Source organism: Melospiza melodia, chromosome 23 (assembly GCF_035770615.1).
Source record: "Melospiza melodia melodia isolate bMelMel2 chromosome 23, bMelMel2.pri, whole genome shotgun sequence".
Lineage (NCBI taxonomy): Eukaryota > Metazoa > Chordata > Aves > Passeriformes > Passerellidae > Melospiza > Melospiza melodia.
In genome coordinates this window covers 10,482,856-10,604,530 of record NC_086216.1, presented here as the reverse complement: position 1 = coordinate 10,604,530, position 121,675 = coordinate 10,482,856, and the positions used below count along the sequence as shown (strand labels likewise).

Sequence of the window (121,675 nt, the reverse complement as noted above, 5' to 3'; positions counted from 1 at the left end):
TCAAGCTTCTTATTCATAACAATAATGTTATGAATTATTGAGATTTGAGATTTCAGGAACTGGCAGGTTCGTGCTCTGGGAAGGGCCGAGATGACTTTGGGCGCGTGAAAAGGAAAGAGTGAGAACAAACAGAGCCAGGGTGGCATTTGTACAAATGGTGCTTTAAAGCCTGGCCAGGGCAGGTGGCGTTTGAGGGACACGGGACACGGGGACAGCGGGCCGAGACAAAAAGGGGCTGGGATGGGAAATGCAAGGACAAAGCCAGCTTGTGCCTGGACCTCCCTGGAGCATCCCAGCTGTGCCTCAGCCACCCACGGCTGCCTCCATCCCTCCCACTGTGCTCAACGGGGCTCAGCCCCTGCCAAAAGCAGCTCCTGGGCCTGCGAGAGCAAGTGCGGGGTGAGGAGCAGAGCCCGGGGAGCAGGGATGTGCCCTGGGATGCTGAGCTTGTTATGAATGAGAAGCTTGACTAGGCCAATATTCAAGCAGCAATCAGTTTATTATTTAATATGGTAAAGTATGAGCAATACAGCGCTGGGTACAGTGAGGGAAGTTTTCCCTCCAACTGCACACCAATAATTGATGGTTACAGGTATTTATAGGGGCACTCATCAGTTTTTTTTCAGCAGTTTCTATTTCCAATCTTTTACTCATCAGCAATTTTTATTCCTAATCATTACATCACAATTCTATACACTACTGTGATTTTAATTTCTCAGGATGTATCTCGAATAAGTATCCCCAGATGGTGACGGTCCAGTTTCCAAAAGAAGAAAGAGGAATCCCATCTGGTGGGGTCCAGCTTCCCAGATGTGTGTCCACCTTTTAATTGCAGAGACTCTAAATCTCATAACAGTGATGTCCAGCTTCCCTTTGGTTGAAACCATAAACCCTTGAGGTGATGTTCATCTTCCTTTCTCAAGCTGTTTTTCTCTGCTTTAGTAAGGTGTGAGATAAGCATATTTCCTTTATATATATTCCAAAGCTATAGTTTCAAGGATACAAGTAATATTCTAAAATTATCCTTCAAAAGGTTACTATTGCAGAACTCTTTATGGATTAAATGCAAGCAAAAAGCAACATCTTTAACACCTTAATTCCAATGCTCCTAAATCAACCAGGGTTAATTGCAAACAACAGACAGGTTCAAAGGCCTTTTTCCATGCTTTATTTTCCTCAGTTATTATTAGAATTCACAGCTCTCCCATTGTCGGGGTCCACACATTTCGCAATCACACTACCTGACAGGAAACACAGCTTTGCATCTCACAAGCTGCTCCTGGAAGGGCTCTGAATGTGAAAGCATGAGGGAGATGTGCCCAAAAACGTGTGGATGAAGGATGCAGCAGCTGGGGGTGTCAGGGGGAAGCGAGGGAGTGAAGGACCAGAGCAATGGGATGCTGACACCACTTGGTCCCACACCACGGGTGGAGAGGTTCAAGGGACGGGTTTGGGACAAATTGCAGCAGAGCAGATGTGCCCTGTGCAAAGTGGAACCGAACTGATGAGCTTTTTTGAGATCAGTAAGCAAAGATTTAATAAAAGAATCCCTAAAAATAAGGAAAAGTGTTGCTGTCGGGACAACTTCTAACAAAAAAATATCTCTGAGGGACATGACATATATTTATTTCAGTAATTTTTGGTTGCCATACTGTACACTTCCAGGCTTGAATAAATATGAATAAATATGAAGCATTTAATATCTCTTATTATCATGTCATGATTTGAGTAATTTTTGGTTGCCATACCCTACAATTCCATGCTTGAATAAACATGAATAAATATGAAGTATTTAACGTCTCTTCTTACCATTTTGTGGTAACATCACCTCCTCACCTCGGGGTTTTGGTCAGGCTCTGTGTGCCCCCAAAACCATCCCAGAGCAGATGTGCACATCCCTTCATCGCTTCAGGCTTCGGTCAGGCTCTGTGTGCCCCCATAACGATCCCAATGCACCCATGGCCCCAGGGCCCGCACCCAGCACCCAGCAGGGCCCCGGTGACACCTGGCCAGGTGTTTCACAGGCTTTCCTCCCTCCCTCTGGCACAGGCACCTGGTGCTTTGATGCTCCCCCATCTGCATAAGCTGCAGATACCGATGCAAAGCTGCCAAAGCTGCTGCCGGGACACAAAGCATTAACACCTCCAGCACGTGTTACCTCTCCTGCAGGTGGCAGGAATGGCATTTAAGGGCATTACCTGCAATACCTGGCACCCCCAAACACCAGGCAGCCGCTTCTGTACCAGCACCAAAGGCCAACTCCAACAGCCATGGCTGGCCGAGGCTGAAATCAGCTCATTTCTGCTCAAAATGCCTGGGTGTGCAGGGATGGCATCTTGGGGGATCCAAAACTGCCTGGATGTGCATCTTGGGGGATCCAAAACTGCCTGGATGTGCATCTTGGGGGATCCAAAACTGCCTGGATGTGCATCTTGGGGGATCCAAAACTGCCTGGATGTGCATCTTGGGGGATCCCAAAACTGCCTGGATGTGCAGCTTGGGATGCTACCTCAGGGGATCCTAAAATTACCCGGACCTGCAGCTTGTGGGATCCCAAACGTGTCTGGATGTGCAGCCCCCAGCTTGGGATGGCACCTTGGGAGATCCCAAAACTGCCTGGATGTGCAGCTTGAGGTGGAACCTTGAGGGATCCCAAACCTGCCTGGATGTGCATCTGGGGGGATCCAAAAGTGCCTGGATGTGCAGTTTGGGGGACCCCAAAAGTGCCTGGATGTGCAGCTTGGGGGATCCCAAAACTGCCTGAATGTGCATCTTGGGGGATCCAAAACTGCCTGAATGTGCATCTTGGGGGATCCAAAACTGCCTGGATGTGCAGCTTGGGGGATCCAAAACTGCCTGAATGTGCAGCTTGGGGGATCCAAACCTGCCTGGATGTGCAGCTTGGGATGCTACCTCAGGGGATCCTAAAATTACCTGGACCTGCAGCTTGTGGGATCCCAAACGTGTCTGGATGTGCAGCCCTCAGCTTGGGATGGCACCTTGGGAGATCCCAAAACTGCCTGGATGTGCAGCTTGAGGTGGAACCTTGAGGGATCCCAAAAGTGCCTGGATGTGCAGCTTGGGAGATCCCAAACCTGCTCAGATGTGCAGCTTGGGGGATCCCAAAACTGCCTGGATGCACAGCTTGAGGTGGAACCTTGAGGGATCCCAAAATGGCCAGGATGTGCAGTTTGGGGGACCCCAAAATTACCTGGAAGGGCAGCTTGGGATGGCACCTTGAGGGATCCCAAAATGGCCTGGATGTGTAGCCCTCAGTTTGGGGGATCCCAAAAGTGCCTGGATATGCAGGTTGGGATGACACATCAGGGGATCCCAAGTCTGTCTGGATGTGCAGCTTGGGAGATCCCAAACCTGTCTGGATGTGCAGCTTGAGGTGGAACCTTGAGGGATCCCAAAAGTGCCTGGATGTGCAGCTTGGGGGATCCCAAAAGTGCCTGGATGTGCAGCTTGGGATGGCACCTTGGAAGATCCTAAAAGTGCCTGGATGTGCAGCTTGGGGGATCCCAAAAGTGCCTGGATGTGCAGCTTGAGGTGGAACCTTGAGGGATCCCAAAAGTGCCTGAACATGCAGCTTAGGATGGCACCTTGGAAGATTCCAAAAGTGCCTGGATGTGCAGCTTGAGGTGGCACATCAGGGGATCCCAAGTCTGTCTGGATGTGCAGCTTGAGGTGGAACCTTGAGGGATCCCAAACCTGCCTGGATATGCAGCTTGGGATGACACCTCAGGGGATCCCAAAACTGGCATGGATGTGCAGCCCTCAGCACCTCGGGGAATCCCAAACCTTCCTGGACATGCAGCCCTCAGCTTGGGATGGCACCTGGGGGATCCCAGGGTCACCAGAATTGTGTGTCCCCCCCACAAACCCACAGCCCTGGTGACACAGGGACACTGCCCAGACACACAGCTCACCCAGACAAACCCACAGCAGAGTGGGAATTCCTCATTTTGGCTGGGCCAGCAGGAGAATCCTGGCACAAGCACAGGGATTTATCCCTGCAGAGCCATTTCAGTCCTCCCTGCAGTGGGGGAACTTTGGGGAATTTACATTAACACGGAGAATTTTCCTAAAATTAAAGCTGCAGCTGCGCCACAGCCCAGCAGTGCTATTTTAAACCAAAACCACCAATTTAAAATAGAAAAAAAGCCAGTCCCAGCTGCAGCAGCTCCTCTCTAAACCAGATAAAGTCACACCTGAGGGCAATAAAATTTGGATTTGTTCCCATTAAGGTTTCAGAGAAAGCCTTCAATCTTATCTTGGAGAAATGCAGGTTTATCTGCAGCAATTGCTTTGTTCTGTTACTCATTATGGAGGGTTTGCATATCATAATGTCACCACCGAGCATCATTAGCAGATATTTAAATGCTATCTGCCCAAGCTGGTGGGCACAGACACTCCCTGTGGTTTTTGGGAAGTCTGAAGTTCAGGATTCTCCTCCTCTGAGGTGCTTCCACCCCCCAGCAGCAACACAGCAACGTTTTACAGACTCTGTGAGGTTGATAAATGTCCTGACCACATTTATAAAACATTACAGAGGCTAAAAATGAAGATATTTGCTCTGGGGACCCAAACAGCACAATTAATTAAAATGATTTTAAATTTATTATTTTTTATTCATTACTTAAATTCATTAATATTAATATAATAATATAATTACTATTTAATTATTAGAATAAAATTATATAATTAATTATATATTTAATTATATAATTACAGAATTAATAATATATAAAAGTATAATTTTATATATTTAAAAATATAAATTTATTATTAATTCTAAATAATATAATTATTATTTAAATTTATTATTATTAATATAATATAATTATTATTTAATTATATTATTAGGAGTAAATTATATTTAATTATATACATTTATATATAATTATATATTTATTAATATATAAAATATAGATTATTATAATTAATTATAACGAATATAATAATTATTTAAATTTAATATTAATAATAGAATGTAATTATTATTTAATTATATTATTATTTAAGTATATATTTAATTACATACATTTATATATCATTATATATATTTAATAATATATATAATATATTGTTATAATTAATTATAACAAATATAATTATTATTTAAATTTATTATTAATAATAATAAAAACTTAATTATTTCTCTGATGAAAATTCCCCTCTCAAAACCACACTGATTTTGTTTCTAACCCGCTTCCCCAAAGCTCTTCTCCCTGCCCACCACAGGATAAAAAAAGAGAAGCAAGGCTAAAGCAGCAGGGAAATTCCACTTCCACCACGGAGCACAAACCCAGGCTGGCACATGTCAGAAAAATCAGAATTACAGGGGCAAAACTGGAGGGCAGCACAGCCAGGAGCCCTCCAAGAGCCTCCAGGTGAACTGTGCCCAAACATTCCCACCTGCAGCTCAGCCAGGCTGGAACACAAATTGTGGCAGAACCTTCTGGAAGCACTCAGGGTCTCGGGTTTTGGTTGATATTTGCTGCCCCAGGATGTGCAGGGTGTCTCTGCTTCAGCCCATGCTACTGAAGAACGAGTCTGGACTCTTCACTTTTCCATCTTGAGGTTGTTTATTAATTCTCATCTATAAAATTTTCTCTCTGCCCAGCCCAGATTTGCTCAGCAGGGGCAGCCACAGGCACTCTGTGTTGTCCTTTTATACCACAAACTACGTATAACATATTTACACTTAATTCCCAATACCCATCACCTGTGTTAGACAGTGCTCTTCTACTCTAGACCAACCCCAGAGTGCCAACATCACTGCAGAAAATGGAGAACAACAAAAAGAAGAAGAAGAAAGGCTGGACACACCGAGATTCCTCCATCTTGTCCCCAAAATCCCCATATCAAAAATCCTAAAATCTACATTTTCACCCTGTGGTTATTTTATTATTACATCATTCAAACCTGTGTGACTTTCACATCCTCATACAAAGTTGGCAACTTGCTCCAGGGGTTAAAATCAAATCCCCAGGTGCTCTGGGCTGTGTGCCAGGGTCTCTGAGCCTCCTGGCAGGGTCCTTGGCAATTCTGGACACCCAGAGGGATGGGCTGAGTTCTGGCATCAGGGCACAGTTTTTGTCTCTGTTCTGGGGCAGATTTGGCACAATAAAACACCCCCAGGGACCAGGGATGCTTGCAGCCCCTAGGGGACACCATTTAACCCCTCAGGTTGGCAATTCTTTGCTGAAATAAGGCACAAAAATCACATTTATTGCATTCATCTCCACACCAGCACGTGAGTTTTATTCCTCCCTTATATTGCATTTCTATTACAGTATTTTGTGACAGAACCTTCTGGAAGGACTTGGGACAGTTTTTGTCTCTGTTCTGGGGCAGATTTGGCACAATAAAATTCCCCCAAAGACCAGGGATGCTTGCAGCCCCAGGGAGCACCATTTAACCCCTCAGGTTGGCAGTTTCTTGCTGAAATAAGGCACAGAAATCACATTCATTGCATTCATCTCCACACCAGGAGACTCCACGGTGATTTTTATTTCTCCCTTCGATTGCGTTTCCCTTACTGTTACAGTATTAAAATGATTTAACAAAAAGCATAAAACTGGAACCAAAACCAAGGTGGGGCAGAGTTTCCCCTGCAGCACCCCTGGCCTGGCCCCTGGAACAGGACAAACCCTGCTCTCCTGAGGGAATAATCTGCCTTTCCCAGAGCAGGAAGGCACTCAAGGCATGGCTGCTGGTGAGAATCCTCCAGACAAGTCCTGCTGCTTCACTGGATCACTCCAGGGCAGGTGTGTTTAGATGTCCATGTCAAACTGCTCCTCCTCACCTGCTGGGAGGGACAAAAGAAACCACAGGTGAGGCCACAAAAATTCCACATTAAACAGCAAAGATTGAGGTGGCTGGCAGTTGTGGGCAGTCTGGGTTTAAAAGGTGCATTCAGGCAGCAGGGTTGGTGTGAAAATCAGCTTGTGAAGCCGTGCTAAAGGTGTCACTGCTGGGCAGGGGGATCTTTAAATAACGCCCTTTAAATAATCAATTCTTCCCCCTGGATTTCCTTGTAACAACCACACTGAGGGCAGAACCCAGCCAGGCACATTTCACAGCCCTTATCCCACAGCCTGACAGCCAGGAGCTGCTCCTGAGGACAGGGATTCTCTGGCCCAGCATTTCAGGGGTGTCCCTTGAGCCATTTCAGGTCACAGCACGAGGCAATCCCGACCCTGGAATGGTTTTACTTGCAGCAATCACACAACGAGAGCTTTTAGATCTTTATTTTTAGTGAGAGGAGATGAATGCTTGCACTTGGTAGGTTCAGAAATAACCCCAAATAATTTTAAAAACAATTTTTTCAAGGCAGCACTGGCTTGTGTTGCTGCAGCAGGGCCTCAGAGAAGTGTCCCTGTCACTAAATGGGGTCAGAAACAGGCAGGAGGAATTTCCCACTCAGGCTGATATTAAAAACCCAAGTAAATCCTGCTCTGAATTGTAACTTGAACCTCCAGCAGCTGCAGCACAGCCCAGCTCAGGGAGAGGCAGCAGCAGCTGCTCCTCTGCTCTGCACAGGGCTCCTGATCCAACAGCAGCTTCCCAAAGGCTGAATTAATGGGAATCGTATCAAATTACACCCCAAAACTGCAAAACTCACGTTGCTGGGGATCAAACAACTGCAAAACCCTGCGACACTGAGCCCACTGTGACTTTCCAAGAAGTTTCTGGAGAATTTCCTGGCTCCATTCCAGCTCTGGACCTTCTAGGAACCAGCAGAGCTTCCCAAATGCTGAATTAATGGGAATCCTATCAAATTACACCCCAAAACTGCAAAACTCACGTTGCTGGGGATCAAACAACTCCAAAACCCTGTGACACTGAGCCCACTGAGACTTTCCAAGAAGTTTCTGGAGAATTTCCTGGGAATCTCCTGGCTCCATTGCAGCTCTGGAACTTCTAGGAACCAGCAGAGCCTCCTAACGGCTGAATTAATGGGAATCATATTAAATTACACCTAAAACTGCAAAAGCCACAATGCTGAGGATCAAACAACTCCAAAACCCTTGCTACCCTGTGACACTGAGTCCATTGAGACTTTCCAAGAAGTTTCTGGAGAATTTCCTGGCTCCATTCCAGCTCTGGACCTTCTAGGAACCAGCAGAGCTTCCCAAAGGCTGAATTAATGGAAATCATCTCAAATTGCACCCCAAAACTGCAAAACTCACGTTGCTGAGGATCAAACAACTCCAAAACCTTTGCTACCCCGTGACACTGAGCCTTTCCAAGAAGCTTCTGGAGAATTTCCTGGGAATCTCCTGGCTCCATTGCAGCTCTGGAACTTCTAGGAACCAGCAGAGCCTCCTAAAGGCTGAATTAATAGGAATCATATCAAATAACACCTAAAACTGCAAAAGTCACATTGCTGAGGATCAAACAACTGCAAAACCCTGTGACGCTGAGCCTTTCCAAGAAGTTTCTGGAGAATCTCCTGGCTCCAATGCAGCTCTGGCCCTTCTAGGAGCCAGCAGAGCCCCTCAGAGGCTGTCTGGGCCCTGCTGCCTGCACTCACCTGCGCTCACTTTCTCCTCACAGCTCTGCACGTGGTGGTTTTCCACCTTCAGCTCCTCCACGCTGGGGCTGGTGACTCCTGGAATGTCGGGAAGGTCGGAGGGAGGGGTTTTGGCACCGGGGGAATTGCGGCATTCCATCAGAAACTTCCTGTCATAAATAATCCTGGTACCTGGGGGGGGACAGCATTCCATCATTTTTAAATTCCCCAACAGCCCAAAACGCTCAGGGGTTGGGTATTTAAGTGGTAAATGTGATGTGATTCTGGGTCCCTGGGCTCCAAAACCCCCAGAAGCAGCAGATCCAACCCTTCCCACCTTGCCCAAGGTCACAGCAGCCCACAGAGCAAACAGAAAACTGGATTTAATTCCCACTCGTGGCCAGAAATGGGGCTGAGAGCTGCAGGTGGACAGGTGGAATTCCTGCATGGGCACCTCTCTCAGCACAGCAGCACTTTACACACACCTTGCTCAGGGTTTACACACATGGTTAATGCTCCAAAGCTGAACCAGGAACCAGCCAGCTCCAGCCTGCAGGCATGGATTTCTAGGAACAGCACTGAACACCCTGTTCCTTATAAAGGAATTTATGGAAAGTGCTCAAAAACCACAGGCAGAACAGGGATCCCCTCCAAACAGCCCACACAGCCTTAAGCCAGTGTTTGCTTCCCCTTCTGGATCAGGTGTGTCCTGCTCTGCTCCCGTTCCAGCCACAGGGAAAGGGATTTGTCCTTGTGCCCTCCCCAGAAGTGTTAACTAAAGTACACAAGTGTGGGCAAACAGCTCCTGCCACCATCTGTCCTGGCACAAGCAACTCCCTTTGCTCTGAGCACTGTAAATATACAACAAATCCATAAAACAACACGTCCGGCAGCTGTGCTCCTGTGGAGCTCTGCCAGGGAGTTCTCAAAACACCAAAAAACTTCTCACTGGTGATTCTGAACTCCAGCTCTTTCAGGAGGAGGATCCATCCCTACATTTAGCTGGCTGGGAGAGGGGTGTGGAATTCCTGGGAGGAGAGGACAGGGATTGCTGGAAGTGCAGCTCTGTAGCAGAAGCAATGGGAGCTTCCACCTTCCTCCAACAGAGCTCCTGAAAGGCAGGGGGACGTGGCCAGGAGGAGCAGGGCAGGACAGGACACTCAGATGGAGCAGGACAGGACATTCAGATGGAGCAGGACAGGACACCAAGACGGAGCAGGACACCCTGGGCAGGACAGGACACCCAGATGGAGCAGGACAGGACATTCTGATGGAGCAGGACACTCTGGAGCAGGACAGGATACCCTGAGCAGGACAGGACACTCAGATGGAGCAGGACAGGACACCAAGATGGAGCAGGACACCCTGGGCAGGACAGGACAGGACAGGACAGGACACTCAGACGGAGCAGGACAGGACATTCAGATGGAGAACAGGACACTCAGATGGAGCAGGACACTCTGGAGCAGGACAAGACATTCAGATGGAGCAGGACAGGACACCAAGATGGAGCAGGACAGGACACCCAGGTGGAGCAGGACAGGACACCCAGATGTAGCAGGACACTCTGGAGCAGGACAGGATACCCTGAGCAGGACAGGACACTCAGATGGAGAACAGGAAACTCAGATGGAGCAGGAGAGGACACCCAGATGGAACAGGAGAGGACACTTTGGGCAGGACAAGACACCCAGATGGAGCAGCACAAGACACCCAGGTGGGGCAGGACAGGACAGGACACCCAGATGGAGCAGGACAGCACATTCAGATGGAGAACAGGACACTCAGATGGAGCAGGAGAGGACACTCTGGGCAGGACAGGACACCCAGATGGGACGGGACACCCAGCTGGAGTAGGACAGGACACCCTGAGCAGGACAGGACACTCAGATGAAGCAGGACACAACACCCTGATGGAGCAGGACACGACACCCTGATAGAGCAGGACAGGACACTCAGATGGAGAACAGGACACTCAGATGGAGCAGGACACCCTGGGCAGGACGGGACACCCAGATGGAGCAGGACAGGACACCCATCCCAGGCTGTCACCAAGAGGCTCCTGCACCCACCCACACCCCCATTCCCCACAGCTCTGGGTGCTGCCAGGGTGTGTTTAGCAGCAAAACCCACACTCCACGGGATGCTGTGCCCCCCGAGAGCCCCACAGGACAGACACACAGCCCCGCGGCTCTGTCCCCCAGCAGCTCTGAGTGCCTTCTCCCTTCAGCACCACAGCAGGGCTGGGCACCACGGTGTCCCCAACACGGTGTCCCCAACAGGGACAGCCCCGGGCACTGCCAGGTGGGCACACACAAACCCAGCCCAGCTTCTCCTCCTGCTGCAAACACGCAGGAGACAAAGGGCTGCCAGCCCCGGAGGGCTCATTACTGCACGCTGCTAATTGCCCATTTAATTTCTGCCGTGCTGATTGCTCATCTCGTTTCCTTTTTGCTGCGCTAATTGCTCATCTCATTTCTGCTGTGCTAATTGCTCATTTCATTTCATTTCATTTCATTTCATTTCATTTCATTTCATTTCATTTCTGCTGCATTACTCAGGGTTGGGGAAGGCTCCCACAGGTGCTGCTGGAGCCTTCAGCAATTCGCTGCTTCCAGAGGAGGGAAAACACGTCCAAAACAGCCCCAAACCCGACCAGAACAACCCCAAACCCGACCAGAACAACCCCAAACACGACCAGAACAACCCCAAACACGACCAGAACAACCCCAAACCCGACCAGAACAACCCCAAACTCGGCCAAAACCACCCCAAACGCGGCTGTTCTGCACACGTGAATCAGCAGTGTCACTTCCCCTTCTCCCCTTGCCATTTAACCCCTCGAATCCTGCGGGACAACAAGCCCTCCATGCCCTCCCCAAGGTTTGTTTTTCTGCCTTCACCATTCCTGGTGCTACGCCCGCCTGGATAGGGAGGCAAAGGGGAGATTCTACAAGGTGTGGGGGAAAAAAAATCACCCCAAAATCACCCCAAAACCCGGCTTGGGGGGCGGCAGAGACGGCTGGAATCCCCTACACCGACCTTGTGCCACCACCTGGAGCTGGGGCTGCTTCTCTGGGGGCCAAAGTGGCAAAAACGGAGGGATAGGGAACACAAAACCGGCAAGGAAGGATGGGGACACAAAACTGGCAAAAATTGAGGGATAGGGACACAAAACTGCCAAGGAAAGATGGGGACACACAAGTGCCAAGGAGAGATGAAAGATGGGGACACACAAGTGCCAAGGAGAGATGGTGACACTGAACCTCTCTGATAGAGGAACCCTTGGCAAAATCAGTTTATTACTCTTGGGGACACAAAAGCTCTCTGACAGAGGAGCCCTGGGCATAATCAGTTTATTACTTTACTTAAGGACAAGTCCCTACAGGAGGTTCCTCTCCTGGCCAGCAAAGAGGGAAGGAGCCCATGGCGCGTTTGCAGCTCCAGAATTCGGAGCAGTGTGGGGTCAGAAATAAAGAAAAAAAAAAAAAAAAAAAAAAAAGAAATAAAGAAAAAAAAGCCCCCAGGCTTTGCTGGCTGCCAGGGAAAACATCAAATATTGGAGATTACAATTAATCAGTAACCACGCGGAGGCCAAAGCTGCTCCCTGCGAGGTTCCCCCAAACCCGCACCGAGCCCCGGTACCGGGCGGGAGCTCCCGGTTCCTATCCCGGGACAGGACGGGAGCGCTCCCTGCCCCTTTGCTGGAACCGAGCCCTCCCTCCCGCGCTGTCCCGGCGCTCACCGCCCGGCGTGGTCCCGAACACGGTGCCCCCCGGTGTGGTGCTGTAGTCGCCGGGCGGCAGCGGGGCCCCGTCGGGCAGGGCGAGGCATTTCCCGGGGCCCGGGATGTCACGGCTGGGCGTCTGCCCGTGGCAGCAGCGGCCCGACATGACCGAACCGGGACGGGACGGGACCGCGACAGGGACCGGGAGCGGCACCAGCGCTGCCGCCGCCCGCCCGCCGCTTCCGGCCCGGGCCACGCCCCTTCCGCCGCGGGAACGGGAACGGGAACGGCGCCGGGCGGGGCGCGGGGTGGGCGGGGCCTACACGGTGAGTGGGCGTGGTTTAATGGAAAAAGGCGGAGTTATGCTAATGAAGTGTCCCAATACGGGGGCGGGGCTTAGCCTGGGCAGGGGTGGGGCTTAGCGCGAAATGGGCGTGGTCTGGGCGGGACCCCCGTTTTCTCCCAATTTTTCCATTTTTTTCCCTTTTTCTCCCCCTTTTTCCCCCCTACCCCTTTCCCTCCCCTTTTCCCCCATTTTCTCCCCTTTTTCTCCCCTCCTCCTTCCCTTTTCCCTCCTTTCCCCCCTTTTCTCACATTTTCTCCCATTTCTCCCCCTTATCTCCCGTTTTCTCCCACTTTCTCCCTTTTCCTCCATTTTTCCCCTCCTTTTCCTACCTTCTCCTTCATTTCCCCCCCCTTTTTCTCCCACTTTCTCCCCTTTTCTCCCGTTTCCTCCCATTTTCTCCCATTTCTCCCCTTTCCTCCCCCTTTTCCTCCCATTTCCCCCCTTTTTCTCCCCTTTCCCCCCCATTTCTCCCTTTCCCTCCCTTTTTCTCCCATCTCCTCCCCTTCTTCTCCCACTTTCTCACTTTTTCTCCTCTTTCCTCCCCTTTCCTCCCTTTTTCTCCCATTTCTCCCCTTTTCCACCCTTTCCCCCCCATTTCCCCCCGTTTCCCCCTTCTCCTCCCCTTTCTCCCCATTTCTCCCATTTTCCCCCCAATTTTCCCCTTTTTCTCCCCATTTCCCCCCCCACCCTGTGCCCCCCGTTGGCTCCGTTGCCGTGGCCGCTCTGGGCGGTCCGGGGCTGCCCTGGGGACAGACAGATGCCAGCCCGGCTGTCCCCGTCCCAAATGGCTCTGCCTCCCCCCGGGGACCGGCGACAAACGCGGGGGGAGCCGGGGGCGGCCACACACGCCGTGTCCCCGGGGATGCCCCGCTGGGAAATGCGGTTTGCATCAATATTTTATTAAAGAAAAGATTTGAAGAGTGCGGTGGGAGAGGCGCAGGTGTTTTCGGGGTCCCCAGGATGACGGAGGAGTTGAGAATCTGGCTCCATGTTCTTAGAAGGCTGATTTATCGTTTTATGATATTTATATTATATTATATTATATTATATTATATTATATTATATTATATTATATTATATTATATTATATTATATTATATTATATTATATTATATCATATCATATCATATCATATCATATCATATCATATCATGCTATACTAAAACTACGGTAAAGAATAAACTATAGTAAAGAGTACTTATAGTAAAAATAGAAAATACACTGTGGTATTTTTGGCGTCCCCAGGATGAAGGAGGAATTGAGAATCTGATTCCGTGTTCTTAGAAGGCTGATTTATTATTTTATGATATTTGTATTATATTATATTACATTATATTATATTATATTATATTATATTATATTATATTATATTATATTATATTATATTATATTATATTATATTACATTGTATTGTATTATATTATATTACATTACATTATATTATATTATATTATATTACATTATATTACATTATAGTACATTATATTTTATTATACTATACTATACTAACATTACATTACATTATAGTACATTATATTTTATTATACTATACTATATACTATACTATACTATACTATATTATATTAATGGTAGACTAAAGCTATACTAAATAATAGAGAAAGAATACATACAGAAGGCTACAAAAAATGATAATTAAATCTCATGCCTGCTTCCAGAGCCCCGACACAGCCTGAGCGTGATCGCTCATTAAGCCAAAGCAATTCCCATGAAACCAATCAAACCAACCATCTCCAACCGCATTCCAAAGCAGCAAAACACAGGAGAAGCAATCGGAGAATATTGTTTTCCTTTTTCTCCGAGGCTTCTCAGCTTCCCAGGAGAATCAATCCCGGAGAAGGGGTTTTTCAGGAGTGATGCCCGTGACCGCACACAGCATCCCCAGCTCCAACAGATGGAGCTCGGCAGCCGCGCTCAGCTCCGGAGCCAGCCCGGGGCCGAACTCCCCCCGCGGGGAGCTCTGAGCGTTTTTGGGGCAGCATTTGGGCGTGCAGGGCAGCGCTGTGCTGCCAGGGGATGGACAGGGCTGCTCCTGCCCCCCAACTCCCGTGGGACCCCAAGAACGCCCGGGTGCCCGGCAGGCAGCCCTGTGCCAGCTGCTGGATCCATCAGCGGGCACTGGGGCAGGAAAACAACATTTCCTGCATGCAGTGACATCAGCAGTGACCCCCAGCCCAGAGAGGCGGCCGCTGCCATTTCCTCCTCCTCCTCCTCCTCCGGAATGGACCGTGGTGGGGTCAGGGACCGGGGAAGGTCAGGGTGACACCCTGCCACTGTGTCACCCTCCCATGCCGGGATCTTCAGCTGCTCACAGTGACCCCGAGATGTGTTGAAGTCTCTTTTCCCAGCCCAGCAGTTGAAGATGGAATCAGAACTCTTCATTTCTCATTCTCCGGGTTGTTTATTTTGTCTTACCTACAAAATTCTTTCTCCTGCCCTGCCCAGGTCTGTCCAGCAGGACAGTTCCAGGCACTCTGCCTGCCCCCAGGGCAGTGTTATTTTTTATACTAAAAACTACGTGTACAATATTTACAATTACTTCCCAATATTTACAATTTATTACTTTCCAATATTTACAATTACTTTCCAATATTTACAATTTATTACTTTACATTATTTACAATAACTTCCCAATACCTATCACCTGTGTGAGACAGTGAGCTTCTACTCTAAACCAATCTGTCAGTGCCACCATCACAGCAGAAGGTGGAGGCCGAGAAGAAGAAGGAGAAAGGCTGGACATGCTCAGATCTCTCCATCTTGCCTGAATCCCCATTCTAAAAACCCCAAAATCTACTTTTCCACCTTGTGATAAATTCACTATCATTCTCCTTAAATTGTCATGGCCTGCAGATCTTCATCTAAGGTTGGTAACTTGCTCCATGGGTGATAATCAAAACCACACGGGCATTCATTCTGGGCTCTGTGCCAGGGTCTCTGAGCCCCCTGGCAGGAGTCTTGGCAATCCAGGACAGCCAGAGGGGTGACAGGGTGTTCCTCTCCAGGGCATTTTATCTGCCCGTTCCGCTGGAAAGCCCTTTGTCATCCTCATGTGATGCACAGTTATCACATTATTGCCTTCTAAATCGGGAGCAGAAGTGCTCTCCGAGGTGTCGGCTCTCCTCCGGCACTGCCTTTGCTCCTGACCTGGGCTGGATCCCTGTGAGCTGAGCAGGGCTGGGTTTGGGGCAGGGCTCGCTCCTCTGGCAGGTCCTGGGGGAGAAAATGTGCTTTATAAGCCATGAATTGCTTCTATCCCATGGTGTGGGAGCAATCCTGGGGGAGAAAATGTATTTTATAAATAATGAAATGCCCCTGTCTGTGGTGTGAGAGTGGTTCTGGGGGAGGAAATGTGTTTTATAAGACACGAGATGCCCCTGTCCCTGGTGTGAGAGTGGTCCTGGGGGTTTATAAGCCATGAAATGCCCTTGTCAATGGTGTGGGAGCAATCCTGCGGGAGAAAATGTGTTTTATAAGGCATGAAATTCCCCTGTCCCTGGTGTGAGAGGGGTCCTGGGGTTGAAAATGTGTTTTATAAATCATGAAATGCCCCTGCCTTTGGTGTGAGAGCAATCCTGGGGAGAAAATGTGTTTTCTAAGTCATGAAATGCCCCTGCCTATGGTGTGAGAGCAATCCTGGGGGTTTCTAAGCCATGAAATGCCCCTGCCCCTGGTGTGAGAGCAATCCTGGGGGTTTCTAGCCATGAAATGCCCCTGCCTATGGTGTGAGGGCAATCCTGGGGGTTTATAGCCATGAAATGCCCCTGTCCCTGGTGTGGAGCGGGAGGATGGTGGCACTGAGGATGTCCCGGGGCCGCGGCGTTTCCAGCCCATCCCTCGCTGTTTACATTCCCCTCCGATCGCGGCTGCCGATAAGGACGGTCATCCCCGAGGGCTGCTCGTGCAGATAAAGGCTGCCCCATAAACAAACCCATCCTGCCTTTGGGATGGGCATCTCCGCTGGCCCTGAGCAGGAAACCCTGCCTGGGGTGGCTCTGGCATTGCTGGGGGATGCTCAGCACCCCAAAAGGCAGCACTGGCATGGAAACATCCTCTGTGGCACGGGATTCACCGTGGTACCCCGTAGGAGCAATGGGGGCAGGATGGTGGGGATGGAGGGAGATGAGAGATCTGTGCAGCCAGGTGGTGGAATTTGGGGTTTATGGCAAAGGGACCTGCTGGGAGCTGCCAGGCACAGCTCAGAGCAGGCCTGAGAGAGAGAAAGAGAGGTAAAGAGAGGGGTAAAGAGGATGAGAGAGTGAGGTTCCCATTATAATACAAGAAATCTTCTTCTGGTCATGGAATTCCATTGCAAAGGGCCAAGTGCAGGGACCTGTTTGGAGCTGCCAGGCACAGCTCAGAGCAGGCCCAAAGATGGAGAGAGAGGTAAAGAGAGAGAAGGAAAGAGCGTGGTAAAGAGGATGAGAGAGTAAAAGAGAGGATCAGAGGGCAAGGTTCCTGTTCCAATACAATAAATCTTCTTCTGGTCATGGAATTTGGGGTTTATTGCAAAGGGCCAAGTGCAGGCCCTGCTGGGAGCTGCCAGCCACAGCTCAGAGCAGGGCTGAGAGAAGAGAGGGGTAAAGAGGATGAGAGACTGAGGTTCCCATTCCAATACCATAAATCTTCTGTGTTGAATATTCTGATTCTCACTAACCAATGCAGTACAAGATACAAATCCTACAGCATTTCCATACAGCCTATAAGAATCATTACATTACCATCCTGTGTTACATTTTAAACCCTAAAAACTCCTCTGTGTGCCCCTTCTGCCAAGCTGTAGGGTCTGCTCTGAGCCTTGGAGCTGTCTGCAAGCAGAGGGTGTTGTTCCATCCAAAGGGGATCACCTTCAGCCAGCCACACCATTGTTTTACAGTTGTTCAGTAACTGAGGGATCTCAAAGCTTGCTTTCATTTCAGTCTCACTTATAGTTTCTATATTCTCAAAATCTTTTGCCAGGCAATCATATTGATAAGGCTTTCCTGTTCCATCTTCCCCAACAGTACCCACGGCCAGAGCCACAAGGGGAGTATTTGACTCTTCCTCCTCCTCCTCTTCCTCCTTCTCCTCCCTGTTTTTGCTGCTTTTCCTCCCTGCAGCCGTGGGGCTGGAAGCAAGCACAGCCTGGAGGGGGCATGGGGAGCTGCTGGGCACAGAGGAGGGGCAAGGGGAGATGTGCCACATGGATGCTCCTTCTTCCCTCAGAAAGCCTTCCCTGACAGCTCAGCTCTCTCTGAGGTCATTCCTGTTGTTGTTTCTTCTCGGTATTTCCCACACTTTTTGTGAAATCCTGATCCATGTTATTGCAAACTTCTCCCTCCTTCCCCCCCCCTCCCCACCCCAGTTTGCTTTAGCAACAGCTGGAGGAAAACCAGAAACAAGGGGAAAAGGAGCTGTGCAAACATCTGTAAAGCCTTGGTGGTCCTCAAGGCAGCACGAGGACTCTCAGCAGCTGGAGGGACCTGTCAGAAATGGAACCTGCAAGCCTTGCTAAAAACGGCAGAAATTGGGAATAACAGCTACAGGCACTGCCCCGCTGCTGTCACAGGAAAGCAACACAAGGAAAAAAAAAACAGCTTTACTACGATTTATTTTTTAATTTGGCACTTATTGCTCAGGGATCTGGGGGGGCAGGAGCGGGAGCTGGGCTCGCCTTTGGCACTGGCTGGGTTTCAGGAGCTCGCTGCCCCTTTCCCTCATTCTCCCCGTGCTGCTGTGGCCCTGCTGGTGCCTCTTTCACCACCAGCAGGAGCTCCCAGGAGCTTCACTGCAAAACAGGATTTGCGTGGGAGCCCCTGGGGTGCCAGGCTGGGGTGGCACAGGGATCTTATGGAGGGGTTCGACAGCTGGTTTGCAAAGTTTAGTTCATGAAATAAACAATAATTGATGATTTTTGAGTGTATTTACAGCAAAGAAGAAAATAAAGTTGTCAGCATAGAAGCAGAGTAGAAAAGAAGTTGAGTTAATAGGAGAAATAATAATTATTTTTGGGTGTATTTACAGCAAAGAAGAAAATAAAGCTGTTAGCATATAAACAGATTAGAAAAGAAGTTGAATTAATAGAAGAAATAATTATTGACGGTTTTTGAGTGTATTTATGGCAAAGAAGGAAATAAAGTTGTTAGCATAGAAGCAGGTTAGAAAAGATACATGAAAACTTTTATAACCTGAATTATGTGCATAAGTAAATGTGTATAGATGCTTTATTAAATTTGTGTACAATTTTTCTTTATTTTATTAACGCTAATCACTTTACACTAATAAATATAATATTATAGATAATATTATAGAATTGATTATACATAATTGATTATTATACAATTGATAACTTAAGATTATGCTAGAATATAAGAATAATATAATTTGTTATATTATATATATAAATATATATATTTATAATATATAAATATTTATATATTTATATATATAATATATATAAATATATATATTTATATATATTATATATATTTTATATATATATAAATATATATATTTATATATATATAAATATGTTATATTTTTATATATATATATATATATATATATATATATATATATATATAAAAGCTAAAAAACACAGAAAATAAAAACATTTTATTCTTAAACCCTAATCACAATGACAGGATTGTCCCACTGGGTGATGGGGCAGGGGAGGTTCTGGATGTGCAGCAGGGTGTGAAGCACCCCAAAACCACAGCACAGCCCCTGCCTGAGCCCTGGAAATGTGGGGTACAAACTGTCTGTGGGATATTTGCCTCGGGATATTGAGCATGCCAGTGGAACAGCACATTTTTATCATTTTTTTATTCTTCTGACCCAGGGATTTTTTCCCTTCCGTGCCCGCCTTTGCCAGGGGAGGAGGGTTTGTGTGGGGCTCTGAGTTTATGTGGAGCTTCCTGCAGGGCTTCCTGGGACAGGCAGTACCCAGGGGTGAGAGCTCCATCACAGCCTGTTTATGTGCTGACAAGGAAATGCGGTGACAGAGAATCCCAAACAACTTCAAAGCGAGATTTGCGCGGCTGATACGGGAAGCATTCTGAAAATCCAGGGGAGCGTGTCACTGCTGTGGGGACACAGCTGGGGCAGGACCCTTCCCAGAGCCCAGCCTGGCCCTGTGCCCACCCCAGCCAGCCCAGAGCTCCCTCCCCGGGCAGGGAATTTGGGTGAAATCGTTCTCCTTTCTCCTTGGCATCTCCTCAGGCGGAGGAAGAGCATCCCACAGCCTTCATCCCTGTGCTGTGCTGTCCCCAGGTGTCCCCCCTTGGCATGGGCAGGTGGAACCTCCTGAGGGTGACACTTTGGTGCCATCACCTGCTGCACTGGGCTGGCTGTGGAGCCTGTGCTGGGATGGGTATCACTGGCCAAGGGGTCTCTGTACAAATCACAAACAGGACAGGACTGCTGGGAACGTGCCTTGAGCTGTTTGATTTTCCAGCATCACTCTCATTCCATGGTTATGACAATGGGAAGATGCCACCAGCTCACATCCCAGGCAGCAAACCAAGAACTTAATGTTACAACTCACTTTATAAGTTTTCTGACCAATCACACAAAGCAAAAGCACATTGACAGTAGTTCTATCCAACCACTATAAGCACAGGTACCTTTGGTTAAACAAGGCTTGCTTATTTCAAATACAATACCTGAGCTCCATTATTAAGCCTCAAACTTCCTAATATCTCACTAGATAAACTTTTCTGTAGCTTAGGGAGTTATTCTAGACAAACGTTAATACTCAGATCATTGTTCTATTTGTCCTTGCTTTTCTACTTTTAAAATAATTTTTCTGCCGACAAATCTATGTACAAATCAAGGACAGGACAGGACTGCAGGGGAAGGTGTATTGAGGTGCTTTATTTTCCAGCATCAGTCTCATTCCATGGTTATTGCAATGGGAAGATGCCACCAGCTCACATCCTAAGCAGCAGACCCAGAACTTAATGTCACAACTCACTTTATAAGTTTTTTGACCAATCACACAAAGCAAAAGCACACTGACAGTATTTATATCTGTATAGTATATATTCTATATTGTCAGTAGTTCCATCCAACCACTATAAGCACAGGTACCTTTGGTTAAACAATGCTTGCTTATTTCAAATACAATTCCTGCTTGTAAGCCTTAAAACACAACGCACAGAGCTCCATTATTAAGCTTAGAACTGCCTAATATCTCACCAGATAAACTTTTCTGTAGCTTAGGGAGTTATTCTAGACAAGCATTAATACACAGACCATTGTTCTATTTGTCCTTGCTTTTCTACTTTTTAAATAATTTTTCTGCTGACCAATCTCATGGCTGCTGCTTGGCTCTGATCACAGTTCTGCTGCCTCTGAGGCCTTTTGCAGCTTTCCCAAAACCCTCTGATTTATGGATTCCCACAATGGGAGGCAGAGGAAGATGAGGCAGAGGGGGCTCTGGTGGTGTCCCCACAGCTGGGGTGGCCAGGAGCAGTGGCAGCACAGTGACTCCAGCGTGTGATGGGTTTATCTCGTGCCCTGTACCAGCCACATGCCAGGGAGGCAGCGAGTTCTCAGCTATAAAAAGCTCTTGTTTTATCCATAGCTCTCACCCCTCACTCTGTGTGACCAAGCAGAGCCCGTGTGCCCTCAGATGTGTCTGGGATCAGCTCAGGCATCTGTTTCCTCTCTCCAAACACATCCCTGGGCACCAGGAACTCCATGTGCTGCCCAGCCAGGAGATGTTTGCTCCCTGCTCTCCCCAGGCAGGGATCTCCCCTAATTCATTCCAATTCTCTCTGTGTGTAAAACGTATTTTTAAATACCCATTGTTCATCCCGCAGCAACAGCCAAAGGAGCTGCTCTGATCCGTGGCGTAAACAGATTTTCCCAGAGTTTTCTAAACAACCCTTGACCCCTTGGCTTCCTGTGGCCTTTTGCCAGGCTGGCTCTGCCTCCCCCAGGTAGAGCCAGGCCAGAGGTCCTGGCAGGGATGGGAGAGGGGAGAGGATCCTTCTCCTGGATGGGAAAGGGGAGAGGATCCTTCTCCTGGATGGGAGAGGGGAGAGAATGATTATCCTGGATGGGGAAGGGGAGAGAATGCTTCTCCTGGATGGGAAAGGGGAGAGGATCCTTCTCCTGGATGGGAAAGGGGAGAGGATCCTTCTCCTGGATGGGAAAGGGAGGAGAATCCTTTTCCTGGATGGGAAAGGGGAGAGGATCCTTCTCCTGGATGGGAAAGGGGAGAGGATGCTTCTCCTGGATGGGAAAGGAAGGAGAATCCTTCTCCTTGATGGGAAAGGGAAGAGGATCCTTCTCCTGGATGGGAAAGGGGAGAGAATGCTTCTCCTGGATGGGAGAGGGGAGAGGATCCTTCTCCTGCATGGGAAAGGGGAGAGAATCCTTCTCCTGGATGGGAAAGGGAAGAGAATCCTTCTCCTGGTGTCTCCATTCCTTGGAGCAAAGCTCTGGAGCAGCAGGGATGGGGGTGAGGGCTGGGTGAGCTCTGTGCTTCAGCTTTTCCAGCTGGAAAAGTGGGACAAAGATCCAGAACCACGTTAATTTCCCAGGGCTGAGGAAACCCTGAGAATGTCCCTTCTCCTCCTCAGCCCTGCCTGATCCTCTGAGATGCAGAGAGAAGCGTCAGAATGAGGGGCTGGGTGTCTGTCTGTCTGTCCTGGGCTGGGAAAGGGAAGAGGATGCTTCTCCTGGTGTCTCCATTCCTTGAATCAAAGCTCTGGAGCAGCAGGGATGGGGGTGAGAGCTGGTGAGACCCAGCACCTTTGTGCTTCAGCTTTTCCAGCTGGAAAAGTGGGACAAAGATCCAGAAGCAAAGCCTGGGAACGCAGGGGGAGGAAGGTGCAATGCCAGAGGGGCTGTGTACAGGAAAACAGGCTGGAAAATCAGGCTGGAAAATCCCTGGGGATGGGTCTGGCAGCTCCTTGGGGGTCTGGGGGCCAGCACAGAGCCCGGGACAGCTGGGGATGCCAGGGAAGGGGAGGAAAAGGAGGCAAGGATGGGAAGCCAGCAGCCCCTTTGGTGACTCCTCAGAGCCCTCATCACCCAAGGACATTCAAAAAAGGGACATTCAAAGCAGGACAGGCGCTCCTGCTTTTCTCTCAGACCCAAAAGTGTGAGTGTGACCTGGAGCTGCATGTGCAGGGATGACACCACAGCCTCTCTGCCCCTGTGTGTGTGCCAGGGGCACAAATTCAGCAATTCCCAGCTCATTCCCAGGCAGCTGAGAGCTGGGAGCCGAGTGAGATTGAATCAACCCTTTGGCTGAAGGCTCTGAAAATCCAAAACAGCCTTGTAAAGATGAGGCTTGTAAAAGCAGGGCTCTGCTTTCGTAGCTCATGAATGGGAAGGAATGCCAGCCAGATCGTTTTTACACATGTTTTTTCCGTCTTTGTCAACATTCCCCCATTTGGCTGGAACTTCAAACCGCCCCGTTTGGAGACTGCCTGTCTTAGAAGTTGCAGGATTTGGATAAATAAATAACTGATAGGGAATGATCCACTCTGGAGCCTGCCCAGGGGCCCTGGGGACTGGGATGGGGCTGTGGAGCCTCCCCGAGCTTTGGTGGCTCTCCAAAGTAGGACAGGAAATGTGGACGGAGGGTGAATGTGGCTGGGGGGTCTCCAAACACCACCACAGCCCCCAAATTCAGGAAGGGGAGCAGGGAAGGTCTCCTCCATCCACTGGGCAGGAGGCTCAGGCAATAACTATGGAGGTGAAGTGGTGGCTGTGGCCCTGGGTGTCACCTGGGTGTCACCTGGGTGTCACTGGCTGTCACCTTGCCAGCCCTGGGCACCAGGGGCAGTGTGTCCTGCCCGGAGAGAGTCTGAGCACGGCGAGGGGGGCACGGAGAGGGCAGCACAGGGAGGGGATGGAGGGCTCAGGGAGGGGATGGAGGGCTCAGGGAGGGGATGGAGGGCACAGGGAGGGGATGGAGGGCACAAGGAGGGGATGGAGGGCACAGGGAGGGGATGGAGGGCACAGAGAGGGGATGGAGGGCACAGGGAGGGGATGGAGGGCACAGAGAGGGGATGGAGAGTAGGGAGAAGGGCGGGAGAGCACAGCGAGGTGTGCACGGAGAGGGGCACGGTGAGGGCAGCACAGAGGGCTGAGGGTTTGGGGAGGGGATGGAGAGGACGGCAGAGTGCAGAACAGGGACAGAGGTGTGGGAATGGGGACTCAGAGAGGGGCTGGAGTGCACAGAGAGGGGATGGAGGGCACAGGGAGGGGATGGAGGGCACAGGGAGGAGATGGAGGGCACAGAGAGGGGATGGAGGGCACAGGGACGGGCTGGAGGGCACAGGGAGGGGATGGAGGGCACAGGGAGGAGATGGAGGGCACGGAGAAGGGCGGGAGAGCATGGCCAGGGGGGCACGGAGAGGGGCACGGTGAGGGCAGTACAGAGGGCTGAGGGCACAGGGAGGGGATGGAGAGGACGGCAGGGTGCAGAACAGGGATAGACGTGTGGGAATGGGGACTCAGAGAGGGGCTGGAGGGCACAGAGAGGGGCTGGAGTGCACAGAGAGGGGCTGGAGGGCACAGGGACGGGCTGGAGGGCACAGAGAGAGGATGGAGTGCACAGAGAGGGGATGGAGGGCACAGGGAGGGGATGGAGGGCACAGAGAGGGGATGGAGGGCACAGGGAGGGGCTGGAGTGCACAGAGAGGGGCTGGAGTGCACAGGAACGGGCTGGAGGGCACAGAGAGGGCATGGAGAGCACGGACAAGAGCGGGAGAGCCCGGCCAGCGGCCGAAGCGTCCGGCGGGGATGCCGGGGAGCGGGGCGGGCCGGGGGGAGGAGGTGCCGCTCGCCGTCCGCTGCCCTTCCCTCGCCCTCCGGAGCAGCCCGGGGCCGCCCCGCTCCTTTAAAGGCTCCTCCTCCGGCTCCGAGGGGACCCGGCCCCGCCGGTCCGGCCCGAGGGCTGCGCCGGGAGCGCGGCGGGGAGCGCACGGCGGGGCCGGTGCCCCCAGCCCAGCCCGGCCGACATGAGCCCCCTCCCCACGGGCAACGGCAGCGCCTGGGGGGGCTCCGGCAACTGCAGCGGGGCCGCGCTGGGCCGCCAGTGGGTGCTGGGCACCGCCATCACCCTCACCGTGCTGGTCACCGTGGCCGGGAACCTGCTGGTGATCGCGGCCATCGCCAGAACGCCGCGGCTGCAGAGCATGACCAACGTGTTCATCACCTCGCTGGCGTGCGCCGACCTCATCATGGGCCTGCTGGTGGTGCCGCCGGGGGCCACCGTGCTGCTGAGCGGCCACTGGCCCTACGGCGCCACGGCGTGCGAGCTGTGGACCTCGCTGGACGTGCTGTGCGTGACGGCCAGCATCGAGACGCTGTGCGCCATCGCCGTGGATCGCTACCTGGCCATCACCGCCCCGCTGCAGTACGAGGCGCTGGTGACCAAGGGCCGCGCCCGGGCCGTGGTGTGCTTGGTGTGGGCCATCTCGGCCTTCATCTCCTTCCTCCCCATCATGAACCACTGGTGGAGGGACGGAGGGGACGAGCGGGCGGCGCGCTGCTACGAGGACCCGCGGTGCTGCGACTTCGTCACCAACGTCACCTACGCCATCGTGTCGTCCACCATCTCCTTCTACGTGCCGCTGCTCGTCATGGTCTTCGTGTACGTGCGGGTTTTCGCCGTGGCCTCGCGGCACGTCCGGCTCATCGGCAAGGACAAGGTGAGGTTCGTGCAGGAGCCGCCGAGCCCCACGGGCCGCAGCGGCCGGCGCAGGAGGCCCTCGCGCCTGTTGGCCATCAAGGAGCACAAGGCCCTCAAGACCTTGGGCATCATCATGGGCGTCTTCACGCTCTGCTGGCTGCCCTTCTTCGTGGCCAACATCATCAAGGTCTTCTGCCGCTCGCTGGTGCCGGATCAGCTCTTCCTCTTCCTCAACTGGCTGGGCTACGTCAACTCGGCCTTCAACCCCATCATCTACTGCCGCAGCCCCGACTTCAGGAGCGCCTTCCGCAAGCTGCTGTGCTGCCCCCGCCGCGCTGACCGCCGGCTCCACGCCGTCTCACGGGACCTGCGGCGCTGCCCCTCTGCCTTCAGCCCTCGGGGGGGACCCGCAGGGGACAGCAAGGCGGCCCTCGGGGAGGATGGCGAGGGCAGAACGGAGGAGGCTCCTCTGCCCCACCGGCAGCGCCCCCCGGGCGAGTCCCGGCTGCAGGGAGCGCAGAGCTCGCTGTGTTCCCAGCTGCATGAGTAGGTGTTTGCTCGGGAGGGGCTTGGGGGGTTCGGTGCAGCCCTTTGGGGTCGGTGCTGGGGGAGCAGGTAGACCCCGGGGTACACAGGAGAGGCTCTGGGATGTGGGACTGGGCACCATTGCCCTGCTCCCTGATGTTCTCCTAAAACCCTAAAACTCTGGCCCCTCCCATGGACTGCAGAAATAGGGTCCCAACCAGTCCCACTCCCTGTCAGTGCATGGGAGAGGCTCTGGGATGTGGTAATGGGCACCATTGCCCTGCTCCCTGATGTTCCCCTTGAACTCTGGCCCCTCTGCTGGGCTGCAAAATTGGGGTCCCAACCAGTCCCACTGCAGCCCTTTGGGGTCGGTGCTGGGGGAGCAGGCAGACCCTGGGGTATACAGGAGAGGCTCTGGGATGTGGGACTGGGCACCATTGCCCTGCTTCTTGATGTTCCCCTAAAATTCTGCCCCCTCCCCTGGGCTGAAAAATTGGGGTCCCAACCATTTCCACTCCAGCCCTTTGGGGTGTGACCGGAGGGGCTGTCGGCGCTGGGAGAGCAGGCAGACCCTGGGGTACATGGGAGAGGCTCTGGGATGTCGGACTGGGCATCATTGCCCTGCTCCCTGATGTTCCCCTAAAACTCTGGCCCCTCCACTGGGCTGCAAAACTGGGGTCCCAACCAGTCCCCCTCCAGCCGGGCGGTGCCTGCTCTGCTGTTCCTGGCTAAAGGAAACACGGGTGGAGAACGGCGAAGCAAACCAGCCGAGTGTCCCCAAACCCGGCGTTTTCCCCTTTTCCCGATCCCGCTTTTTGCTGCTAAAGAAGGAAAACCCAGTGACCCCCTCGGCTGCCCTGACCACTCTGGGTTCTGCAGGTTGCTTTGCCCTCCAGCGGTGTAAATCTGGGAAGGGAATTCATTTCATCCCGCTGTGTTCCATGACGGGAAATGCGCTCCCGGAGCCGGCAGCCCGCTCAGAGCAGAGGGCAGGGGCTGGCAGGGGCTGGCAGGGATGGCAGGGGATGCTAGGGGCATGGCAGGGGCTGGCAAGGGTTGGCAGGAGTGATGGGGACACCCGTGCTGTGGTTCTGCCCTGCCAGCACCCCGACACGGATTTCCACCTCCAATTTCAGGGTGGGGTTTTTCCACGCTGAGTTTTTTTATTATTTATTATTTTATGACAAAATTGGAGTTCTGCTGGTCACTGTGGATTGTAACCGCGTTTCTCCTGAGGGCAGGAGAGGTTTCCTGACAGAAATGTGCGGGTAGAGGTGCTGGAGGTGTTCCCTGGGCAGGATTCAGCCATGCTGGGCACACGGGGCGCTGGATGGTGGGAGGGTCCGGGCTCTCACCCCTGCGCTCCCCCATTTCAGGTTTGCTGGCGGAGAGACGCCCTCGGGTCCATCCGACTGACTCGGAGCAGCCGAGAGCCGGGAGGAGAGCGCTTTCCCCGGCCGGGTCATCATCATCATCATCGTCATCATCATCGTCGCCCCGGCCTCTCCTCTGCCCGCCTTGGCCGCCCTCCCCGGGGAGCAGAGCCAGCCCCGGGCTGCTGCCCGGCTCCGGGCATGTGAGTCCGGATCAGCCTGGCCAGAGCCGCTTTAACCCTCCCTGTGCTGGTGCCTGGCGCTCCCAAACCCCTTCTGTGCCCGCCGGGGTGGTGGCCGCGGGTCCCTGTCCCCAGCCCAGCCTGCTGGGTGGGCACTGTGTCACCCCCCACCCTCTCCTTGCAGGGCCGGGGTGGCAGAAGCAGCGCCAGGGGTGACGGTGCTGGCAGGACCCGGAGAGGAGGAGGAGGAGGAGGAGGAGGAGGATCTCCCTGGGACAGCACCAGCTCCTTCGTGCCGTCGGTGCTGGAGACCTGGAGCTGGGGAGAAGCTCTGGAGCTGCTCAAAAAGGGGCAGCACAGCCTCAGGGATGTGTGGACAGGACAAACTCCCATCTGGGTGCTCCTGGCACGGCTGGCAGAGGGATGTGGAGACTGCCAGCTCTGCGCTCTTGAAGGACAAAGGACGCTGTTGTCCCAGGCTTGGCCAGTTTCGGACAGTGTGCTGAGAAGGACAGAGGAGCCTCCTGCAGGCTCAAGCCCTTCCCAGGATTTCCATCCCTGCCCAGGGCTGAGTGCAATCCCTTCAGCGAAGGGAAAGCTCAGGGGAATGCACGGAGCACTTCCAAACGCAGGAACCGGGATCGCGTCGGCTCTCTCGGCAGTTTCCCCCTCTCGTTTGGGACAGACGGGGGGACAGGAGGTGGATTCTCACTCTCATCTCACACCGTGCAGACGTGCCCTGCCCCGCAGCGCCTCTGGGCAAAGCCGCTGTCACAGGATGTTCAGTGACTGCGCAGTTTGTGTCCCCTCTACAAGTGTGAAATAAACCTCTGGATCTCTGTGGTGCCTCCACATCTGTCCTGAGCACCGGGTGCTGCTCCATGTGCTGTTCCCAGGTGTTGTTCCCATGTGCAGTTCCCTGCTCCATGTGCAGTTCCAGGCGCTGTTCCCTGCTCCAGGTGTTGTTCCCATGTGCTGTTCTCTGCTCCATGTGCGGTTCCCAGAGGTTTGGGGGCTCCATCCCCTCCCGGGGCCGTGGCTGGCGGGGAGAAGCCGGGCTGGAGCTGCCGGAGCTGCCCGGTGCCACCTCCTGTGCCAGGGAAATGCCAGCGCCTGCGCAGGGACCCGACCTGGGATGCTGCGGGGTGTCCCTGCAGGGACCTGTACACACCTGTACACATACACCTGTACACACCTGTACACATACACCTGTACACACCTTTACACACATACACCTGTACACACCTGTACACATACACCTGTACACACCTGTACCCATACACCTGTACATACCTGTATACACATACACCTGTACACACCTGCACACATACACCTGTATGCACCTGCACACATACACCTGTACACACCTTTACACACTCACCTGTACACACCTGCACACATACACCTGTACACACCTTTACACACTCACCTGTACACACCTGTACATATACACCTGTACACACCTTTACACACTCACCTGTACACACCTGCACACATACACCTGTACATACCTGTACACATACACCTATACACACCTGTACACACCCATGCATGGACACCTGTATGCACCCACCTATATACACCTGTACTCACCTGTACACATTCATCTGGACTCACCTGTACTCACCTGTACACACTCTCCTGTACACACCTGTACTCATCTGTACTCACCTGTACACACACCTGTACACATACACCTGTACACATACACCTGTACTCAGCTGTACACACCCATGCATGGACACCTGTATGCACTCACCTGTATACACCTGTACTCACCTGTACACATTCGTCTGCACTCACCTGTATTCACCTGTACACATTCATCTGCACTCTCCTGTACACCTGCATAGACACCTGCAGGTGTACAGGTGTCTATGCAGGTGTACAGGAGAGTGCAGATGTACAGAGTACAGACACACCCGTACTCAGCTGTACACACTCACCTCTACACACCTGTACTCATCTGTACACACCTGTACACACCCATGGATAGACACCTGTATAACCTGTACTCACCTGTACACACTCACCTGTACATACCTTTACACACCTTTACTCACCTGTACACACCTGTACTCACCTGCACATATCTGCACACACCTGTACCCACCTGTACTCACCTGCACACACTTGTACACACCTGTACCCACCGGTATCCACCTGTACACGCCTGTACACACTTGCACACACCTGTACACACCTGTACTCACCTGCACACACTTATACACACCTGTACTCACCTGTACACACCTGTACTCACCTGCACACATCTGCACACACCTGTACCCACCTGTACACACCTGCACTCACCTGTACTCACCTGCACACACCTGTACACACCTGTACCCACCGCTATCCACCTGTACACGCCTGTACACACCTGCACACACCTGCACTCACCTGCACACACCTGTACCCACCTGCATACACACCTGCACACACCTGCACACACCTGTACACACTCACCTGTCCTCACCTGTCCGCCCAGGCCCCGCCCCTCAGGCCCCGCCCTTTCCGCGCTCTCGCGAGAGGGGCGGGGCGGGGCGGCGCTCACCGCCCGACGCCGCTCCCGTCCCGTCCCGTCCCGTCCCGCCGCATTCTCGGCCCGTCCCCATCCCCGGTGCCGCCGCTCGCTCTCCCGCAGCCATGGCGGCGCCGGGCTGGGCGCCCACCCACGTGCGGGTGACGGTGCTGCGGGCGCGGGGGCTGCGCGCCAAGGCGGCGGCGGGCGGCAGCGACGCGTACGCGGTGATGGCGCTGGGCCGCGACAAGTTCCGCACGTCGGTGGCCGAGCGCTGCCGGGGCGAGCCGCTGTGGCGGGAGGAGGCCACGTTCGAGCTGCCCGCCAAGGCCGCCGCGCTGCGCCTCACCGTGCTGCACCGCGCCCTCACCGGCGCCGACAAGTTCCTGGGCCGCGCCGAGGTGGAGCTGGGCCCGCTCAGGGAGGACGGCGGCCGGCGGCACACCAGGTGCGACCGGGGGGCTCCAGGGGGCTCCGGGAGGGATGGGGACCCGCAGGGAGAGGGGTGTGAGGGCTGCGGTGTGCTACGGGGGCCGGGGAGGAGGATGGCGAGGCCCCTCTGGGTCATGCGGAGGATGGGGAGGAGGTTTTGGGGGAGGTCTCTCAGGCGCACGGGGGTCATGGAGGGGTTTGGAGGGGATTTCTGTGCCCCACGGGGCTTGGGGAGGACGGTGAGGGGATTTCTGTGCCCCACAGGAGCTGCGGAGAATGATGGAGGGGCCCCTCTGGGTCATGTGGAGGATGGGGAGGAGGTTTTGGGGGGGTCTCTCAGGCGCACGGGGGTCATGGAGGGGTTTGGTGGGGATGTCTGTGCCCCACAGGAGCTGCGGAGAATGATGGAGAGGCCCCTCTGCGTCCTGCGGAGGTTCGGGAGGAGGTTTTGAGGGGTCATGGAGAGGTTTGGAGTAGACCTGTGTGCCCCGCAGAGGTCTGGGAGAGGCATGAGGGGATTTCTGTGTCCCACGGGGGCTGGGGAGGAGGATGGAGAGGAGGTTTTGGAGGGGTTTCTCAGGCGCACGGGGGTCATGGAGGGGTTTGGAGGGGATTTGTGTGCCCCACAGGAGCTGCGGAGAAGAATTGAGAGGTTTTGGGGGGGATCTCTCAGGCCCACGGGGGTCATGGAGAGATTTGGGGTGTCCCACTGAGGTCTGGGAGAGCTGTGAGGGGATTTCTGTGTCCCACGGGGGCTGGGGAGAAGGATGGAGAGACCCCTCTGCGTCATGTGGAGGCGGTTTTGGGGGCCCACGGGGGTCATGGAGAGGTTTGGAGGGGATCTATGCGTCCCACGAGGGCCATGGAGAGGTTTGGGAGGGACCTGTGCACCCCACGGAGGGCTGGGAGAAGGATGAGGGGATTTGTGTGTCCCACAGGAGCTGAGGAGAAGGATGGAGAGGCCCCTCTGGGTCCTGCAGAGGATGGAGAGGAGGTTTTGGGGGGCTCTCAGGCCCACGAGGGCCATGGAGAGGTTTGGGGGGGACCCTTGTGTGCCATGAAGGTCTGTGGAGGATGGTGAGGGGATTTCTGTGCCCCACAGGAGCTGGGGAGAAGGATGGAGAGGCCCCTCTGGGTCCTGCAGAGGATGGAGAGGAGGTTTTGGGGGGGCTCTCAGGCTCATGGAGAGGTTTAGAAGGGACCTGTGCCTCCCACCCCTATGAGCCCCCACAGCTGGGGAATGCCTTCCCCTGGAGGGAGCTGGGGGTCCCCGAGACAACTTTTCCATCCAGTCCTGCCTGGTCCTTGGGTTTGATTTTCAAACACTGCCAGAGAAAACAGCCAGCTTGACCCCCAAAACCTGATGTCCTCAGAGCGCTGCCCCTTCCAGCACAGACCAAGCTCTAATTAACTTTTGCTAACAAACACTTGAAGCGTGTCAGGGTGGGTAATTCCACCTTCCACGGGCCGCTCCTGCCCAGCTCCAGCTCTGTGTGTGTCACACACTCGCTGCTTTGAACACAAACACGGGCACGGTGAAACCCAGGGGTGGTGCCCGGGAGGGTTTTACTGGGAGTCAGCAGCCTTGTAATGTGCTGGTGAGTCACCTTCCTCCTCCTCTGCCTCACCTGAGCGCCGCCGAGCCGTCCCGTTCATCAAGGCTTAATTAGGTTCATTAAGGCTGTGTCAGACTGGGCTGTGTTTACACTGCAGAGCCCCTTGGTCAGCAGAGCTCGGGGCCGGTGCCTCGGGGCTCCCAGGCATTCCTTTGTGTCTGGGCAAAGGAGAATTGAGAGGTAGAATAAAAAAAAAAAAAAAAAAAACCAAACAAAACACAGCTTTGGTGCTCCTGGGGAAATTTCTGGTGTTTTCAGTTGTTTGCAGGCCTCGGTTTCCTGTTTGAAGCCTGTTTTGTTCTTGCTGCCATGGTGATGTGTAGCCATAAAGGAGTAGTTTTATTTGGAAAATAGATAATGTTGATTGACAGGTGCTTGCTAACACCATAAATGCCACTAATGAGATTTTTTTTTTTTTTTTTTTTTGTGGTTTGGGGGCTGTCAGTCGGTGATTTCCTTGCAGACACCCCCAGGGGTGCTGCTTTCAGGCAGGGCTGAGCTGCCTTTGCTGAGCACACGGGATCGATTGTGGCACGGGATGCCCCTAGAAATCACTTTGGAACAACAGTGCCCAGAACTGGCTCGTGTTAAAGGCACAGGGGTTGTGATTCTGGGGCTGCTGCAGCTCCAGGGACTGGGCAAAGCCTTGGTCTCCTGATAAAAACCCTTCCCTGGGTGTCTTCTTAGCCCAGTTCGTTTAGAATCACAGAATCCCAGAATGGACCTCAAAGCCCATCTTGTTCCACCCCCTGCCCTGCCTAGGGACAGCTTCCACTGGAACATCGCTCCAAAACTGGCTTTGAACACTTTGAGGGACAGCCACAGTTTCTCCAGGACCACGCCCTCACCACCCTCAGAGGGAAGAATTTCTTCCACATTTCCCTCTGAAGTGTCCGTAGCAGATTCCTGCATCCATCTCCTTCAGTTATCCCCATTAGTTTTGCATTTTCTCTGGAGCAAGTCACCTTTTCCTGTTCTCTTTTATTGCTTCCAGTATACCTTTGGAGGTTGAAGTGCAATTTTGATGGCAGGGCACATTTGCATGCTCTGTTTGCTGCCTTTATTTGGAGGAAGAAACCCATCAGTTTCCAGGCAGCCTTTTCCTATGGCTTCTGTAGGGTTGGGAATGCTACAACAAACAGAACCACGCTGGTGTGCAGTGCTGCTCATCCTTTGTGCTGCCTCAGATGCGGTTTGGGTGTCACCAAGGGGTGCTTGAGGGCGTGTGGGTGGTGGGATTGTGGTTTGGGGTGCCCTGGGCACTGCTGGGGAGCTGTGTGTGGGGAGGGAGAGGGCTCTGCCTGAGCGATGCCCTGCCTGGTGCGAGCCCGTCTGGAAATGCCCGAGCTCTGGGAGCCTGGGGTTGGCTCTCTGCTCTTGATTAGGGGTTCCTTGGCTTAGCAGGCGTTAAGGAGCTGGAATGAAAGGTATGAGGGCGTGGGACAGCGTGTGCAGCTCTGAGGCTGCTGCTCTGCTCCACTTCAAAGCTGTGGCCCCTGCCCCGTGTCAGGAGGAGAGATGAAAGGGCAGAGGAGAGTGGCTGAGCTGAAATGCAGGAATTCCGTGTTGTGCCTCTGGTTTTTTCTCCATTTTTTTAACCCTTCCTTATCTGGTTTAAAACCAAATCTTATTAATCACTTTGGTATGATAAGGAATGTTTTCTTTGGCACCTGGGGCTGTGAAGGTGACGTCACCATAAGATTAAAGTCTTTCTTTTCCTGCACTGTGGGCTGATTTGATTTTTCAGCCATAAAGCACCTTCTGTGTTCTCAATTACTGGTGTGTGACTGTTCACAGGGGTCTGAGGATGAGGGAAGAGACGAGGATCTGACTCCATGTTTCAGAAGGCTTGATTGATTATTTTATGATATATATTATATTAAAATTATGCTAAAAGAATAGAAGAAAGGATTTCATCAGAAGGCTGGCTAAGAGTAGAATAGGAAAGAATGATAACAAAGGTTTGTGGCTCGCTGTGATTGGCCATTAGTTAGAAACAACCACAATCACAGATGCACCTGTTGCATTCCACAGCAGCAGATAACCATTGCTTACATTTTGTCCCTGAGGCCTCCCAGCTTCTCAAGAGAAAAAATCCTAAGGAAAGGATTTTTCATACAAGATGTCTGTGACACTGGTGGTTAAAGAAACCTCCTTGTTGCTGCAGGTGGTACAAGCTTCGCTCCAAACCTGGGAAGAAGGAAAAGGAGAGAGGGGAGATCGAGGTGGACATCCAGTTCATGAGGAGCAACATGACAGCCAGCATGTTCGATCTGTCCATGAAGGACAAGCCCCGCTCTCCCTTTGGGAAGCTCAAAGACAAACTCAAGGGCAAGAGGAGCAGTGGTCTCTCAGACACAGCGTCAGCCATCGTCCCCAGCACCTCCCACTCCCCTGCTGACAGCGAGGATGAGGCAGTGGAGAAGGAGAAGAAGAAATCCAAGTTCAAAGCGCTGTTCTCCAAGCCTGGCCTGCAGAAGTCATCGCTGTCCCAGTCCATGTCAGTGCTGCCCACCCAGCAGCCCCTCACCCCCAGGGTTCGCCTGCGGCCCAGCGACTTCCAGGCACAGTGGGATGAGGAGGAGGAGGAGTCCCAGACCTCTCCTGCCTCAGAACGTGAGTGTTGGCACAGAACCTTCCCCCAATGGGTTCTTTGCACTCTTCACAGCGCTGGTTAAATTCTCCTTTCTGAACAAATCCTCCCTGCTGGCCCTGAGGCTGGCAGTAGTGTTGTAGAAAAGGGGATGAGGATGAGGGGAGTGGGATGAGGAGGAGTGCCAGACCTCTCCTGCCTCAGAACGTGAGTGTTGGCACAAAACCTTCCCCCAAAGGGTTCTGTGCGCTTCTCACAGCCCTGGTTAAATTCTCCTTTCTGACCAAATCCTCCCTGCTGGCACTGAGGCTGGCGGTAGTGTCAGAGAAAGGATTGTTCTTGCATCTTCAATTTCTCCCTGTTTTGTTTTTTTTTTTTTTTTTTCCAGGATCCTTTGAAAGCGTGCCAGAACAGAAGCCAGCTCCTTCTCCTCTGTTCAAATCTCGCAAACCAGCCTTTTTGGACAGTAGGCAGCTAACCCAGGGAACCACCAACCACACCAAAAAGGATGGGCTCTCTTTGTTCAGTGGCCTTAAATCCAAAAACGATCCCGTGTCCAAGTCCAGTCTGTGCATCAATGGCAGTCACGTCTATATGGAAGAGACCACGACAAAGGACAAGACTCCAACCTCCTCCCCTTCTCCTCACAACCTCAGGAGGAAGCAGCTCTTTGCTTCAGAGGAGAACCTGTCCTCCAGGTCCACTAAACCACCTGAAGAGATGGGGAGAACCTCTCCTGGGCAGGCATTCTCTGGCTCCACATCCTTGGAGACCTTCAAATCCATGACTTTGCCATCATACAAACTGCTCAGCAGTGAGGAGCACCTGGACACCAGCGTTCCACCAAGCATTGAGCCTCTTAGAGAGACCAAAAAACCAGACCACAAAAAGTCTGCCTTGCTCTCCCTGGTCACTGGGAAGAAGGAAACGGTGAAGCCCAGCGATGCTGAGATTATTCCTGACAGGACCCTGCAGAGTGAGGAAAATACAATTCCAGAAGAGAAGAGTGAGGAGGAGACCAAATGCCCTGAAGCCCCAGCAGATGTGGGCAGAGGGAGCCCCTCAGGAGATGCTCACCATGCAGAGGAGACCATCACAACCAAGCAGCAGCTCAGCCCTTGTGAGGAGGAACAGAAACCTGAGAAAGCTGCAGCAGCCAAGACCAAAGCTGTGAAACCCAGGTGAGCCCCAGCTGCTGGCAGGAGTGGCATGGGCACTGCTGGTGGCAGGTGGCAGCAGGCTGTGTCTGCCACACCTGGGCTCAGGTGCTGCTCTGTGGGTGCCTGTGGGTTTTACTCTGGTGTTGGGAGCTTTGAGAGCAAAGAACAACTCCCAAGTTCTTCCTCAGTGTGAATAAAAGATGGATGTGGGGGTGCTCCTTGAAATAGTGGTTCTCTAGCTCAGGAGGCACCTGTGCAGGTGCTGAAGGGGTGAATTTTCTTGCTGGATCTCTTGCACAAACTAACTCTGGCAGAGCTGTGTGGCTGCAGCCTCCCCAGGGTCTGAAATGCCCCTTCTAACATCTCTGCTTTCCTCTTCCCTACTTGGCTGTGCTCTCCCAAAGGGTGGCCTTGGAGCCCTTCTGCTTTTGGCATTGCTCACAGCAGCACAGAGGGGTTTGGTGTGGATTTGGTCACGAGGCTTTTTCGGAAATTCTGCTCCTTTATCCCTCATACAAATATATAAATTGTGTATGAGGTATATAATATATATATTTGTAGGTGTGCCCTACTAATAAGGCTGTGTTTTGTGTGTCCCCCTAACTCCTCATTTTCAGTGCTTCTCAAGTCTGAGTTTCTTGCCTGTGCAGTGTTTTACATACTAATAAACCTGCTTGGGGTGCAAAGAGAGGGTGCTTAAAGCAGCAAAACCAAGCTCTGCAGCAGGAGAGTGTGACTGGGTTCAGAGGGGTCTGAGGATGAGGGAAGAGAAGAGGATCTGACTCTGTGTTTCAGAAGGCTTGATTGATTATTTTATGATATATATTATATTAAAACTATACTAAAAAATAGAAGAAAGGATTTCATCAGAAGGCTGGATAAGAATAGAAAAAGAAAGAATGATAACAAAATCTTGAGGCTCAGACTCTCTGTGACTGTGATTGGCCATTAATTAGAAACAACCAATATGGACCAACCACAGATGCACCTGTTGCATTCCACAGCAGCAGATAACCATTGTTTGCATTTTGTTCCTGAGGCCTCCCAGCTTCTCAGGAGGAAAAATCTTAAAGAAAAGCTTTTTCATAAAAGATGTCTGTGACAGGAGAGTTCTGGCATAAGCCCAGTGCTTATAAAGGTGCAGTTAAGGATGCAAAGTCTCCCAGACAAGGGGACACCTCTCTCTGAGGTCTCTGTAAGGTGTAGCTCATCTCCAGGGGCAGAGCTGATGGAGGCTGGTGCTAAAGCTTGTCTGTTCCTGCCTCGTGTTGCATCTGCAAGTGACATGCGAGTTTTTTGTCCCTTTTTGCAGACTGGGCCTGTCTCCAGAGGAGGAACCCAAAGCCACGCTTCCCACCCTTGCACCTGCCCCCCTCCCTGCTTTCCTGTCAGTGCACCCTATCAGCAGTGCCAATAATCCTTTTATTTCTGAAGTGGGGCAGACAGTCCAAGTGCCAGACTCTGAAATCATCACTCCTGCCTCTCTTACTTCTCCTGCTTTTGCTGCAGAGCTCTGGAATGACAAGAACCCTTTCAGTGCTGAGTGGGACAGGGCATCCAGAGCCCTGGATCCCAACAGCATCACCCATTTCCCTTCATCCCATCATCCTGCAGCCTCTGTTCCCTCAGTGCCTCTTCCTGGGCAGGTCTCTGCCAGGGGCAATAATCCTTTTGCTGCTGACTGGGGGCAGGGTCCTGAGGGCTCTGAGGCTTCCCAGGGTCTCTGTGACCCACACACCCCTTCTGTCCCCTCTGGCTGTCCTTTCAATGACAGCAATCCCTTCGTGTCCAGGCGTGGGGCACAGGCAGTGCCAGCTGCCCGGGCTGGTTCTGCCCCTTCCTGCCTTCCTGCTGGGGAGGATTGTTCCTCTGCAGGACCCCCTGCTCGTGCTGCTTCAGGGGGCTCTGCACAGGTGGCTTTGACCAGCCATGTCACAGCTGTGCCACACCCTCTGGGCACCTTGTCTGGCCCCCCTGGGCTGGCTCCAGAGCCACGCTGGGATTCTGCCCGGCTTCAGCCTGGGGGTTCTTTGGAAAGCAGCAAGGCAGGCCCTGGGAAATGTGTGTCCTTTGTCCCTGGGGGATGGCAGGGTGTTCCATCAGGTGATGCAGGTGGAGAGCAGCCCCTGGATCCCAGGGGGAGGTTACAGATGAGCTCAGGGGCAGCAGGAGAGCCAGCAGGGTTTGGGGGTGACCCATCAGCAGAGCTCTCTGGGGACAGCACACATCCCACCTGCAGCAGTGATGGAGCAGCTGTGGAGGTCACTGGTGTGAGCAAAGGTTTTGTGTCTCTCTCCAAGTGCAGTGACAGCCTCGTGGCAGAGGCTGAGCAGGCACAATGCCCCAAGAGTGAGCTCAGGGAGGAGCAGGAGCCCTGTGGAAAGCAGCGGGCAGAACATGTGCCCATGTCAGAGCCCCAGGCACCTCCACCTGCTGGCAATCAGCCACTTCCTCCAGTCCAGCCCACACTGGGAGCCTGCAGGGTGTCCCCTAGGGAAGGGGGTGCAGGGAGGGCTGGCAGGGAGCTCCCTGTGCCCCCCAAGCCAGCCCCACGAGTGGCTGTGCTGCTGAGGAGACCCCCAGGGACCCCCCAGGCCGATGCTCCTGCTCCAGGGGATGCTGCAAATCCCACCCCAGGGCTCCCATTCCCCGAGGCCTCAGCTGCTCAGGGGGGCTCCCTGGGGACTGTCACCCCTGCAGTGGCACCCAGAGGTGTCAGTCCCCAAAGAGGACAGAGCAGGCCTGTAGAAAAGGAGGGTGGTGATGGTTTGTCTGTCTGTCTGACAAATGTCAGCTCTGCCCTTCCTGTTCCTGGGGAGCGCGGCTCGGTGCTGCCCGTGATCCCTGAGGGAGGCTCTGATGAGGAGCTGCTGGGGGACTGCCAGGACAGCTGTGGGGCCACTGCAGGTGACAGAGGTGTTCTGGGGAGTGGGGGGCAGCCCAGAGGTGTGACAGCTTTGCATGGAGAGCAGAGACAGCTCTCTGATAGCTCTGCTGCTGCTCCAGGAGGAGGAGGAGCAGGAGCCGTGCCTGGTGCTTGTGAGCCAGGGAGCTTGGCTGAGCTGCCAGGCAGCTTGGCTGAGCTGCCAGGGAGCTTGGCTGAGCTGCCAGGGAGTTTGGCTGAGCTGCCTGCTGCACTGGGGGCTCCCAGGGTCTCTGTCCAAGGAGCTGACTCAGGTTTAGCTGTGACATCTCATTCCAAGGAGCGTGACACTCATTCTGAGAAACAACAGCTGGAGAGCAGTGCAGGTGCTGAGGAGCGTGCAGAGTGTGACTTCTCTGAGCCTTCTGCTTTCTCTTCCTCCCTGTCAAGTCCTTGCCAGCCCCACTCTTCCTCTCATTCCCTCCTCTCTGACACCCTGAGTTGTAGAGCAGAGTCTCCGAAAAAGCCGAGAGCCGAGGGCTTCGCAGATAAAGCGCCAAATTCGGGCAAGAAGAAACTTCTCCAGGCACGGGTCTCACCCTCTGAAACGTCCCCTAACCACCCCCCATGGGGTGAAACCGTGTCTCCCCAGCACAGGTGAGACATGTGGGGGTCACAGCAGTGAGCTCTGAGCTTTGCTTTGCCCTCTGGGTGCACATCTGTCCCTGAGGCTGCTGCATGAGGCCAGGACAGCCCTGATTCCTTTGGGCGCTGGGTTTGTCAGGGCTTGGCTGCCAAGGGGAGCACACTGAAGAGAAAAATCTTCTCCAGGCACGGGTTTCACCCTCTGAAACATTCCCCAACCACGTGAAAACGTGTCTCCCCAGCGCAGGTGAGACATGTGGGGATCACAGCAGCTCTGAGCTTTGCTTTGCCCTCTGTCCCTGCGGCTGCTGCACGAGGCCAGGACAGCCCTGATTTCATCTGGGGGCTGGGTTTGTCAGGGCTTGGCTGCTGTGGGGCTGCTGCTGGCTGCAGGAGGGTCTGTGCAGCTCCTCAGGGGAGCAGCTGCTCCTCACAGCTCTTAGGGAAAGTGCAGGGGGAATGGAACCATTCCATCCCACTGGCAGAAGGGCCTGGGGCTGAGCTGTTTGTCAGACACCTGATAAATGGGGTGGTGCTTCATTTTCTGCTTGTGTGGGCTCCTCAGGGTTCACCTGCTCCGTGGAGTGGTGCCACTGACCTGTCAGCCCTTGAGGCTTCACCTGCAGAACTCTGCCTGGGGTCTAGGACACCTCAGGAATAAAAATAAATTTTTGTCCCTGTGTGCTGTAAGTCCCGTGTAGGCAAATAATGGCAGCACTTCCTTGCAGCTGGTGGTGTCAGTTCAGCTTGGCCAAGGCCTGACACTTGTCTCAGGCCAGCAGAAGTATTTGGTGTGTTGTAAGATCACAAATATGTTCTGATTAGGAAAGGCAGCCTGAAATACCAGTTTCTGAGGGATCACAGTAGCTGCCCTGTGTTCTGTCTCCTCGTGCAGCCTGACCTGGCTTTTCTTCCATGACACACACAGGATGTATTTCCCTTCCTGCTGCTGCTTTATCTCCAACACCTTAAGTCAGTAAAGACAGCAGAGAACTGGAAAATATTTAAAATACTTACAGAACCTCTGTGGCTTAGAAATACCTTGTCTTCCTGAAGCTGAATCTCTTTTCTTTCAGGAGATAGAGCAGGGAGGGAATCATCCCCAATTTCTTGCTGTATTTGTTCTCATTCTAAAGATCTTTGTCATGCTGCTGTTTCCTCTCCTGCCTGAACAACAGGACCCTTTCTTTTTCCTGTTACAGACTCCATCCTGTGAAGCCAATGAATGCCATGGCAAACAAACCTCAGAGCAAGAACCTGAATGTCATCAGCACCATGAATGAAAAGCTGCTGGAAATGAGTGTGAAGGTATGGAGGGAAGGGGCAATTTCACTGCCCAGGCTTTGATTTATTTGAAGAGTTTGTGTATGAATGTCCTTTTGGTCAGCCCCCAAGAGTGGGAGCAGTCTAAAAATTCTTTTTTTTCTTTTGCTGACTGACCTATAAATAGAGTTGGGGTTCATTTTTTTGTGGGGGAAATTCTCAGCCCAGCCACTTCCTTGGAGCACAGTTGTTCAGTTGGGTCAGCAGTGGGATTGAGAGGAGCTTTCAGCTTAATCCTGGCCTCAAAAGAGACCTGCACAGCTTCCCTGCAGGCTGAAATGAAAGCTTGGGAGCATCCCTGGCTCAGCAGGGAAAATCCCAGCTCCTCTTATGGTCTCTCAGGGTTTTTTTGGTGAAATGGGGAATTTAGAACTGAAATAACAGCAGTGCCTCCTCCTGGTGAGAGGGGAGAGGATGGGATTTGAGAGATTCAGACTGAGAAAGGGTTCAAAACTTGCAACAAAGGGTTCAAAACTTGCAATGGGTGTTCTGATTGCACCTCAGTTGTGTGTGATGCCCCTCAGGAGCCTGTTGTGCTCACACTCCTTCCCTGGGCAGTGTTCTAGGAGTCAGCAGAAGCTGACTGCTTTTAAAATCTGCTTTTAAAATCTGCTTTTAACCCTCAAGCTGCCCAGTACCTCTCATGCTGCTTGAGGCTTAAAACCAGATTTTTCAAAGGAAAATTTTAAAATCTGGTTTTAACCCTCAAGCTGCCCAGTTCCTCTCACGCTGCTTGAGGCTTAAAACCAGATTTTTCAAAGGAAAATTTTAAAATCTGGTTTTGACCCTCAAGCTGCCCAGTTCCTCTCATGCTGCTTGAGGCTTAAAACCAGATTTTAAGATTTTCCTTTGAAAAATCTGGTTTTAACCCTCAAGCTGCCCAGTTCCTCTCATGCTGCTTGAGGCTTAAAACCAGATTTTTCAAAGGAAAATTTTAAAATCTGGTTTTAAAATCTGGTTTTAACCCTCAAGCAGCCCAGTTCCTCTCATGCTGCTTGAGGCTTAAAACCAGATTTTAAGATTTTCCTTTGAAAAATCTGGTTTTAACCCTCAAGCTGCCCAGTACCTCTCATGCTGCTTGAGGCTTAAAACCAGATTTTTCAAAGGAAAATTTTGAAATCTGGTTTTAAAATCTGGTTTTAACCCTCAAGCTGCCCAGTTCCTCTCATGCTGCTCGAGGCTTAAAACCAGATTTTTCAAAGGAAAATTTTAAAATCTGGTTTTAAAATCTGGTTTTAACCCTCAAGCTGCCCAGTTCCTCTCATGCTGCTTGAGGCTTAAAACCAGATTTTTCAAAGGAAAATTTTAAAATCTGGTTTTAACCCTCAAGCTGCCCAGTTCCTCTCATGCTGCTTGAGGCTTAAAACCAGATTTTTCAAAGGAAAGTTTTAAAATCTGGTTTTAACCCTCAAGCTGCCCAGTTCCTCTCATGCTGCTCGAGGCTTAAAACCAGATTTTTCAAAGGAAAATTTTGAAATCTGGTTTTAAAATCTGGTTTTAACCCTCAAGCTGCCCAGTTCCTCTCATGCTGCTTGAGGCTTAAAACCAGATTTTTCAAAGGAAAATTTTAAAATCTGGTTTTAACCCTCAAGCTGCCCAGTTCCTCTCACGCTGCTCGAGGCTTAAAACCAGATTTTTCAAAGGAAAATTTTAAAATCTGGTTTTAACCCTCAAGCTGCCCAGTACCTCTCGTGCTGCTTGAGGCTTAAAACCAGATTTTAAGATTTTCCTTTGAAAAATCTGGTTTTAACCCTCAAGCTGCCCAGTTCCTCTCATGCTGCTTGAGGCTTAAAACCAGATTTTTCAAATCAATAAGAAGAACGAGCAAAGGCCTGGGTGGCTGTTTCTTGCTGTCTAACCTGAATTTGGCTTTCTGAGCAGCTGCTTGAAGGTTTTGCAGGTTTTTCTGGCAGCAGCTGTCCCCGTGTGTTGTGTGTCTGCTCTGGAATGTGCTGTGCCTGCTCTGAGCCTGCCTCCCCTGCCTCCCTCTGCAGAAATACGATCCCTCAGACCCTGCCTATGCCTATGCTCAGCTGACACACGATGAGCTGATCCAGCTGGTGCTCAGACAGAAGGATACCATTACCAGGAAGGACCTGCAGGTCAGGGAGCTTGAGGATTACATCGACAACCTGCTGGTCAGAGTCATGGAGGAAACCCCAAACATCCTCAGAGTCTCCGTGTCTGGCAACAAAAAAGCTGGGAAGATGTGAAGGGTCTGGTGGGCAAGGACTGAATCCCCCTCAGGGGAGGGTGAGGAGCTGCTGGTGCTGCTCGTGCTGCTCACAGAAAATGAGTTTTTCCTGTTCCTGCCTTGAGCAACCCTCAGATTGATTAATCGTTCCATCAGGTCACCTTGCTGTATTTATTTTCTTGGTTTCTTCCCATTATTTGGGAAGGTCAGGCATTAATGCCAAGGCTGTGATGGGAAGGAGGAGGGTTTTTGATGTGTTTTGCTTCCCAGCAAGGCACTGATGATCCTTTAGGAAGGTTTTTTTTTAAATTGTTTTGTTTTGTAGCAGCTTTTAGAGATCAGTTACTTTTCTTTCCACATCTGAAGTTGTAGTGCAATATAAATCCTTGGACAGTAGAGCTTGAGGATTTGATTGTTTTGAAAATAATAATAATTAACTACACTGGAGAAATCCAAAGATGGCCCAGCTTCAGAGGGCTGAAGGAATTTAAATTTAATTTAAAAGGAATTAATGCCCTGACTGTAAGCTGACCAAATCTCAGTTCATCTCATCAAGTGGACATTCCCAAGAGTCCTTCAAGGGAAAGTTTTCAGGTTTTTTGGAGTAGGAGACATTGAAGTTCATGGTATGTTTCTACCATAGGAATGGCATTAATTTAGCCCAAAGGTACATTTTAAACCAGAAATTGTTTTCTTAGTGTCTTAAATTTCTGTTTTGGAGGCTATTCAGAGCAGGCAGAGGCTGCCCTGGCTCTGCCCCTTGTGCCCTGTGGGAGCTCTCTGACCTTCTCCTTTTTGAGGGACACAGAAATCCTTTGGGGTTTGGGGCTGGGCTCACCTTAAAGACCCTTCCAAAGGTACATTTTAAATCAGAAATTATTCTCTTAGTGTCTTAAATTTCTGCTCTGGAGCTTGTTCAGAGCAGGCAGAGGCTGCCCCATGCTCTGCTCTCACCCCTTGTGCCCTGTGGGAGCTCTGTGACCTTTTTCTTTTTGAGGGACACAGAAATCCTTTGGGGTTTGGAGCTGGGGCTCACCTTGAGGACTCTTCCAAAGGTACATTTTAAATCAGAAATTTTTCTCTTGATGTCTTAATTTCTGTTTTGGAGCTTGTTCAGGCAGAAGCTGCCCTGGCTCTGCCCCTTGTGCCCTTGGGAGCTCTCTGACCTTCTCCTTTTTGAGAAAGAAATCCTTTGGTGCTTGGGGCTGGGGCTCACCTTGAAGGCCCTTCCAAAGGATGGTTTACCAGGGTAGGGAGAGTCCATGGAAGGCTTAGAGAGAAGCTGGGAAACCAACAGAGCCCTGCAAAGGACCAAAGCTTCATGAGGACCAAAGCTCAAACCTTTCCAGCCTTAATTCTATGGAAATAAACACTCCTGCCTTTGGAAATGGTTGGGTTGTGGGGTCACTCCTGGCCCAGGGGTGAGTTTCTAATTCCATTTTTCCACAGGAAAGCACTTTAGGTGCAGCTCTCACCCTGTGAGCAGTCTGCTTGCAATGTCACAAACCACTGGAGATCCCAAATGCTGGATTTTGTAGCCAGGAGCAGTTTGATAGATTTGCACAGAGATGTAAACATTTATTAGAAAAATCAAAGAAATGCTCTAAATGACATTTTTGTTCTTGTTACCAAAGTCTGGAGCTTTACTGAGCTCTGACCTCCAACAAGCCTTAAGAGCTGAGAGTCTTGCAAGACTTCAGATCTTTGAATCTCATTTTAGTGTTATTTGAGCAGTGAGGGTGCTCTGTCCTTGCTGCTGCCCCCTCTGCTCTGAGTGAGGCAGCCTTGGTGGTGGTTTCATTCTGAGTGCTGCTGCTGCTCCCTCCTGTGCCTTCTCGAGTGAGGAAGATGAAGGATTGATTTGTTTCCTCCTCTCTGCACACAGGATCCTGTACCTCACTGATCAATTTGTATTTTAGACTTCTTTTCTCCGCTGGGAAGAGTGACCTGCACAGGACCAAAGCAATAAATAATACTGTTACTCAGAAAATAATGGTATTATGCAGAAAATAATATTATTATGCAGAAAATAATACTATTATGCAGAAAATAATATTATTATGCAGACAATTATTCTGCTGTTAGCAGAGATGAAGCCTTAACACTTGGGCAGCCTTTCTGTGCCAGTTGCAGCCCTGGGTGTTGGGTGAAACCCAAGCTGAGCCCAGCTCTGCTGTCCTTGGGGGCACAGGGGGGGTCCCAGTCCTCGACCCCCTCAGCCCTCACACCTCATTTTTATTGACAACACTCATTAAATCCTTCTTTTAATGTGGGGGGACTGGCATTTTACATCCTCAAGGGCCTTAAGAATCAAATTTCTTGTTTGTTATTGAAGGATTTCGTGCATGTTCCCTGTTTGTACTCTCTGCTTTTAGCCCAGGTACTGTTTGTTTGGTTTTAAACACTTGTTGGTTTTATGGAACACTAAAATAAAGACAATTTAAACCCAGAGTTCTGAGCACCCTGTGTTTGTTCTGAAGGGCTTTGTCCCCTCCTTGTGCCTCTCTGCTCATCTCCTGTGGCAGTTCCAGCTGTGGGTTTTTCTGGGTCTGGGTTGAAGGCACTTGAGACAGTAGTTCATGTTCAGACTCAAGTGTTGCATATTCATTCATACACCTCATCCATGATGCATAAATTCCATTCAAACACAGGATTCTGTCTGGTCATCATCAACTTCTTCCTCTGAATCCTGACAGCACCTTAGAGGTGGGAAGAAGTTAATTTCTTCTGATAAGATGGCAATAAATTCTTTTTCTCTGAAAGTTTCAGGTGTCCTGTGGCTGCAATTTCCCTGCAAGTCCTTTCTTTAAACAAAGTATCCTACATAGCATCGTTTCTATTTTAACATTTTGTTATAACCTAAAACTATATTTAACACACTACTTAAGAGAATGAACACAGCATCACTTTCTAACACAACACATATAATATTCATTTTAATATTTGCGACAAGCCAATCATAAAATGGGCATTTTTCACACTGGGGACCCCTTTTGGACGGGCTCGTCTGCACCGGCAGCCCCGGAGGTTCCTGTAAAGCAGCACCAGGGAGCGCGGAGGCACTCGGGGTCGTCGTGGCAGCGGTGATGGGAGGAGGAGGAGGCCATGAGGGCCCCGGTTCCCCTTTGTGGCGGCCGCGTTGTCCCCCGGTCCCCGAGCATCCCCGGCGGAACTACCGGGGGGCGGAACGCAGCGCGCAGAGGCGGCGGCGCGGCCGGGCTGGAATGGGGACGGACCGCGGGCCGCGCCGCCATTGGCTGTTGGCGGTGCACCCGCCCCGGTGCTCCCCCAGCGCGGCGGCGGCGATGGCGGCGCGGGGCCGGTGCCCCGAGTGCGGCTCGGGCTCGCTGGTGGAGGACGCGCACTACGCGCAGCAGCAGCTGGTGTGTGCCGCCTGCGGCTGCGTCCTCTCCGAGGGGCTCCTCACCACCACCTACACCGACGAGGAGCATCTGAGGGGTGCGCTACCGGAACCGGGGCGGGGGGGGCAGGACCGAGCCGGCCCGAGCAGCGAAGCGCTCCGAGCTGTGTCTGTACCGGGCACTGTCGGGTCAGACCGGGCGGACCCCTCTCTCCATCCCCCCAAACACCAGCGGGGGTTTCCAGCCCACCCGCAGCAATTCCCGGCCAGGTTTGGCTTGGAGCCGGTGATGAGCTTTACATTTAATTGAATTGAAATTTTTAAATTTAAATTTAATGAATCTCTTATCGTTAAAAGGGATTATTAAAATCTCACTGGAATCTCTTAGAAAAGCTGGAAGTGCAGCAGAGCAGCCCTGAGGTTGTTGCTGGCTCTGTCTGGAGCTCAGAGGAGATCCACGATCTCACTTTTACCTGTTTTCAGTGCCCTCAAACAGCTCTGATTGCTGCAGTTCGGTTCTGTGGGCACCTGGTGGCCCCAAAACCAAATGTCTGCGTCCCTGCAGGACTGACAGACACTCTGCGTCCCTGCATTCCCTGCAGGACTGACAGATTTTCCCCTCCCTGCTTTCCAGAGGTCGCCTATTCCCAGAGCACGGGGCAGAAGGAACAGCTGAGCCGCTGCCTGCAGCGAGGTAAGAGAAACTCCCCGTCCTCCCGTTTGTTTCACCTCATTCTGCCAGTGAAAAATGCCAAAAACCCCTGGAACTGATCCAGGGGAGTGCCCTTGGTGCCTGCCTTGAGGGACTGAGAGGGACTTCAGTGTGTGCAGGGCTGGGTGAGTGCTGCTTGTTTTTGTCATCATTTTGTGTTGATTCAGTTGCTCCTCCACAGAAGCTTTAATAATAAAAGACAAGCTTTAATATAAAAAAGCTTTAATATAAAAAGAGCTTTAATAATAAAAGAAAAGCTTTAATATAAAAAAGAGCTTTAATATACAAAAAGCTTTAGTACAAAAAAAGCTTTAATTATAAAAGAAGCTTTAATATAAAAAACAGGGAATTGTGGAGATCCTGTGGGGGGCATTCCCTGGTTTTGGGAGACACAAGAAGCTTCCCTCCAAAAGCTGTTAGACCCCATTGGCTCCTTCCCTTGTCCTACATCTGTTCCTGTGTTTCTGAGCCACTCCTCCCCTATTCCCTGATGAGCCCTCACCTTTGTGAGAGCAGGGACAGCCCCCAGGGCCCTGTAGGGTGAAAGCTGCAGGGTGCTTTGTCTGGGTGTGGGTGCTTCCTCTGTGTGTGGGTGCTTTTTCTGTGCTTTCTTTGTGTGTGGGTGCTTCCTCTGTGTGGATACTTTTTCTGTGTGTGTGTGCAGGTGCTATTTCTGTGTGTGTGAGTGCTTTTTCTGTGGTTTCTGTGTGTGTGTGGGGGTGCTTTCCCTGTGTGTGTGGTTGCTTTCTCTGTGTGTGTGTTGCTGCTTTTTCGGTGCTTTCTCTGTGTGTGGTTGCTGGGACCTGAACATCTCACCTGAACCTCTCAGGTGATAAAAATACAGGTAAATATATACAAATAAAATCCAACTTGGCCGTCATTGGCCAATAAGTTAAAACAATTCACATGAAACAATCTCCAAACCACATTCCAAAGCAGCAAAACACAGGAGAAGCAAATGAGATAATTATTGTTTTCCTTTTTCTCTGAGGCTTCTCAGCTTCCCAGGAGAGAAATCCTGGCAAAGGGATTTGTGGTGGTGTTCACAGGAGTCTCAGGATGAGGGATGAAATGAGAATCTTGACTCCATGTTTCAGAAGGCTGATTTATCATTTTATGATATATACTTTATTAAAAGAAAATGATAAACTAAAAGAATAGAAGAAAGGATTTCATCAGAAGGCTTGAAAGGAAAGGGAAGGAATGACAATAAAATGATACAGGTAAAACATCTGTGGATATTATGCAAAAGTCCTTTTTGCCTCCTTACCCTGGGCTATGCCAGCAGCAACTCACACTGCTCCAAACGATTCTGAGCAGAAACTGAAATTCCTTTTCCCCCACAGGCATCCGGCGGGTGCAGGACCTCTGCAAGGTGCTCAAGCTGCCAGCAGCCTTTGAGGAAACGGCTGTGTCCTACTTCCAGAGGGCTCTGGAGCTGCCTGCCTTCCACCTGGTCAGCCTGGAGAAGAAGGAGCTGCTGGGGGGGTGCTGTGTGCTGGTGACGTGCCGGCAGCGCCGCTGGCCGCTGACCATGGGCACCGTGTGCTCCCTGCTCTACGCCAAGCAGGAGCTCTTTGCCAGCGTCTTCCTGAGCCTGCAGAGGGAGCTGGGGCTCTCTGTGCCCGCCCTGAGCCTGGCAGACCTGGTGACAACACACCTGAGCAGGTGAGGGGGCAGCCTTTGGTGGCTGGAGGGGATGGGGTGTGACAAAGACTGGCGTTTGTCCCTCCCTTGTCACAGCTGGGCTGTTGTCGCAGACATCTTTTCATTAAAAATCTTTCCTTAAGATTTTTTTCCTCCTGAGAAGCTGAGAGGCCTCAGGGACAGAATGTAAGCAATGGTTATCTGCTGCTGTGGGATGCAACAGGTGCATCTGTGATTGGCCTCATGTGGTTGTTTCTAATTAATGGCCAATCACAGTCAGCTGGCTTGTACAGAGAGTCTGAGGCAGCTGCCTTTGTTATCATTCTTTTCTTTTCTATTCTTAGCTTAGCCAGCCTTCTGAGATGAAACCTTTCCTTCTATTCTTTTTAGTATAGTTTTAATGTAATATATATCATAAAATACTAACTCAAGCCTTCTGAAACATGGAGTCAGATCCTCATCTCTTCCCTCATCCAAGAACCCCTGTGAACACCATCACAGGCTGTGATTCTCATCCTGCTCCATTCTCCTCACAGATTGCTCAGGGAGGCACCATGGATCAGGGAATCCCAGATCTCTGAGGTTGGAAAAGATCTCTGAGGCCAACCTGTGCCCGATGCCCAAATTGTCACCCAGCCCAGAGCACTGAGTGCCACCTCCAGGGATGGGGACACCACCCCCTCCCTGGCAGCAATTCCAGTGCCTGGGAACCTTTTCCATAAAGAAACTCCTCCTGGTGTCCTCAAGCAGCAGCCATGGCAGGAGCAGGGTGTGTCTTGGATTTTTGGGGTTCCCAGATGAAGTGAGGAATGAGGAATCTGGCTCCATGTTCTTAGAAGGCTGATTTATTATTCTATTCTATTCTATTCTATTCTATTCTATTCTATTCTATTCTATTCTATTCTATTCTATTCTATTCTATTCTATTCTATTCTATTCTATTCTATTCTATTCTACTATACTAAACTATACTAAAGAATACAGAAAGGATACAGACAGAAGGCTAAAAAGATAATAATGAAAACTCCTGACTCTCTCCTCAGAATCCAACACAGCTTGGCCATCATTGACCAATAAGTAAAAACAATTCACATGAAACAATCTCCAACCACATTCCAAAGCAGCAAAACACAGGAGAAACAAATTAGATAATATTGTTTTCCTTTTTCTCTGAGGCTTCTCAGCTTCCCAGGAGAGAAATCCTGGCAAAGGGATTTGTCGTGGTATTTGCAGGGGTCCCAGGATGAGGGAAGAGATGAGAATCTTGACTCCATGTTTCAGAAGGCTGATTTATTCTTTTATGTTAAATGTTATATTAAAAAAAAATGATATACTAAAAGAATAGAAGAAAAGATTTAATCAGAAGGCTTGAAAGGAAAGGAAAGAATGATAATAAAATCTTGTGACTCTCAGAGAGTCCAAGACAGCTGGACTGTGATGGGCCATTAATTAGAAACAACCAATCAAAGATGCTCCTGTTGCATTCCACAGCAGCAGATAATTATTGCTTTTCTTCTCTGAGGCTTCTCAGCTTCCCAGGACAGACTTTTCCAGCTTCCCAGGGATTTTCTCCCTAAAACGTGAAAATGACAGATGTGTTTGTCCCCGATGCTCCCCCTGACCGTGGCTCTTTCCCCCGCAGCTTCCGGCTGGTGCAGCCCAGTGCCAACATCCCTGGGCCCTTCCTGGAGGACAAGGAGCAGCTGGTGGCCCGGACCATGGCCATTGTGGAGCTGGCCAGTGCCACGTGGCTGGTGACCGGGCGGCACCCGGTGCCCGTGGTCACGGCCGCAGCGTTCCTGGCCTGGCAGTCCCTGCGGCCCGGCCCGCGCCTCTCGTGCCCCCTGGCACGGTTCTGCCGCCTGGCAGGGGTGGAGCTGCCCCCTCCAGCCCAGCTGAGGCTGAAGGAGCTGCTGGAGATCCTGCTGGCGATGGCCTCCCAGCTCTCCTGGCTGCGCGGCTTCCGCCTGGACAAGAAGACGGTGGTGAAGCACATCGGGGAGCTGCTGCAGCACCGACTGCTCCTGCTGAAACGTGCCTTCAGCCAGCAGGACGGGCTGGAGCAGCAGGGCACGGGCCTGGGCATGGGCTCTGAGAGCCAGGGGTGCCAGGGCTGTGTGAGCCAGGGCTCTGAGAGCCAGGAGTGCCAGGGCTCTGTGAGCCAGGAGTGCCAGGGCTCTGTGAGCCAGGGCTCTGAGAGCCAGGAGTGCCAGGGCTCTGTGAGCCAGGGGTGCCAGGGCTCTGTGAGCCAGGGCTCTGAGAGCCAGGAGTGCCAGGGCTCTGTGAGCCAGGGCTCTGAGAGCCAGGAGTGCCAGGGCTCTGAGAGCCAGGGGTGCCAGGGCTCTGTGAGCCAGGGCTCTGAGAGCCAGGAGTGCCAGGGCTCTGTGAGCCAGGGCTCTGAGAGCCAGGGGTGCCAGGGCTCTGTGAGCCAGGGCTCTGAGAGCCAGGAGTGCCAGGGCTCTGTGAGCCAGGGGTGCCAGGGCTCTGTGAGCCAGGGCTCTGTGAGCCAGGGGTGCCAGGGCTCTCTGAACCAGGGCTGTCAGGATAAGGACTCTGTGAATAAGGACTCCCCAGGCCAAGGCTCTGTGAGCCAGGGTTCTTTGAGCCAGGGGTGCCAGGATTCTGTGAGCCTGGGCTCCCTGGATAAGGACTCTGTGAATAAGAATCCCCCCAGCCAGGGCTGCCCAGCCCAGGGCTCTGTGGGCCCAGGCTCCCTGGGTAAGGACTCTGTGAATAACAACTCCCCAGCCCAGGCTCCCCCCAGCTCTCCTGCAGTGCCACAGCAGCAGGGCAGTCCCTGGGCAGGGCAGCAGCAGCAGAGGGGCACCCTGAGGCCCCTGCTGCCCCCCTGCCTCCTCCAGCCCAGGAAGAGGCTGCGGGCGGCGGCTCCGAGCGCTGCGGGCGCGGCCGTGACGGGCGATGAGCCCATCTCAGACAGCGAGATCGAGCAGTACCTGAGGAGCCCCGAGGAGATCAGAGCCTTCAGGAGGGCCAAGGCCTGGTCCTGAAGGTGTCCCTGGCCCAGAGGGACAATTTGGGGACCAGAAATGTGAAGCCCACCGGGGACAGAGCGATTGTGCTGCTGGGACGGTCGCCCAGGGAATGGGGCATTTTATGGAGTGACTGCTTCAGGTTATTTTACATTTCTGTTGTAAGTAAATAAAAGCACAAAAGGTGCCAGGTTTTCCAGGGCAGCCTCACCTTGGATTTCTCATTCTTCAGCAGAAAGTCTTTGTGAAGGTCAAACACTGCATTTGAACACAAAGTCTGAGAGAAATCACACAGTAGATCTTGGCAGATTGGCATATCTTTAATATATTAAACAAAACATATCTGCTAGAAACATTCTATTCATATAAAAATGCAAAAAAGACCCCTTTAAAGACATTTCTTTGGCATATTTCCCTCCCCTCCCCCCGGATATTGCAGGAAGCTCTGTTGATATGTCATTGGCTTGTAAACACACAAAGTGTAATTAAGAATACAAAGCTTTTTCTCTAATACTGTCACAATGCAGCAAGCAATAGAACCACGGGGCATCAGCCAGGCTGGGGAGAGGCTGCAGGAGCTGCAGGAAGGGTTTAAACTGTGTTAAATCCCAGGGACAATGAAATATTTAAACTTTTAACTGGGCAGAGAAGCCGAGGCAGGCAGGGAGTGGCAGGTTGGGCTCAGGGGTGCCCCAGCCCTGTGAGGTGAGTGGTTCCCAGGTGGGACCTATCCCCACTAAGTGCTTTTTTCCTCCCCTGGCTAGTGGCCCTACCAGCCCCACGACCCCTCGGAGGTAGCTATGTCATTAAACTCATTTGCAGGCGGGGGAAACTGAGGCAGGGGAGGCTGGAAAGGGCAGGGGAGGCACCAGGCTCCCACCTTCTTCCTCTGCAGCCTGGCTGGTTTACCTGTGTGCTGGGGAAAAAGGGGAAATTTGTTTTCCAATGGGAACAATAAGTGCTTATCCAGGTTCCAGCCCTTTGACCGTCCGAGGAAGGTCCCCAATTCCTTGGCATCGTTCTCTTGTGTTCCCAGGAATGCTCCCTGCTCCCCAGAACGGCCTCTGCCTTCCTAAGAGCAAGCCTAGGTATTTTCTGAGCTTGAAGCCTGGATTAAGGACACAGAGCTGCTCTGGGCCTCTCCCACCTCTTGGTTCTTTGGTGCTTTGGCACAGAGGGTCAGTCCTGGCAGCAGCACAGGTCTGCCAGCCCACCCCACTGCATGGCTTGAGCCTCTGAGGACTTGGGAGCATTTTCTGGCTGTGGTTTTAGTGTCTGGAGCCTTTCCAGGCCCTTATTTTAGTGTCTGGCATTAAAGCAGTGCAGACAATCACCTCACCTTGGAGCTGAGGCTCCTCTTACCTTGTGCTTGGCTTTGCAATATGGCTTTGGCACGGCGCAGCCCCCAGGGCTGGCACAGCAGGAACGTTCCAGAGGCAGCAGCTGCTCTCCAGAAGCAGTGTGCTCATCCTGGGGCTGTGTGCCTGCACGTGAAGGGCACTTGGAGTGGTCCCTCGGCGGGAATATTGCAGTCGTTGGCACCCGGGGCCGGGAGCGGGGCCCTGGCGTCACCTACGGCTCTGTCTATACATATATACATTCAATAATATAGCTTTGAAAAATAGACATTTCCTCTGTAGAATATAAAATAGCATTTTAGGATCAATCTCAAGTGACATGCAGGAGCGATTAAAGCACGGCTGCAATTCCTGCGCCGCTGCTGGAAAAGCTCGGGGCGATGGGTGGGCCCGGGGTCGCGCTGTGCCCCCCGGCTGTGCCGCCCATCCCTGCTAGTGCACGAGGAAAACGGGAAAACGCCGTCCGTCCGTCCGTCCGTCCGTCCTTCCCCACCTTCACACGGTGGTTTCGCTCTTCCACAGGCCGGTCTTCATGCCGGCCACGCTGTCAGCGCTGGCCAGGTTGATGTCGTACTTGCTGCCCTTGAGGCCGCCGTTGTGGCTGCCCACGTTGAGGGGGTACGAGCGCCGCTTCGCCTCCCTCTCAGCTCCACCCGGCCGCAGGTTGTCCCGGCTGCCGCTCCTCCGGCGAGCCTCGCTGATGTCGGCCATCCTCCTCCCTCCATCGCTGCCCTCCGAGGGGCTGGGCAGCGCATCCCCGTCCTGCGGCATCCCCATCCTGGCCGGGCTGGTCCTGCCGCTGGGGTAGCTCTCGGAGTGGCTGTTGTGGAGGCTGCCGCTCTCGCTGGACGGGTGCTCCGAGGGGCCCCGCAGCATTTTCAAGCGGTGATGCTTCCCGTCGCGGCACGGCTTCGTCCTGCCCCGGTGGCTCCTGCGGCCGTGCGCGTTGCTGCTGGGCCTGACGGGCTTCCCATCGGCAGCGTCCGGCTCCGGGCAGGGCGGCGGCCGCGATTCCGCCTGGCTCTGGGCTACCTGCAGGTTGGTGAGCTTGCAGCGGCCTCCGGCAGAGCCGGCGCTGCTGGGTGAGGAGGATGAGGAGGCTCCGGAGCGAGCGGCCTCCGGCTCGCAGCCGATGAAGACCTGCGAGCCATCCTCCGGCCCCAGCCCGGGGTGCACGTAGGCCTGCATGGGCAGCGCGTTGCGGTACGAGGGGCAGCACGAGAACCAGGAGCTGAGCACGTCCCGGCGGCGCAAGCAGTGATGGATGAAGATGAAGAGGCCCAGCGCCACGGCGGTGACGCCGTAGAGGCAGCTGAAGACGATGCTCAGGTACCAGCGCTGGGACACGGCCATGGCGCCGAACGTCCACAGGGCCACGTACAGGGCGTGGGTGGCCACCAGAGCCCAGAACTGCACCCGCAGGGAGTACACACCGTCCCCCTCAGGGCAGGGAGGCCCCGAGTTCAGCGTCACCGAGATGGAGCCAGAGTCTGTCAGGAGGTCACCGGCGGCTCCCAATCGCGGCGGGGGCTCCAGCGGTTCCGGGATGTCCTTCTGGTGCGAGGGGCGGCACTGGAGGCTGAGCCCGGCACAGAGGAAATAAATCCAGGTGACGAGCAGGATGAAGGCCACGGGGACGTAGAAGGCTCCCAGGCTGGGCCGCCACACCAGCCAGCAGCTGTGCGGGAGGAGAGGGGCTCTGAGTGGCCTGGAGCTGCTCAGAGGGCACCTCTGCCCTCATGGCAGGGCTCTCATAAGCTCACGAGCTATCCAGCCAAAGATGAGGTAAGTCGTAACAAGGTAAGCTGTAACAAGGTAAGTGTACTGCAAGGTGCACTTAGGCTACCAAGATGTAGCTTAAAAAAAAGCATTCAGCTTACACCTGAAAGATGTCTGCTAATACCAGATGGTCTCGATGCCAGATTCCCAGTGCCACCAGTTCCCTGCCCCAGCAGAGAGAGCCACCCGCTTGGGAGGGAGGAAGGGTTGAGCAGGGACACACTTACTAGGGGTTGTTGTCGTGGTAGTTTTGGATGTTGACAGCTGCTGTGATCCCACAGATGATGAGGGGGATCCCGCCGGCGATCAGGTAGAACCTGCGGGGAGGGGAAATGTCACTGCACACCTGGAGAGCTTGGGATGGTCTCATCCAGGGCAGCAAATCCCACCCCAGCCCCTTGAGCCTCTGAGGGCCTGATGGGGACTTTATTGATGAACTTATTTTGAAGTTGATGATGAACTTTCATTCCCATAAGGAGGTGAGGCTTTCTGTTCTGGAGTGGATGTAATTTGTTATTGGGATCAGGCTGATTAAGAAGGAAGTTTTGATTGTGCTGGGGGTATTTTTGAGGTCGTTGGATAGAAGAGGGAATAGGATGGAGGTGCAGAGGGTTGCTGGAGGTGGGGGCAGGGAGTCCATACCGCAGCATGGGTCTGGGGGCTGCCTGGGACGCGTCCCTGTCCGGCTGCTGCGGCGCCTTCCAGCTCAGCTCCTTGTAGAGCACTCGCGCCTTCACCGCCATCCAGAGCAGCGTGGAGAGCGACGAGTAGTGCAAGATGATGCCGACCTGCGGGAGGAGGCGGCGGTTGGCGCGGGGACGCCGCAGCGCCCCGGTGCCCGGTGCCCGTGCAGGGCTGGGCGCTACCCGGTACCCACGGCCTGGCACACGGCCCGGTAGCCGGTGAGGGTGATGCCTCCTGCGAAGACGGCGGCCGTCATGGCGATGTGGAAGCACAGGTTCAGCAGCATGTGCCAGCCCTTCCGCGGGATGAGGATGGTGCTGCAAGAGCGAGAGCACAGAGGGCACCTGTGAGATCCTACCTGTCCCTGAGTGAGCCATAAATGCTGCACCTGGGGGAGGCACCAGCAGCCTGCAGGGGATGTACAGGTAGGTGCATGCACACAGGTAAAGGAGCAGGACCCAGGGCCACTTGCAGAGCAGCACATTCTCTGAAAATGTGCTCCCTCACTGTCCCGAGAACCCCTGTCCTAAAGGGCCGTGTCACTGCATGGCCATGCCCACACACCTTCTCCTGGCTTGGGGAGAAGCACCTGGGGAGCTGGGGCACCTGGGGAGCTTCTCCTGCTGCCCACAGAGACCCCCAGCCCAGCGCCCAGAGCAGCAGCACAGGCACCAAACACTCCCTCACCCGTGGTGGACGATGTAGGTGATGATGGTGGTGAAGAGGCAGAGCAGCAGCACGGCCGTGCAGGTGTACATGGCCGGGTGCAGCACCTCCACAGCTCCTTGTGCCTCGCTGGGGAAGCCACTGAGCTCCTGCACAGCACAGCACAGCCCGTCAGAGCCCACAGAGCAGCCCTGTGCCCCTGACACCCCCACAATCACCCTCCCTCCTCCCCCTGGTGCTGTCCCCACGCCTACCATGAGCACGGCCACGTTGCTGAGGTGCCGGCAGTGCAGGGAGGTGACGTTGGGCTCACGGGCAGCCAGCTGGCACCCCTCAGCACTCCAGCCCCCCATGCCCCCCAGCACCTCGAAGTTCCAGTAGGCAGCCACGGGGTCCGTGCCCTCCCCGGGGTGTCGCAGGGACACGGCCACCGGCTCGGACAGGTTCCCCACTCCACAGCCATCTGCAGCCACAGAAAACCAGCTCAGCAGGACAAGTGACACCCCTCCACCTGCACCCCAGAGGGGCTGGGCACAGGGGACATCCCACACATTGCCACCTCCCCGTGAGGACCCCAGGGACGGCTCAGCACCATCACAAAGCTCCAGGGAGCCCCACGGGGCACCCCAAGCAGCAGCACAATGCCCCAGGAGCCCCACGGGGCACCCCAAGCACCAGCACAATGCCCCAGGAGCCCCACGGGGCACCCCGAGCCCCCCACCATGCCGCCCTTACAGGTCCCAGCGTAGATGACCGGCGTGGCCACGCTGCGGCGTTTGCCATCGTCGGCCAGGCGCGAGGAGTTGCCGGTGCTGCAGAAGAGTTTCCCGTTTCGGAACACCAGCAGCTGGAGCTTGCAGTCGGCCCCGCGTGTGGCTGGGGTGGGGCTGGAGAACAGGGTGGGCGGCAGCTGGATGGAGGCCAGGGCGATGCTGTTCTGCGGGTGCAGGCACTGGTGAGCACCCCGAGCCCCCCAACCCCAGCCCCTCGACCCCCCCGATTAAAAAGGAAGCTTTAACTGTGTTTGTGATTGTGCTGGGGGTGTTTCTGAGGTTTAGGACTAGTGAGAGGTCCATGGCTTTCGCTTGGATTTGCACCAAAATGAGTGGCTCCTAAAACCATTGGATTACTATTATCCTTTGAAAGTGAGGAGACTGAGGTTTTATACTCAGATACAAGAGTTAGCAGTTCTGGCTGGTTTTACCTCTCCTCGGCAGGTAAGAAGGGTTCAACTTCTATTTTTAGAGTCAAGGTCGAATGTTTTGGTTAAAACTATACTTGCACATGGGGATGCTGGAGATTAGTTTGGGTTTAAGGATTAGAACCATCGTGGGGATTATGTGGAGGGCTATGAGGAGATGTTCCCGTGTGGAGGAGTTTTGGATTGATGTGATGTGGGTAGGGAGGGTACCTACAAGCACAGCCCCTGACCCCAAGCCCCCAAGCCCATCCCCTCGACCCCAGCCCCCAAGCCCAGCCCCCCAAGCCCATTCCTTGATGTGGAAGCTGCTCAGGGACATGTCTGTTTGGGGGTGATTATGGAGTGATGATGACAGTTGATTATTGTTTTTGATACTAAGAAATATAGAGGAAGGCCAATTGAAGGTGATTGATGACAAGTGATTTGGAAAATGTAGGGATGATATATGGTCTAATGATTTGAGAAAAAAAAATTTTGTCACAAATTTCGTTCCCGTACCTTGATGTGGAAGCTGCTCAGGGAGATGTTGGGGCGCCCCGTGGTGCAGCGCAGCCGGAGCTGCTGGTCAGGGGTGGGCTCTGCCCCTCGCTCGGCCTGGGGGGGCCGTCCTGGGGGGCTGGGGGTCCCATCCCACCGCTGGAAGGCCACGCAGCTCAGCCCCACGTAGCTCTCGGGCTTCACCACGTACGCCTCGAAGGCGATGTTGCGAGAGTTCTGCCAGCACCACGGAGAGATCGTCAGCCCTGGCATGGGCACAGAGCCCCTGGCATGGCCTGAGACCCCACCCAGCCCCCTGTGCTCCCCCTCACCACTGCCATGTGCTGGGAGTTGCTGCCCAGCGTGTGCGCCGCGATCCTCTCCAGGGAGCGCACGATGCTGGTGCAGGCCTTCTCCTCCTTCTGGGACATCCACAGGATGTGGTCGTCCACCAGCATGATGTTGCTGGCCATCTCCACGATCACTTCTGTCAGCTGGGGACAGCAAGCAGCTCTGCAAAGAGCTACCGCCGTCCCCCGAGGAAACACCCCAATTCACGCTTTTCTGCCCCAAAACCACCAGGCTGCACTGGGGCAGGCAGGGGACACCCGCAGTGCTCCTTACCTGCTTGATTTGATCCACATAACCAATAAACTTCTCGATCATCTGGGCCACGTAGAGGACGTCAACCATGTCTGAGAAGTTGGCCGCCTCGGCCGTGTAGACGCGGAGCTGGTGAGCCAGGGTCAGGGCGTTGGAGGCGTTGATGGGCATCTGCAGGGTGGCACGGCCACGGTGCGTCACTGGGGGCTCACTGGGGCTCACAGCCGAGCCCCCGGGCCCCCCACTCACCAGCACGAAGGTGTAGAGCACGCGGGTGATGTCGTTGGTGTAGAGGCAGTGGGAGTAGTCGCCGTCCTCCCAGCGCCCGGTGCGGTCGCAGCGCCGCCACGCCTGCTTCTCGCCCGCCGCGCCCGCGCCCGCCGGCCCCGCGGCGAACGGGTGCTGCAGGCAGGGCTGGAAGGCCGTGATCCCCGCCAGGGTGCGGGGCCACCTGCAGTGGGCACCACACGGTGACCCCGGGGCAGCCCTGCCCCGAGCCTGCTCCCCCCGTGCTGCCCCTGTGCGCCAGTGTGATGTAATGCCCCGTTTCAGTCATCCTGGTTCTTTGCCCAGGTGTGCCAATACCCTCTCCCTTCCCCTCCCTTGCTTAGAGCTGTCTGTCAATCCTGGCATTCCAGCAAGGGCATGGAGTGATTGGCAAAGTTCAAAAGATGCCTCTCAGCCCTGGGGACATTGGGCCATCTGGTGTCTCTTTCTCGGCTGTTTTTATGGCCTGGAAAGGCTCGGGGTGACCTTGGGCAGCCCGTGCTCCAAGGGACGAAAAGAGTCTTCAGGTGTTTTCTCGGTCTTCAGTGTTTATTAGTTTTTATCTACAAGATTTTCTCTCGGCCCGACAGAGGTCTGCACAGCAGCCAGCCATGAGCACACTGAGAGCCCCCGGGGTGGTCACTTATCTTTATACCCAAAACTACGTATAAGATATTTACCTATTTTCCCCAATACCTTTCACCCTTATTGACCAGTGCACTTTTAGTAAGAACCAATCCCAAAGTGCCACCACCACCACAGAAGATGGAGGCCAAGAAGAAGAAGAAGAAGGACAGGACACGCCCCAGTTCCTCCATCTTACTTCTCCAGACCCCCCTGTACAGAAATCCTAAACCCTGTGTTTCACACTCTAATTAACCCATCCCTTCACCATTTATCCCAGTGAGATCCTCCCATCCTCATACAGGTGTCGTGTCCCGTTCAGGATCAAAGTCCAGCCACCAGACACTTCTGGCAACATCCCAGGACCTCCGAGCCCCCCAAGAGTGGTCTCGGTGACTCGGCACATCAGTCCTGAGGTGCTGAGATCCCACAATCTGGGTGTCATTTGTCCCCTGAGACTTCCCCCTACCTTACCTGGTTGGTGGGATCCCTATCCCTTCCCTCCCCTCTCCTCTCCCTGGGGTTAAAACCCTTCCCTCTCCCTGGGGTTAAAAGACACAGCAACCACGCGGTTTTGTGCGAGGGAGAGGTTAATGGCACACCTGGGGAAAGAACCAGGATGACTGAAACAGGCCATTAACATCACACCGCAACACCACAGCACCCTCAGCGCTCCTGGGCTCTGGGGATGCTGATGTGGTGCTCCCCCAAACCCCCCCACCCTCTCCATGCCCGTATCTTGCTCGGCTCCGGCAGCACCGGGGAAGCAGCGGGCAGTGGGGGGCACTGCTAATTGAATCCACATTGCGTGTGCCAGTAATTTATATTCCGTAAGGGCCCCGCCGGGGTTACGGCGGCCGCCCGGAGCCTTTCGTCTCGTGCCAGAGAAATTCCAACACCTCTGCTGCTGGAGCCAGGCTGCGCCGCCGGCACGGGAAGCCCTTCAAAAGCCGCCCCGTTAATCGCTACCAGACGCGCGGTCACCTGCGGCCAGCGGGGCCCCGCACGCACCGCTCACCCTCCGTGTGTCCCCCCTGCCGCCACACCTGTGCCACCCAGGGCCTCACCTGAAGTCCCCGCGGTTGTTGGTGACCCTCTCGGCGGGGCAGTAGGATGCAGAGGTCTCCAGCACCACGATCTCCACCTTCTTGCTGACGTTGCCCTGCGAGGTGGACACGGCGCATTCCCACTCGCCGTTGGCGGAGACGTGGATGTTGGAGAGGATGAGCTCGCTGTGGGCACAGGAGAGGGGCTGGCACGGTGATCCCCCAGGCTTGGGGACAGGGGGACACAGGCCATGGAGCACCAAAGGTGCCCACCCTGTGCAGCCCACCCACAGCACTCTGTACCTGACCCCAGCTGGGGGCTCTGTGCAAATCACAAACAGGACAGGACTGCTGGGAACGTGCCTTGAGCTGTTTGATTTTCCAGCATCAGGCTCATTCCATGGTTATGACAATGGGAAGATGCCACCAGCTCACATCCCAGGCAGCAGACCAAGAACTTAATGGTACAACTCACTTTATGAGTTTTTTGACCAATCACACCAAGCAAAAGCACATTGACAGTAGTTCTATCCGACCCCTATAAGCACACATGATTAAAACAAGGCTTGCTTATTTCAAATACAATACCTGCTTGTGAGCCTTAAAACACAAGGCACAGAGCTCCATTATTAAGCTTCAACCTTCCTAATATCTCGCTAGATAAACTTTTCTGTAGCTTAGAGAGTTATTCTAGATAAGGGTTAATATACAGATTACTGTTTTACTTGTCCTTGCTTTTCTACAGTAAATAATTATTATTTACTATAATTCTCTTAAATAATTTTTCTGCTGACCTGTCTGATGGCTGCTGCTTAGCTCTAATCACAGTTCTGCTGTGTCTGAGGCCTGCCTTCTGCAGCTTTCCCAAAACCCTCTGATTTTGTGGATTCCCACAGGTACCCACACACCCGTGACTCCCGCGGTCATCTCCATTCCCTTATCATCGCTATCTCAATCCCAATTCCATCTCCATCCCGAAGCAAGGGAACGGTGGCAATCCCGGCCCCACCCCTGACCTGGTGATGAAGGTGCAATCATGGATGAGACTCTCCTCCACGATGACACCCGTCTGCTCGTCCTCCCGCACGGGCTGCCGGTTGTGGAACCAGCGGATCTGCGTGCTGTTGTCCAGGTAGGTGGCCGTGCACTGGAAGGGCAGCCGGTCGCCCTGGAACACCACCTGGCGCAGCGACGGGATCAGCTGGTGCGTGTGCAGCTCCGGGGCTCCCGCTGCGGGGGACACAGGTGAGCCCGCGCCGCCGCCGCCGCCGCCGTCCCCCGCCCCGGCCCCGGCTCACCGCAGCGGAGCTGCCCGTCCCGCGCCCCTCGCAGCGCCACGCCGCGCAGCTGCCCGGGGAAGGCGCACGCCGTGCGCTCCGACAGCTGCGCCGGCCGCTCGCGGGCCCAGCGCAGCACCCAGCGCAGGTTGCAGTCGCACGTCAGGTACTCGGTGGCGAAGTCCCTGCAAGGGGATGGTGGCACTGAGAGCCTCGGCAGGGTGGCAAAGTCCAGGCGAGGCGTGGTGGCACTGGAGGGCTGGGGGACCCACCCACCCAGGATGGTGGCACCGCGGGGCCTGACACACTCGGCAGGGTGGCACAGTCCCTGCAAGGGATGGTGGCACTGCAGGGCTGGGGGACCCGCCCACCCAGGATGGTGGCACTGCGGGGCCTGACACACTCGGCAGGGTGGCACAGTCCCTGCAAGGGATGGTGGCACTGCAAGGCCTGAGACCCTCAGGAGGGTGGCAAAGCAAGGGGATGCTGTCATTGTAGGGCTGGGGCATCTATGGGCCCTGAGACCCTTGGCAAGGTGGCAAAGTCCCTGCAAGGGATGGTGGCACTGAGACCCTTGGCAGGGTGGCACAGTCCCTGCAAGGCATGGTGTCACCGCAGGGCAGGGGCAACCACCAGCCCTGAGACCCTTGGCAAGGTGGCAAAGTCCCTGCAACGGATGGTGGCACTGAGACCCTTGGCAGGGTGGCAAAGTCCCTGCAAGGGATGGTGGCACTGAGACCCCTGGCAGGGTGGCAAAGTCCCTGCAAGGGATGGTGGCACTGCAGGGTGGCAAAGCAAGGAGATGGTGTCACTGCAGGGCAGGTCAACCACTGGCACTGAGACCCCCAGCAAGGTGACAAAGTCCCTGCAAGGGATGGTGGCACTGCAGAGCTGGGGGACCCACCCACCCAGGATGGTGGCACTGCGGGGCCTGAGACCCTTGGCAGGGTGGCAAAGCAAGGGGATGGTGTCACTGCAGGGCAGGGGTAACCATGGGACATCTGCCAGCCCTGAGACCCTTGGTAAGGTGGCAAAGCCCCTGCAAGGGATGGTGTCACTGAGACCCTCGGCAGGGTGGCACAGTCCCTGCAAGGGATGGTGGCACTGCAGGGCCTGAGACCCTCGGCAGGGTGAAGAGCAAGGGGATGGTGGTGAAGCAAGGGGATGCTGTCACTGCAGGGCTGGGGCACCCATGGGCCCTGAGAGCCTCGGCAGGGTGGCACAGTCCTTGCAAGGGATGGTGGCACTGCAGGGCCTGAGACCCTTGGCAAGGTGGCAAGCAAGGGGATGGTGGTGAAGCAAGGGGATGGTGGCACTGCAGGGTAGGGCAACCGCTGGCTCTGAGATGCTCAGGAGGGTGGCAAAGTCCCTGCAAGGGATGGTAGGGATGGTGTCACTGCAGGGCCTGAGACCCTCAGGAGGGGTCACTGCAGGGATGGTGTCACTGCAGGGCTGGGGCACCCACAGGCCCTGAGACCCTCAGAAGAGTGGCAAAGCAAGGGGATGGTGGCAAAGCAAGGGGATGGTGGCAAAGCAAGGGGATGGTGTCACCCACCGGCCCTGAGACCCTCAGCAGGGCCCCCCTCTCCCCGGGCACTGAAATCCCAGGGCACCAACTCACACAACTTTCAGCGAGGGGAGCTCGTCAAAAACACCGGGCGGGAGGCTGGAGAAGATGTTTCCAGACATGTTCCTGTGAAATGGGAGAGAGAGATGGCATGGAGGTGGCCAGGGGGCTGCTGCTGGGAGAGGGGACACCTGTGGGGACACCAGGGACACCCCCTGGCTCTCAGGAGATGTGACAGGGCTGGCCAGGATGTCCCCAGGGAGCCACTTACAGCCGGAGGAGGTTGTGGAGGCCCTGGAAGACGCTGGCACTGAGGCAGCCGATGCGGTTGTTGGAGAGGTCCCTGCCGAGAGAGCGGAGGGGCCATCAGGGCTGGGGGTGCCCCACTGTCCCCGCTGTTGTCCCCAGGGCCAGCCCCAGCACTTACAGCCGCTTCAGCTCGGGGAGGCCGAGGAAGGCGCCGGGCTGCACTGTGCTGATCAGGTTGTTCTTCAGGTCCCTGGGGGAGACAGGCACAGTTCTGGGGGTGTTTTGGGGAGCCCCATCTCCAGGAGACACAGCTCTGAGAGCATGAGCACACCCATGGGGTGCCACCCCCACCCCATCCCCTCCATTGTTGGGGAAGATGGAACAGGAAAGCCTTATCAATATGATTGCCTGGCAAAAGATTTTGAGAATATAGAAATTATAAGTGAGATTGAAATGAAAGCAAGCTTTGAGATCCCTCAGATACTGAACAACTGGAAAACAATGGTGTGGCTGGCTGAAGGTGATCCCCTTTGGATGGAACAACACCCTCTGCTTGCAGACAGCTCCAAGGCTCAGAGCAGACCCTACAGCTTGGCAGAAGGGCCCAAAGAGGAGTTTTTAGGGTTTAAAATGTAACACAGGATGGTAATGTAATGATTCTTATAGGCTGTATGTAAACGCTGTAGGATTTGTATCTTGTACTGGATTGGTTAGTGAGAATCAGAATATTCAACACAGAAGATTTATTGGATTGTAAGGGGAAATTCACTCTCTTACCCTCTCACCCTCTCCACCCCTCTCTTCTCTCAGACCTGCTCCAGCTGTGCCTGGCAGCTCCCAGCAGGGCCCTTTGCAATAAACCCCAAATTCCAAGCCCTGGCTGCAGAGATCTCTCATCTCCACCCATCCCCACCATCCTACCCGCGATGCTCCCACACTCCACGGTGCTGCCCATCCCCTGCGAGGCCTTCGAGCAGCTTTCCATCCCATTTCTCTCTCGTTATCCCTCCGAGAGACTCAGGGAAGGGGCGTCCCGGGGGGATGCCAGCCCATGGGTGCCCTGTGGGTGTCCCCGCACGCTGGCACCAGCCCCACATTGCTTCCTCCCGCCGGCTTATCTCCCCTGTGCGCGATAAGAGCACAGCCCCTGACAGCTCCTTGGAGCAATTAGCCTGATTACAGGCGCACATCTAATCAGGGGTTCGCCTGGCAGCACTGGAGGCATCATGGGCAGCACTGGTGGCATCGGCCACTCTGGGCACCCCTGCGACCCGCGGCAGCTTCTGCTGAGCACCGGGGATGTCCGGGAGAGGAAATGGGACCCGTGTGGAGCCGTGTTGGTTTATTGCTCCTCGCTGGGTCTCTGCAGCTCTGGGGACACCCCGTGAGGCACAGCCCCCAAGCGGGATGGGGAGCCGGGGTGCGAGGGGCAGAGACACGAGAGGGGCCCCTCGGCCGGAGGAGACGCAGCCGGGGCACCCCGGCCCTCTCGGCTGATGCCAGAGCCCTGCCCAGCACGGCCGCCGCTCCCGGACAGACAGACAGACAGACAGACGGCCGCCCTGGGCAGGCAGGTGCGCACAGGTGAGCGCTGGTGCTGAAGGAACAGCTCCGCTCTCACCTGCACCGCCACCTGCACCCGCAGGAGTGTCCTTGCCATAAACCCCGTCCTGCAATTCCCATCCTGCAAACCCCATCCTGCAATCCTGCAAACCCCCATCCTGCAATTCCCATCCTGCAAACCCCATCCTGCAATCCTGCAATCCCCCATCCTGCAATCCTGCAAACCCCCTTCCTGCAAACCCCCAACTCATAAACCCCCTTCCTGCAAATCCCCGTCCTGCAATTCCCATCCTGCAATCCCCCATCCTGCAAACCCCCTTCCTGCAAACCCCCAACTCACAAACCTCCTTCCTGCAAACCCCCATCCTGCAAACTCCATCCTGCAAACCCCCATCCTGCAATTCCCATCCTGCAAATCCCCATCCTGCAAACGCCATCCTGCAATTCCCATCCTGCAATTCCCATCCTGCAATCCCCCATCCTGCAATCCTGCAAACTCCATCCTGCAAAGCCCCAACTCATAAACCCCCTTCCTACAAATCCCCATCCTGCAATTCCCATCCTGCAATTCCCATCCTGCAAACCCCCATCCTGCAAACCCTCATCCTGCAAAATCCCCATCACACAAACCTCATCCTGCAAACCCCATCCTGCAAACTCCATCCTGCAAATCCCCAACTCACAAACCCCCATCCTGCAAACCCCCATCCTGCAATTCCCATCCTGCAAACTCCATCCTGCAAACTCCATCCTGCAAACCCCCATCCTGCAAACCCCCATCCTGCAAACCCCCTTCCTGCAATTCCCATCCTGCAAACCCCATCCTGCAAACTCCATCCTGCAAATCCCCAACTCACAAACCCCCTTCCTGCAATTCCCATCCTGCAAACCCCCATCCTGCAATTCCCATCCTGCAGACCTCGTCCTGCAAATCCCATCCTTCAAACCCCCATCCTGCAAACCCCGTCCCACAAACCCTGCCCTGCAAACTCCATCCTGCAAACCCCATCCTAGAAACCCCCGTCCTGCAAACCCCGTCCTGCAAACCCCCATCACACAAACCCCATCACACAAAGCCCATCCTGCAATTCCCATCCTGCAAACCCTCGGCCACCGTCCAGCCGGGTTTCCCACCCCCAGAGCCCCCCCAGCACACCCTGCCAGCCAGAACACATCTCCAGTGACAAACCTGGCTCGGCTTTGGGGGGTCTGGGGGCTGCAGGACCCCCAGCCGGGGATGGGACACACAGCGGACCGTGCTGGGCCCCAGGGTTCGCAGCCAGGCTGGCCTTCCTCCCTTCCTCACTCCGGCACTTCCTCCCGCTGGCCGGGGCTGCTGCTGCTGCTGCTGATTTCCGATAAAGCTCCGCTTTTCCCCGCTCTGCGCGTTTGCTTTTGCATTTCCTGCGGTCCCGAGCCCCCTCCTCCCCCAGGCAGGGGCAGGAGAGCCAGCAGCAGCAGCAGCAGCAGCTCGGTGTCACTTTTGCAAGGGGACCCCAATCACCACGAGGGCACAGAGACCCCACCGCAGCAAAGCCCGTCCCCAAGGATCCAAACCATCCTAAATCACTGCCTGGAGTGAGCCCACAGCTCCCTGTGCGCCCACTGCAGCCCAGCACGGACGGACGGACGGACGGACGGACGGACGGACGGACAGAGCCCATCCTTGTCCCCGCTGTCACCCACCGAGCCCCCTGGCACCCCCCCGGGCCGTTCCCAAGCGGGGCTCTCTCTGCTAATGAGCCGCCGCATACCGTCCCCGCTCGGACTCATTAATCTCATTAGGCCGCTACAAATCACCGCGGATGCCAAGCCGGGGGGAGGCGGTGGCTGGGGGCACCCCTGACACGCAGGGAATGGGGTTCTCCCCGCTCTGCTGCGACCCCAAAGCCCCCACGGTGGGTGCCAGGGTGGGCAGAGGCCTTGCCAGCTTTAGGATGGGGGGCGAGGGGCGCTGCAGCCCCCAACGCGGGCTCCCCACGGGGCACGGCCCCGGAGCGACCCCACGAGAGCAATTATGGCTCCTGTCGGGGGCAATCAGGCGCGGCGGGGCTGGGGGAGCGCTGCCCGCCCGGCCCGGGCCCCTCTGACCCCGCGTGGGCAGGGGGTGACCTGGGGCAGCTGCTCTGCCGGCACAGGGAGAGCTTTAGGGGCACCCTGGGCTCACGGGGGGCGCGGAGCCCTGCTCCTCCCTGGGGCACCTGAGACCCCCCAGGACATGGAGACCTTTAGGGGCACCCCAAACTCATGGGGGTGCAGAGCCCTGCTCCTCCCTCTCCTCCCTGGAGCAGCTGAGACCTCCCAGGACATGGAGACCTTTAGGGGGACCCCAGCCCTGCTCCTCTCTGGGGCAGCTGAGACCCTCCAGGACATGGAGAGACCCTTAGGGGGACCCCAACCCTGCTCCTCCCCAGATGTCCCCCCCCGGCTGCTCCTTCCCATGTCCTATGAGGGTGCAGTGCCTGGGGCAGCTGAGACCTTCCAGGACATGGAGACCTTTAGGGGGACCCCAGCTCTGCTCCTCTCTGGGGCAGCCAAGACCTTCCAGGATATGGAAACCTTTAGGGGGACCCCAGATTCTTGGGGGTGCAGAGCCCTGCTCCTCCCTGGGGGCTTGTAGGGTGGGAGTTTGTGGAAAGAGGACTCTTGTTGGTGCAGCTGAGACCCTCCAGGACATGGAGGCCTTAGGGGGACCCTGGGCTCATGGGGGTGCAGAGCCCTGCTCCTCCCTGGAGCAGTTGAGACCCCCCAGGACATGGAGAGACCCTTAGGGGGACCCCAGACTCACAGGGGGTGCAGAGCAGCTGAGACCCTCCAGGACATGGAGACCTTTAGGGGGACCCCAGATTCTCGGCAGTGCAGAGCCCTGCTCCTCCCTGGGGCAGCCAAGACCCCCCAGGACATGGAGACCTTTAGGGGGACCCCAGACTCACAGGGGGTGCAGAGCCCTGCTCCTCCCTGGGGCAGCCGAGACCCCCCAGGACACGGAGACCTTGAGCTACGTGCCTCTGCTCTGTGGGATGGTGTCCCCAAGGTGCTGCCTCTCCTGTGGGGGTTTCCACAGAGCCCACAGAGCTCAGGAATGTGTGGGACCCTCTCAGGGCCACGGCAGCGGGGAACAAAACGCCCTCAGTGCCGGTGCCCGCGCCTGCATACCTACAGATCAAACCCATCTGGGGGCCATAAATCTCCGCTCCTCGCAGCTCCCTCCATAGAGATGCCTTTCATGGAGAGATAAGAAAGTTGACTTTGTTCGGGGGGACAATGTCGCTTTTCATACCCCGCCACGCCCGGCGGTGCCAGGGGCAAATTCTGCACTGCAGGGCTGCTCCTGCTGCAGCACATCGGGGGCAGAATGGGAGTGAGGGCGCTGCCACCCACCCTGGAAGCCCCCCGGTGCCCCCCAGCCCCACTCACAGCTTCTCCAGAGCCCGCAGGCCGAAGAAGGAGCCGTTCTCCAGCACCGTGATCTTGTTGTTGCTCAGCAGCCTGTGGGAAGAGCAGAGGGAGAGGGGCAGCGCTGTCACCTCACCTGCCACAGCCCCCAGCAGTGCCCAGGGGCTGGCAGGAGCGAGGACAGACAGACAGACACCCACGGCTGTGCCACTGTGGTGGCCACGGAGGTGTCCCCTGCACGGCCAGGTGGGAGCAGGGAATGCAGTGGGGATGCAGGAGCTGGGCTGGGATGCTCTGTGTGCTCCTCATGCCATGGACACACGGACTGACTGGCAGGGAGCAGAGAGACAGACTGCCATGGACACACGGACTGCCATGGGCACACGGACTGACTGCCATGGACACACGGACTGCCATGGACACACGGACTGACTGCCATGGACACACGGACTGCCATGGACACACGGACTGACTGCCATGGACACACGGACTGCCATGGACACACGGACTGCCATGGACACACGGACTGACTGCCATGGACACACAGACTGCCATGGACACACGGACTGACTGCCATGGAGCAGACAGACAGACTGCCATGGACACACGGACTGCCATGGACACACGGACTGACTGCCATGGACACACGGACTGCCATGGACTCATGGACTGACTGCCATGGACACACAGACTGCCATGGACACACGGACTGAATGGCAAGGAGCAGACAGACAGACTGCCATGGACACACGGACTGACTGCCATGGACACACGGACTGCCATGGACACACGGACTGACTGCCATGGACACACGGACTGACTGGCAAGGAGCAGACAGACTGACTGCCATGGACACACAGACTGACTGCCATGGACACACAGACTGACTGGCATGGACACACGGACTGACTGCCATGGACACACGGGCTGCCATGGACACACGGACTGACTGCCATGGACACACAGACTGACTGCCATGGACACACAGACTGCCGTGGACACACGGACTGACTGCCATGGAGCAGACAGACTGACTGCCATGGACACACGGACTGACTGCCATGGACACACGGGCTGCCATGGACACACGGACTGACTGCCATGGACACACGGACTGACTGCCATGGGATCCCCCTGCTGCCTCTTGGGGCATCACCTTGGTGCCAGGAGTTCCTGGGGCGGGAGCTGACCCCCACCCCAGCCCCAAGGAGCCCCCCAGCACTGAGATCTCACCCCAAACCAAACAGCTTTGCCCTCCCAAGGGCCCCTCGCGGGGTGACGGGAACGGACGGAGGGCACCGGCCCGCGGAGATGCAGCCAGGAGCTCATTAAAGCTCATTAGCCCAATTAGCAGAGCCAGAGCCGGGGACCGGCGGAACTCCGTGCGGGCACCGGCGGAGGGAGCGGGGCCGGGAGGGCATCCCGGGGGCCGGGCCGGGGGAGCCGCTGCAGAAAGGGCTCATTGAGGGCGGCCCGGGGCTGTTGGCACACGGGCGGGCCCGGCTCAATGGGCGCTGTGTGCTCCGCCCGGGCCCTCCCGCGGGGCTCGGACCGGCACCGGCACCGGCACCGGCACCGGGATGGGGAGGGAGGGCAGGGAAGGGAAGGGAAGGGCCGGCACCGGGATCGGGATGGGGAGGGAGGGCAGGGAAGGGCCGGGACCGGCACCGGGATCGGGAGGGCAGGGAAGGGGAGGGCCGGGACCGGCACCGGCACCGGCACCACGATGGGAAGGGAAGGGAAGGGAAGGGAAGGGAAGGGAAGGGAAGGGAAGGGAAGGGAAGGGAAGGGAAGGGAAGGGAAGGGAAGGGAAGGGAAGGGAAGGGAAGGGAAGGGCCGGCACCGGGATCGGGAGGGAGGGGAGGGCAGGGAAGGGCCGGGTCCGGCAGCGCTGCCCCCGCATCCCGCGCTCATTATCAGGAGCCGCCGCCGGGGCCCCGCACCGGCCGGCGGGGAGCGGAAACGTCCGGCGGCCCCAAATTGCTTCCACACGCCACGGCCAGAGCCGTGCCCGGCCCTTCCTCCCCGCCGGGACCGCTCTGGGCCGGGGCTCGGCTCGCCCCAGGGCAGGGGCAGCTTCCAGGGCTGTCCCATCGCTGCCGCACGGCCCCCGCAGCCCCTGGCGCGCCCCGGCTCCCCACCGCGGCATCGGGGGGGGATTTGCTCAGGGCCGAGCTGTCCCCGGGGGCTCCGAGGGGTTTTTTTCATTCCAGGAGGTTTCACAACCGAGGGCACGGGCTGCGGCCGTGGGGGCAGAACCGGAACCCCGGGGAGGCTCGCTCAGACCCCCGGGACCATCTGCACCTCTGCCACAACACCACAACTCCTGCTTTTAAAGATTTCCAGCAGTATTGGCTGCTCTTGGCACCTCCAGCCCAACATGGGGCTGCATCCACGGCCATGGGGGCAGAACGGGAGCCCCGGACCCGCAGCCTTCAATTGAGCCCAGGGAGGCTCGCTCAGACCCCCGGGACCATCTGCACCTCTGCCACAACACCACAACTCCTCCTTTAAAGATTTCCAGCAGGATTTGCAGCCTCTGGCATCTGCAGCCCGACACGGTGGCAGAACCGGAGCCACGGACCCGCAGCCTTCAACCGAGTGTGGGGAGGCTCACTCAGACCCCCAGGACCATCTGCACCTCTGCCACAACACCACAACTCCTCCTTTTAAAGATTTCCAGCAGTATTGGCTGCTCTTGGCATCTCCAGCCCGACCTGGGGCTGCAGCCACGGCCATGAGGGCAGAACGGGAGCCCCGGACCCACAGACTTCAACCGAGCCCAGAGTGCTCGCTCAGACCCCCAGGACCATCTGCACCTCTGTCACAACACCACAACTCCCTCCTTTAAAGATTTCCAGCAGGATTTGCAGCCCCTGGCATCTCCAGCCCAACCCGAGGCTGCAAATCCACCCCCGGGGCCCCTCCAGAGAAAGTCCCCCTGCCCAGCTCAGGGCACCCAGGAGCAGAAATCCTTGACTAAAAAAGGAGGCCTTGGCACAAAAATGCTCTGCTGACAGTGATGGTTTGCCCAAATTTTCCCCCTCACAGTAAAATTTTTCCTTTTTTCCTCCCTGTCCCACAGCAGCCATCTGGGTCGCACTCCCCAGTCACAAGCCACATCCTCCCGCACGGGTTTGTTTTGTTTTCTCCAGTTTCATGGAGATTATGTTCCAAATTGTTTTGTGTTTGGGTTTTTAAGGGATTTTTTGGTGTTGTTTTTTATTTTTTTTCCCCAGGAAGTTCTCATCAGGCTCCACAGCACTTTCCATTCCCACATGGCCACAGGCAGCAGAGCTGTGTGTGGGTCCTTGGCACTGTCCCCTTACAGGATATTAACTCAGAACCCCTAAAAATTAACTGAGAACCTCCAAAAAATTAACTGAGAACCCCCAAATACTGAGAACCTCCAATTATTAACTGAGAACCTCCAAAAATTAACCAAGAACCCCCAAATATTAACCGAGAACCCCTAAATATTAACTGAGAACCCCCCCAAATTAACTGAGAACTCCCAAATATTAACTGAGAACACCCAAAAATTAACTGAGAACCCCCAAAATTAATTGAGACCCCCCAAATCTTAACTGAGACCCGAAAAAATTAACTGAGAACCGCCAGATATTAACTGAGAACCCCCAAATATTAACTGACAACCCCCAAATATTAACTGAGAACTCCCAAAAATTAACTGTGAACCCCCAAATATTAACTGAGAACACCCAAAATTTAACTGAGAACCCCCAAATATTAACTCAGAACACACAAATATTAACTGAGAACACACAAAAATCAACCGAGAACCTCCAAAAAATTAACTGAGAACCTCCAAATATTAACTGAGAACCCTGAAAAATGAACTGAGAACCTCCAAATATTAACTGAGAACCTCCAAAAATTGACTGAGAACCTCCAAAAATCAACTGAGACCCCCCAAAACACAATGGGGTCACTGTGCCCACAACCCCAGGAGCATCCTCCCACCGCGGGGATGCAGGCTTGGACACACCTGAAACATCAATAAATGCAAAAGGCACAAACTCCTGAGGACATGGTTAATGGTGAGCACGGATTAATGGCCGGACTCGATGATTTTAGAGGTCTTTTCCAACCTAAGCGGTTCTACAATTCTAAACAAAAATGATCCTGGCTTCCTGAGTTCTAACATGGCTCTGATGTTCCCCTGTCCGAGGGGGCTTGGACAGATCCCTTCTCTTCTTTTTCTCCTCTTTTTTTTTTTTTTTCATCTCAAAAAGAGAGGAGCCAAAAACGAAAAAAAAAAAAACAAAAAACAAAAAAACCCCACCAAGATTGTTTTTTCAAGCGTGCTGGAATCCACTTGGATAAATAACCGCTCCAGAAACCGGGCTGCTGAAACAATAAACTTCCTCTGGACCCAACCAAAAAAGGACTCGGGGAGGCGGACGGACGGACGGACGGACGGACGGACGGACGGACGGGGGCTCCCAGGGCCGAGGGGCCGCGCTGGGGGCGGGCAGGACCCGGCCCGGCCCCGCTCTCCCGGCCCGGTAATTGAGAGCAGATGCCCGGAGCGGGCTGAGCCCCCGGCGCGGCTCCGCTGCTCCGCTCCGGGCTCTGCCGAGGGAACAGAGGGGCCCCGGGGCTGCCGAGAGCTGCGGGAGGGTCCGCCGGGGAGGGAGGAGCCGGGGGGGGACAAGCAGCAACCTAAGGGGACCCCATGGAACCCTAGGGAGGCTCTGTGGCATCCCAGAGGGGGCCTCAGCATCCCGGGGGAAGCACAGTGCAGCAAGGAGCCCACAGCACCCAGAGGGAACCTTGGATCCCAAAAGGGACCCCAGAGCATCCCAGATGGACCCTCAACATCCCGGGGGAAGCACAGTGCAGCAAGGAGCCCACAGCACCCAAAGGGGACCCCACAGCACCCAGAGGGGACCCCAGAGCATCCCAGGGGGGCTTTGCAGTGTCCCAGAGGGGGTCTCAACATCCCGGGGGAACCCACATTCCAGCAAGGAGCCCACAGCACCCAGAGGGAACCTTGGATCCCAGAGGGGACCCCAGAGGGAACTTTGCACTCCAGAGGGGACCCCACAGCCCCCAAGAAGGAGCCTTGCGTCCCAGAGGGAACCTTGGATCCCAGAGGGGACCCCACAGCCCCCAAAGGGGACCCCACAGCATCCCAGAAGGAACCTTGCATTTCCAAAGGGAACCTTGCATCCCAGAGGGGCCCTCAACATCCCGGGGGAACCCACATTGCAGCAAGGAGCCCACAGCACCCAGAGGGAACCTTGGATCCCAGAGGGGACCCCAGAGCACCTCAGAGGGAACTTTTCACTCCAGAGGGGACCCCACAACCCCCAAGAAGGAACCTTCCATCCCAAAGGGGACCCCAGAGCATCCCAGAGAGGATCCCACAGCCCCCAGGAAGGAGCCTTGCATCCCAGAGGGGACCCCACAGCCCCCAAGGGGGACCCCACAGCATCTCAGAAGGAACCTTGCATTTCCAAAGGGGACCCCACAGCCTTCCAAAGGGAACCTTGCATCCCTGAGGGGGCCTCAGCATCTCAAAGGGAACCCACATTGCAGCAAGGAGCCCACAGCACCCAGAGGGGACCCCAGAGCATCCCAGGGAGGGTCTCAACATTCAGGGGGAACCACAGTCCAGCAAGGAGCCCACAGCCCCCAGAAGGATTCCAAAAGGGACCCCAGAGCATCCCAGATGGGCCCTCAACATCCCGGGGGGAACCCACATTGCAGCAAGGAGCCCACAGCATCCCAGAGGGGACCCCACAGAATCTCAGAGGGGACCCCAGAGCATCCCAGAGGGAACCTTGCATCCCAGAGGGGACCCCACAGCCCCCAGGAAGGAACCTTGCATCTTAAAGTGGACCCCAGAGCATGCCAGAAGGAGCCTTGCATCCCAGAGGGGCCCCCAGAGCATCCCAGAGGGGGCCCTGAACATCTCGGGGGGAACCCACATTCCAGCAAGGAGCCCACAGCTCCCAAAGGGGACCCCAGAGCATCCCAGAGGGGGCCCTCAACATCTCAAAGAGAACCCACATTCCAGCAAGGAGCCCACAGCACCCAGAAGGAGCCCACAGCATCCCAGAGGGGACCCCAGAGAATCTCAGAGGGGACCCCAGAGCATCCCAGAGGGAACCTTGGATCCCAGAGGGGACCCCACAGCCCCCAAGAAGGAGCCTTGCATCCCAAAGGGAACCCCAGAGCATCCCAGAGGGGACCCCAGAGAGGACCTTGTATCCCAACAGGGACCCCAGAGCATCCCAGAGAGGATCCCACAGCCCCCAGGAAGGAGCCTTGCATTCCAGAGGGGACCCCAGAGCATCCCAGAGGGAACCTTGCATCCCAGAGGGGACCCCACAGCCCCCAGGAAGGAACCTTGCATCTTAAAGTGGACCCCAGAGCATGCCAGAAGGAGCCTTGCATCCCAGAGGGGCCCCCAGAGCATCCCAGAGGGGGCCCTCAACATCTCAAAGAGAACCCACATTCCAGCAAGGAGCCCACAGCACCCAGAAGGAGCCCACAGCATCCCAGAGGGGACCCCAGAGAATCTCAGAGGGGACCCCAGAGCATCCCAGAGGGAACCTTGGATCCCAGAGGGGACCCCACAGCCCCCAAGAAGGAGCCTTGCATCCCAGAGGGGACCCCAGAGCATCCCAGAGGGGACCCCAGAGAGGACCTTGTATCCCAACAGGGACCCCAGAGCATCCCAGAGAGGATCCCACAGCCCCCAGGAAGGAGGCTTGCATCCCAGAGGGGACCCCAGAGCACCCCAAAGGGAACCCCAGAGCACCCCAGAGGGAACTTTGCACTCCAGAGGGGACCCCACAGGCCCCAGCGGGGACCCCCCACCCTCCCACCCTGCGGGGCTGCAGAAGCCCAGCCCGGGGTGATCCTGCCCTCCCTCCTGCCCTGTTTGGGTGCTCGGGGGTTCTTCCCCTCCCCGCGCCGTGCCCGGGCGTTCCCTGCAGCCTCGCGTCACTCCGGCCTATTTCGGATGGTGACAATTATTGTTCCAAGCCTCGGCTTTTGTCAGCGCAGGAAAAAGGAGCCCCGGAGAGAGGGCAGAGCCTGCCGAGCCGGCACCGCGACCCGCAGCCCCTGCAAAACCCAAACCCGACGGAGCTGCAGCCCCAAGGAACAACAAATAAAAAGCTGAAGAGGCTTTGAGAAGGAAACCATGTGCAGGGCCCGGGATGGAGCAGCCTCGGAGCAGGGAGTTCAAGTAGAACTGGAAATTGGTCATAAGTCAAAGCCCTCTATTCCCTGCAGACAATCTGTAATTTCGGCGCAATCAAGCTGTGCACATAAATGAGGCCAGGGCTGGGATTCCACATCTGGAAGAGCTTTGGGCTCCCGCCCGTGTGACAGCGGGGCTGGCCCGGCCCTCCTCGGGGCGGTGGCGTTTTCTCCATGGGGCGACCAGCACGGGCTCATTGGGGGGACTAAACCCCGATAATCCCGGTCTGCAGCCCCCCCGCACCTCCCAGGCACGGCCCAGAGGTGCCAAATGCCCCCGGGGCTGCCGACACAGCCGGGCGACAAAGCAGCGAGGCTGGCACCCCTCCTTCCTCCCTGCGGGGAGCTGGGCACAGCCTGGGTGTCAAACGGGTGTCAAATGGGGTGGGTGATGGAGAGCACACGCAGGGAAACCTCTGCTGGGGATGTGTGAGCATCACCCCCTCCCCAGAGCCAGGGGAACCTTGCATTCCAGAGGGGACAACACAGCCCCAAAGGGAACCCCAGAGCCCCCAGAGGGAACCCCAGAGCCCCAAAGGGAACCCCAGAGCCCCAAAGGGAACCCCACAGCCCCCAGAGGGGACACCACAGCCCCCAGAGGGGACACCAGAGCCCCAAAGGGAACCCCAGAGCCCCAAAGAGAACCCCACAGCCCCCAGAGGGGACACCACAGCCCCAAAAGGGAACCCCACAGCCCCCAGAGGGGACACTACAGCCCCAAAAGGGAACCCCACAGCATCCCAGAGGGGACACCACAGCACCCCAGAAGGAGCCTTGCACCCCAGAAGGAACCCCACAGCATCCCAGAGGGAACCTTGCACCCCAGAGGGAACCCCACAGCATCACACAGGGGACCCCACAGCATCCCAGAGGGGATCCCACAGCATCCCAGAGGGGAATTTTGCACCCCAGAGGGGACCCCACAGCCCCCAGAGGGAACCTTGCATCCCACAGGGGACCCCGCAGCCTTCCCTGCAGATCCCTATGAGGGGAGAGGAGCCGCAGCTCAGCTCGCAGCCATCCCTGGGACACCCAGGCCACGCTGAGCCCAGGGCAGGTCCCTGGGGGCACAGGGATCCCCCACCCCCTGTTCCCTGGTGCCCCAGCCCTGCCCTGCCCCTCCCCAATGCAGCAGCTGCGGCACAGGCTGGTAATTAAAGATAAATAAAGAGAGAATGTGGGAAAAGCCAAATGGGAGGCAGCACCAGGGGAGCCACAGGGTGACAGAGCTCCTGCAGCCACCCAGGCCTCTCTGGCCGTCTGTCTGTCCCCAGCACGGACAGCTGGACACGGGCAGGGCCAGCATCCCAGCCTCCCCCGTGCCGAGCGCTCCTGGCTGCAGGCTGGGCCGGATGGGAGCTGCAGCTCGGCTCCGCTTTGAAGTGACGCTGCCACAAACACATTTCCTGCAGGGGGGACAACGGCAGCGCTGAGAGCCCTGGGGACAGAGGGGACAGAGGGGACAGAGGGGACAGAGGGGACAGAGGGGGCCTGGAACCCTGGGGACAGAGGGGACCCTGGGGGACAGAGGGGACAAAGGCGATCCTGAACCCTGAGGGACAGAGGGGACAGAGGGGACAGAGGGGACCCTGGGGACAGAGGGGACAGAGGGGGCCTGGAACCCTGGGGACAGAGGGGACCTGGAACTCTGGGGACAGAGGGGACAAAGGCGATCCTGAACCCTGAGGGACAGAGGGGATTTGCAACCCTGGGGACAGAGGGGGACCTCAGCACCCTGGGACATAGAGAGGACCTGAGCACCCTGGGGGACAGAGAGGACCTGAGCACCCTGGGACAGAGGGGACAGAGGGGACCCTGGGGACAGAGGGGACCTGGAATCCTGGGGACAGAGGGGACAAAGGGGATCTGAGAATCCTGGGGGACAGAGGGGACAGAGGGGGCCTGGAATCCTGGGGACAGAGGGGACAAGGGGGATCTGAAAACCCTGGGGACAGAGGGGACAAAGGGGATCTGAGAATCCTGGGGGACAGAGGGGATTTGGAACCCTGGGGGCAGAGAGAACCTGGAGCCCTGGGGACAAAGGGGACCTGGAGCCCTGGGGACAGAGGGGGATCTCAGCATCCTGGGACATAGAGAGGACCTGAGCACCCTGGGACAGAGGGGACCTGGAACTCCGGGGGATAGAGGGGACATGGCACAGACAGGACCTGGAACTCTGGGGACAGAGGGGACAGAGGGGACCTGAGCGTCCTGGGGGACAAGAGGGGACCTGAGCGTCCTGGGGGACAGAGGGGACCCTGAACCCTGGGGACAGAGGGGATCTGAGCACCCTGGGGACAGAGAGGACTCGAGCACCCCGGGGACAGAGGGGACCTGGCACAAACAGGACCTGGCACCCTGGAGGACACATAGGAGCCCTGTTCACAGCCAGCTCATCCCCAAAATTCAAGATTTGTGTCACTGCCACCAACACATTTCCTGAAGCAGGGACAACGGCACTGCTGAGCACCCTGGGGACAGAGGGGACCTGGAGCCCTGGGGACAGAGGGGACCTGGCACAGACAGGACCTGGCACCCTGGAGCACACGTAGGAGCCCTGCTCACGCCCAGCTCACCCTCAGAATTCCGGATTTGCCCGTCCCCAGCAGGATGTCCCCCAGGCACGTGCAGCCCCTGCCACATGCCTGGGCCCCTCCACTCCCTGCCCGCACCCCAGTGGCTCCAGGAGACGCTCCCAACGTCGGAGCCTCTGGTTTTGATTGTCGCATCTGGAAAGGGTTTGGAATAAATCATGTTTACTGCACGAGAGCAGAGCCAGGGTCACCGCATATTTGTAGGTTTCTGCCTACGCCTGTAGGTTTCATGTCACGTTTTAGTGGGATCGTGTAATGCCCTAATGCCTCCGCACGGTCATCCCAGCCCCTCCGAGGCAGCCAGCAGAGCTCAGCACAGCCCCCTGCACCGCTGGGAACAGCTGGGAGCAGCGATGTGGCAGGGGAGGATTTCCCCAAACCAAACTGACAAAGGATCGAATGTCCCCATGAGCGTTTGTGAGGGGCTGGCACACAAGGGAAGGGCCCCAAGAGGAAAAACACAAAGAGCAAAGCTCACAAATGGGATGGAGAGCCCAGTGTCCCCCACCACGGGAAGAACAAGACAGCCACCAGCGCTGCTGTTCTGGGACAATTTCTGCTTTTGGTGTGGCTGCTGCGCTCAGGCCCTGCTCGTGGCACCGTCTGCGGCTCTGGTGCCTTCACAGCCACACTCCAGAGGGGACAGTGGTGCCACTGGGGTCACTTTCAGCGCCACCATCACCCCAAAGCAGCGAGCAGCACCCAAAAAACCACAGCAGTGCCAACACAGCCCGTGGGTTCGGGCATGTGAGGCACCCCCAGACCCAATGCTGCCCCAGCCCCAGGCAGGAGGGCAAGGCTGCAGCACAGCCTGGGGAAAAGCCACGCTCCCCCCAGCTGCAGAGCCGCCAGCCCAGCCTCCAATCCAGATTTTAATTCAAACATCTCCTCTGGAGTTATAAATAAACCCTGCAGCGAGCAGCACACGGCTGCCAGCTCCGGCACGGAGGGAGAGAGAGGAGCCTTTGGGGATGGAGCGGCAAAGCCAGAGCCATTTACCGCTCCCGACGGCCTCGCAGGAAATATTTCCAGGGACTTTCAAACAAAAACATGTTCCCCAGCACGCAGAACGCTGCGGAGGGAGAAGGAGCGCGTTTCCTGCATTTCCAGCTCAGCAGCGCGGAGCCGCGACACCCCTTTATCGCGATTTAAACCGCGCAGCGCACAGCGACCCTTTATCGCGATTAAACCACGCCACGCAGCACCGAGCGACCCTTCCGCGGGTGCACCGAGAGGAAAAAGGAATTTTTGCCCGAGTCCCCGCAGCATCTGCCGGGCACGGGGCGATGGCGGGCACGGAGAGGGCTCAGCGCCAGCCACGCGTGGGCTCTGCTCTTATCCCGCTCGGGGTGCCCCGGGGCAGCGGGAGATGCCCGGGGAGATGCCCGGGGACAGAGGGGGATGCCCGGGGGTGATGCTGGGGGAGATGCCCGGGGCAAAGGGGACGCCCGGGAGAGATGCCCAGGGGAGATGCCGGGGATAGGGGGGATGCCCGAGGGAGATGCCCAGGGAGGTGCCCGGGGGAGGTGCCCGGGGCACAGGGGATGCCCGGCCGCTGCCGCTCGCGGTACTCACAGCGTGACGGTGCCCTCGGGCAGCAGTTGCGGCTCGGGCGGCGCGGGCAGCCCCGCTCCGCTGCAGACCACCCTCCTGCGGGCCGCTCCGGGGCCGCCGCCCGCCTTGGCCCGCTCGGCCGCGCACTTACAGCCCAGGCTGAGCGCGGGGCAGCTCCGAGCGCCGGCCCCGGGGCCGCTCAGCGCCGCCGCCAGCAGCACCAACGCCGCCGCCCTCCGCATGGCCCCGGCCCCGGGCCACGGCTCCGGGCTCCGGCTCCGCGCCCGCCGCCGCCGCCCCGATCCCCGGGGCGGCTCCGGCGGCGCCGCCTCCCCCGCTCGCTCTCCGCGCTCCGCCGCCGGCCCTGGCGCCTCCCCCGGCCCGCCCCGGCCCGCCCCGGCCCCGCCGACGGCACCGAGCCGGAGCCCCGTGGGGTCCCGCAGGACCGGCAGTGGCGATGCCCCGGTCCCAGCCCGGTCCCAGCTGAGCCCGGTGTGGCTCAGAGCCCGCGGGGTCCCGCAGGACCGGCGGTGGCGATGCCCCGGTCCCAGCTGAGCCCGGTGTGGGTCAGAGCCCCGTGGGGTCCCGCAGGACCGGCAGTGGCGATGCCCCGGTCCCAGCTGAGCCCGGTGTGGGTCAGAGCCCGTGGGGTCCCGCAGGACCGGCAGTGGCGATGCTCCGGTCCCACGGAGCGCTCCCGGTGCTCCCAGCCCGCGCCCAGCGTGGCTCAGAGCCCGCAGGGTCCCTGTGACATCCCGGCTGTGACAAGCGCAGGGTGGAGGGAACGGCTGGGCAGGCACCGGAGCGGGGATGTGGCACGGGATGATTTCCCCAAACACAAACTGACAAAAAACTGGAAGTCCCCACGAGTGTTTGAGAGGGGCTGACACACAAGGAAGGGCCCTGAGAGCAAAGCTCACGAGTGGGATGGAGAGCCCGGCGTCACCTGCCTGAGGCCCTCCAGCGTTCCCCACGCAGGAGCTCTTTTTGTGAGTTTTTTGGGAGTTCTGTGCCGTCCCGCAGCTCTCGCAGTTCACTCCGTGGTCACGCTGCCCTGTCCCCTCCCAGCTTCCTGTTTGCCTCGCTGCTTTTCTCACAAAGTTCAATATTTTCCTTGCCGTTCCCCCCTCCCACGTCCCCGCAGCCCTCCCGGCCGCCCCGGGGCTCGGCTGCTCCGAGGCCACGGCTCGCTGCAGCGCCGAATCAAAAGGGATCAAAAGGCGGCAGCGAAGCCTGCGGGACCCCGTGCCAGGAGGGAGCGGAGGGAAAGGGTCATGGAAGGACGGCGAGACGACGCTGGGAATGCGGTTTCTCTCCAGGACCAACAGTTCCTGGAGGGGAAAAGAAATTTACTCCTTTCTTTAAATAAATAGGAGCCGGCGTGGCAGAACAGGGCGCCGGGGAGCAGAAAACGGCTCAGCTCATACCCAGAACTGCTCAGCTCACACCAGAATTGCTCAGCTGACACCCAGAGCTGCTCAATTCACAGCCCAGGCTGCTCCCACATGTGCTCCTGCCCCAGGCACCCAGGCAGGGACAAGGATTGTGGCCTCAAGGGATCTTCCATGGCCAGTCCCACCCCTACAGACCTCCCACTTTGGCACCAGGGATCAGCTGTGGAGCCCTGGAGAGCAGCAGCATCATCATCATCCTGCTGCTGAGAGAGACAATGAGGTGTCCCACGTGTTTCCGTTTTTTGTTGTTTTTTTTTTTCTTCCCGTTTTTTTTCCACTGAGCAGAATTTTCCCTGCCTGGGGAATGACGCTGCCCCAGGAGGGAGCCCTGGCACAGGACACCCCTGGCTCGAGGGGTCTCAGGGACAGGGTGGGATTGTCCTGAGGTTGTTCTGTGCAGCACCAACGATCCTGGTGGGTCTCTGTCCGAGCCAGCTGGCTGTGATTGGCCATTAATTAGAAACAACCACATGAGACCAATCACAGATGCACCTGTTGCATTCCACAGCAGCAGATAACCATTGTTTGCATTTTGTTCCTGAGGCCTCCCAGCTTCTCAGGAGGAAAAAATCCTAAGGAAAGGATTTTTCATAAGATGTCTGTGACACTCCCAAAGCCCCCTTCCAGCACTGCCCAGAGCAGGAGTGGCCTGGGGGGGGGATGAGCTCCAGGCTGGAGCCTGCTGCTCCCCCTGGGCATTCCCACAAGGGAGAGGAGTCTCTCACAACACACCCAACACATCACCACACAGGGACACCCCAAAACTCCTCAGGGTACCAGGCACAGCCACCTCCTTCCACTGCATGAACCCCAAAATGAAGAAATCTGAGCGTCCAGGAGCTCCAGCGCTGGAATTGCATCCATGACGCTCTGAAGCAATCACGCTGCTGTGCCTGCCCTTCAGAATTTCAGCCTCTAAACTCCCTCCAAGAACAGTGAGAACCTTGTCCAAGCTGCGACGTGTGGAATACCCTGCCCCAGCCCCGCTGGAGGAGAGCGGCTCAAGCAACACTTTCCACATGCTTTGAGCCTGAGACTTCAGCTTCTTTCAAGTGCTTCCAAGCCCCTCTCCCTGCTTTTCCAGCCCTGACCCCTCCTGATGCTTCCAGCCCAGGAGACAAGGCAGGGTTTGAAACTCCATCTCCACGGTGCTGCATGCCAAATCCCTGCGTCCCTCCCTCCCTCCCTCCCACTCGAAGGTAAAAAAATCCCCCTTTAACTGCAGGCACGGGGAAAGACAACAAGCACGAGACTCTCTCAGTTCCTTTCACTGGGATCCAATAAAAACCTTGGCAGCGGCCGTCCTTCCTGCCGGAAAGGCGATATCCCAGAAATAAACACACTTCCCACTTTGAAGGGCTGCAGGGGGATCCGAGCTGCTCTGGCTGTCCCAGGTCCCACCAGGAGCAGCAGGGAGCTGATCCCCAGCTCCCCATCTCTGCTCTTTGGGCCCTGGTGCTTCCCCAAGGGTGAGGATAACTCATTTCCCAGGAGATGAAGAAGCAGCAGCAGCAAATCGCCCTGTCCAGCACCATCAATGGGTTTATTCTCCCTAGAACCAGCCAAATCTGAGCTGCTCTGGCTGTCCCAGGTCCCACCAGGAGCAGCAGGGAGCTGATCCCCAGCTCCCCATCTCTGCTCTTTGGGCCCTGGTGCTTCCCTGAGGGTGGGGATAACTCATTTCCCAGGAGCAGCAGCAAATCCAGCACCATCAAGGGGTTTACCCTCCCTAGAATCACCCAAATCTGCCCATGGCCATGCTCCAAGGCCCCAGGAAGTTTTTCGTCACAGAGCACGTGAAGTGCTGAGGTTCCAGGGGGATCAGCCTGGTCCATCCCCACCCAAGGGACACGTGGTGACCTCAGGGGACCTCTGGGGATACCCAGCACCGCTGGCCACTGGAAATCACGAGGGTGGCAGAGTCCTGCAAGGCAGGGCTGGTTCGGGGAGCCCGAGCTGCCTCTGCCGGGGCTGGGCTGGACGTGAACCCAGCCGGGGGCGGGGGCCGAGGTTCATCCCGAGGCCGAGGATTCTTTCAGGATTCTTTCAGGGCTCTTTCAGGGCTCTTTCATCCGCTGGCTGCACTCCAGTGACCAGCAGCTCCCATCTGCCGGGTGAGCCCTGCAGAGGGGATGGGTGCTCTGAGCCCTGTGCCCCCCGACCGGTGCCCAGTGCCACCGATGCCGCATCCCCGCCCGTCCCAGGAGGTGCCCCTGGGCAGCGCCCTCTGCTCCTCAGAGCCGTGGGGAGCAGGCAAACCTTCGGTGCACGACGAGAAAAATCAGCTGGAAGCTGCACGGATGGGAGAAGGAGCTGCGAGGAAGGAGCAGAAGCTGTCACAGATCCTGTCCAGAGCTTTGTCACAGCCCAGGCTGTCACCTGTCGCAGACATCTTTTCATTAAAAATCCTTTCCTTAGGATTTTTCCTCCTAAGAAGCTGAGAAGCTTCAAGAACAAAATGTAAACATTGATTATCTGCTGCTGTGGGATGCAACAGGTGCATCTGTGATTGGTCTCATGGGGTTGTTTCTAATTAATGGCCAATCACAGTCAGCTGGCTCAGACTCTCTGTCCGAGCCACAAACCTTTGTTATTATTCTATTCTATTCTATTCTATTCTATTCTATTCTATTCTATTCTATTCTATTCTATTCTATTCTATTCTATTCTATTCTATTCTATTCTATTCCATTCTATTCCATTCCATTCCATTCTATCCTTAGCCAGCCTTCTGATGAAATCCTTTCTTCTATTCTTTTAGTATAGTTTTAATGTCATATATATATAATGAAATAATTAATCAAGCCTTCTGAACCACGGAGTCAGATCCTCCTCTCTTCCCTCAACACAAGACCCCTGTGAACACGGTCACAGTCACCCAGGCTGTCCCTGATGGCCTCGTGGAGCAGCCCAGAGAAGTGTCCTGGAGAGGTGTCCTGGGCAAAGCGCATCCCCGAGTGTCTCAGCACCCGAGCAAGGTGGGCACAGGGCGATTTTGGGGGCTCGGACCCCGTGCCCAGGCGGGCAGCGCCACCCAGGGGCTCCTGCGGGGACAGCTCGCGACACACGACAGCTTGTGACACACGACAGCTCGCGACACACGACAGCTTGTGACACATGACAACTCGTGACACACGACAGCGAGTTCTGAACCATCCCGACCCAAACCCGCCTCGCTTCCTCTGCCAGCTCCATCCCAGCCGCTTTTCACCCTCCTCTCCCCGCCCCAGGCTGGGGAAGCAGCCCCAAGGGCAGCTCAGGGCATTTATTCACCACGCTGGGACATAAAAATAACATCTTTAATAGCTTTTGAGCTGGCACAGATGGCATTGCACTGAGCACTGTTTATTACAGGACTATGAACCACACACGGTGCAGCCGAGGGGGGCGGCCCCGACCCCTCGGTGCTTCTAAACCACGGAGCTACGACAGGTTGGGGGTGGAGTTCTCATTTACATTCAGATTTTAGAGAGAGTGAAACCAACAGCGAGGTGGAACCACGCGGAGCACACAGAGCAAAGCCTGGGGAGGATGGTCCTGCTGGCAGCCGAGCTCTCCTCCTCCTCTCAGCAGACAAAAAAAGCCCAAAAATCAGCTGGGACATGGGTTGTGAGACTGGCTGAGCAACACAGGATGAGGCAGGAACTTACTGCATTTCCCATTTCCCTCTTCCAAAAGCATGAGAAGATGTTAAGACACAGCCTAGAAGCTCTCTCAGTGGCCAAATGACTTTTTTTCAGGAAGCCAGAATGCAGTGAGACAATAAAAGTTCCTTTTCTGAATTATTCTGCCCTGAGCCAAGCACTGTTATCCTCACACAGGTGTAAAGGGGATGGCACAGGCACCAAACCATGAGGGAATCACCTTGGAAAGCAGCAGCAAGCTGGCAGAAAGCCCCCATTCTGACCAAAAAACAGCAGCAAAGCTACCAGGCAGGATGAAAATAATTCCCAACAACAGAGGAGGGGAAGGGGGCAAAGCATTCCACATTTGGGCAGCCATGGGAAAAGTTAGTGTCAGCCTGAAAAGGAGAAAATTGAGCTGAAAAGTCACTCCCACACTTGTGATGTGCAGCCAAAGCCTCACAGCATGAACTCACAGTGGCAGCTGAGCTCCTCAGTCCCCTGTGCCTGTCACTCACCCTTCCCCACGGCCTCTCCTGGGCCCCATCCCAGCTCCTGTCTGACCATCCACGGGCAAAACTTGGATTTGGGGGAACATTTACAGGTTTCTGGCAAGATCATCACATGTTGAATGAAGTCCTCAGCAAAAACAACCACCAGCACTGCTGCAGTGCCACCCACCTCGCTCAGCTCAGCAGCAACTCCAGCCTGACAAACACCTTTGGGTGTGTGTCTGTGCAGCCCAGTTACCCCAAAGTCTCTGTCCTTGATGACCCTGAGGAACCAAGACACCACAGCCACTTCCAACCCTCCATCTCCTCGTTGGTTATGCAGATCTCCAGTTTTTAGGGCTACTCTAGAATCACAATGATCATGAGGCATTTCTGGCCCCTGCTCTGAGGAATTCCCTCTCACCATCAGGGTGGGTGCCGACACGGAGGGAGGTACAATGCATAGTGAGGTCTCTGCTCTGCTGAGGCCACTTGTGCTCCCTTTAGTGGCCCTGCACTGTCACAGCCTCTGTTTGGCCTCCACCCCCTGCAGCAGCCTTGCCTCCAGTGGTTTTGTTGGAATAATCCCTCTCTCCAAAAATGGTGCTCCCGATCCTGACGTTGGTGGATCCAACCTCTATCTGCAAGAGACAGAGAGGAGCAGCTCAGGGCAGGGCTGCCAGCACCCCACAGCTCTCACAGGATGGTTCCCCATGGACTCAGCACCCACAGCTACACCCAGGGGCTGATTTGATGCCAGGAATCTCCCCCAGGACCAGGAGAGCTGCACTGGGATCTTGACCCAAGGGGAAGCCTTAGAGGCCTGTCTGGGTGGCACCTGGGCTGGAATTTGGGGTGCAGGCCCAGGGAAGGGGCAGGAACACACTTACTGCGTGCTGGAAGTCTGTGGACATGCCCATGCTGAGCTCCACCTTGTCCAGGGGCAGGTTCAGCTTCTCACACACCTCCTGCCTGAGGGACAGCAGCACCTGCAGGGCACAGGGGACAGCAGGGGTGACACACCTGGACAGCCACACCAGCTCTGTTCCACTGATCCTGATTGCTGCCTGTCCCTGATGTCTCCTCCACACAGGACCTGCAGCTCCTACACTTCCCATGGAAGCACCATAACAGTGTCTGGAGGTTGCCCAGATTTACTGACAGCACACAGGAGGCTCAAACCTCACCTGGGGCTCCAAAATCCTGGCTGCAGCTTCAGAGCATGGCTGGGAGCAACACCCTGGGAGCAGAAAGAAGCCTCACACCTGCACTGACACTGGCACTGAGGGCTCTGCACAAGGTGTTCCTCCCACCTGCACTGACACTGGTACTGTATTGTTGCTATCTTATTGTATTTCATATTTCTCGAGTCCCATACTATTGTTATGTTATTCCTAAAGTCCATACCTTCTAGCTGGTTTTCTACCATGCAGCTCCTCATGGCTCCACAGGGGCTCCTCCTGGGCTCTCGACCCAACCCCTTTTATCCCAGTTCTCTTTGCAAGCCACAGCTGCTGCCCAACCAAGGACTTCACAGCTGTGGCTCACTTGGAATAACCAGGACCCACTTATCCCACACATAGGACTCTCACTGCAGTACTGAGGGCTCTGCACAAGGTGTTCCTCCCTCCTGACAGCCTCACTTACCCTGATTTGACTGGGACAGACAAACTGTGCCAGGAAACCAGCCCTCAGTGACATTTGCTCTGAGAAAACCTTACCTGGAAGTCAGGATTTGGCCCCTTACTGAGGTCGTGGCCGATGCTGCCAATGGTCATCAGCCCCACAAACTCCAGGCTGGGGCACTTGTTGATGACATGCTCCACAGCAGCCGTGGTGTCCCCAGGGGCAAGGCCATGCTTGCCTGCAAAAGCACAGGGGGATCAGTGCCCAGCTCTGCTCTCAGAGCCCAGCCTGGCCCAGTTCCCTGCCAAGCCAGGCATTTGTCACCAAGAGCCACTCACTGTCCTCCCCGCTGGTGTTAACTTGCACCATGACCTTCAGCCTCTGGGGTGAGCCTTTTTTCTGCCACGAGCTGTTCACTCTGTCTGCCAGCTTCACAGAATCCACTGTTTCCAGCATGAACAGGTTTGGGACAGCTGGGGAGAGAACAAAGCCTGAGGGAATTCTGCACGGGATTGTTTGGGAGCTCATGGGGATCGTTTCAGGGCTGGAAGGGATCCCCAGGGATGGCTGAGTCCAACTGCTCCTGCCCAAACACCCCAAAATCCCATCCTGGGGGATTATCCAAACCCTCCTGGAGCTCTGGCAGCCTCAGGGCTGTGCCCATTTCAGCATCCTCTGGGGGAAGAGCCTTTCTGTGAAATCCTGGCCCTCCCTGACACACCTGAGCACTGGAGGATCACTGCCCACACCAAACCAAGCAGCACTCACCAATCAGCTTGTTGACATTGTTCTTCTGCAGGTGGCCAATGAAATGCCACTTAATGTCTGGGCAGGATGAGAGAATCTGAAAGCAGAGGGAATGCTCAGGTTGGAACAACAATTGGAACAACAATTCCCTCTTCCCCACAAGCAGCATTTCAGTCTTAGTTTGCCCACAACCAAATACCAGACACCCAATTTCTCTGTTTGCTGATCCTGAAGGCTCAGCCTGTGGTTGTGCTGAGGTTGAGCCTGGACAGGGATGGGTTTGTGGCTGCAGGGATTGCTGTCTATGGGAACATTGTGCAACACTCATAAAATGATATTTTCCCCAAACTGAGTGCTAACATGGTTTTTTTTTGTTTTTTTTTTTTTTCAACAAGGACTGTGCTTCTCCTAAAGAGAGCACAAAAGGCAGAGCTCTGTGCAGACAAATCATGACTGAGGCAGATGGAGCCAGCAAGGCAGGAGGGGGAGCAGGGCAGAGGCACTGAGCCAAGAATAACCCACCCCAGCATTTATCTGCACAGATAAGGATCCAACCAAATCCCCAACAAAGCCCAGGACTTTGAGCAGCTCCCAGGACACAGCTATACATGGTAAAAAAAGCATGAAGGGAACCCTGTGCTTACCCTGGAGTCTGATGCCTTTTCCAGCAGCTCCTGAACCTGGGAGAGTGAAGGAGAATTAAATTCTGTCAAACCCACAGCAGGCAGAGGATTGGTGTCTTTGGGATGTTGATCTTGGGGCCAAGCTGAGCCTCACAAACACGAGGTCAGGGAATGATGTGTCACCACAGAGCCACCCAAACTGAGCTGGCCCAGGGCCTTCAGGAGGAATTTCTTCCCAGAAAGAGTTGTTGAGCATTGGAAAGGGCTGTCCAGGGAGGTGCTGGAGTCCCCATCCCTGGAGGTGTCCAAGGAAGGACTCAGGAGGTGGCTGGGTGACAAGGTGGGGATTGGGCACAGCTTGGATTTGATGTCCTTGGAGGGCTTGGAATGATTTTAGGATTCTGTGTCCTCTGCAGGGGCCCTGTCCCAGCCCTGCTGGCCCTTCCCAGCCCCCCAAACCTTTCCAGCCCCCCAAACCCTTCCAGCCCTGCTGACCCTGTTCCAGCTCCTCAACCCTTTCAGCCCTGACCCTTTCCAGCCCCCCAAACCCCTTCCAGCCCCCCCAACCCTTCCCAGCCCTGCTGACCCTGTCCAGCCCTGCTGACCCTTTCCAGCCCCCCAATCCTTCCCATCCCTGTTGACCCCATCCCAGCCCTGCCGACTCTTTCCAGCTCCTCAACCCTTTCAGCCCTGACCCTTTCCAGCCCCCCCAACCTTTCCCAGCCCCTCTGACCCTGTCCAGCCCTGCTGACCCTTCCAGCTCTGCTAACCCTGTCCTAGCCCTGCTGACTCTTCCCAGCCCTGACCCTTCCCAGCCCCCCAACCCTTCCCATCCCTGCTGACCCCTTCCCATCCCTGCTGACCCTCCCCAGCCCCCCAAACCCTTCCATCCCTGCTGACCCTTTCCAGCCCCCCAACCCTTCCCAGCCCTGCTGACCCTTTCCAGCCCCCCAAACCCTTCCAGCCCTGCTGACCCTTTCCAGTCCCCCAAACCCTCCCCAGCCCTAACCCTTTCCAGCCCCCCAATCCTTCCCATCCCTGCTGACCCCATCCCAGCCCTGCTGACCCTTCCCAGCCCCCCAAACCCTCCCCAGCCCCCCCACTCACGTAGTTCTCCCCGAAGCTGCGCTGCCCGTGGCTGTAGGCTTCCATCACCATCTCTGCCGGTTTGGTTTTGCTGACGGCCACGAGCCGCGGCTGCACGGCCGGGAGCCCCTGCGGGAGCACACGGTGAGCACGGGGAGCCCAGCCCAGCCCAGCCCCGGGGGAACGGCGGAGCCCGGCCCTGGCGGGGAGTGCCGGCGCGACAGGAGGGAGCGCTGTCGCGATAGCGGGGCCGGCTCCGCTGCTGGGGGTGGGCACGGCCACACCCCGGTGTGCTGGCCCTGGGCACTGCGGGTCTGTGCCCACGGTGAACAGCTGTGCCCACGGTGGGACCCGTTCTGGTGGCACTGCAGGTCTGTGCCCACGGTCACGGGTGACCTGTGCCCATGGTGGGACTCATCCTGGTGGCACTGCGGGTCTGTGCCCATGGTGGCACCAGTCCCAGTGGCACTGTGGGTCTGTCCCCATGGTCACCGGTGATCTGTCCCCATGGTAGGGACCATCCTGGTGGCACTGCGGGTCTGTGCCCATGGTGGCACCAGTCCCAGTGGCACTGTGGGTCTGTCCCCATGGTCACCGGTGATCTGTCCCCATGGTAGGGACCATCCTGGTGGCACTGCGGGTCTGTGCCCATGGTGACCAGTGACCTGTACCCATGGTGGGACCCATCCCGGTGGCACTGTGGGTCTGTGCCCATGGTGACCAGCAGCCTGCACCCATGGTGGGACCCATCCCGGTGGCACTGTGGGTCTGTGCCCACAGTGGGACCCGTCCCCACGGCACTGCAGGCACTGCGGGTCTGTCCCCACGGTGACCAGCTGGGCCCACGGTGACCTGTGCCAGTGGCACTGCGGGTCTGTGCCCACGGTGGGACCCATCCTGGTGGCACAGCCAGTCTGTCTCCATGGTGACCAGCGGCTTGTACCCATGGTAGGACCAGTCGCGGTGGCACTGTGGGTCTGTGCCCACAGTGGGACCCATCCCAGTGACACTGCGCGTCTGTGCCCATGGTGGGATCAGTCCTGGTGGCACTGCGGGCCTGTCCCCACGGTCACCAGTGACCTGGCCCGGTGGCAATACAGGCCTGTCCCCACGGTCACCGGTGACCTGTTCCCATGGTGGGACCCATCCCGGTGGCACTGCGGGCCTGTCCCCACTGCGGGCCTGTCCCCACGGTCACCGCTGACCTGTGCCCACAGCGCGGGCCCGTCCCTATGGTGCCTGAGGTCTGTCGCAGCCGCAGTAACCCCGCCCCGCGTGTCCCGCCGGGTTGTCCCCCGTGTCCCCGGGGCTCACCTGCGGCCGCCGCGCCGCCGCTTGCTGCACCTGCTCGGTGACGGCGCGGAGCGCCGGGCCCAGCCCGTCCCCGGCGGCCATGCCCGCTCTCCACATCCCCCCCGCCGCCACTTCCGCCACACACCTGCCCCGCCCCCGCTCTCCGCCAATCAGATCGCTCCGACAGCGCCGTCAGCCAATGGGAGCAGGGGGCGGGGCCAAGCCGCCATGTTGGGAAGGTCGCGGCCGCCATGGCGGCGCTGAGGGACGGCGGATCCCCGCTTGTTCCTTCCCTTCCCCGGGTTTGGGTGACAAATCCAAATCATTCCGTGCCCGCAGGAACAGCAGCGAGCGCTGCCACCAGCCCACCCCACCGTCACGGTCCCACCCCCAAAGATGATGTTGCTATCCCTGCACGAGGAGCCGCCTCCAAGGGGCTCAGTTTCAATTTGTGAGGGGAAAAAGCGCCATGGAAGCGCAGCAGGGAACGGGAATTGTCCCGCAGGCCCTGCCTGAGGTGTGGGCAGCGCCTGGAGGGGCCGGGACAAGGCCCGGCTTTATGGAGGAGCTCCCGGCAAAGCGCCGGCTGGAACACATTAACTCAAATATTTGCCTTAATGTGCAGAACTTCACGGGCCCTCTGCAGATCCCGTGTTGACACAGCTGGCTAAAAACACCCAGAAGGTTCCTGCCCTTTGTCTGGTAAAACACGACAAGGATTTTCTGCGAACTTCACCAAATCCGAGGTGTTTGCTGCTCCAATCTGGTGGTTTTGCTCATTCCGTAGCAAAGCAGGCGCTGACAGAAATGGGATTCCTTCTTCCACCTTCCTCCTCACTGGAAAAGGAGAACCAGCCCTACCCCCAGCACCCCAGAGCCCCCCAATCCCCTTGACCTTCCCTCTGCAAAATCCTCCCCTGCAAACATCTCCTACTAAATTCCACCACAAACCCTGATGGTAACATTGGAAGATTCTAAAATCGAAGGCCATTTTATTGTCATAGCAAATACCAAAATAAAAAGGCTTTGAATTCAGTACATAAGAAGATCAAGGACTGCTCTGGCAGAGCACTTCTGTGCTCCCAGCTATCAGCAGTGCCACAAACCTCTGTTCCCTTTGCTATAGAGTGGGTTTAAAGTTCAGATCTTCATCTCAGGATTACATAAACAGGACAACTTGCCTGTTAAAAACAGAGGAATAAAGGTTTACATGGAGACTGATCCACTCTGGAACATTCAGAACATTTTAGAGTGAAGAAAACCTGAATGAAGACACAACAAAGGATTTTGGCTTATGAAAACTGACACACTCTCAACTTTGCTTTCGTTTTTTTACTCTAGAACAACTTAACTAAATTACACTAATACTTCAGCAGTCAGGGTTTTAATTAAAAAAAAAAAACATTAAGAGCTCTTTATCCCAAGCTATTATCTTGCTGTGAAATCACACATTTAAAAAAAAAGCCTTTATAATACCACTTTGGCTTAGTAGGGTCCTTTCATTAGTGAAAAATACTTGTGTAAAAGGAGGTGTTAGTTGCTGATGGAAACCTCAAGCATGAACACAGAACAATCTCAATTGAGCTCATCCTCACGGTGAAATTTCTGCTATTCCCTGTTAGGATCTGGCTGCACAGACCTAATTATGAGTCAGGAATATCCCAGCCTCCCTGGGGAGGGAATTGAGTCTGATGTAGGTTCATATTTTCTAAGAAATACAAAGAGGATGGGACTCGAATGCTTCATTTCTATTTTGCATTTTCAAGCATCAACAGGGAAGAGAAAACTGCTGTAAAAAACCCTGGAGGCAGCAGCTGAGATTCACCTGAGCTCTCTCTCAGAGCAACACAGAGAGATGAAGGTTTGAACACTGAAAGGTGAGACCAGGCAGCAAAAATTTGGGGCAGGAGCACTGGCATCATCTCAGAAGAGCATCCTGGCCTCTAATTACATCAGCAATTAATCACCAGGCTCTGCTGCTGGATTGGGTAGGGAAAAAAATGTTCTCTCTAGGCCTGGAGTTTATCCTCCAATCTTGCACGTGTAGAAAAGAAATCTGTGTTCCCTCCTTGCACCTGGGATGTGAGGAGCTGATCAGCTCTCTGGAGGGGAAGGTACATTCTGGAAAAGTGTTCTGAGACAAGAAGGGGAATCCATCTTTGGGTGGTTCAGGAAGAGCTGCTTGTCTCAGGATCACGGTTTGTCCTGAAATCTTCCTTCCACAAGGTCCAGTCAGCCCCAATCCCACAGGAGATCACTTCAGCTCACCTGAAGGTCCTTTTTCTAGTCAGACACTGTAAACACTGAGATCCAGCTGCTCCCACAGAGCAGATAACAAACTGAAAAACTCTCCAGCAGCTCCTCCCCAGCAAGGCCTTTTGTACAGTCAGGGTCCCTGAGACAAAAATTCTTTTCTTTCTGTTTTTTTTTTTTGTGACAATTTCCATTGTTTCACTGAAAATCTCACCCAGCTCTGCACTCCAGGATGCTGCAGCTGAACTGCTGGGACAACTCTCCTGTGCCCCACAACAACATGACAAATGGAGAACAAAGCAGTCAGGACACAGAAAATGAAGATTTTTGGGTCACTCTCAGTGTGATGTGGTCTAAGGCTTTGATCCCCCCATGGGTGGGACCTGCAGGGCTCCTCTGTCCCTCATGGGGTCACCTCATGTGGGCTCAGCAGCCACAGCCTGGAGCAGCCACTTGTATGTAATGTACAAAATCTAGCACCTTATTTTCAGAGGGGATTCAAATAAAGTACTTGGAATTTTTAGGAACAAAAAAACCCCAAAACAAGTTGTAGCAGCAATTCCCCTCCTTCCAAAACATCAACTTTTCTTTAGCTGCAACTGCTCTGAACTACTTCAATCCCAAATGAGGTTCCCACCCAGCTGATAGCCCTGACAGCATCTCCCAAATCCTTGGTCTGGGTGACCCAAGAGCTGGGGAGGTGGTGCAGCTACAGAACATACCTGGAGCTTAGAAATTACCAGAAAACCCACCCCATAAATACCAAAGTCCTTGTGGTCTAATTGTCATATAAAAGATTGAAAGGATTAAATCTGATTCATCTCTTTCAGCACAGGAAAAGGGAGAAAACTAAAAGGAATTTCCCAGTTCGTGATTTTTTGATAGAAAATGAATAGAAATCTTTCTTTTCAGTTGATGTTATGAAGTAGTTTTGTGTCCTCACTGGTTCCTGCTCCATCTTCCTCTTGGATTCCTTCTGCCAGTCCCTCTGCAGATTTGCTCTGGCTCCCTGCAGAGTCCATGAACATGTTGGGAATATCTTTGCCAAAGTAGATCTTGCTGTTGGCTGCAATTGCCTTGTACTTCATCAGCTGCAAGTACTCAGGAGTTAACTTGAGCTGCACGGAGAGAAAATCAGTCACAACAGCTCAGCTTTGGGAAAAGGGAATTCCTACCTGAGCACATGAGGCTTTCCACGGGGCATGGCCAGCCCTCCCCAGGGAAAACAGAGCCAGGATTTCTCCCAGCAGGGCTGAGGGCAGCTCCAGATGCCAGGGAATAAATGGCAGAATGGAAAGGGAAGGGAGCAGCTGGGGAAAGGCTCAGTCCAAGCATGGAGATGGCTCAAGGGCTCATCCCTTGCAGCCCCTGCAAGGAGAGTTCTGAGGGAGGAAACATCCCTGGCTCTGAGGGGGAAAACATCCCTGGCTCTGAGGGAAATATCCCTGGATGTGAGGGGGAAACATCCCTGGCTCTGAGGGGGAAACATCCCTGGCTCTGAGGGGGAAAACATCCCTGGATCTGAGGGGGAAAACATCCCTGGCTCTGAGGAGGGAAACATCCCTGGATGTGAGGGAAATATCCCTGGCTCTGAAGAGAGAAACATCCCTGGCTGTGAGGGGGAAAACATCCCTGGCTCTGAGGGAAATATCCCTGGATGTGAGGGGGAAACATCCCTGGATCTGATGGGGAAACATCCCTGGTTCTGAGGGGGAAAACATCCCTGGTTCTGAGGGGGAAAACATCCCTGGCTCTGAGGGGGAAAACATCCCTGGCTCTGAGGGAAATATCCCTGGATGTGAGGGGGAAACATCCCTGGCTGTGAGGGAAATATCCCTGGATCTGAGGGGGGAAACATCCCTGGATCTGAGGGGGGAAATATCCCTGGATCTGAGGGGGGAAACATCCCTGGCTCTGAGGGAAATATCCCTGGATCTGAGGGGGGAAACATCCCTGGATCTGAGGGGGGAAATATCCCTGGATCTGAGGGGGGAAACATCCCTGGATCTGAGGGGGGAAACATCCCTGGTTCTGAGGGGGGAAACATCCCTGGCTCTGAGGGAAACATCCCTGGTTCTGAGGGAAATATCCCTGGATGTGAGGGGGGAAACATCCCTGGATGTGAGGGGGGAAATATCCCTGGATCTGAGGGGGGAAACATCCCTGGATCTGAGGGGGGAAACATCCCTGGTTCTGAGGGGGGAAACATCCCTGGTTCTGAGGGGGGAAACATCCCTGGTTCTGAGGGGGGAAACATCCCTGGATCTGAGGGAAATATCCCTGGCTATGAGGGGGAAACATCCCTGGATCTGAGGAGGGGAACATCCCTGGCTCTGAGGGGGAAACATCCCTGGCTCTGAGGAGGGAAACATCCCTGGCTCTCTCCTGGGAGCAGATCCACCAGTGACTCTGGGTGAATCTGGCTCATTCCTTCAGGATAATGACATTTTAAGAGAGGACAAACCCTGGGCACAAACACCCCGGTTCTCTGCTCCTTCTCCCTGACCACCACACAACTGAAATGTCCTGCTGGGATGTGCTGGGAACTTACTGTGGGCAGGAACACACCTGGCCATTCTATCCATGTTATTTTTCTGTTTGCACGTTGGATTTTTTGTCGTTTTTACTTCTGCAGTACTGAGGCTCTCCCAGGGTGTCTGAGATCAGTTCTTTCCCTTATTCTGCCCTTGCCTGTCACCCTGGAGATCTCCCTGCCAACTTGAGACTGGAATGAAAGCACATTTCTCATCACAACAGTGTGAAAGGGCAGCACTGAAAGTGATATTCCACAGAGAGCCCTGTGAGCCCCTGACAGAGCAGAGATTTCACACACCCTGACACTGATCCCTGCAGAGAACAAAATGAACTTGCAAATAAGGATCTAATTGTTGACTAACTGTTTCAGATGAAAGCTTTGCTGAGAGGACACGGCCTTGCTTTGCTTTTTGACTTAAACAAGGATCACTGCCTGCCCTGGTGCTGGTATTTCCCTACAGCCTGAGGCACCACAAAGGAGAGCACAGTACCTTGTTGGCCTCAGCCACCTTCATTGCAGTGTAACACTCAGCATCAGCTCTTGCCTTCTCTCGTGCAAGAAAAGCAGCATCTGGAAGCAAACACATGCTCTCAATCACATTTTTATTTCCCTTTGCACTGTTTGCAGCTGGTAACTCTTCAGAAGGTGGCCAGAGCCACCTCTGAACTACACAGGGAAGAGGGAACAAAATGGGAAACCCAGAAATGGGAGCTCAATTTACAGCTAAATGGCTGCAGGATGAGAGCACCAAGAAGCAAATTGCATCTGCAACTGCCGAGCTCCAAGAACTTGACAAACATCAGGGTTTGATTATCCCCATCACGTGGGCAGAGCTGAGCCTTTCTTCTCCAGCCAGGGCTGACTCTGGTGCTGAAATGCAGAACTGCAGACGTGGGATTTACCCACAGCCCCTGCCCAGGGCCAGCAGCAGCCTGGGCAGCCCAGCAGATTCTCTGGGCTGTGGATGGGATTCCCAGATGGGATTTGGGATGTGCAGATGAAGTTCTGGCAGGCAGAGCAGGGGATTTTAACCTCTACAGGCTCTGCCCCTTGCAGAGATCCTGGCCAGGATCTCTGAATCCTTTTCTCTGCTGTATCAACAATTGCTCCAAGGCTCTGACTCTGTGGATGCTGAAATTCCTGACTCCTGGCACAGACACTTAAGGAACATTCCCCCTTTTCTGCACTCCTTTCCCCCTCTGCCTCTGCATCCATCCAGTGATAAATAATGATGGCTATCAGGCCAGCAGGGAAAAGATAAAATGAGTGGAATCCTGCCCATCCCCTGAGGCATGGAGCCACACAATTTTTTTTTTGCAATTGCAACATCTGAGAGCTGCACAGCTGGATAAACCATTTGTTTACTTCCCCTAGCAGGGAGGCCTGGGAGCTGCTGCACTTCAAGATCCTGTAAACAGCTGGATGGTCTGGCCCACAGCTTCCTCTCCTGGCTAAAAGCAGAGCTTGGGCCCAGTCAGAGACACCAGGAAAAAAAGGAGGAGGCAGGAATCCTCTGCCAGACTGAGGGCTGACACCTGCTGACACAGTTATAAGAAATAAATCCCATTGTATTTCTGCAAAGAGCTTCTTAATGAGAAGCTGCTGACCTGTAAAACTCTTAATTGGCTCCTCAATGGCTTCTGCAAAGCTTGTCAGGGCCTCTAATGAATGTAAGGGGAGAAAAGGCCTTGCCACTCCCAAGCTGGAATTGCAGAGCCCTCTCCACGCCCTGGAGTTTCTTTGACAAAGCAGTTTATCAGAACTTCTTAAATTCAAACTCCTGCAAAGATCACCTTGAGAAAAGGAGTTTCAAGAAGCACAGGCTGCAAAGAAATTCCTACTCCTGCTTGTGGTCAGGAACTTTACCCCTGAGAACGTCAGCCTGGACTGAAGAACAGTCAGCACACACTTCAAGAACTCCTTCAGGATTTACCCACAGGAAAGCTCACCCCTCACTCACCTTCAATCTCTGAAATCCTCTTCTCTGTCTCCTTTTCCATCACTTTCTGCCCATAAGTTATTTCAGCCACTTGTGCAATCTTTTCTGCCTCTGCAATGCAAACAAGAACACGCCCACGCTGTCATCACACGTTCTCCTAACACCAGGAGCAGCCTCACCCTGGAAAATCCTCACTCATCACCCACTTCAGGTGCAAATAAACGGTGGGAACAATTCCCAGCCTGCAGAGAACAAAGCTGGAACCCACTTGAGAAACTCCTGGGTTTCTTTGGGGATGTTTCAGATCAGGGAAGGTCTCAGTGAAGCAGGTGCATCCATCCCTCCCTCCTTGGGGTCTCTGCTCTCTGTCCCCCCTTTCCCTCTCCCAACCCCTCCTTGGGGTCTCTGCTCTCTGTCCCCCTTTCCCTCTCCCAACCCAGCCCCACAGACCTATCAGAGCTTTCTTCCTCTCTGTCTCTGCCTCCTTCTCCACCACCTTCTGCTTCTGGGCTGCTATCAGCAGCTTTGTCTTCTCACTCTCCCTGGGGAGCAGAAAAACCAGTTAAAACCAGGACCTCAATGCTGTGGGACTCCCAGCGCAGCCCCAGAACGAGCTGCTGCCTCTCCCCCTCCTTCCAGCATGTGGGATCAGCAATGTCTGCACAGAGCTTTTTGCTTGAATCAAAACATTCTTTCCTCCTCTCCACAGCAGGAAGATTTCCCTGTGACAATCCCTGCAGGCTGCCCTGCTGCCTTTTCTATCTTTTTGGTTTTTACTTATATTCATGAGTTTTTTAAGTGAACATAAATAAAAACTCTGCTCCTGCTCCCAGACAGGGAAGAGACCCTGGAACTGAGTCTCTCAACACATCCTGCTGTATTTATTACACAGGATTTACCACAAGCAAGCCCAAAAGGTGACAGGCAGTGCTGGGGAAGCAGAGTGGATGAGAGGGATCCAATCCTGGCAGCTGGCTCAGGGCACTGCAGAGGGATCAGCACTGTCAAGTGCTGTCAAAGAGAGTTATTTCAAAGCTTTGCAAGTCTTCAGCTTGTTGAATCAACAGTTTCTCCATCCCAGTCAAACAAGAGGATTAGTGGTGAAATCCATCCCTCTGCCACTCAGGCTCAGCAGGGGAAGGAGCCCCAGGGCAAACCCTGCCTGTGCTCAAGGGCTGAAGTGCTCAGAGCTGCTCCTCCTCAGCCCCATCCTGAGGGGAAGAAGGCTGAGGGCACCACAATGCCCCAACCCTGAGTTCTTGTGCCCTTTTGGGTCTTTTTGGGCACTTACATGAGCTCGTAGTTCCTCCGGATGGTTTCAGGGATGTTTGGCTTTGTCACTCGGACTGCCTGCAGGGAGAGACACACCAGAGAACCTGGGCCACACATTGTGACCAGGCCCAAACCCCACAGAGAAACAGCACTGAAAGGTCTCCTGAAACGACAGGAGAGTGTAACCTGGGCAAAGAGCACCCAGGAGAAACTCAACACACCAAAACTGGGAGGGGACAGCAAGGGCACTGCTCCTACTCCCCAGGTTAAATGAAATTTGTGTTGTAAAGCAATTTCCTAAAGAAATCTCAGTTTCTTGTTTCCTTTTAGCCCTTTCCCCTCTTCACAATCTTATTGCTTGACTCCCCAACTTCTGAAGAGCCTCTAGTGCCACAACAATCTGCCCCTTCAATATCTCAATCAAACCCTGATTACCTGTATAATTAATCCAGGGGCCATCGTGGTTAGGTCTTGCTGCAAAGCCAGTTTGAGGTTTTCATCAATTTGATCTGATTGGGGAGAAAAGAGAAGGGAATATGAAAGATCCCCCAAAGCAGTTTCCTGGGATGTGAGCTGGGATGGCTCACATTTCTCATTCCTGGAAAGCACAAATGGGAGTTGGATGAAGAAGTGCTGGGCTGACCCCAGGCAGGCTCCCAGCTATGGGACACACCACAGGAATGTGGCAGGCATGAAAGGAAACCCTGAAGTTTCCCTTAACCTGCAGCCTGGAATCTTCCTGAGCCACATCCAGCATCTTCACAACCAGCAACCTGTGCTCTAACCCCTTCCCCACTGAAATTCCCCACTAAATCCTGGAGTGATGAGGTAAATCCTGACTGACTGTGACCTGTGCCAGCAAATGGAAAGGCAGGAATGGGAAATGGCAGCATCAGTTACTTTAACAGGCTGCAAAAATCATCAGCAATGTCTCTTTGGCTCAAGGAGACCCAGAACTCCAGCACAGCTGAGGATTTCAAAAGGAAACATAACCTAAACCCTGCTCTGATGAAAGCTCCAAGGAGGGCAGAGCTTCCAGCTGGGGCCTGCTGGGAAGTGCAGAGGGAAAAATCAAACAGTAACAGCCTTGAGAGGGATCACATCACACTCCTGCACTGTTTGCTTTGGTCCCAGTTTCCTCTCTGGACCTCCTGATGAAGGCCAGCCAGGAGTTTGGGAAGCAGCTGCTATCAGTTCCCTGCACCTGCTGGCAGATGTGGGGGCACAGGGTGATGTGGGGCTGCTCAGAGGGGCTGCAGAGCCCCGGGGCTTGCAGGGAGTTTGCACAAGTTCAGGAGCTTTCAGCCCATTTCAAGCAGCAGCTGCCAACATCTGGAGCCTCCACGAGCCAGGAACTCACCCAGCCACCAGCAGGAGCTGGGAACTGGGGGGAGCTGAGCCCCAGTGTGGGAAGGCTCCATGGAAAAGCCAGGCTGAAGAGCCAACAGGAGCCTGCAAACACCCTGAGCTCACCCAGACACAAAACCTGTCCTGCTGGGCCCCCAACAGCCCAAAGCCTGCGAGGATTTCCTGTGAGCCCAGAGCCAGAAACAAAACACTCAGCACTGCAGGAAACCACAGCATCCCCTCATTCCCTGCTGCCCCGTGCCTGCTGGGCAGGGCAGCTGCTGCCAGCCCTGTGGGCACAGCCACAGCCCAAAGCTCTGGCCAGGGGCGTGTGCTGAGTTTCTGTGAGAACAGAAAGGCACAGCCAGGCTGTTCCACGTGCATCAGACAGTCCTGTGACCAATTCAATCCATGCCAGCTGCTGCACGTGCACAGAGAGTGGCACAGAATTGCTGCTCCCTTCCCTAAAGGGAGGCTGCTGGCAGGGCTGGCTGTGCAGTTTGTTGTTACAACAGAACTGAGGCACTCAGCTCCAAAAGATAACAGGGATAAAGCATGGCAGCTGGCTAAGAACCCTGCTGCAAGCAGAGCCAGCTTGGGATTCAGGATAAAACATGGATAAAAAAACCCAAACACTTGGGATGCATGGATAAAACTCCCCAACACTTGGGATTCATGGATAAAACATGGATAAAACACAGATAAAACTCCCCAACACTTGGGATTCATGGATAAAACACAAATAAAACATGAATTAACATGGATAAAACCCCCCCAACACTTGGGATTCATGGATAAAACCCCCTAACACTTGGGATTCATGGATAAAACATGGATAAATCCCCCCAAAACTTAGGATTCATGGATAGAACATGGATAAAACCCCCAACACTTCGGATTCATGGATAAATCCCCCAACACTTGGGATTCATGGATAAAAAATGGATAAAACCCCCCAACACTTGGAATTCATGGATAAAACCCCCCAGCACTTGGGATTCATGGATAAAACATGGATAAAACACAAATAAAACATGAATAAACATGGATAAAATCCCCCAGAACTTGGGATTCATGGATAAAACATGGGAAAAAAAAAAAAACTCAACACTTGGGATTCATGGATAAAACATGGATAAACTCCTCCAACACTTGGGATTCATGGATAAAACATGGATAAAACACAAATAAAACATGAATAAACATGGATAAATCCCCCAGCACTTGGGATTCATAGATAAAACATGGATAAACTCCCCCAACAGTTGGGATTCATGGATAAAACATGGATAAAACACAAATAAAACATGAATAAACATGGATAAATCCCCCAGCACTTGGGATTCATAGATAAAACATGGATAAACTCCCCCAACAGTTGGGATTCATGGATAAAACATGGATAAAGCATGGATAAAACATGGATAAAACTCCCCAGCACTTGGGATTCATGGATAAAACATGGATAAAACCCCCAACACTTGGGATTCATGGATAAAACATGGGAAAAAAAAAAAACCCCAACACTTGGGATTCATGGATAAAACAGGGATAAAACCCCCAACACTTGGGATTCATGGATAAAACATGGATAAAACTCCCCAGCACTTGGGATTCATGGATAAAACATGGATAAATCCCCCTAAAACTTGGGATTCATGGCTAGAACATGGATAAAACCCACCAACAGTTGGGGGTTCTGCACTGACAGCCCACAGGGAGAACCCCCAGAGGCAGCAGCTCACCAAAGAGCTCGATGTACACCTCCTGCAGAGTGTGCACGCTGCAGAACTGGTTCAGCTCGTGGTGGATCTTGTTGAAGATGAGAGCCTTGTCATAGTCAGCCGTGTAGTTCTTGACAATGTCGTACACTGGGAGAGAAGAGGAACCACAGAATCAGAAAAGCACAGAATGATGAGGTTGGAAGAGATTTCTTGAGTCCAACCTGTGCCCTAACACCTCACCCAGACCATAGCACCCAGTGCCATCTCCAGGCTTTTCCTAAACACACCCAGAGATGGTGATTCCACCCTGAGAAGAACATTCCAGTACTTTATTATTCTATTCTATTCTATTCTATTCTATTCTATTCTATTCTATTCTATTCTATTCTATTCTATTCTATTCTATTCTATTCTATTCTATTCTATTCTATTCTATTCTATTCTATTCCATTCCATTCCATTCCATTCTTCTATTCTATTATTCTATTCCATTCCATTCCATTCCTACTCTATCTCTATCTCTATTTCTATTCCTATTCCTATTTGTATTTGTATTTCTATTTCTATTTCTATTTCTATTCCTATTCCTATTATTTTTCCTAATATCCACCCTAACCCTTCCGTATTTGTATTTGTATTTGTATTTGTATTCCTATTCCTATTATTTCTCCTAATATCCACCCTATACCTTCCCTGACATACCCTGAGGGATCAGGGGGGCTGGAGCAGGGAGAGCAGGCTCAGCACCCTCAGGGAAAGCCCTGCAGCTCAGTCTCAGTGCAGAATGAAATGAGGCACTCCCTGCTCTCAAACCCTCTGCTCAGGGCAGGTTTATTCACTGCTGCTATTTTGTGGCATCAATATCTGGTGTTTTCCTCACCAATATCTGGTGTTTTCCTCACCAATATCTGTCCCCTGCCCTGTCTGAAGCACCCCCAGGCAGTGCTGGGGCTGCACACACACACAGCTCCCTGCTGCATTCCCATGCTCAAACCCAAAGGATTTGGGAAAAGGCTGCCCAGGTGGATCTCCAGGAGCTTTTGCTCACAGCCCCTGAAACCCCTGGGACTCCAACCTGCGGCACAAAGCTCAGGGGGGCTGGGGTAGAAACAATCAACAGCAAAACTTCCATGGGGAGGGGGCACAGGTGACCGGCAGAGCTCAGGGCACACCTGTGGGACAGCCTGGCTCTGTCCAGACAAACCCAACCCTGCTGGGGACAGCCTGGCACCCTCCAAACCCAGCCCAGCACCCTCTGTGGGACAGCCTGGCACCCTCCAAACCCAACCCTGCTGTGGGACAGCCTGGCACCCTCCAAACCCAACCCAGCACCCTCTGTGGGACAGCCTGGCTCTGTCCAGACAAACCCAACCCTGCTGGGGACAGCCTGGCACCCTCCAAACCCAGCCCAGCCCCTGCTGAGGACAGCCTGGCACCCTCCAAACCCAACCCAACCCTCCCGAGGGACAGCCTGGCACCCTCCAAACCCAACCCCTGCTGTGGGACAGCCTGGCATCCTCCAAACCCAACCCAGCACCCTCTGTGGGACAGACTGGCTCTGTCCAGACAAACCCAACCCTGCTGGGGACAGCCTGGCACCCTCCAAACCCAGCCCAGCCCCTCCTGTGGAACAGCCTGGCACCCTCCAAACCCAACCCAGCACCCTCTGTGGGACAGCCTGGCACCCTCCAAACCCAGCCCAGCATCCCCTGTGGGACAGCCTGGCACCCTCCAAGATTCCTGGCTCCCTCCTGGCTCATGCAGCCCTCCTGTGGGACAGCCTGGCTCCATCCAGACAAACCCAACCCCTCCTGGGGACAGCCTGGCACCCTCCAGGTAATTCCAACCCCTCCTGTAGGACAGCCTGGCACCCTCCAAACCCAGCCCGGCACCCTCTGTGGCACAGCCTGGCCCCCTCCAGGTAATTCCAGCCCCACCTTTGGGACAGCCTGGCCCCCTCCAGGTAATTCCAGCCCCTCCTGAGGGACAGCCTGGCTTCCTCCAGGTCATTCCAAACTCATCACCCCCTGTAGGACAGGCTGACTCCCACCAAACCCAGCCCAGCCCCTGCTGTGGGACAGCCTGGCACCCTCCAGGTAATTCCAGCCCCTCCCGGTTCCCTCCATGCAAATCCAGCCCAGCCCAGCCCAGCCCCAGGGCAGAGCTCTGTGACTCACCCGCGCTCTGGATGAGGAAATTCACCACCTCGATCCTGTCGAAGTAAATCATCACTCCCCCGCTGCCAAAAAAAAACAACGGAGAAAACACAAAATGAGCTTTGCAGGAGGCTGAGGGGCTCCAAGGGGGACTGTGCCCTCCAGTGGGAGCAGCCCAGCACACTGGGGCTCCCAGTGAGCCCAGTTTGGGGCTGGGAAGAGCTGGGTTTTGCCAGTGAGCCCAGTTTGGGGCTGGAGAGGAGCTTGGTTTTGCCAACTTCCCCTGTTTGGAGACGGGAAGGAGCTCAGTTTTGCCACTTTCCTCAGTTTTGCCATTTTCCTCAGTTTGGGCCTGGAGAGGAGCTCGGTTTTGCCACTTTGGGGCTGGGGGGAGCTCAGTTTTACCAGGGAGCCCAGTTTGGAGCTGGAGAGGAGCTCGGTTCTGCCAGTGTCCCAAATGTGGGGCTGGGGACAGCTCGGTTTTGTCACTGTCCCCAGTTTGGGGCTGGGCAGGAGTTCAGTTTTGTCACTGTCCCCAGTTTGGGCTCAGCAGGAGCTCGGTTTTGTCACTGTCCCCAGTTTGGAGATTGAAAAGAACTCAATTTTGCCATTATCCCCAGTTTCGGCTCGGCAGGAGCTCAGTTTTGTCACTGTCCCCAGTTTGGGCTCGGCAGGAGCTCGGTTTTGCCGGTGTCCCCGCTTTGGGCTCGGGAGCAGCTCGCTTTTGCCGGTGTCCCCGGTTTAAGCTCGGTTCCGAGCAGCTCCCAGCCGGTTGGCAATCACCGACCATCTCACCTGGTGCCGCACGGGACATTCTTCACCTCGTCCGTCTGCAGCGTGGTCTGCAGGGATTGAAGAAAAGAGGCTTAAGAGAGGGATTTCCCTGGGGTTTTTTTACCGAGAGCCGCCTGTCCGCGGTACCGGGCACGGCCACAGCAGCCCCGGTGCCCTCCGGTGCCCGCCCCGCCCGGGCCCGCGCCCAGCAGCACCTGCACTGACTTGTAGGACGTGATGAAGGGCAGCATGAGGTGGAAGCCGGGTCCGCTGGTGGAGGTCAGCAACGCTCCGCCGCTGTGAGGGAACGGGAGAGAGACAGAGAGAGAGAGAGGGAGGGAACCGTGAGCGGCGGCGGCGGCTGGCCGGTACGCGGCTCTCTCCCCGCAGGGAGCCCCGCGGGGCTGCCTCACCGGTAGTAGACACCGATGTGCCCCTCATCGATCTTGTGCACGGCCGAGAGCAGCGCGGCGGCCGCCACGCCGAGGGCGAGGGCGGCGATGGCGCCGAGCTGGGCCATGCCCGGCACCGGCGGCGGCGGCACCGGCGGCGCGCCACTGACGTCATCACCGCGCGACGCTCCCCCCGCGCCGCCGCCGCCAGGGGGCGATGGAGGAGCGGGGAATGAGGAGCCGGAGGCCGCGGGTTCGAGACCCGCCCGAGCCCGCCCGAGGGGTTGGGGCGCGGAGACCCCCGAGACCCCCGGGCAGGGGGACAGAGAGAGGCGGAGGAGTCGAGACTCATCCCATTGCAGCCCCTGCCATGTGCCGGGACACTTCTATTTCCCACTTTTCCCCATTTCCACTTTCCCACTTTTCCACATTTCCCACTGAAGACCCTCACAGGCCGGGACATTTCCCACTTTTCCACTTTTCCACATTCCCACTTTTCCACATTCCCACATTTCCCCTTTTCCACATTTCCACTTTTCCACATTTCCACATTCCTACTTTTCCCCTTTTACACTTTTCCACATTCCCACATTCCCACTTTTCCACATTTCCACACTTCCACATTTTTCCCCTTTTCCACATTTCCACTTTTCCACATCCCCACATTTCCACGTTCCCACACTCCCACTTTTCCACATTTCCCACATTCCCCACATTCCCACTTCACCGCTTTTCCACATTTCCACATTCCTACTTTTCCACATTTCCACTTTTCCATGTTCCCACTTTTGCACATTTCCACATTCCCAACTTTCCATACTTCCACTTTTCCACATTTCCCACTTTTCCACTTTCCCCCTTTTCCCATTTTCCACATTCCCACATTTCCACATTCCTACTTTTCCACTTTTCCACATTCCCACTTTTCCATACTTCCACTTTTCCACATTTCCCACTTTTCCACTTTCCCCCTTTTCCCATTTTCCACATTCCCACATTCCCACATTCCCACATTCCTACTTTTCCACTTTTCCACATTCCCACTTTTCCACATTTCCACCACTTTTCTACTCTCCCACTTTTCCACTTATTTCCACATTTCCCACAGAAGACCCTCAGCTGGAAAGGGCCCACGGCGTCATCCAGTCCAACTCCTGGCCCTGCACGGCCACCCCAACAATCCCACCTTGTCCAAATGCTCCTGGAGATCTGACTCTAACATCTAACCCAAATCCCCCCTCTGTCAATTATTGTTCTCAGCCACAACATTTATATTTCTCAGCCACAACATTTTTTATTTCATCTCTGACCTCTCCCCACAGACCCCCCTGCTCGTTTGGGCAATCACAGGAAACGGGACGGGCCAGCAACCAGAATCATCCAGCTCTGAAATCCTGGAAAGAGCCTTAAAAACCACGTAAAAAAACGTCACTAAAGCAGAATGATTTGATCTTTCCTCGTGATGGATCTCTGAGGTTATATATAACAACCCTGTCAGGAGGGTTCAGTGCCATTTAGGAATAAGGAATGAAATATCCACGATATTTGTCAATCCAAATTTTACAGCTCTTAAAGAAGCCCAAAAGGGCGCCAGAGATGAAAAACACCCTGCAGTTGGTGTTTTTTTAAAGGCGGTTGCCCAGATTTAAGGCCTTGATAAAATGTATTAAATCTTTAAAGGTTTTAATGAATCTAGTATGTGTTTCATAAATCACAAGGCTCTGCTCAGCCCCTCTCAGTTTAATAAGGGTAAACTAGGAAATTGCTCTGAGCTGGAGCAAAATGCATCCATGGAATATTGAAAAGTAATAGGTTTTTAAATGTGGGGTGTTCTGGCTCGCAGCAGAGGTTTTGCTTCATAACACCAGCACTATATCACTGCCCTGAGCGGGAAACCAGCTGTGGCCACGTGTTTAACAGCATCAAGATGTGAACCAGCACAAAGGTAAATATTATTTGTAATAATCCTAAAAAAAAAAAAAAAAAAAAGCCAAAAAAAATCATTACCGCTGGACTGGAGGCCAGGAACATTCAGTGGTGTCTGTGCCACGGTGCTCGGGGTTTGAACAGGGCTGTTTGGAGGGATAAATGGTTTGGAGGGATAAATGGGTTATTGCACCCAGTTCTCTCCAGCTCCTTCATCCCGCTGCCCTTGTGAAAATATCCTGGGGGGTTTTCTGTGCAGTTGAGTGAGAAAATTTGGGGGGCTCTGGGTCTTTGTGGGTCCGGACTCGTGGGGATGGAGCTGGGATGGGACCCAGGCAGGCCCTGGGTGGGATGAGGGCAGAGCTGAGATAGCTGTGGGCACAGCTGGGATGGCCATGGGTAGAGATGGGATGGCCATGGGCACAGCTGGGTTATCCATAGGCACAGCTGGCATGGCCATGCAGAGCTGGAACAGCCATGGGCACAGCTGGGATGGCCATGGCACAGCTGGCATGGCTGCGGGCACAGCTGGGATGGCTGTGGGCAAAGTTGGGGTAGCCATGGCACAGCTGGGATGGGCATGGACACAGCTGGGATAGCCATGGGCACAGCTGGGTTACCTGTGGGCACACCTGAGATGGCCATGGCACAGCTGGGATGGCCATGGGCAGAGATGGGATGGCCGTGGGCACAGCTAGAATAGCCCTGGGCACAGCTGGATTATCCATGGGCACAGCTGGCATGGCTGTGGGCACAGCTGGGATCCCCATGGGCACACCTGGATTAGCCCTGGGCACAGCTGGGATGGCTGTGGGCACAGCTGGGATCCCCATGGGCACAGCTAGGTTAGCCCTGGGCACAGCTGGGTTCCCCGTGGGCATAGCTGAGTTCCCTGTGGGCACAGCTGGGATCCCCATGGGCACACCTGGATTAGCCATGGGCACAGCTGGGTTCCCCGGGGGCAGACCCGGGCGGGATGGGCCCGGCTCGGTCCCAGCTCTGTCCCGGCTCTGTCCCGGCTCGGTCCCGGCTCTGTCCCGGCTCTGTCTCGGCTCGGTCCCGGCTCATTCCCGGCGGGGCGGGGCAAGGCGTGCTGTAAAGCCTGTCTGCCCTCGTTAGCTGTCACTGTAACAATGCCGCGCTGGCAATAAAGGCAATTCCGAGGCTGTTGGCCATTAATCACCTCCTGACAGCTGCGAACAGGGCTGGAAAAACTCCGTCCCCGTGCTCCTGCTCTGGCGTTTAAGGTTACCTGTGCAGCTGCAGCGGGGGGTGCAGAGCTCTGCTCCAAAGCCAGTCCTGCCCCAACCCCACTCCTGCCTCCATCTCCATTTCCATCCTGTCCCCGAGCCCATCTCAAATTCTGCCTCCATCTCCAGTTCCATCCCATCCCATCCTACCCCATCCCATGGATCCCATCCCATCCCATGGATCCCATCCCACCCCATCCCATCCCATAGATCCCATCCCATTGCATGGATCCCATCCCATGGATCCCATCCCATTTCATGGATCCCATCCCATGGATCCCATCCCATCCCATGGATCCAATCCCATCCCATGGATCCAATCCCATCCCATCCCATTTCATGGATCCCATCCCATCCCATCCCATAGATCCCATCCCATCCCATCCCATGGATCCCATCCCATCCCACGGATCCCATCCCATCCCATTTCATGGATCCCATCCCATCCCATAGATCCCATCCCATGGATCCCATCCCATCCCATCCCACCCCATCCCATCCCATGGATCCCATCCCATGGATCCCATCCCATCCCATTTCATGGATCCCATCCCATGGATCCCATCCCATCCCATCCCATAGATCCCATCCCATGGATCCCATCCTGCCCCATCCCATGGATCCCATCCCACCCCATCCCATGGATCCCATCCCATTATCCCATCCCATCCCATCCCATTATTCCATCCCATCCCAGCTGTCCCCTAGCTGACACCTGAAGGAGCAATGGATCCCAGGAAGGGAAATCCCTGGCAGGAGCTGGGAGCTGCAGCCTGCTTGGCTGGGCCCTTTCCTGCTCTGGGAGGGGGAACACTCCCCCAGCTGCCTCCACGGAAGGTTATTTGCCGATTATGGGGCAGAGCTGTGTTCCAGAGTGTCGGGGCTCGTTCCGTGTCAGCTCTAACAATGCAGCCCTTGGCAGCTCGGTGGCGTTGGCTATTAATCATCCCCTGACAGCCCAGAGCTCACACGTGGTCACTGTGCCCCCTTCCTTCCTTCCAAAATCATGAGCTGAGGACCCACAAGAGGGGCGTGTGGGGTGGGCAGAGAGCAGGGAGACAACCGAGCTCGCAGCGAGCAACCCCTGGGAGGAGGCTCTGGGGAAAGCCCTACAGAACTGGCACTCCCAGCCTTTCCTCCCGTCCTTCCCCAGCCCCCGGGCAGGAGCTGGGCTCTGTCCTGGGGTCGCTGATCCCACTGGGAGCCAGTTCCCAGCACAGGAGGGGACTTCTCCCCGAGGCTGCTCTCCACGTCCCGCAGGCGCCAGCCCCGTGGCCGGGTGCCAGCGTGCCAGGTCATCCCCCAGCAAAGAAAGGAGCAATGTGTTTCCAGCCCCCCAATGCTGTTTTCTAAAGGGAAATGATTAATGGTGCTTGGAAACCACAATTCAGGCCGGCAAAGAAAGTAGATTTACCCGAAACATGCGTGAGAATTAGTGCTGGGATGGGCTCCTGGGGCAGAGGGGGGGGGGAGCTAATGGCAAACAGAGCCCGTCTGTGTGCAGGGGGAGGGAGCAGCCCGCCAAAAACATGGGCTGGAGGAGCTGGGATGGAGCTCCAGCAGGAGGAGAGTGGCTGGCACAGCCAGGTCCCCTCCCCAGCTGGGATCCTGTCACTCCTTCCCTGAGCTGCAGTGAGATGGAGAAGGGAGTTCTCCTCTCACGTGTGTCCAAACAGCACAAGAAAGGATGGATGGTGCTGATGGCACCAACACCATTCCCAGAAGTCCAGGAGACACCTGGGAGAAGCAGGAGAACCCAGGAAACTCCAGCCTGTAAATGCCAAATGCTTCCAAAATGTCTCAGGGAAGGATCTCACCTTGCTCCTGCTGGGAGGATCCACTGGGATGGGTTGGAGCCTTCCAGGTGCTTCATCCCTGGGCAGCACGAAACCTCAGAGAAGGGGAAAACACAGTTTTCCTCCATGAGTGAGAGGGAGGTGGCTGTGCAGCCCCTGGAGTGTGGGAGCTGCAGCATCATCCTGCTGAGTTTCCAAGTTCATGGCAAAGGTTTGCAGGCACAAATCCTGACCGGGTTCTAAGCTGCTTCCGTGCTCTTCTCTGCCCAGGAGAGCAGCACGGGAGGGGAAGCAGGAACAGGTGATGCGAATTTATCACCTGAATCCAGAGATAACCCCAAGATCCTGCCTTTGCCTCAGCTCTGGATCAAGGCAGCAGCTGGCCCCACACAGGTCCCATCCCATCAGCAGCGTGGAGGAGCTCAGACAGGGCTCTAGGAGAGAGATTATTTATCTGTGGCATTCCAGGAAGGGCTGGGGAAACCTCTGTGAGGTGCTGAAGCCCAGGTCAGGAGCCATCCCTGGCTCGGTGATATATTTAGAGCGGGATAATGTAACTGACAGGAGGGAAAAAAAGAAAAAAAAAAAAAAATCTGTGGAGGAGGTGCAGATCCGTCCCCTTGGCTGGGAGTTAGTGGATGATCCGAGCCAGGGAACAGATAGTTGGATTTCCCTTATTTCTCCCTTCAAATAAATCACAGCTCCAGAGGCCTTTAAACTCTGCAACATGATCTGTTCCAATAAGGAAGGGAATGAAAGGCTGCGTCTCTCTGGAAGCCTTCAGAGCCATAAATCTCCTATGTACAAACACAGACCAGATTTCCAAGTGCATTTATTTTATTGTATTGTTTTAACAGAAAAATCAAACTGCAATAAACTCCGTCCCTCATTAGCTGTCTCCATATCCAGGCCAAATGTTGCTAACGAATAAAATCAGACCAAAGGAATGTGGATGTGGGTCCAAGGCCTGGCCGGGCCCTGACCCCCTGAAAAGCATTTCCCTCTGAGCCTCCCAGAGGTGTGGGATGAGGGGAGCCAAGGGGGTGGATCCTGCACTGCCCATTGCTGTGGGTCTGCTGGGGGTTGTCACCCTAAATTCAAATCCAGCATCCCCTGACATGGATCTGGTGCCCCTTACATGGAGCTGGTACCCCCACCATGGACCTGGTACCCCCACCATGGACCTGGCACCCCTGACACAGACCTGGTACCCCCGCCATGGACCTGGTACCCCCGCCATGGGCCTGGCACCCATGCCAGGCCCCCACCAAAACAGCTGGAGTTTAATTTAGGGGTTTCCTGCTTCAGTTTGTTGTGGTGCACCCCAAGAGCAGCAGGAACAGGGGGCAGCTTCGATGGGTGCCCCCAAGCTGCCCTACATGAAGGGGCTGCAGAATTAGGGCTGAACTCGTGAAGCACCAGGTCAAATCCCAAACTTGTTCTGGAGGTTGGTCATAAATCATCTGCTGACAGTCCTGAAGGGCCTGGCTGCTCCCAGAGCAGCTCTGGGGGGACAGAGAACCCAGGGAAAGGGATGTGCTTGGCACTGGTGGTGGCATGGCCTCCAGTGCCCTCATGGGTTTTCCCAATCCCCCAAACCCATGGAGAGAGCAGGGCTGCTCCCAAACACAGTTTGGGATCTCCAGTGACTTGGTGAGCTGCAGGAAAAAGGCAGAAATCAACCCCAAGCAGGCCGGGGAGGAGCGAGGAGCCTGCCTGCAGGATTTATGGCACGGAGCAGCCGAGCCCAGAGCAGAGCGGGTCCCGCCTCAGCCCACGGAGAAATTCCTGACTTATTGAATCACATTTGTCATCCCTAAATACATATGCAGGCCCGTGTTTCTGAATCCATAAACATCTTTTAACTAACTCGGCTCGGCGAGGCCTCTTTCAGCAGTAATTTATATTTAACTTTTTCCATATGCAGGGCCTGTCGCCTCGGTGTCATTTCCGGGAAGGCCAGGGGGGCCGGGGGCCGCTCGGCGTGTCTTGGCCCGCTGGAGCAGCCCAGCTGCTGGCACGGCTCGAGAAATCCACCCGCCAGAGCCAGTGCTCATTAATCATCTGAACTACTAAACTGCCAGCTCCTTTCAAGATCTTTCAAGAAGTGTTTTCACCCAAAATAGAGTTGAAAACGCGCCGGGCCCTACTTTCAGAGTCTCATCCATCTGGCCATTATGGGGAGTGTCAGGCGGCTCTGACAGACAAGGCTGCTCTGTTCGAGGGGCCCTGGCCCCACAGCCTGTCATATCACGGGGCTGATGGCATCTGACAGCTCCATTTGTACCTCCCCCGGAGATGAAAGGGCCGCTGCTGGTGGCAGGAGAAGGGCAGGGCCAGAGGGATGAGCAGGGGCAGCATCCCTGGCACAGCACCCAGAGATCAGTCCCCCCAAGCCCATTACTGCCCTGGGGCTTGTGGCCATCTGGGGTGTGATTAAAGGTGGGGGGCAGTGCCCACTGCCCACCCCTGGTTGTGGTGCTGAGCTCTCTCTGTGCCCTGCTGGAGCTGCCAGCCCTGCCCTGGACTCACCTGCAGTGTGTGGGTGCTGTGCCCACTGCCCACCCCCTGGTTGTGGTGCTGAGCTCTCTCTGTGCCCTGAAATGGAGGCACGGAGCACCCTGGAGCTGCCAGCCCTGCCCTGGTCCCCATCACCTGCAGTGGGTGGGTGCTGTGCAAACCCCAGTGCTCAGAGCCAGTCCCCAAACCCAGCAGGACAGTCCCGGTGCCCCCTGCAGCCAGGATTGCTCAAGGTCTGCCCCACACCAGGATACCCCAAAATCACGAGAGCTGCCAGATTCTGGTGCTCCCCTTGGGCTCTTCCCTAGGTAGGACCCCCCTGAGCTGCCCCAGTGCTCAGAGCCAGTCCCCAAACCCAGCAGGACAGTCCCAATGCCCTGAGGGCTTCCCCCATGGCCAGGAGGGCTCAGGGTCTGCCCCACACCAGGACATCCCAAAATCATGAGAGCTGCTGGATCCTGGTGCTCCCCTTGTGAGGAACCCCCCCGAGCTGCCCCAGTGCTGCAGGATTTCTGTGCCAGCACAGCAACTGGGAAAAGCTTGGGAATTACTGAGGAGCAGCAGCAAAGGGGACAGAGCACATCCCTGCAGCCAGAGGAGCAGGCACCCAGCCAGCCCCATCCGTGCCAGCTGTTCCCAAAACAAACCCCAAGCAGAGTCCCAGAGACTGTGGGAAGCAAGGAAGGGCTTTAGGCTCCATTTCCATTCTGCCCAGAACTGGGCTCTTCTCACCTCTGAGGGGAGTGGGAACAAAACCGAACCCCACAAAGGCAACGCTGCTCCAGCAGAAACCAGGAGTCCCTTTGGTAGGAGCTGTGCCCAGAGGAGCAGAGCCTGGATGCCATCCTGGGTGATGAGCAGCCCCATCCTTCTCATCCAACCCCATCCTTCTCATCCAGAGAGGAAAACAGCAAATATTTTGAGTGCAGAGAAGACGGTGAGAGCTCAGCAAGAAAGATCTTTAACAGTCCCCATTTCTGTCCTGTCCTCTCTCAGAGTCCCCCAGGAGCTGCTCATGGGGTGGCACCAGCACCTGAGGCTCTCACTGCTCCCCATCTTCTTTGATGCAGCAGCATCTCCCTCTCCCAGGGATGCACCTGGAGATGCAGGGGTGCTGTGGTGGGCACGTTTGCAGCTGTGGGGGACACAAAAAAGGCCATTTTGGTTCTCTGCTCCACTGAGGTGTCTGCAGGAAGGGTCTGTCAGAAGCCACCAGATGCCCAGGATGCTGCATCCTTCATCTCCTTCCCAATTTTGCCAGGTCAGGAGGGGTGATCCATGAATTTTGGGACCACAAGGTGTTAAAGAGGTCACGTTGCACCATGCACAGTGTCGGGTGTCCTGTCCAGCTCTGCTCAGCCTGTTGGGGCCGGTGTTCCACCATCACCTTTGGCAAAGGCCGTGGGTTACATCCTCCTGTCCTGTCTCCCTGCACTACGCTGGAAGGTGGGATGAAGTCATGGCAAAGCTGCTGCTGGAGGTTTCCATGAACAGCTTCAGAAAACACAGGGGTCTGTGTAAATCTGTGTAAATCATCTGTGTAAATCTGTGTTATTGGGACTCGAGCTCCAGGACCCTGCTCTGTGCACAGAGCTGTCAGCTGAGCACCCTCCCCTGCTCTCCAGGGAGCTTCAGCCGAAGTGTTGGTGTGTGAGGATCAGCACTCCTCAGTTTGTCACCACAATAAACACAGGGTGACTGTGACCCAGCATCGCTGCCACACTCCTGTGTCAACCTGTGCGAGGAAACAGCCGTGGTCCCAGGGCTTTGTCACCTGCCAGGGCCCTGTGCTGGACTGTCACACTGCACAAGAGGGAAACCATGGCTGTGGTCACACTGGGGACCTCCCGTGGGTCACTGGTGACCAGCCAAGGCCGGGTGTCCTGGTGTGGTGAGGAACACGTCAGTGCATCGTTGTGAAAGCTGGAGTCAGAGCTGCTGGAGGGTTTGCAGCACACACCAATCCATGGCCAGGGCAGAGGCAGCAGCAGATCTTCAGCTGTTATCCAGAGCCAGAGGAAAGTTCATTCCCATCTGTGGCATTCCTGGCCACTGCAGTGCCCTGGGTGCTTGCCCACACTCTTCCGGCTTTGGCGCCTCGAGGTCTTTGTCCTTCTCCACTTTGTCCTTCTCCACTCACCTCATCCAGCCTCTTGTCACTTGTGCTGTCCCACTGCTTGGAGTGGCTGGAGGTGGCCCCACAGCAGGGCAGTGTGGGGCTCTGGTGGGCACACACAGCTCCACACCGTGGTGCTGCCCTGGCTGCTCCGTGTCACCGCTGTGTCACCACTCAGCTGCTCCTCCTGCAGGGTTCCAGCTCCCAGCCTGGCACAGGACCTCCACTGCCACCTCCAAGCATGGCTCTGTCCCTCCAGGTCTGCTCTCAGCTCATCCAGCACCAAGTGTGCCCCAAAGCAAACCCTGACGCCAGGCTGGGCACGGGGATGCTGGCGAGGGGACAGGAGGTGTCCGTGCCACTCTGGCTTGGAGGACAAACAGAGCCCATGTTCTCCGTGGCTTCCACCAGTGCTCACGCGGAAAGAAAAGCTGCTTTATGCAGCTGAGGAACTTCTCATCCACCCACCACGGCTCTGCATCCCGACCTGACCCCTGGGCAGGCTCCAGCCCTCGAGGACGCCGCGCTCCGCTCCGCGCTCTGAAACGCCTTGTACGTCTGCGGGCAGCCACCTCTGCATCACCTAAAAGACATCGGGGATTTTTGTGCAGGAGAGGAAAGGAAAAACAACAAGAAAAAAATAGGGCCTGGCTCTTTCATTCACGTATTTATTGGGCGGACGGCGTGGCTGTGGTCAGCTGGGCTTCGGCCTTCACAGACGGGGATATTTATAAGGCACGCGGAGCGGCTCGGCGTGTGCGTCCAAGTCATTCCTTCCCCGGCACAGGGGATAATGTTGCCTTTGTTCAGCTGCCTCGGGCACAGCAGAGCGTGCCGTGCTGCTCGGCCGGGCCCCTCGCCGTGCCCCGGCGCAGCCCCGCTCCTTCCACACACACCGCGGCCCCGGCAACTGCCACCATAAATCAATAGGAAAGGAGAGGCTGCCAGTTAGACTAAACAAGTGCATTTGCAAGGATTGCTAACCCTCATTAATCACTCTGACAGTCCTAAAAAACACATTTCCCCTTTAATGACTGTATTTGGATAATCAGAGCTTTTTCCTCGCGAGTGATGGTGGGCGCGACTTCGGCGGCACCGGGGTCAGCGGCGAGTCAAGCGCTGCAGGTCCCCGGCAGCTCGGGGTGACATGGAGAAGGTGCTGCTGTGCCACGGGGAAAAGAGCCACCAGCACAGCCCCAAAACTGCCGTCCCCACGTCCGACACCCACGGGTGTCCTCCCAGCCCCAGCTGGATTTGAGAAGGTCTTTTCCTGTCTCTCCGCGTTCCCTTTAGGTGACTTTTGCCTCCTGGAGAGGTTTGAAACCTGGCACATTTTTCTGTATAAATGATGCAACACATTAATGCACAGCACATTATGAAAATGGTAATTCAAACCCATACAACTCTAAATTAAGCCATACATTATCCGACCCACTCAGCCATATATTTTGCAGAAAGACAGGATTGAATCAAATCAAACTGAAACTGTGGAGTGCAGGTTGTTAGACAGAATGATTAATAAAGTGCATCCCAGTGCTCTTATTATAAAATGAATTCCGCAATAACCTGGGCATACATTACACAGGGAATTATTTAATATATCGGCAACGCGACCGTTCCCCAGCAGCTCAGCCCGAGTGCCGCCGCTATCAGATGATACTCGCGGTGTTTACACGGTCTGGCCCCACTGCTGCAGTCCTTAGGGAGGGGAAAAAAATTCCTCAGGGAACCTCCTGCACAGCAGGACTCATCCAGGCAGCACCCAGCCCTGCCGTGGGTGAAGGGAAGGCGTGTGGGCTCGTTTTGGAGCAGGGACCATCCTGGTGCGAGGAGGTTTGGGGGAAAGAGGGGATGGAGCTTTGCCGTGAGGAGGGATCCCCCAGCAGCTCTGGCAGGATGAGGCTGTGCAGCCTCTCCTTGCTCTGTGCCCCGGCTGCTCCGTGGTTTGGGGTCTGGCACGGCCCCCAAAACCCGGAGTGGCCGTGCCAGGCGCGCTGATTTTGGCACTGGGCTACTGCGCCTTGAGGGTCTGCGGCATCATCCTCCCACCCCGTGGCACGAGGTGCCCAGGCACAGCCAGGGATGGGCACAGTGGGACAAAATTCCAGCGCAGGAACCTGAGACAGGCCCCAGCACGAAGCCACAGCCAGGATTTACGATGGGCACTGGCAGTGCCCGAGTGAGGCCGACACTGAGCGGCATCACTGCGGGGAGCGGGAGCCACATCCAGGGAGAAGCGATGCTCCCGAGGGCCAGGGGGTCTGGGTACCTCCTGTGCCAGCAGAGAGAACACTCTGGGGCTGCTGTGCCCACCGCCCGTGCCACCCTGCTCCACGGCCAGCATCAGCTGCCACAGGGCTCAGCACCCAGCACGGACACCGGAGGGGCTGCACCAGCCTGGGCTGGGCACCCCATTCCTGCTGTGCCCACAGGGCAGAGCAAACACCCACAGCAAAGCCCCCTGTGCCAGCCCCAGCCCTGCAAACACCTCTGTGCAAACCCCAGCTCTCATCCAGCAAACATCCCACCTGGAAGGAGCAACACCACCACGGGCACAACCGGAGCCCAGCCACGTCCGCGCATCCCCAAGCCACAGACCCCCAAAATCAGACCCCCAAAATCAGCCTTGGGGAGCTCAGCACGGAGCCAAACTGGTCCCTAGACCACCAAATTTCTCCCACTGCCACAGGAAACCCAAGCTGGGCCCTCCCAGCGGCCGCACGCTCAGGCACAGGGAAATCAAAATCCCTTTGGCAAAAGTAGTCCCTGCTCTCAGCGCGTTATTTTTCAGCTCAAAGGACACAAAGGAATTTAAACGCAGGGCATAAAGCAATATTGAGAAGGCAATTAACAGGGATTAATTGCGTGACTCACTGAAATGCAACAGGAACGAGGCAGACAAAAAAAAATAAGTGATGTGGGGCAATGGGGCATGCAGGGGGAGCTTGAAAAGGGGTCCCAGAGCTGGAGTGGAAGCGCTTTCCTTGGGGCATGGAGCAGGCAGAGCCCCCCAGCACGGTGGGGATGGAGCCAGACCACGTCAGAGCCATCCATCACCCTCCTCCCGCACAAACATCGAACGGCAGCAGGGTGTGGGATCCCCCCGCACCGATATCCAGAACACAACTGCAGCCCCAAATCTGCACCCCGGGAGGGGGTGCCCACCCGCGGGCACCGCTCCGATCCCGCCAAACGCCTTCTGGAACCTTCCCCCTCCGCCGCCACGCCTGGGGACACGAACACGCGGGGATGGGGACACCGGGGACGCGGAGCCAGGAGCGCAGCCGGGGCTCCTCCGGTACCGCCGCTAGATGGTGCTGGGACCCCGCCGGACCCCCGGGCAGGACGAGACGACACCAGAGCGTGGGTTACAACCAAGAGGCGTTTATTAACAAAATCAGACTTACCGGGGCTCGTCCGCCCGCCCGGGGCCGCCGGTCCTGCCGCTCCTCCGGTCCCCCCACCGACACAGCGGGGACACGCGGGGTCCTGCAGCCCCCGGCGGGGCACGGCCTGGGGGTGAGCATCACCCAACCGGTGTAGCCCACCCGGCCCCGGACACAGCGCAAAAAATTAAAAAAAAAAAAAAAAAACCAAAAAGAAGGAGTAAAATTGAAAAAAAAAAAAAAAATAAACCACAAAAATTTTAAAAGGAAAAAAAAAATTTGAAAACCCCAAAGATTAAAAATAAGGAAAAAAGTCCAAAAAAAAAAAATTACATCTGCAAGTTACAAATGCAGAGAACAGAATCCCAGAGCGATAAACGCAGAGGGGAAGGAGGAAAATGCCTTTTTTTTTGTTTTTTTTTGCTTTTCCATGTCATGCAAGAATTTCTTGGGGGAAATTAAGAAGGGGAAGGAAAAAAAAATTCAAAAGAAACAGAAGGGGAAAACCAAAGCCCCACACCTGCAAAGTAAAGAAGGGAAATTTTTTTTTTTTTCTTTTTTTCGGGTTAATTTTTTTTTTTTTTGGAACACAGACTTTTTTTTTTTTTTTGCATACCATTGATTCATTGGTGTATAATGCACTTATATTCCCAGCTTTAAGCTAACATACAGTAATAAATACAGAGTCCAAGGAGGGCGCGGGGGGCTGGGGCTGAGCCGGTTACTGATATCCCAAAGCCGAGGCTGACGTGAGTCTTTGGCCGTAGAGAGCGTACGGGGAGTAGTAAGGTCCGGCAGCTGGCAAGGAGGGCACGGGCAGGGCGCCGGCCGTGGGCAAGTGGCTCTTGCCATAGGGGTGGTACCTGTTTAGTCCCAAAGTGTGTGGGCTCCTCAAGGAGAGCGAGGCCGGTAAGGTGTTGGGGCTCCCGGGGGCGGCGGGCGGGAGGTGCAGGTGGCAGGAGGCCGCGGAGCCCAGCCCGGAGGTAGGGTAACCCGCCAAGAGTTTCTCGGCCCCCGGCAGGGCCGTGTGGGTCCGTAGGTGGGTGAGCAGCTCCTCCGAGGTGGCAAACCTCTTGTCGCAGGGTCCGCTGGCAGACACCCAGTTGCATATGTGGGGCAGGGGGTCGTTCTGCAGCATGAAGCCGTAGGTGTACAGGGGGTGGCCGGGCAGGCTGGGGGTGCCGCCGGAGGAGAGCGTGGTGTGCACCGAGTGCAGGGGGTGCGTGGGGTACACCAAGGGGTATCCGCTCTTGAGGCTGCCGGGGTCGTGCACGCAGCTGGAGCAGTTGCTGGAGCCCAGGTGCGAGGCGCTGTGGTAGCTCAGGCAGTACGGGTCCCGGCATAATCCCTGCATGAAGGAGGGCGGCGAGGCCCCGGTGAGCGGGCTGGAGCTGGGCGGTTTGCCCGGCAGCCCCAGCGCCCCCGGCAGCTGGCTGCCCACCAGCCCCGGCTTGGTGGGGTCCAGCCCGGGCACGAACTGGGACGGGTAGCCGGCGTAGGCGCCCACGATGGAGCCGTGGTAGCCGATGCTGGAGGGCGGCAGGGGGAACACGGAGTGGCCCGGCTTGTAGGGCGACACGGGGGCCACATGGCCGGCGGGCGGCAGCGCGGGGGGCTCCGACTTGCGGCCCGAGGGGGGCTCGCCGTGCGCCCCGGCCTCCACCACCCCGCGCCCCAGCGCCCCGCCCGTCCCCTCGGGGCTGGGCTTGCCGCCTTCGGGCTCCTTCTTCTCCTCGGCGCCCTTGGGCTCGGGGTGCTGCGGCGAAGCCCCGCGGGAACCGCCGGGCGAGGAGGCGGCGGCGTGAGGGGGGAACGGCGGGCACGCTGCGCTGGGCACCCGAAAGCCGGCCTTGTCCGCGCCGCCCTCCTTGCGGGGCTCCCCGCCGCCTTTCGAGTAGGGCTTGAAGCTCGACTTGTCCTCGGCGGGCGCGTCCCCGCTGCCCGGCGGCTTCAGCGCGGCGGGCCGGGCCGAGGGCTCCTTGTCGGCGGCGGGCGCGGCGGCCGCCACGGCGTTCAGCTTGGAGGAGGGCGGCGGGTCGGGCTTGCCGATCTGCGAGCAGGTCTGGGCCAGCAGCGCCAGCGGGCTCTTCTTGGCGTCCAGCTGCGGGCGGAGCGGAGCCGGTCAGGGGGGACCCCGACGGCGCCCCCGCACCGGCCTCCCCCCACCGGCGAAAGCCCGGGGCCGGGCCCGGCACCGAGCCAGGGCGCGGGGATGGGGGGGACGGGGCGGGGGGACGCGCCCGGCCGGGGAGAACAGGGACCGGGTGGGGTGAGGGGGAGCGGGGCTGCGGCGGCGGCGGGGGAGGGAAAGAACGGGGTGGGGGGAGCCGGGCAGGGCAGAGCCCGGCCAGGAGAACCGGGAGCGGCGGCCGAGAAAAGCCGGGAGAACCAGCAAGAGCCCGGCCCGGAGAACCGAGAGCGCCGGGCTGGGAAAAGCCAGGAGAGCCAGGCTGAGAAGCAGCCGGCCGGGAGAAGCGGGAGCGCCGGCCAGGAATGCCGGGAGCACCGGGAAGAGCCCGGCCGGGAGCACCGGGCTGGGAAGAGCCCGGCCGGGGGGACCGGGAGCGCGGCTCCGGGGCTGCGAGGCGCGGTCGGGGGCGGCGGGCACTGACCTCGATGGGGCTGACGGGCGTGGAGGAGAGCGGCTGGAGGTACTCGGGGTGCAGGAGGTGGCCGCCGTGGGCGCTGAGCATCTTCAGGACGCGGATGGGCAGCCGGCTGGCCTGGCGCAGCGGGTCGGCGGGGGGCGGCCGGGGCGACGGGGCGGCCGCGGCTCCGCGGCTCGGCGGGGTCCTCGGCCGGGGCCCGCCGGGAGCGCCGCTCATTTGGGGCGGGGGAAAGGGGGGGGTGCCCGGGCTCCGCGGGGCCGGGCCGGGCCGGGCGGGCGGCGGAGCGGCGGCGGCGGCGGCCCCGGCGAGACGAAGCCCTTCCCCGGCCCCACCGACACGTCAAATAGCCCCGATGGCGGCCGCGCTCCGAGGGGGCCGGCGCCGCGCACCAATCCGCGCCCGGCCGGGCCCCCGGGGCGGGGAGAGCCGCCGGTGGGGGGGGCGAGCCGCCGCCGCTCCGCCGCCACCGCCCCGCGCCGCCGCGCGGGGGAGAACCGCGGCACCGGCCCGAGCGGCAGAGGCAGCGCTGGCGCGGCTCGGCATGGCACGGCGCGGCATGGCACGGCGCGGCATGGCACGGCGTGGTGTGATGCCGCTGGCACGGCTCGGCATGGCACGGCGCGGCATGGCACGGCTCGGCATGGCACGGCTCGGCATGGCACGGCTCAGCACGGCACGGCGTGGTGTGATGCCGCTGGCACGGCTCGGCATGGCACGGCGCGGTGTGATGCCGCTGGCACGGCATGGCATGGCACAGCTCGGCACGGCACAGCACGGCACGGCATGGCACTGCTGGCACAGTGTGGCATGGCACTACTGGCACAGTTTACCATGGCATGGCATGGCACAGCTCGGAATGGCACAGCACTGCCAGCACAGTGTGGCATGGCATGGCACTGCTGGCACAGTTTACCATGGCATGGCTTGGATGACATGACATGGCATAGGATGACTCTGCTGGCACAGTTTACCATGGCATGGCATGGCTTGGATGGCATGGCATGGGATGGCACTGCTGGCACAATTTACCATGGCATGGCATGGCACTGCTGGCACACCTGGGTGTAGCTTGGCTGGAACACCTTAGCAGGGCACTGCTAACACACCTTGGCGTGGCTGACACGCCATGGCACAGCTTGGAATGGCACAGCTCAGCTCGGCTGGCATGGCATGCCCAGCGTGGCTGATCATGGCATGGCA

General features: G+C 55.5%; 8 protein-coding genes across 9 annotated transcripts; 3 read left to right on the top strand and 5 right to left on the bottom strand.

Moving 5' to 3' along the window:
- Window positions 1-6,478: 6,478 nt before the first annotated feature.
- EIF4EBP1 (eukaryotic translation initiation factor 4E binding protein 1) lies at window positions 6,479-12,467 on the bottom strand. 2 transcript variants are annotated; one of them, XM_063175209.1, is made up of 3 exons: window positions 12,270-12,467; window positions 8,546-8,716; window positions 6,479-6,817 (listed from the first exon to the last, which is right to left on the bottom strand). In XM_063175209.1, the coding sequence occupies exons 1-3, from the start codon at window positions 12,415-12,417 to the stop codon at window positions 6,783-6,785; spliced, it is 354 nt and encodes a 117-aa protein (XP_063031279.1). In that variant the 5' UTR covers window positions 12,418-12,467; the 3' UTR covers window positions 6,479-6,782. The 2 variants fall into 2 exon arrangements, with proteins under 2 accessions (XP_063031279.1, XP_063031281.1); XM_063175211.1 differs by having other exon boundaries at window positions 6,479-6,814; window positions 12,270-12,447.
- Window positions 12,468-24,578: 12,111 nt separating this feature from the next.
- ADRB3 (adrenoceptor beta 3) lies at window positions 24,579-28,172 on the top strand. The gene is made up of 2 exons (XM_063175286.1): window positions 24,579-25,798; window positions 27,154-28,172. The coding sequence occupies exons 1-2, from the start codon at window positions 24,579-24,581 to the stop codon at window positions 27,191-27,193; spliced, it is 1,260 nt and encodes a 419-aa protein (XP_063031356.1). The 3' UTR covers window positions 27,194-28,172.
- A 1,809-nt stretch (window positions 28,173-29,981) lies between these two features.
- On the top strand, window positions 29,982-45,133 carry RAB11FIP1 (RAB11 family interacting protein 1). Its single transcript, XM_063175126.1, has 6 exons — window positions 29,982-30,304; window positions 34,072-34,520; window positions 34,886-35,678; window positions 36,970-39,177; window positions 40,368-40,473; window positions 42,483-45,133. The coding sequence occupies exons 1-6, from the start codon at window positions 29,982-29,984 to the stop codon at window positions 42,699-42,701; spliced, it is 4,098 nt and encodes a 1,365-aa protein (XP_063031196.1). The 3' UTR covers window positions 42,702-45,133.
- An 854-nt stretch (window positions 45,134-45,987) lies between these two features.
- On the top strand, window positions 45,988-51,587 carry BRF2 (BRF2 RNA polymerase III transcription initiation factor subunit). The gene is made up of 4 exons (XM_063175111.1): window positions 45,988-46,141; window positions 46,678-46,737; window positions 48,102-48,423; window positions 50,045-51,587. Exons 1-4 carry the CDS (start codon window positions 45,988-45,990, stop codon window positions 51,408-51,410), a joined length of 1,902 nt encoding a protein of 633 aa, XP_063031181.1. The 3' UTR covers window positions 51,411-51,587.
- A 104-nt stretch (window positions 51,588-51,691) lies between these two features.
- Window positions 51,692-79,778, bottom strand: ADGRA2 (adhesion G protein-coupled receptor A2). Its single transcript, XM_063175110.1, has 19 exons — window positions 79,558-79,778; window positions 68,171-68,242; window positions 63,369-63,440; window positions 63,213-63,284; window positions 62,996-63,067; window positions 61,396-61,559; window positions 61,114-61,327; window positions 60,119-60,283; window positions 58,410-58,611; window positions 58,182-58,331; window positions 57,890-58,051; window positions 57,579-57,794; window positions 56,615-56,816; window positions 56,134-56,342; window positions 55,901-56,028; window positions 55,407-55,530; window positions 55,172-55,317; window positions 54,757-54,846; window positions 51,692-54,428 (listed from the first exon to the last, which is right to left on the bottom strand). The coding sequence occupies exons 1-19, from the start codon at window positions 79,776-79,778 to the stop codon at window positions 53,246-53,248; spliced, it is 3,864 nt and encodes a 1,287-aa protein (XP_063031180.1). The 3' UTR covers window positions 51,692-53,245.
- A 4,497-nt stretch (window positions 79,779-84,275) lies between these two features.
- PLPBP (pyridoxal phosphate binding protein) lies at window positions 84,276-90,596 on the bottom strand. The gene is made up of 8 exons (XM_063175217.1): window positions 90,501-90,596; window positions 89,208-89,315; window positions 88,122-88,157; window positions 87,499-87,574; window positions 87,069-87,203; window positions 86,826-86,968; window positions 85,995-86,093; window positions 84,276-85,745 (listed from the first exon to the last, which is right to left on the bottom strand). The coding sequence occupies exons 1-8, from the start codon at window positions 90,594-90,596 to the stop codon at window positions 85,608-85,610; spliced, it is 831 nt and encodes a 276-aa protein (XP_063031287.1). The 3' UTR covers window positions 84,276-85,607.
- An 855-nt stretch (window positions 90,597-91,451) lies between these two features.
- Window positions 91,452-105,011, bottom strand: ERLIN2 (ER lipid raft associated 2). Its single transcript, XM_063175166.1, has 11 exons — window positions 104,894-105,011; window positions 104,696-104,777; window positions 104,502-104,548; window positions 103,728-103,789; window positions 101,572-101,697; window positions 98,915-98,988; window positions 98,499-98,557; window positions 97,658-97,749; window positions 97,229-97,318; window positions 95,759-95,838; window positions 91,452-93,850 (listed from the first exon to the last, which is right to left on the bottom strand). The coding sequence occupies exons 1-11, from the start codon at window positions 104,998-105,000 to the stop codon at window positions 93,641-93,643; spliced, it is 1,029 nt and encodes a 342-aa protein (XP_063031236.1). The 5' UTR covers window positions 105,001-105,011; the 3' UTR covers window positions 91,452-93,640.
- Window positions 105,012-110,663: 5,652 nt separating this feature from the next.
- Window positions 110,664-120,691, bottom strand: ZNF703 (zinc finger protein 703). Its single transcript, XM_063175177.1, has 2 exons — window positions 120,479-120,691; window positions 110,664-119,967 (listed from the first exon to the last, which is right to left on the bottom strand). Exons 1-2 carry the CDS (start codon window positions 120,689-120,691, stop codon window positions 118,588-118,590), a joined length of 1,593 nt encoding a protein of 530 aa, XP_063031247.1. The 3' UTR covers window positions 110,664-118,587.
- Between the last annotated feature and the right edge of the window lie 984 nt (window positions 120,692-121,675).

Coding starts and splice junctions, on each gene's coding strand:
- ADGRA2 (XM_063175110.1), bottom strand. CDS start 79,778: ATGCGGAGGGCGGCGGCGTTGGTGCTGCTGGCGGCGGCGCTGAGCGGC. Junction 63,441..68,170: donor CTGCGGGCTCTGGAGAAGCT/GTGAGTGGGGCT, acceptor TGTCTCCCCCAG/GGACCTGAAGAACAACCTGA. Junction 56,343..56,614: donor GGTCATCTACGCTGGGACCT/GTAAGGGCGGCA, acceptor CTGTGGCTGCAG/ATGGCTGTGGAGTGGGGAAC.
- EIF4EBP1 (XM_063175209.1), bottom strand. CDS start 12,417: ATGTCGGGCCGCTGCTGCCACGGGCAGACGCCCAGCCGTGACATCCCG. Junction 8,717..12,269: donor GTTCGGGACCACGCCGGGCG/GTGAGCGCCGGG, acceptor GTCCCCCCCCAG/GTACCAGGATTATTTATGAC. Junction 6,818..8,545: donor TGAGGAGAAAGTGAGCGCAG/GTGAGTGCAGGC, acceptor TGTCCCTCCCAG/CAGGTGAGGAGGAGCAGTTT.
- RAB11FIP1 (XM_063175126.1), top strand. CDS start 29,982: ATGGCGGCGCCGGGCTGGGCGCCCACCCACGTGCGGGTGACGGTGCTG. Junction 30,305..34,071: donor GGCGGCCGGCGGCACACCAG/GTGCGACCGGGG, acceptor TTGTTGCTGCAG/GTGGTACAAGCTTCGCTCCA. Junction 34,521..34,885: donor GACCTCTCCTGCCTCAGAAC/GTGAGTGTTGGC, acceptor TTTTTTTTCCAG/GATCCTTTGAAAGCGTGCCA.
- BRF2 (XM_063175111.1), top strand. CDS start 45,988: ATGGCGGCGCGGGGCCGGTGCCCCGAGTGCGGCTCGGGCTCGCTGGTG. Junction 46,738..48,101: donor GAGCCGCTGCCTGCAGCGAG/GTAAGAGAAACT, acceptor TTTCCCCCACAG/GCATCCGGCGGGTGCAGGAC. Junction 48,424..50,044: donor GTGACAACACACCTGAGCAG/GTGAGGGGGCAG, acceptor TTTCCCCCGCAG/CTTCCGGCTGGTGCAGCCCA.
- ADRB3 (XM_063175286.1), top strand. CDS start 24,579: ATGAGCCCCCTCCCCACGGGCAACGGCAGCGCCTGGGGGGGCTCCGGC. Junction 25,799..27,153: donor CTGTGTTCCCAGCTGCATGA/GTAGGTGTTTGC, acceptor CCCCCATTTCAG/GTTTGCTGGCGGAGAGACGC.
- ERLIN2 (XM_063175166.1), bottom strand. CDS start 105,000: ATGGCCCAGCTCGGCGCCATCGCCGCCCTCGCCCTCGGCGTGGCGGCC. Junction 104,549..104,695: donor CGTCCTACAAGTCAGTGCAG/GTGCTGCTGGGC, acceptor CAATCCCTGCAG/ACCACGCTGCAGACGGACGA. Junction 97,750..98,498: donor CGGAGGAACTACGAGCTCAT/GTAAGTGCCCAA, acceptor TCTGCTCCCCAG/GGAGAGTGAGAAGACAAAGC.
- ZNF703 (XM_063175177.1), bottom strand. CDS start 120,691: ATGAGCGGCGCTCCCGGCGGGCCCCGGCCGAGGACCCCGCCGAGCCGC. Junction 119,968..120,478: donor CGCCCGTCAGCCCCATCGAG/GTCAGTGCCCGC, acceptor CTCCGCCCGCAG/CTGGACGCCAAGAAGAGCCC.
- PLPBP (XM_063175217.1), bottom strand. CDS start 90,596: ATGTGGAGAGCGGGCATGGCCGCCGGGGACGGGCTGGGCCCGGCGCTC. Junction 89,316..90,500: donor CGGCGGCGCGGCGGCCGCAG/GTGAGCCCCGGG, acceptor GTGCTCCCGCAG/GGGCTCCCGGCCGTGCAGCC. Junction 87,575..88,121: donor AAAAGGCATCAGACTCCAGG/GTAAGCACAGGG, acceptor CTCTGCTTTCAG/ATTCTCTCATCCTGCCCAGA.